This window comes from Sander lucioperca, chromosome 7 (assembly GCF_008315115.2).
Source record: "Sander lucioperca isolate FBNREF2018 chromosome 7, SLUC_FBN_1.2, whole genome shotgun sequence".
NCBI classification, from domain to species: Eukaryota; Metazoa; Chordata; class Actinopteri; order Perciformes; family Percidae; genus Sander; species Sander lucioperca.
The window spans coordinates 41864328-41986188 of record NC_050179.1 but is presented as its reverse complement, the minus strand read 5'-3'; the positions used below and the strand labels follow the sequence as shown (position 1 = coordinate 41986188).

At 40.5% G+C, this 121861-nt stretch overlaps 3 protein-coding genes and 2 long non-coding RNA genes across 8 annotated transcripts; 2 read left to right on the top strand and 3 right to left on the bottom strand.

The window, feature by feature from the left end:
- Positions 1-17247: 17247 nt before the first annotated feature.
- zgc:193726 (uncharacterized protein LOC561161 homolog) lies at positions 17248-28352 on the top strand. 2 transcript variants are annotated; one of them, XM_036003769.1, is made up of 6 exons: positions 17248-17395; positions 18568-18630; positions 19290-19334; positions 19535-19585; positions 22418-22432; positions 27557-28348. In XM_036003769.1, the coding sequence occupies exons 1-6, from the start codon at positions 17283-17285 to the stop codon at positions 27678-27680; spliced, it is 411 nt and encodes a 136-aa protein (XP_035859662.1). In that variant the 5' UTR covers positions 17248-17282; the 3' UTR covers positions 27681-28348. The 2 variants fall into 2 exon arrangements, with proteins under 2 accessions (XP_035859662.1, XP_035859661.1); XM_036003768.1 differs by having other exon boundaries at positions 17254-17395; positions 19287-19334; positions 27557-28352.
- Positions 28353-42448: 14096 nt separating this feature from the next.
- On the bottom strand, positions 42449-70517 carry LOC116048670 (BTB/POZ domain-containing protein 10-like). Of its 2 annotated transcripts, none has more exons than XM_031297868.2 (8): positions 70335-70517; positions 63787-64022; positions 63295-63616; positions 62666-62768; positions 54753-54873; positions 51904-52101; positions 47452-47562; positions 42449-43941 (listed from the first exon to the last, which is right to left on the bottom strand). In XM_031297868.2, exons 2-8 carry the CDS (start codon positions 63971-63973, stop codon positions 43469-43471), a joined length of 1515 nt encoding a protein of 504 aa, XP_031153728.1. In that variant the 5' UTR covers positions 63974-64022; positions 70335-70517; the 3' UTR covers positions 42449-43468. The 2 variants fall into 2 exon arrangements, with proteins under 2 accessions (XP_031153728.1, XP_031153727.1); XM_031297867.2 differs by lacking the exon at positions 70335-70517 and adding an exon at positions 68878-69216.
- Positions 70518-85469: 14952 nt separating this feature from the next.
- Positions 85470-90059, bottom strand: LOC116048671. Its single transcript, XR_004104714.2, has 3 exons — positions 89810-90059; positions 89316-89415; positions 85470-87648 (listed from the first exon to the last, which is right to left on the bottom strand). It is a non-coding gene; the product is annotated as an uncharacterized LOC116048671 (long non-coding RNA).
- A 3019-nt stretch (positions 90060-93078) lies between these two features.
- herpud1 (homocysteine-inducible, endoplasmic reticulum stress-inducible, ubiquitin-like domain member 1) lies at positions 93079-105681 on the top strand. Of its 2 annotated transcripts, XM_031297869.2 has the most exons (8): positions 93081-93480; positions 96530-96607; positions 98761-98838; positions 100304-100512; positions 101716-101826; positions 101983-102348; positions 104571-104676; positions 104950-105681. In XM_031297869.2, the coding sequence occupies exons 1-8, from the start codon at positions 93328-93330 to the stop codon at positions 105136-105138; spliced, it is 1290 nt and encodes a 429-aa protein (XP_031153729.2). In that variant the 5' UTR covers positions 93081-93327; the 3' UTR covers positions 105139-105681. The 2 variants fall into 2 exon arrangements, with proteins under 2 accessions (XP_035859299.1, XP_031153729.2); XM_036003406.1 differs by lacking the exon at positions 96530-96607 and having other exon boundaries at positions 93079-93480.
- Positions 105682-105752: 71 nt separating this feature from the next.
- On the bottom strand, positions 105753-113998 carry LOC116048673. The gene is made up of 3 exons (XR_004104715.2): positions 113988-113998; positions 106955-106956; positions 105753-105856 (listed from the first exon to the last, which is right to left on the bottom strand). It is a non-coding gene; the product is annotated as an uncharacterized LOC116048673 (long non-coding RNA).
- Between the last annotated feature and the right edge of the window lie 7863 nt (positions 113999-121861).

The window sequence follows — 121861 nt, the reverse complement described above, 5'->3', positions numbered from 1 at the left end:
GTGAAGGTCAGCGGTACGTTGGATTCATTATGGGCAAATCCAAACTAGCCCCATGACCCGCACATACCGTCCCATGACTAGAGTTGTGCGCAGCTGTTCTAGCTGTGGAGCTGTATGAGCTAGTCAGAGATGAGATAGACATTAACGTGGATGCTGTGAAATTCTTCACAGACAGTAAGATTGTCCTTGGATACATTCACAACAGCACTAGGAGATTTTACACATATGTTGCAAACAGAGTGACTCGCATCCGTAAGTCTTCACATCCTGAATGGTGGCATTACATCTCTACAGAGAACAATCCTGCAGACCATGCTTCTCACCTTCAACACACAAATTGGCTCTCGGGACCATCATTCTTAACACAATCCAACCCAGAACCAGCCCAGACTGACATCTTCACTTTAGTGGAACCTGAAGTAGATGTGGAGATACAACCTCATGTAACGACTTTGATCACAACAACTTCAGAAACACAGTTAAAGTCACATCGCTTTGAAAGATTCTCTCATTGGATGACTCTGTGCCGCACCATAGCTTTGCTCATCCGTGTGGCAAGATCATTCAAGATGACTTCAGATCAGAAGAAATGTCATGGATGGAAGTGTTACACTGAGGCAAGCACCATAAATGAGATCTTTCGTGCAAAAGTTGTAATTATTCTCACTGTGCAGTCTGAAATCTTCAGGAAAGAATTCAAATGTCTGGAAACGAAGCAGACATTACCAAAGCAGAGTCCACTCAAAAAGCTCAACCCCATCATTGATGAAGATGGATTACTTAGGGTCGGAGGTCGCCTCGCACCTGTCAACATGACAAAAGAAGAAAAGCACCCACTTATTCTTCCCCATACTCATCACATTGCTACTCTCTTAGTGAGATATACTACCATGAGAAGGTGGCACACCAGGGACGTCACATCACAGAGGGAGCAATCAGAGCTGCAGGACTATGGATCATCTGGAGCAAATGCCTGGTCTCATCTGTTATCTTCAAATGTGTCATCTGTCGTAAGCTCAGAGGAACATTACAGATCCAAAAGATGGCAGACTTACCAGCTGACAGGCTCTCACCAATGCCACCCTTTACCAACGTTGGACTTGATGTCTTTGGTCCATGGATGGTGATGACACTTCGCACAAGGGGAGGCAGTGCAGACAATAAAAGGTGGGCGGTACTTTTCACATGCATGGCAACAAGAGCTGTGCACATTGAGCTTGTGGAATCCATGTCCACATCCAGCTTCATAAATGCATTGAGAAGATTTTTCTCAGTACGTGGACCTGCCAAGCTTCTTCGCTCTGACCAAGGCACTAATTTTATTGGTGCCTGTAAAGAATTGAAAATCGACCACAGTGATGCTACATTAAACAGCTACCTTTAGGAGAAAAACTGCACATGGCATTTTAATCGCCCACATTCCTCACACATGGGTAGATTGTGGGAAAGACTTATTGGGATAGCCATGCGGATCCTGGATGCCATGTTTCTTCAGTCTGTACATACTCTGCTCACACATGAAGTACTGAGTACCTTGATGACTGAGGTGATGGCAATAATGAATGCCAGACCATTAGTGCCGGTGTCTACCGACCCAGACATACCAACTGTTTTCACACCGGCAATGATCTTAACTTAGAAGACCAGTGCTCTATCGGCATCATCTGGCAACTTTTACCCAGCAAAGCTCCATACTAAACAATGAAAACAAGTTCAGTGTAGACACCTTCTGGAAGAGATGGAGGAGGGAGTACCTTGCCACTCTTCAGAGACGACAAGCCCAACATCAAACTTGGAGATGTTGTTTTGCTCAAAGAAAAACGGTAACACTTTACAATAAGGTACACAAGAAAATAGGTAGTTAATGATTAGTTACCAGTTAGTTACTTTACTTTGAAAGAGTAACGAATGATTAGTTACTGTTTTTCAGAAGGGTAGTTACTGTTTTTCAGAAGGGTAACAAATGATTAGTTGCCCTTTTTCAGAAGGGTAGTTACTGTTTTTCAGTTACTCTTTTTCAGAAGGGTAACGAATGATTAGTTACTGTTTTTCAAAAGGGTAGTTACTGTTTTTCAGAAGGCTAGTTACTCTTTTTCAGAAGGGTAACGAATGATTAGTTACTGTTTTTCAGAAGGGTAGTTACTGTTTTTCGGAAGGGTAGTTACCCTTTTTCAGAAGGTTAGTTACTGTTTTTCAGAAGGGTAGTTACCCTTTTTCAGAAGGGTAACGAATGATTAGTTACCCTTTTTCAGAAGGGTAGTTACTGTTTTTCGGAAGGGTAGTTACCCTTTTTCAGAAGGGTAGTTACTGTTTTTCAGAAGGGTAGTTACCCTTTTTCAGAAGGGTAACGAATGATTAGTTACCCTTTTTCAGAAGGGTAGTTACTGTTTTTCAGAAGGGTAGTTACCCTTTTTCAGAAGGGTAGTTACCGTTTTTCAGAAGGGTAGTTACTCTTTTTCAGAAGGGTAACAAATGATTAGTTACTGTTTTTCAAAAGTAAAAACGTAACTATCATCGTTACCCTTCTGAAAAAGAGTAACTACCCTTCTGAAAAACAGTAACTACCCTTCTGAAAAGAAGGGTAACAAATGATTCGTTACTGTTTTTCAGAAGGGTAGTTACTGTTTTTCAGAAGGGTAACGAATGATTAGTTACCCTTTTTCAAAATGGTAGTTACTGTTTTTCAGAAGGGTAGTTACCCTTTTTCAGAAGGTAGTTACCCTTTTTCAGAAGGGTAGTTACTCTTCTTCAGAAGGGTAACGAATGATTAATTACTGTTTTTCAGAAGGGTAGTTACCCTTTTTTCAGAAGGGTAACGAATGATTAGTTACCCTTTTTCAGAAGGGTAGTTACTCTTTTTCAGAAGGGTAACGAATGGTTAGTTACTGTTTTTCAGAAGGGTAGTTACTGTTTTTCAGAAGGGTAGTTACCCTTTTTCAGAAGGGTAGTTACTGTTTTTCAGAAGGGTAGTTACTCTTTTTCAGAAGGGTAACAAATGATTAGTTATCCTTTTTCAGAAGGGTAGTTACTGTTTTTCAGAAGGGTAGTTACTCTTTTTCAGAAGGGTAACGAATGATTAGTTACTGTTTTTACTTTTGAAAAACAGTAACTAATCATTTGTTACCCTTCTGAAAAATAGTAACTACCCTTCTGAAAAACAGTAACTAATCATTTGTTACCCTTCTGAAAAAGAGTAACTACCCTTCTGAAAAACAGTAACTACCCTTCTGAAAAAGGGTAACTACCCTTCTGAAAAAACAGTAACTACCCTTCTGAAAAAGGGTAATCGTTACCCTTCTGAAAAACAGTAACTACCCTTCTGAAAAAGGGTAATCGTTACCCTTCTGAAAAACAGTAACTACCCTTCTGAAAAACAGTAACTACCCTTCTGAAAAAGGGTAACTAATCATTTGTTACCCTTTTGAAAAACAGTAACTACCCTTCTGAAAAAGGGTAACTGCCCTTCTGAAAAACAGTAACTAACCTTCTGAAAAACAGTAACTAATCATTCGTTACCCTTCTGAAAAAGAGTAACGAAGGGTAGTTATTGTTTTTCAGAAGGGTAGTTACTCTTTTTCAGAAGGGTAACGAATGATTAGTTACTGTTTTTCAGAAGGGTAACGAATGATTAGTTACTGTTTTTCAGAAGGGTAGTTACTGTTTTTACTTTTGACAGTAACTAATCATTAGTGATTAGTTATCCTTTTTCAGAAGGGTAGTTACTGTTTTTCAGAAGGGTAGTTACTCTTTTTCAGAAGGGTAACGAATGATTAGTTACTGTTTTTACTTTTGAAAAACAGTAACTAATCATTTGTTACCCTTCTGAAAAATAGTAACTACCCTTCTGAAAAACAGTAACTAATCATTTGTTACCCTTCTGAAAAACAGTAACTACCCTTCTGAAAAACAGTAACTAATCATTCGTTACCCTTCTGAAAAAGAGTAACTACCCTTCTGAAAAACAGTAACTACCCTTCTGAAAAAGGGTAATTAATCATTCGTTACCCTTCTGAAAAACAGTAACTACCCTTCTGAAAAAGGGTAACTGTCCTTCTGAAAAACAGTAACTACCCTTCTGAAAAAGGGTAACTAATTATTCGTTACCCTTCTGAAAAACAGTAACTACCCTTCTGAAAAAGGGTAACTACCCTTCTGAAAAACAGTAACTAATCATTTGTTACTCTTTCAAAAACAGTAACTAATCATTAACTACCTATTTTTTTGTGTCCCTTATTGTAAAGTGTTACCAGAATAACAAGCTCACAGGAATGACTGGCCACTGGGACGTGTCATCAAAACATTCCTCAGCAGTGACAACAAGGTTCGCAAAGCAGAAGTAAAAACAGTAAAAGAAGGAACTGTGAAAGTGTTAATGAGACCAATCTCTGAGATGGTTGTTCTTTTATCTGAGGGACAGTAAAAAGATGTTCTCTGTATCGCTTTTGTGTTAAATCTTGTTTAATATTTTTGTGGCAAACCTTATTGTGCCAGGCAGGGAGTGTTCTGACCTCTCTGAAGTAAATTAAAAAAGAGTTGTTTTTTTTTAACATAATTGTGTGTGCCACAGTGCTCCCTTTTGGATAATCAGCAGCAGTATGGAGCTAAATCAGGGCCAAATGTTTTGTTAATTTGAAAAAAAATATATATAGTTGAAAAACTAAAGCTTGAAATTGAAAATTTAAGTTTTGTTCTAAAACTTGAAAAATAAAACCATGTATTCAAACTAAAAATAAGTGTACCAATTTTTCTTTCAGTTTGAATAAAATTTAGATTAAATTCTGGAATTATTTTGAATAAAAATTTATGTTTTCAGTTCCACAGTTTTCAGATTCAAAACTTATTTTTTTTACGGCTTCAAATCTTTTTTTTCAGTTTCAGATCTGTTTTTTTCAGTTTCAGACTTTTGGCCCTGATTTTGCCTAGGGGGCGTGGCTTCAACTCAGAGGGGCGTGGAATTATGAATGACAGCCTAACAAAGAAGGCAGAAAACTCTCCCCAGTCATGTTGCCTTCAGGAAATTGTGTTACTGCGAGAACTATGACTGAATGCTTTCTATCCACCATATACATGTGATTTTTACTAAACAAACTGATGCCCGTGACAAAGTTCCATTTAAAAAACTGTTTTGGACAACATGTGGTACCAATTACACTATAAGAGCAATAAACTGTGCCAGACAGATGCTTCATTTCCAGCTTTGTCCAGCTGTCCACCTATTTTCCCTTTATTTGTTAATGACAAAAAAATACCACTGCGGGGATAATGTCCCAAAGTATCTATTAAAAAATGCTAATATCTTTCACATGTCTTACCTGTGCGCTGGCGCCAGGGTTGCCTTGGCGGAGCGGACGCCATGCTGACTGCCGAGTGAATACTGTGGTGCATACATTCAAAGTCGTACATGGAAGTGGGTTGTTTATTATTTATTTATTATTTGTTTATTGCTCTTATAGTGTAATTGGTACCACGTGTTGTCCAAAACAGTTTCTTAAATGGAACTTTGTCACTGGCATCAGTTTGTTTAGTAAAAATGTATATGGTGGATAGAAAGCATTCAGTCATAGTTCTCGCAGTAACACAATTTCCTGAAGGCAACATGACTGAGGAGAGTTTTCTGCCTTCTTTGTTAGGCTGTCACTCATAATTCCACACCCCTCTGAGTTGAAGCCACGCCCCCTACGCACAATCAGGGCCAAAAGTCTGAAACTGAAAAAAACTGATCTGAAACTGAAAAACAGATCTGAAACTGAAAAAAAAGATTTGAAGCTGTAAAAAAAATAAGTTTTGAATCTGAAAACATGAAATGTGAAATTGAAAACAAATATAAAATGAATGAAATAATAAGTGAATTGATAATTGAAAATTAATAATTTATTCAAAATAATTCCAGAATTTAATCAAAATTTAATTCAAACTGAAAGAAAAATTGGTACACTTATTTTTAGTTTAAATACATGGTTTTATTTTTCAAGTTTTAGACCAAAACTTAAATTTTCAATTTCAAGCTTTAGTTTTTCAACTATATATATTTTTTTCAAATTAACAAAACATTTGGCCCTGATTTAGCTCCATACAGCAGTACCTTTAGCTTTAAGTTTCACTTTCAGTTGTAAATTTCCATCAGAAGCCAATTGATTGAGAGTGCCAGTGCTGTTTTCTCCTGCTGCATTTTTTCTTCCTACATTGTTGCATTGGACACTATTTGTCCATAAGTACTGTATATATTACTACATTTTTTAAAAGTTATTGTGCTTGGCATAGCTTTGGTTTATTGCATTTTTCTAATGTCAAATCATTAAATTTAGTTGCACTATTCTTTGGGTATCTGTATTGGTTTCATCTCATTTCTGTTTGTCTTTTGCTCTTTGTTACAGTTTTACAGTATAAAACAATAAGGAAAGGAAAATTTCTTCGTTGAACCCCAAGAAAAGTTATGCCTTGTGTTTTTTGGAGAACTTTACACTGTTAGCTAACTGTCGAGCTTTGAAGAAGCAGCTCATTGCAAGGACAGTATACATTTCCTTTATTGTTAGTCGATTATCCATTTCAGTCCTATCTAGGTCTGTCATTGTTGGGATGTCTAACTGTTTTAGAAATGTGGACTGCATCTGTGTGTTGTCTAGGTATTCTGATTGATAAAGGGATTCATAGTATTTTAGAGTATTGCTTACATTTGCTAATTTAATTGAATTTAATTTGAGGCTCTGTCTGATTGCATTTTTTTTTAATCCTCAATGCAAGGACTTTACAAGCTTTATCACCCTGGTCATAATAGGACTGTTTTAACCAAAGGAGACTTGCAGCAATTTTTCTAGTAGAGAACAAAACAAGCTCTTTATACTTATCTGAGCTATAATTTTTGGTATAGTTCTACCTCCAAAGCTTTAATTTGTACCTCAAGATTGATTAGCTCTTGTACTGATCACAGATTCCTGATGTATGATAGTTTAAACAATGACAGCAGAGGGATGATCTCACATTTTCCATCTGGAATGTACAGTATCAGTAAACAACCCAGTCAAGAGAGGTAAAGTTCTGACCCACCTAAAGTCACTGACCTCAGACATTGTGTTGTTACAGGAAACTCACTTGAAGAGTGGCTCGCATGGCAGGTTAAAAGCAAATTGGATAGGGGAAGTTTACCACTCAAACTTTTCATCCAAAGCAAGAGGTGCAGCCATTCTACTGAGAAAAGGTGTGCCCTTTTTACAGAAAAAAACAATCACTGACAAAGAGGGCAGCTATATTTTAGTAATTTGTGAAATCCACAACATTTCCCTTACTCTAGTAAATATATATGCTCCCAACACAGATAACCCCATATTCTTTCAGAAAGTTTTTTCACTGATACCAGGCATCTCACAAACACACTTGATAATAGGGGGCGACTTTAATACTGTCCTCGACACATATCTTGATAGGTCCTCCACGAAGAGACTCCCAAGAAATGCCTCTAGTGAATTTTTAAATACGTTCATTAATAACACGAATGTACTGGATATATGGAGAGCGATGAACCCTTCAGGTAGGGACTATTCCTTTTATTCACCTGTACACAACTCCTACAGTAGGATAGACTACTTCCTGGTGGACGCCAGACTCATACCGTCCACATTGAATGCTAAATATCACAGTATTGTGATTTAAGATCACAGCCCACTCACCTTTTCGTTGTGTTTAGATCATGTAGATATGCCACACGCCTCTTGGAAAGTAAACTCGCTTTTACTTACTGAAAATAAATTTTGCGAATACTTAAAAGACCCGATTTTTTTATACTTTGAAATAAACGACAACCCTGATACCTCCCCTCCATCCTCTGGGAAGCATTCAAGGCTTACATAATAGGCTGTATCATCTTGTTTGAAGCTTCTAGGCGAAAAGTAAATAAGACCAAATTAAAAGAATTAGAAGATCAAATTAAATTACTTGACATAGAAAATGCACACTCCCCTTCTATTATATTGCACAGGAAAATAGCAACACTTAAGTATGAATATAACAAAATTATCTCTGCAAAACTAAGTAAAGCATTCCTCTATACTAGGCAAAAATATTTTGAATTTGGTGACAAATACTAGCTAGACAACTCAGAAAAATGGAAAATGACAGAACGATACACCAGATAAAAGCTCACAATAATACAATACTTACAAAGCCTAAAGGTATCAATGACAGGTTTCTTGAATTTTATACTGATTTGTATACCTCAAAGACCACTTCAGACTGTAACTATTAATGCATTTTTAGACAAATGTGAGCTTCCCAGACTGAGCGAGGAAGATGATTGTGATTCTTTGAATTCTGACCTCACAATTGCAGAGGTTCGGAGCGCCATTGCCTCCCTAAAGAGTGATAAGACACCCGGTCCTGATGGACTTCCAGGGGAATTATACAAAACATTCAGTGAAAACCTATCCCCTTACCTGTTGAAATTATATGAACATGCCCAGATACAGGGTAATTTACCCCCCACCTTAACTGAGGCTGTGATCGCATTCATTCACAAAAAAGGGAAGGACTCACAGGAAGTAGGCGCTTATCGTCCTATCTCCCTCCTTAATGTCGATGGGAAATTATTTGCCAAGATACTGGCTAACAGATTGAATCCTCTATTGGGAAAGCTAGTTCATATGGACCAGACAGGTTTCATACCAAATAGGAGTACTACTTTCAATCTTAGACATCTTTTCAATATTATATATACAAAGAGAGGTCCACCTACTGATCTTGTCATATTTGCACTTGACGCTGAGAAGGCATTTGACCAGATTGAGTGGTGTTACTTATTTGAAGTTCTTAATAGGTTCAATTTCGGAAATAAGTTCCTGTCACTAATTAAACTCATTTACAAGAATCCCACGGCTCAAATCCTAACAAACCGGACAATATCCTCCCCGTTTAGCTTACATAGAGGGACAAGGCAGGGGTGTCCACTATCTCCTTTAATTTTTGCGCTGGCTATCGAGCCTCTAGCCCAATGTATCAGAATAGAACCCCAGATTTATGGATACTCCACCAAAGACACAAATGATAAGATATCATTATACGCAGATGATATCCTTTTATATATAACACGGCCTCAAATTACTATCCCAAATCTTCTGGACAAAATCAACCTGTTTGGGACCTTTTCGGTTTATCGGATCAATTGGACTAAAAGTGTTTTAATGCCGGTCCATATGAGTGACTTAGCACACCTAGATCACTTTCCATTTACAGTCTCTCCAGAGAAATATACCTATTTGGGGATAGAAGTGACAAAGCAGTACTCCTCTCTATTCCAGGCAAACGTCCCCCCTCTAATAGAGCGATTACAGACTAGAATATCATTCTGGGACACGCTCCCAATGTCTTTAATTGGGAGAATTAATGCTATAAATATGATTTTCCTCCCGCAATTGTTATACCTATTTCAAAACATCCCAATGTTTCTAAAAAAAATCCTTTTTTAAACACCTAGATTCTTTAATAGTTCCTTTTCTGTGGGGACACAAGGTTCACAGAATAGGCAAAAAACATCTCTGTAGGCCAAAGCCGAAGGGGGGATTGGCACTCCCAGACTTTTTGCTATATTACTGGGCCTCAGCAATTAAGATGTTTACCTTTTGGTTAGACACATCAATACCAATGTCTGATTGGCTAATGCTTGACCGGGAAGACTGCCACCCGTATTCTATGGCCTGCGGTTACAGTTTTTTTCGATTGCTAAACAACAGTGGGCACAACTGGAGTCACATGTGCAAAACTCTAACTACAGTCTGCACAGCAGCAGTTCATGTGGACCAAACGCTAGTTCGTTTTTCATTGCTTGAACACAGTTTTCAAAACTCTAAACACTTTTCCCATGACTTTAACCACAACGTGCACAACACTGTGGATCTACAGCACTTTGTTCAAATGCTAACACACTGCTGTCAAAACTGTTAACCACGCATTCAAAACAGAATAGATTTCAGTCTGGTGCCTATCAAACACTGCTGATTGCAATTTTAGCTGAAAACCTAAGCAGATGTCTTGTTTTAGACTAGTTAGTGAACATATATGGTATTTATACAGAGAAAGCTCAGAAAGCCTTTTTTTGTATAAGAAGGAAACAATTATACACTGTACCGTTTGAGAATAACAGGTAAAAGAGCAAAGATACCAACATGTCCAGGTAAGATGTCTGAGGTTATATACACAGCTATAAAAAAAATGAAAAACACTATATATTTACAATAGTAAAACTGCGTTCGTACTGTTTTTCAGAAAGTAATGGAGGTGAAAGCAATGGAAACACCACATTCTTTTGTATTTAGAGATGATGCAGACATCCAATGTGATGAAAAAAACTTGCCACATGATGCTTGAGAGAGGCAGGATTAGTCACACTATTCTTTGTTACTGTTACGTATGTACCTTTAGTTTTTTTCCCAGTAATTCCATAAATTACTAGAGACAAAATACTATATCAAAGAAAACTGCTAATTTTCATTCCTTCTTATTTACCTTACGTAAAAATTGGTATATATTTTCCTTAAACTATTGAGTAGTGTCAAGTCACTCAAATTGTTCAAACTGTGAAGAAGAAAAAGTTTGTAATTTCTGTATTGGTGTTTGATGCTAGTGTTTTTACTCTCAGTGTGTTCTGAGTGACGGTGTGTGTTATCTCAGTGAGGATTGTTCATAGTGTTTGGCTGCACTGAGCCTGTTTTGAGACGTGTGTTAAGAGTTGTGTTGCTTTGAATGAGTTTTGCAGGTGATGTGAACTGTTTAGCTCAGGTGACTGTTGGTAATGCAGACTGTGGCTTGAGTTTTGCACATGTGACTCCAGTTGTGCCCACTATCGTTTAGTAATAGAAAAAAACTGTAATAAGTCCCTGTATAGTAACAATCCCATCATACATAGCATGATCTGTACCTGGAAACAAATCAAGACCACCTTTAATCTTAAACCAATCTCTCCTCTGTTACCCATCACTAGAAACCCCACATTTGCCCCATCCAGTCTGGATGGAGCCTTTTCTACATGGAGTGAGAGGGGTGTCCAATGTATTGGTGACTTATACGTGGGAGGCGTCTTTGATTCATTCACACAACTACAGAGGAAGTATGAGCTGGGGAATAATAACATCTTTCGTGACCTACAAGTTAGGGACTACGTTCGGAAATACTTAAGAGAATTTGAGACTGAATCACAATCTAAAATAGATGACTGTCTGAAACTGTCTCCTAACGAAAGTAAATTGATATCCCGCATCTATAACAATCTCTTATTAATAAGCTCCCCATCGACTGAAAATTATAAACGTAAGTGGGAAGAGGAACTTGGTGAATCTATTCCAGATGATTTATGGAAAGAAAGTCTTGAAAAAATACATAATTGTTCAGATAATGCAAGACATTGTCATTTAAATTGGACGATAGTCATCGTCCAATTTAAAATTATACATAGGCTTCATTACTCAAAGGAGAAACTACGTAACATATACCCAGAGGTGTCACCTATGTGTGATAAGTGCCACTCTTCCATAGCAACACTTTTTCATAGTTTTGCTCTATGCCCAAGGGTCCAATTGTTCTGGATTGATATATGTAACATTACGTCTGAGGTCATAAATACTTCAATCAAACCTGAGCCCCTGTTCATCATTCTTGGAATATCGGAGACCTTCAGGAAACGTGTGGCACAGCAGCGTTTTCTCTCTTATTGTTTCATAATAGCAAAGAGATTAATCCTCATCTTATGGAAGAGCACAACTCTACCTACCTCTAAGATCTGGTTAGAGGATTTAACTAACACACTTCATTTAGAAAGGATAAGGTATACGCGGAAAGACAGGCTCAACTTATTCAATAAAACATGGAAACCCTTATATCATACCTCAAAACTACAAATCCAGTACAACAGTCCGCATCCTATCCCATCCCGCACCCTATCCCATCCCGCACCCTATCCCATCCCGCACATGATATATGACAACTGTAATGGTTTTAGAGTGAAGGTCTCTGCGAGGGAGGGTGGATGGGGTGGAGATACATGGGGAGGGGTTAGACGGGCGGATAGGGGGTTGGGATAGTGTGGGGGATCATGGTCAGCCTGCTGGTGTTCTTGCCATCATTTTTGTATTGTTGTTACTTGTCTTGTTTTGCTTTGCCTTGCTTTAATGTTGTACCACTTTAAGTTTACTGTTTATTTGATTTTTTTAATTAGTTATAAAAAAGATTCTCAGAATGTACAAGTGAATTGTATGTTAAATCGTACGCTTTAATAAAAAGACGTTTAAAAAAAAAAAAAAAGATTGATTAGCTCTTTACAGTGGGTCTTTGACTTAAAGCTTGTATATCTTATCATCACACCCCGAATATAGGCCTTCAAACGGCTCCCATTTTACGCCTGCACTTATCTGATCTGTATAAGTAGTTATCAATATTGTCACTGAGAAATTTGACAAATGTTGGGTCTTGAAGCCTCTTTGTTTGGAGTCGCTATCTAGGTAGTCTATATCCTCGACGTACCACTTCTAGGATTGGATTGCTCTGGTGCTGCAGGAAATTCTACCGGATGCATGTATTTTCGAAGATGTCCGTTTCCTTCTTGCTTTCTTTGTGTTGGAATTTTAAACTCCGGTGGATTTATGAGGACTATGGTTAACTGTTCCTCAGATCTCTGCAGGATAAATCAAGACAGCTAGCTAGAATATCAGTCCAATCTGAGTTTTCTTTGGCACGACTAAAACAACCTTTGAACGTACACGTTCCACCAAAACAAGTTCCTTCCAGAGGCTGTTTTGCAGCGGCTCCGTGCGGAGCTTAGCGCCGCCCATGACGATTGTGATTGGTTTAAAGAAATGCCAATAACCAGAGCACATTTTTCTCCCATCCCAGAATGCTATGTGGACTGGCCAGACCCTCCTCTGCACTGTGGAGGAGGGTCTGGCAAAGCGAGACTACTATCTAGGAAGTGAATGTACAAGTCCTGGTATATGAAGGATTAATGAAATGGGAGCATGATCGGATAAAACTATACAATCATAAGAACATTCATTGACTTGGGTTAATAAGCTCATGGAGATAAGAAAGTATTCGATATGTGATGATGTTTTAAGAGTAAAATTTTACTTGAATAACAAGAAAATTCCCTTTTACTGGGATGTAGTTTCCTCCAGACTTCAATTAGGTAAACATCGTTTAGGGACTGGAGCAAAACCTTTTGAGCTTGTTAATGTTAGTACCTGAGGAGGGTCATAAATGGGATCCAGCACACAGTTGCAATCGCCACCTATTATATACCAAAACAGTTCAAAACAGATTCCTAAAGAATGTGGGATTGTCCTCATACATGTTAATGAAAGAAATTTGGGCTGGTAATATTGTACTTTGTAAAGTAACATATCTACCTGCTGTGTCACGTATTTCATGGTTTAGCCTGAATGGGACTGATTTATGAATCAAAGTGACACACCTTTGGCCTGGGAGTTAAATAAGGCTACACAAACTTGCATAGGCCATCTTTTTTTTCACTCAAGTAATATCGGTCAAGTGAGATTCCTGCATGAAAATAATATATATAATATAATATAATATTAGCTTTACAATTTTATTTAATCCTCTGACATTCCAGGATGTGATCTTTATCTCTGGTTTATCCGTCATACCATAAAATTAGTTATATAGCAGAATTTGATGAGATATCAACACTAGTCATTTGTGTCAAGGAGTAAAACAAAACAAAAAAGTGCACAAAAATCAAAAGACCCTGTAGTCCCCCATGCATTCCCACCAGTGAAATTTCACAAATATAACCCCCTACGTGCTTATAGTCTTTTTTCTATTCTACATGACTGGCCCTCATAGTGAGGTAAATAGTGAGGTAGCGTGGTTGCATGGAGAGTTCCATTTTTCTGCAGGCTCCACTCTGAATATTAATTGTTCAGACCATCTTCACTGTGAACACATTATGAAAAATGAATGAAAAATAGGAATCTTAAAAAAAAGTCTATATATATATAAGCCTATTAAAACAAATCAGCTTTGTTAATATTTAGGCATACCCTTAAACATCCTTCTAAGAACAGCTTCTTCAGATACAAAACGATATATTTCCCCCCTTTTAATCAAAACAGTATTGTCTCTCAAGTGCATGTGTGACGTTAATGCCTATGGCGTTGGGCAGTTCTAATGACAACATTTTTTATTGGTATTATTTAGCAACACAATTGAGAACTAAAATGTTCTATTTTTCTTAGACCCTCCTCCAAAGTGCGCTGGAGGAGAGTCTGGCTACTCCATATAGCATTCGGGGATGGGCGGAAAACTTGTTCTGGTTTATTGCCATTTCTTTAAACCAATCACAATCGTCTTGGATGGTGCTTAGCACCGGAGAAAAGCCGCTGCAAAATAGGCTCGGAAGATACTTGTTTTGGTGGAACGTGTACGTTTAAAAGTTGTTTTAGTCATGCAACAGAAAACTCAGATTGGACAGATAGTCTAGCTAGCTGTCTGGATTTACCTTGAGATAATACATCTGAGAAAAGGTTAACCATAGTTCTAAATCAAGTTTAAAATACCAACACAAAGGAAGCCGAAGGCAACGGATATCCGGCCTAAATGAGTGAAATCCGCCTGATTTTCCGACGGCAACGGAGCAACCCCGGAAGTGGAACGTCAAGGATATTGACTAGGTAAGGTAAAAAAAATATATGAACATATTGGATCTCTGTCACAGTTCAGCCCAGTGTGGGGCAATGTTTAATTTAAACCAGGCAAGCTGGATGCAGGATTCCAGATGTGGGCAAAGAAAGGAATAAGTAAAGTAGGTGACCTCTTTAAAGAAGGGATTCTAATGACCTTTGAAGAAATCTCTCCAACATATGACATCCCAAGGAAACATTTTTTTTAACCCTTGTGTTAACTTCGGGTCACATTGACCCGTTTTCAATTTTTGTTTTATATCAGAAAATATGGGACGTACAAATAAGCGCTGAAAATGTGTAGAAGAAAAATGTAACAATTGAAAACTTTGGAAAAAGCAAAAACAAACTGAAAAAAAGGCGTCAAAAACTCCGTCACGGTTGACGGGAAGACAACACAAGGTTAAATATCTCCAAGTGAGGAACTATTATTGTCAGTCGGGATTGCACTCTCATCCTTAGAAGAAATTATAACACATAATTGCAATGAGAGGGGTTTGATCTCATCAACATATAACTGGCTTGCATCTGGCTCTAAAGAAACATCAATGACCAGACTTGAGACATGGAGGGAGGACTTAAAAGAGGACATTTCGGAAAAGGATTGGTCAAGGGGCGACCTGTGACACATCTCAGAAACAAACAGCAAACATTAATTTAAAGCTACATACTAATATAATTGGATGATGCAGCCATACACAACTCCTGTCAAATTAAATAAATACAACATTTATATACCTGACCTTTGTTTTAAATGCAATGAGGCTAAAGGACCTTTTATGCACTGTGTCTGGGAGTGTGACCAAATTAAAACATTCTGGATAGAGGTGATTCAATAAAACTATGAACCCACAATCTGTGCTTGATCAAGAATATGGCTCAATGTATGTCCATGGAGAGATTAACATTTATATTAAAAAACAAATTGTGGGTGTATGAGAAAATCTGCAAACCATTTGACCAGTTTATAAAAATAAAAATAAAGAGACACAACTTTTACAGAGGATAAATGCAGAACAGGATACATAAAATTCAACAAGTGGTGAACCCCAGAAGGGGAAAGGACTGAGATATGTCTTGGCGGGTGACAGCAGAGGTGCAGTTCTTGTTTGTTTTTCTATTTGTGCGTGTCATGGCTTTGCTGGAGGTGCCATTGTTTTCTGTTTTCTGTTTCATTCTGTACATGTGATACTGTCATATAATTTGCTAATTGTTATTTAGCTGTTATAGTACAGTATTTTTTGTTGGGGGGGGGGGGGGTATAATTTGGGTCTAGTATGACATTACATGCAGTTTCAAATTACAACATAATTTAGGAATATGGTGTCTAATTAGGCTATAACTGTGTTTGTTTACTGCCTAATATGTCTTATTACGTCTTATTAGTGTACCGGAAAACAATTTTGTTTGTTTGTCTCCTGGCGTTTTTGAGAATACTGCAACGAACAATACATTAAACGTCTCTGTGCATGCTCGCAGCTAGCAAGTCATCTATGGAGGCCATGGTGTCACGCCGAGTATAAACAAAGCTTTATGCCGCTGTACCGTAGTGGCATACGTTACCATCAGCTACTTTTCGATCCCAGCGACACAAATTTTTTGGTCTAGTTTAGTCAGCTTTTTCATTGAATCAGAGATAAACTTTGAGAAAAGGGATAATGACACAATCTCCATGCTACACTAAAAAAAGTAGCAAGGCTTTCCTCTGTGTACACATATCCCACAAGTACGTTTCTGACCATAAAGACTCATAGAAAAAAACTTTTGTGCTGCTTTTGGATATTCATGCAAAAGAAATGGCAAACTAAGCAACATGGAATAACATTTTACAGATAAAAAAGGTGTTTTACAATATTTTACTGTTACAAACATGTCAAATTTACAAGAGGTAATGAGCAGAGGTCATCTGCAAAAACTGATACAAGCCATTCTTTAAATGAATAAACCTGTTAACACCAGATAGATTGATTTCCCCTTTTGAGTGCAAAATAAAAAAAATGAAAAACTGATTAATGAAAATTAAAATGAGATTTCTTATTAGAACAACAACACCAGTTGATATTGATATTGGATTGATATTTCCTGGATTTAGGAAAATAAAAACAGAGATATCTGTTTTTGGCTAGAAAACACAAGAAACATATCTATGTATATACATATATACTGTATGTATGTATGTATATGTATGTAAGTATGTATGTATGTATGTAAGTATGTATGTATTTATGTATGTATGTATGTATGTATGTACTGTATTTAAAGAACAGAAAAGAAGGAGCAGGTTTCACTCTGCGTGCTGATGTCGTGATGGCATTATCTTATCTGACTTGAAACTACAGTTGTTTCCATGGCGACAGAGTCCAGGTCAGATAGATCGGATAGTTCCCATGATGAACTGAAAGAGTAAACACACTGAGGACCATCGTCCTTCATACTGCAGACAGAGGCCTTCAGCTGATGATGAAGAGCTCCAACTGACCCTCAGATGTGTTGACTCTAAACTGACCCTCAGATGTGTTGACTCTAAACTGACCCTTAGATGTGTTGACTCTAAGAGTATAAATTCAGTCGCCTCCACTCTCTCCCTCACTGTCTATTGAGGATCAGATGATGAAGGCTGTTCAGTCTACCGCTCTGTCTCTGATGACAATGGTAATGATGATGGTAATGATGATGATGATGAGGGTCTCCGCTGGTCCTCTTCCTGCTTCATTCGACAGGTGAGCTTTAAATGCACTTTATGAATCTCTGGTCAGAAGATAAAACTAGAGGATGGAAAGTTTGTGGTGCAGGGAATCAATTCCCCCCGAAGATCATTTTTCAAAGAAAAAGGAAAGAAAATTCCTGCACACATTTGTCACCTCTGCATTGGTTAATTTATTTGGTTGACGTTTCGGTGACAAGGACCTTTGCCATGTCTAGATACCCAGAGGGCAGGAACCTTTACTATCCAAAGAGCCATTTTTGGCCCCAAAAAAAAGGTATCTGTCTTGAGCCACAAACAGATATGAAACATATAATGAAGGTAACAGTCAATTTAAGTGTAAACTAGCCTATAGTAGGTCTAAATGAGCATTCATTAATATGTTTGTAGCAATTTTTAATGGCCCTGTCTTTGGTGGTCGTTGTGGAGAGGGTTATATCATAATTATTTTTTTTTATTTTTTTCACATTTGACAAACTAGCAGCAGTAGTTGAGTTTGGAGATTTGATCCAATTCTACAACCAAGTACAACTGCTCTGCTTTAACTGCTCTGCTTTCTCTTATCCCCAGTCTGATACTTTTTAGCAACTTTTTAAAAACTTTTTGTTCTGGAAATGTCTTTTAATATTACTTTTTTGACGTTTGCTAAATTCTCGCTGCAGATCAAGCGTAACAGTTAACCAGCGGCGTTGGCGGTGAAAGCAAATTAATCTGTCTACACACAATTTCTTCATTTTCTTTTAAAACTTTTCTGTTTTGAATTTTTAATCCAAAGCTATGGAAACTGGCCGCTATTGAGGTTTGGCAACATTTTGAGAAAATGGTGCTGGTGTTGTATGAAACTCTGTTTACCCCTGGAGCTCTGTTCCCCTAACTACATTTTAAAAGGAAGGAAAACAGGGGGAACAGACTTCTACACATCACCCGGGTGTATATGTACGTAGGCTATGATGCACATTTTAGTTGACTGAAATGTTATGTAGCCTAAATGGAGAATGTAGGAATCACTTTACGCCTACAACATTAATAAAAAAAAAAAAAAATTCATTTCCATATAAAAAAATGTAAAACCCAATGCAGAGATGACAAGTGTTTTCTTTGGAAAATAATAATAATAATAATAATAATAATAATAATTATAGTACATGTAATAGTACATGTGAAGATGAAGATGTTATCTGTGTGTAGGCGTGATGATCTGAACGCTGACACTTCTCACCTGCTAAAGATCAGAGAGGAAAACTCCACCAGGTGAGTCATGACACCATCTTTATCTCCACAACATGATGAAAAAACATTGTCATTATAAAATCTGAACATTAACAAAGGTAAAAAAAATACTAATTATGTGAAACACTCCTGGTAATTACATTATATCATGATGTCATTAATGATAAGAGACAGAAATAAATAAAGAAATGTTAAATCATTTAAGGAAAAGTTCACTGTTATGATCTTATCTTGTGACAAACACAAGTCAGATCAGACTGTGGTTGTACTGGGCAGCTTCCAGGTATGAATGTGTAACTGTGTGAATGTGATCAGGGCGTTCCTGCAAAAAGAAGAGAGGCTGCCTCTCAGTGAACCTTCCCTGAAAAAATAAAGGTTAAAAAAAAAGAAAAAAAAAAGAGTGTGGTCTAGACCTACTCTATCTATAAAGTGACCTGGGATAATGTCTGTTATGAACTATAAATAAAGTTCAATTGAAATGTCTTGTGATAATAATATTAATCACTTAGTGACAGAAATCTCTGACTCAACGTTAACAGATAGAGATTATTATAATTATCAATAAGTTCAGAATCATGTTTGTAAATACAGTTACAAGAATACATCTTAAAATCATAAGATACAAATGTTGTCTTCCGTAAAACACTGCTGAAATAATCGGTTTCTTGTTTCGTCAGCAGGTTTGAGTCCCGTCAACACGTCAACAACACCAAGGATGACACAAGGTCACAAATATACACAATATACACAACACATACACAGTAATACAAAGTAAAACACACACGCAGACTGAGAATATTGCCCATTGTGTCACTTGATGTGTTGAACTTCATTAGAAATTTTTTTTTTTAACCAAAGTGTTCTTAAGAATACTATAAGAAAACATTGCTGCAACTTTAAGAAAGATGATATATTTCCTCCTCAGAGACGTGTCATCAAACAACACGCCGGACAACATGACCATCTCTACGTTCATGTACGTAGATTCTTTATCTCACTTTTTTAATCAGCTTAGATATCTGTTCAAACTCGCCTTTGTTTGTTTTCCAGGTTTGTGTTTCCTCTGGACAAAGTGTAAGACATTTTTATTCAGCAAATATTCACCTGTACAGATCTGATTCACCTGTACAGATTTGATTTGATTAGATTTGATTTAGCTGTTTATTCCTACCCTTTAACACGATCCACAAAAGCGTTTCATAAATTAGCTCCACTAGCGGTGGCAGGGAATAACCAGAGAATGGTTGCGGTTTCAAAGGGTAACTACCGTTTTTTTTCAACCTGGATCCTATTTTCCTATGTTTTTGTGTGTAAGTGACTGATAGGAACAACAATCTTTGAAACTGGTCCAGTATTAAGCGTGAACGCTGTAACCAGCAGCCACAGACCGGCTGCAATGTAACCCAATGGGGCAAATGTTCAGCGTCAGTTTGGTTCACTAAAAGTACTTTCTTTGCCACTTAAAGGCTTAGATTATCATTGTGTCTGACAAAATTATGGAAAGGATCCCTACATAGATAGACATTTTTAAAACCTCTTTGATACATTTCTGTTTAACCAGAAACAACTCTGAAGTCGCTAGCACTAAACCCACCAGACTCCATTTAAAAAAAATACTTTTAGCATGTGTAGAGGCAACATATTTTCACATGTAAATCAGTAAACTATGTTTTTATTTCAACCAAAACTAGAGTTGTTGGAAAAGTGGAAAGATGACCCAAAACGGCTTTTCATAGTTTTATTTTGTTTCTGTCGACTTTGAATGAAGTGTATTTTACGAAGCTAAAATTACTGCTTACTATTTTTAGCCCTTCTTCCCTTTCCCTAAGTGGCTTTGCCACTTGTCAGGCCACCATTGTAAATAAGAAACTAAAAATAAAGGTGAAATAAATTAAATAAATAAAACTGTTTATATACATGGAGTCTGGTTTGTTTAGCGAACGCAATTTTGCGGATGTTTTTATGTGACTCTTTAACAGAATGGTTGACCTCCCAAGAAATCCTTTCCATAATGTTCTCAGACACTTAGAATATTAATCTGAGCCTGTCAGTGGCAAAACGAGCACTTTTGTTTGAACATAAATACATGCTGGACAATTGCCCTATTAACTTACATTGTAGCTTGTTTCACCGCTGCCGACTGCAGCAATCTCGCTTAATACTGGACAAATGTTGAAAATCGTTGTTCCTATTAGTCACTTAGACACAAGGTTTTAAAAAAACGGTAGTTACCCTTTAAACACGTTGGTTTGGGTTAAAATATGATGCTACTTCAGTTCTTGTTACACGCGTGACGCAGAACCAACCCATTCTCACTCCCAACTTGTAAAATATGGATGGTTGGGCAGTAGCTCTCAGCGTCAGAGACAACGCAAAAATTACGTTTGTATGGAACACACCGGGCAGAGCACCAGCGCGACAGTGGCGCTGTAAGATGACGTAGTATTAAAGGAGAATTCCGGTCAATTTCAACCCGTAGCTCTGTTGTTTGTAAATTTGGAGTGCTCTCAGTAGCGAGAAAAACGAAAACAATCGGTGCTGCCTACACCATGTTATCCTCCTGCTAGAGTTAGCAGCCAACAGGCTTAAACAGGGCAAGTTTTAAGCTTGTTTTTAGCCTCTAAACATGTTTGAAATGTCATTACAAGTGCCTACCCATGTGCAGTTATTCCTACCGAGGGAACACAGCGAATTTGACTGCAGTAGCTGTGACAGAAATGCATAAAAGTTGTGTTAATCCATACCTCTGTTTATTTCCTGGTTTCTGGTGAAGTCCACACTAGTTGATTGCCAAACTCATACAATCCAATATTCCAAAACGTATTTTTCCCCCAAAAAACCCATTTGCCGTGGTTATTTCCATAGTAATGACTGTAGCAACAAGCTGTAACCTGACACCACACCACAGCTCAGCCTGCAGAGTGGCCGGCTTAAGCCTGTTGGCTGCTAACTCTAGCAGGAGGATAACACGGTGTAGGCAGCACCGATTGTTTTAGTTTTTCTCGCTACTGAGAGCACTCCAAATTTACAAACAACAGAGCTACATATTGAAATCGACCGGAATTCTCCTTTAAGAGCGACAAGGGTAGTGAGTAGTAAAAGAAAGGAAGGCCGAAATGTTGGGCAAGGAGGTTGGTTGGGGTGGTGGATGGATCAAACAACACAGGACTTTCACCCAGGAGACTGGGGTTCGTGTCCTGTTCTTGTCCTGCGTGTCACTGAAACGTACATTTAATAAACCCGACCACGATCTTTTCTTAAACCTAACTGTCTCGTTTTTGTGCCACATGTCAGTCAGTGTATGTCCCGACGCAGAGCGTCAAAAATAACATCAAGAGTCCCGACGCTAAAGGAGTCTTTTAGGGTGAATAACAAACGCCAAAGGCACATGAGTAAGCGTCTGTATTTTAGCGATGGGAGGGTGAGAATGTATTGGCAGAACGTGATGTAGCTCCATTTGTTCTGTAAAGAAAAAAACTTCAAACGGGACATGAACCCCGCTCTCCTGGGTGAAAGTGCTGTTTGTTTGACACATCCACCTGCCTCCTTACGCAGAAATGTGGTGCTCTTATACTTCATCACCTTACTTCCTGCTTTGCTCCCATCATAACTACTATGGCCACTAGAGGGTGCTGCTGCTATAAACTTAAATATAGGTCGTAATGCTGCTCGATCAAACGAGTTATGGTAATGTTTTTCGGGGGAGGACAGTCTTTCTGATTCATCTGTACAGATCTGATTTACATGTAGAGGTAAATATCTAGGAGCTTTGTATATCAAGGTATTCCTTTCTCTCTTTGTGTTTCAGGGAATCGTCTCCGGGGTATGTATTACTGCACGACTTTATGTGTGACCTTTGACCTCTATGAAATAATCTGATTGGCTGAGGGAAACAGCAGTGTGCGGAGTCACAGAACCCGCTGATATCATTATCTCTGATATCCATTCAGAATAAACATCCATAAATCCATTTAGAAAATCATAAGTCTGTCTCACCAATACATTAAAAATAATGGACGTAGCATTTGTGACGGCACCCATTGGTTTGTGGACTGCCCTTTTGAAGCCTTGAGTTTGCCGATAAGAGTGTCACCATCTATTTCTTTTTTAACCAGACATGACTATTTTTTGGGAAGAGGGTGGAGCTGGGGATGATGACACAGCCAAGCCAGTGTTGTTTATGGTTGCAATGGAGCTCCGCTAAGCTAAACGCTAAAGTCGGAAAGTTGCCAATTTTCAACCCTTTGAAGCGAGTCATCCAGCAGAGATTTACCAACGGGTAAATCAGCATGTACGGCAGTACAGAAAATCTGCCAACTTTCCCTTAAGTTACCAGCTAACGCTAGCTAGCTATAGGATGACCAGATGTCCCGGTTTAACCGGGACGCTAAAATGTCCAGGTGTAACCGGGACGCTAAAATGTCCAGGTTTACACCAACCACTATGAAATCCCGGTTGTCAATGATTAAATAGCCGACATGGTCTTAATATAGCCCAATCATTAACTAAACCCATGTAGAAAGACTAATAAAGTGTCCAGCATATGATTTTAACAAGGTGTGTGTGTGTCAGTCAATCGTTGCGGTCTGCGTCTGCATAATCTGTGCAGCCAGCATTACAATGTATATTTGTAAACATTGTTGCAATGCATCTTCTTAGCTGTCTCGTTTTAACCAGTCCCTCCAGGATTTTGCAGCTTTTTTTTGAGATTGTTGCGGCCCAAAATGCCTGATTTTGCAGGAGCTGTCCTCAATTTAGGTTATAGTGTCGTCTCATCTCTGGTTTTTCCTGCGTCCACCGTGTGTGTTTATGTGTGTGTGCGCGCGTCAGTCGCGGGGGGAACTGAGCAACAGCCCCGCCTGCAGAAGAGAGCCATCAGGATTGAAACAGCAGCAGCTTCAGCGACTTTAGAGTGAAAAAACGTTACAGTCTACATTGATGTTAAAATATATACAGGTTGGCAGGACGGTCTGAAAAGTTTTGCACGGTCTTTCGCTGTACGTTTTGTTGGTAAATGTGGGATGTTCGAGTCACACACGTCTCATCTTCATATCAGAAACAAGGAAATTAATTTGGCGACGTACGCAAATTCTGATTTGAACACAACTTGTGCATAATGATGTAGGCTACCCACCTTACCTAATGCTTTAGTTTATGTGTTGTTCATGCATGAGGTCATGAATGAGAGGCTATGAACTCATGTCAATTCCTGATGGTTCATAAGATATAAAGGAATGAAGTAATGGACAAATCATGAATTAATTCATGCATGAATTCATTCCAAATAATTTGTTTAGTACCATGCAATGCAATTAAAAAGCATCCCGGTTTTCATCCATCCATCCATCTTCTTCCGCTTATCCGGTAACGGGTCGCGGGGGTAGCAGCTCCAGCAGGGGACCCCAAACTTCCCTTTCCTGAGCCACATTAACCAGCTCCGACTGGGGGATCCCGAGGCGTTCCCAGGCCAGGTTGGAGATATAATCCCTCCACCTAGTCCTGGGTCTTCCCCGAGGCCTCCTCCCAGCTGGACGTGCCTGGAAAACCTCCCTAGGGAGGCGCCCAGGGGGCATCCTTACCAGATGCCCGAACCACCTCAACTGGCTCCTTTCGACGCGAAGGAGCAGCGGCTCTACTCCGAGCTCCTCACGGATGACTGAGCTTCTCACCCTATCTCTAAGGGAGACACCAGCCACCCTCCTGAGGAAACCCATTTCGGCCGCTTGTACCCTGGATCTCGTTCTTTCGGTCATGACCCAGCCTTCATGACCATAGGTGAGGGTAGGAACGAAAACTGACCGGTAGATTGAGAGCTTTGCCTACTGGCTCAGCTCTCTTTTCGTCACAACGGTGCGATAAATTGAGTGTAATACCGCACCCGCTGCGCCGATTCTCCGACCAATCTCCCGCTCCATTGTTCCCTCACTCGCGAACAAGACTCCAAGGTACTTGAACTCCTTCACTTGGGGTAAAGACTCATTCCCTACCTGGAGAAGGCACTCCATCGGTTTCCTGCTGAGAACCATGGCCTCAGATTTAGAGGTGCTGATCCTCATCCCAGCCGCTTCACACTCGGCTGCGAACCGATCCAGTGAGTGCTGAAGGTCACAGGCCGACGATGCCATCAGGACCACATCATCTGCAAAAAGCAGCGATGAGATCCCCAGCTCACCAAACTGCAACCCCTCTCCACCCCGACTACGCCTCGATATCCTGTCCATAAATACTACAAACAGGATTGGTGACAAAGCGCAGCCCTGGCGGAGGCCAACTCTCACCTGAAACGAGTCCGACTTACTGCCGAGAACCCGGACACAGCTCTCGCTTTGGTCGTACAGAGATTGGATGGCCCTGAGAAGGGACCCCCTCACCCCATACTCCCGCAGCACCTCCCACAGTGTCTCCCGGGGGACCCGGTCATACGCCTTCTCCAGATCCACAAAGCACATGTAGACCGGTTGGGCATACTCCCAGGCTCCCTCCAGGATCCTTGCGAGAGTAAAGATCTGGTCCGTTGTTCCACGACCAGGACGGAATCCGCATTGTTCCTCTTCAACCTGAGGTTCGACTATCGACCGAACCCTCCTTTCCAGCACCTTGGAGTAGACTTTACCGGGGAGGCTGAGAAGTGTGATACCCCTGTAATTGGCACACACCCTCTGGTCCCCCTTTTTGAAAAGGGGAACCACCACCCCGGTCTGCCACTCCTTAGGCACCGTCCCCGACTTCCACGCAATGTTGAAGAGGCGTGTCAACCAAGACAACCCCTCCACACCCAGAGCTTTAAGCATTTCTGGACGGATCTCATCAATCCCTGGGGCTTTGCCACTGTGGAGTTGTTTAACTACCTCAGCAACTTCCACCAGGGAAATTGACGACAATCCCCCATCATCCTCCAGCTCTGCCTCTACCATAGAGGGCGTATTAGTCGGATTTAGGAGTTCCTCAAAGTGCTCCTTCCACCGCCCTATTACCTCCTCAGTTGAGGTCAGCAGCATCCCATCCTTACTGTACACAGCTTGGATGGTTCCCCGCTTCCCCCTCCTGAGGTGGCGAACGGTTTTCCAGAAGCACCTTGGTGCCGACCGAAAGTCCTTCTCCATGTCTTCTCCGAACCTCTCCCACACCCGCTGCTTTGCCTCTTTCACGGCAGAGGCTGCAGCCCTTCGGGCCCTTCGGTACCTTGCAACTGCCTCCGGAGTCCCCTGGGATAACATATCCCAGAAAGACTCCTTCTTCAGTCGGACGGCTTCCCTGACCACCGGTGTCCACCACGGTGTTCGTGGGTTGCCGCCCCTTGAGGCACCTAAGACCCTAAGACCACAGCTCCCCGCCGCAGCTTCAGCAATGGAAACTTTGAACATTGTCCACTCGGGTTCAATGCCCCCAGCCTCCACAGGGATGCACGAAAAGCTCCGCCGGAGGTGTGAGTTGAAAGTCTGTCGGACAGGGGCCTCCTCCAGACGTTCCCAGTTCACCCGCACTACCCGTTTGGGTTTACCAGGTCTGTCCAGAGTCTTCCCCCACCCTCTGACCCAACTCACCACCAGATGGTGATCAGTTGACAGCTCTGCCCCTCTCTTCACCCGAGTGTCCAAAACATACGGCCTCAGATCAGATGAAACGATTATAAAATCGATCATTGACCTTTGGCCTAGGGTGCTCTGGTACCAAGTACACTTATGAGCATCCCTATGTTCGAACATGGTGTTCGTTATAGACAATCCATGACTAGCACAGAAGTCCAACAACAAACAACCACTCTGGTTTAGATCAGGGAGGCCGTTCCTCCCAATCACGCCTCTCCATGTGTCTCCATCATTGCCCACGTGCGCGTTGAAGTCCCCCAGCAGAACTATGGAGTCCCCTACTGGAGCCCCATACAGGACTCCATTCAAGGTCTCCAAGAAGGCCGAATACTCCGAGCTCTTGTTTGGTGCATACGCACAAACAACAGTCAGAGTTTTCCCCCCCACAACCCGCAGGCGTAGGGAGGCGACCCTCTCGTCCACTGGGGTAAACTCCTTTTAGAAACTAAACGGTTTTAGTTCCGGGAAATCTGGTCACCCTAGCTAGCTAGCTTAGTTGGCATAATGCTGACCAAGACATTGAAGGCGACCGAATGTTCCAATTAACTTTAATGAAGTGAAAAAACAGTGATAGGGTCAAAGTTTAAGATGAAAACACCCAAAAACAAGTTCAGGTCTATTTTAATGGACACAGGCCCATGGCTGGTATTGCTAAGCCGCTGTCCTGATTGACAGGTTGGCGTGTAGCCACACCCTAAAGCATCCCCTGCTTTATAGTCTATTTTAAAATAAATGGGACCATAATTTACAAAATCAACACCATGCTATATTGAAAAAGATTTTAAAGTAGCGATTGAGACCATAAACTCAATATGAAAATGTTTACTGAGGTAATAAATCAAGGCAGAAGTAGGGGCATTTTTTAAGCCTTGGCTTCATTTTTCAGACCCGAAAGCTTCATCCATTATTTTAAATTTTTACAGTCTGTGGTCTTAGTCCAGAAAAATACTTTGCACCGTCTACAATGTGAGACAGGTGCGTCGGACAGGGACAAGCAGGTCAAAAGTTGAAAAGAAAACTCCTGCACACTGTCTAACTTGCAAAAAATATATATAGTTTAATAGCAGGCAACATTTCGGTACTAGACCATCTTCAGGCAAATAGTGTTGCATCCTGAGAAGCCATCTTTTGTAGGAGGTGACTGTTTTTTGTGCACATCAACAACTTCGACATGAAATCTTGCATAAATACATAACGTTCATCCACATATCCATTTCTATAGATGGAGCTTAAAGTCTGTGGTCTTACCAATGGTCTCCATGTTTACATATTTCACCTGTGGTCTCCATGTTTACCTGTCTCACCTGTGGTTTCCATGTTTACCTGTCTCACATGTGGTTTCACCTGTTTCACCACAGCTTGGGTAAAGGTAGATGCGCCCTCTCCACCTGTCTGACAGCGAACCTCGGCGCCTCCCTGCAGGGTGGGGACGAGACGGCCGGCCACGCCACCACCGACCCATTCGGAATCGGAAAGAAGTGACAGGAAGCAGCTGTTAACACAGCATCATCCATAGTTATATATATACATAGATAACATATTCGGCTTGTGAGATCTTGGGATCAATCTTGGGACAACTGACCAGTTCTGCCCATGAAGACTCATAGAAAAAATACTTTTCTGCTGCTTTTGGATGTTGATGCAAAAGAAATTCCAAACTAAGCAACACTGAATAACGGTCTTTACAATATTTTACTGCTATGAACGTATTGAATTTAATTTCACAAGAGGTAACATTAATCCTTCTTGTGATGACCCTGTGGTTGTCCCTGTGCTATGCTGTTTTGGTGTGTGTGTCTTTAACTGTGTTCCAGGGTGCCTGTAGGCGGAGCCAAGGCCAGAGGAGATGTGGCACACCTGTACGGCCTGGCTCACATGAATTTAAGATGGCTGCAAACTCTTCTCTGGTCTCTCTCTTCACCATACACAACCCTGGGGACACTCCAGCACTATTTGTTATACTCTTTTTTTTCCTTTTACACACACTTCATGTTACACTCACTCATTTGTAGTTGGGCCAAATAAAGCCTTTAAGTATATGTTTGTGTGAGCTTACTCTTTTGTTTCAAGAAGGAGCAAACTTGTAACAATCTTTTTAAGACAACATAAAGTTGACTGTAAAATACTGATTTAAGCTAATGCTAGCTTGTGTCAGTTAAAGCATTTTTTATTAAAGTAATTACTAATATATCAGTAAGACAGAGATGGGGACTCGAGTCTGAGACTCGGACTCGAGTCGCACTTAAGTCGCACGAACAGCTGACTTCAGACTTGACGCGGACTCGACCCAAAAGACTTCAGACTTGACTCGGACTCGAGCTTCGAGACTCGTCAACAACCTGTTTTCATACAATTATTGCTTTTTAAATCTAAATGTATTAATGTATTTCTATGTTCTTTTAATGGCGCATATACGGGGAAATGTATGACGAGCTGTATGTCCCCTGCCCTTTGCCATAATGTGCAACGTAACGCATGCGCCTATGTGCGCACACATATCAAAAAATGCATTGCAGATGGCGACACCAAGTCCTCCTGGAGTTGTGCCTTTTGTCATTAGTTTTGCTTTCAATAACTTCGTAAACAGTGGCAGTAAGCGAGCAGCTACGTGCAAGGTGTGTGGCACCAAGATAAATGATGCCGGATCAACAACGTCGGACTTCATCAGGCGTCTCAAAACACATCCAAATAGGTCAGTCACTCACACGTTAATGTGAAAGAGACGTTACATTTAGCATATATCGTCACAGGTAACAAGCTAACCATCGCAAAGTGTTGTGCTAATGCTGGGAACAGGGAAATAGTATCTTTATAGTTAGTAGTCGCTGAGGCTAAGAAATCCATGTCGCACAGGAGGCGGGACGCACGGATCCATCTCCCCAGGAACAAACGCTGTGTCGGGTGGGCAAACTCAGGTGATGCGTAATTGATCCCGTGGAGGATTTGTAGGCTATTAAGTGAACAAGGTGTACCCGGTCCACCAAACACTGGGCCGTCTTGACTGTCTTAATTCTGCACATATTTCTGTTACTGTAGTCCTATTTACTATCTATTTCATTATTTCATCCATGCGTGGCGCAGCGGATCCGTGCGAACTGTCACCTGCCGTGGAGACGCTGGCCTCACTAACCTCTCCTCCTCTGAGTCGCTCTGGACTCAGTTTCACTGAGCGTACTAACACTTAGAAATTAAATGGCATTACATCAGTGAGTTCAAACTGCTTATTGTGCGTAATTTGGACTGACACTGAGATGCATGTTGTTCTGTAACTGGTGTGGCGCTACCACTTTTTTCTTGATTTCCACTTCGACATTTTTTTGAGTGAAAGAGACATTACATTTAGCACATATCATCACAGGTAACAAGCTAACCATTGCAGTGTTGTGCTAATGCTGGGAACATGCAAATTGTATCTTTATAGTTGTATCCATATGATGTGACAGCTACAGGACATGCTTTGAATTCATAAGATTTAACAATACAGTGTTAGGGACAGATCAGATGGCCAGAGACTTGAGACTTGACTTGGACTTGACTTGGACTCATTGCAAAAGACTTGAGACTTGACTTGAACTTGCCCCCAAAGACTTGAGACTTGACTTGGACTCGAGCTCAAAGACTTGAGACTTGACTTGGACTTGCAAAAAATGACTTGTGAACATCTGCAGTAAGATGCTAAAAGCGTTTTGTCGTTTGTTGAAGCGGCAGCTCTGTGGCTGAACTGCAGGTCCTCGACTGGCCACTTGAGGTGAGTCAATCTCCATAGACCTCCATGTTTAAAATCCCAACTTCACAGCAGAAATAAACATGTTTACAGCCTGGTACAAAAAAACGGCTTTGGTCTCTATAGCTAATGTCACCCTTCATGACAACTGTATGGAGGGTGAATTTTTATATAACTGGCCTGTTTAAATTATATTAAAGCTTAAAGCCGAGTACTGCGACTAGCTACACAAGGTTTGAAAACCTGTATTTTTAATTTAACCAAGTATCCTGTATCATGAATATGTGTTGGCATTTGTAGCAAAGCAGGATCTTCAACGAGAAATTATTTATTTATGAACATCGAATCCGACCTACTGCCCTTTGCTATGTGTCATCCCCCATCTCTCTCCCCCTTTCATGTCTATCCACTGTCACTTTGTAATAAAGGGAAAAGCCCCCCAAAAAAAATCGTCATCCTGTCGCTCCAATTATCAACTGCAACCGATGCCGTGTCTACGTAGTCTATATGTATATATGGGTGAAGCCCATCTGTCATCTGCTCACTGCTGTTTGGGGGTGTTGTCAGTGTGGGCACACTGATTGCCAATGCACAGAGCATGATCAGGCACTGGTTATATGGAGAGACAACATGCACAAAAAAAATCACTCTGCTATTTCTTTTGATAGGAAGTTATTCAAAGAAAACCCATATTTTCCGCCCTCCTCGGACCTGAAGATAGAAAGAGCACACTGGGCTTTTGTTACCCGACCATCTGGATAGAGCACACCGGGCCTTTGTAACCCGACCGTCCGGAAATGCACCACCAAGATTGATAGTGGTCAAGTTCGCCAGCCACTGAACCAAAGAGGACATAATAAGCGTAATAGGCATAATAAGTGCAGCGTAATGAGAACTACCTAAAAAAATTATATTTTTGTAGCCTACTTTGGTTTTATAGTTTTGCCAATTTCCCATTCAATAACATGGAGGGGGCGGGGCTTATGACCTATACTGCAGCCAACCACCAGGGGGCGGTCAAGATGTTTTGGCTTCACATTAATTACCGTCACCTGTTGGGACATAGATGCTGTCCGTACCGTCTCTGGTTCTGGCTCTGACCACGGGAACAGAAACAGGACAGCTCACTTCAACGCAGCGTAATAACTCCTGAAAATAATATCCATCTCGCAAATGTATCTGTCTCTGCAGTCATCTCAACCATCGAATATAGCGACAGGAAAATAATACGGCTTTTTTTTTTTCCTGTGAAGAAATGTGTCGCGGTGTTGGTGAATTCTTAAAAAAAACCAATGCACCACTAAATGTTGCGTTAAAATGCGTTGTAACTCGCGTTACTGAGATTGTAACGAGTATAATGTTACCGAAATTTAATTAGTAATGCGTTATATTACTGCGTTACAGCAAAAAGGAATACATTACTGTAATTGCGTTACTTTTGTAACGCGTTACTCCCAACACGAGGCTTCTCCCAGCAGATCTGCATCAAAACAGCGCAGCAAAGTTGCGAGTTGCAGAGAGACACTTGTTTACAATTATTTTGATTCTAGTCGGCACTTGATAATTTTATGAGCCAGTTTGTTTGTACTGTAGTTTGTATTGTTTTATTTCCTCAGCCTAGTGAATGGAAAATAGGCCTATTTTAATTCAGATTGGCACAATTATGTGCATTGATGTAATTCTTTTGCCCTCTCTGCCTGTAGCAAGTAGCCTACAATTCAATAAAAATAGTATGAATCTACATCCCTTGATGATATTATTATTTATATACAGGAGCCTATAGCCTTCCTATCAATTGTTTTTAAGCGCAATAAACACGGAAAATATTTGACCAGAACTTTTCCCATTTGACCGGTAAAATGAAACCTTACAGGTCACATGACCGGTGTTACACCGAAATCTGTGACCCATCGAGATCGGTGTCCCCTTACCTCAACCTCAACCAAACCTTTGTCCCTAACCTTAACCACAGAGGGGGGGCACTACGCTTTTAACAGGAGGGACACAGATCACGACGGGTCACAGATTTCGGTGCAACACCGGCACCATTTTTTTTAATTCATTCATTCAGAATACAAATATACAAACAAACAAGGCATACTTACAAATCCACTTCAAAAATAGAGCTTTTGCCTCGGGTCGAGCATATAAACAAAACCTAGGAGCTTAAATACATAACAAATCAACATAAAGAAGAAAATAAACTAAAAGAAAATAAATAGAAGGGGCTATCTCAAATTAAGTTTCAAGTAAATAAATCAATTTAAGGGCTTTTTTTTATCCTTAACCCATTTCAGTGACTTACACAAAAGATTTAACTCATTCTTCCAATGGATCAGGGAGGGGTTGGTCTTAAAATATCTACATTTATGTATAAAATTAGCCTGGTAAAACCCTGACGAACTTCCGTCAAATTTGAGATTTGCTCTGCAAGTCAGTCTGGCCAAGAGCCCATTCAAGGCACCAATCACAACAGTTGAGGTGGGCTTTACACGATGACGATAGCGCAGCAACGGCAAGCAGCTTTTTGTTTACATTCAACATGACGGCCACCAAAGCGCAGCAACCCGTTGATGCCGCTGTCGCTGCTACGTCACCCGGATTGTTGGTCTGATTGGTTGAAGGACTATCCAATTGCGCCCAGAGGCATTTGAGCGGCGTCCGTTGGTGATGCCCCTTTGGAAATGAGCTGGGAATGAACCTTCCCCAGACCTACTCTCAATTACAACTGAGAAGGGTCTGGTGTCAACCAGGCTAGTATAAAATGTTTTCCTAAAAGCACCAAATTGTTGAGAACAAAATCTACCTTCTTTGCTACGTGGAGTGTCATTCAACTTATGGCTACATATACCTGACAGAGAGAAAGAAGAGGTCAAGAATAATTTTCTGTAATCAGCCACGTAGTGTATAACAACACAGAGAAAGAGATGAGGAGGGATGATATAACATTTTGTTCATGGAACGGTATTAACGAACCAGTCAAGAGAGGCAAAGTGCTTGCCCATCTTAAATCCCTGCAAGCTGACATTATTTTCTTACAAGAGACGCATCTGAAGAATGAATCCCACACCAAACTCAGGTGTAGGTGGATACAGCAGATATATCACTCCAATTCTTCAGTAAAGGCTAGAGGGGCAGCCATTCTGATCCGCAGAGGAGTTTTTGTTTTAAACTCCTCTCCACAATAGCAGACAGGGATGGGAGGTATGTCATTGTTGCAGGGGAAATCCATTCTACACCAATAACTTTGCTCAATATGTACGGTCCAAATTGTGACGACCCTGAATTTTTTAGGAAGGTTCTTAATGTAATTCCACACATCTCCTATACCAGCCTTGTATTGAGGGTGATTTTAACTTAGTTTTGGATACTTATCTGGATAGGTCTTCTGCACTGAGGGTGGAGCCGTCAAAGGCATGCAACCTCTACTAGAGTGTTTAAAAGATATTAAGGCCTGGATGGCTTCTAACTTTTTAAATCTAAATGAAGAAAAAACTGAGGTCATTGTGTTTGGACCCAGTCGGGCCGATGATATTCTGACTGATTGACCTGGGCTACCAACAACAATATGCGAAACCCATAGTCACAAATCTGGGTGTCAAAATAGACAATGGTTTTAAACTTGATAAACAGATAAATAATGTTGTTAAATCGAGTTTCTATCACTTGAGGCTTTTATCTAAAATGAAACCTGTTTTATCTCGTAAGCACTTTGAGCATGTGATTCATGCTTTTATTTCAACTTGTTTAGACTACTGTAATGCACTTTACATTGGTGTTAACCAAACCTCTCTCTAGGGCTGAACGATTAATTGCATTTGCGATAATATCGCGATATGTTAAAACGCGATTTCCTAATCGCAAAGGCTGCGATTTGGTCACATGACTCGCGAGAGCAAATCAGTCTGCACTCCGCAGAGAAAGCATCAACTTAGCATGCTAATGCTACACTGTACTTTGAGCTGATTTCTGTCATTCAAACAACTCTGAGTTGTAGTTTAAAACTTTTACAGCCATTTTAATAAAATTAAGGGTTTTATTCTGGTTCGAGTCCATACGTGCAGTTAATGGATACAGACACGCAGAACTGAAAGCTCGGTTGGCAACTAGCTCTGATTAGCGGTTAGCTCCGGTTAGCGGTTAGCTCCGTTATAAAGATATGGAGTGGAGGAGCTGCCACTGAGAGGGGTAACAACCAGACTCTGATAAATGACGTTCGGGGAGCTTTCACAGCAGCGTGGCCGCGGTGTTTCAACGGTTTTATTAGTACAGTTAATCCCACGGCAATAACACCAGCAACTAGCTAACGTAATGATAGCCTCTCTGAGCAAGTGCACACGGCAGCACGCAACTTCACGAGGGGGAGGGGCTGGAGGCAGCTCCTCTCTGTGCACTGTAAAAAATTACACTGTTTTGTGTGTGTATATGTGTGTGTGTGTGTGTGTGTGTGTGTGTGTATACTATATTTTTACTTGTTTAACTGTCTAGTGTGTAATTGTGTGTTCATACTATAAAATGATTTATTGTTTGTCTTTGTTGAATAATACAGAAGACAAAGAGCTTAAAAAAATAATCGAATCGAAATCGCAATATTTGGGAAAAAAATCGCAATTAGATTATTTTCAAAAATCGTTCAGCCCTACCTCTCTCTCACGCTTACAGTTAGTACAAAAGGGTTAGGGTTAGGGTAAGCATGAACACATTACACCAGTCCTGACCTCGCTACATTAGCTCCCAGTCCATTTTAGAATACATTTTAAGATCTTATTGTTTGTTTTTAAATCACTGAATGGGTTGGCACCTTGCTACATCTCAGACCACTTACAAGTTTACACCCCCTCACAGTCACTTAGGTCTATTGATCAACTTCGGCTGGTCGCTCCAAAAACCAGGTTAAAAACCAGGTGCGACCGCGATTTTTCAGCTGCAGCGCCTAAACTGTGGAATGAGGCCACAGGTCAAATTGGCCCCGACCCTCGAATCTTTTAAATCCCGTCTTAAAACTCACTTGTAATTCCCTGGCTTTTAACCCAGCATGAGAACTGTGTGGTCTTATGTTGTTTTATTTCTTGTCCAGCACTTTGTAAACCTTTGTTTTTTAAATGTGCTATATAAATAAAATGGATTGGATTGGATTTTGAAATCATATATTGACAATATGAACCTATTTGATGTATGGTGGATTTCCAATGCTTCTGGCAGAGAGTATTCCTTTCACTCCAAAGTACATAATGTCTACACTAGGATCGATTATTTTTTTAGTTGATGGCAAGCTACTGCCATTTTCTTATAATATCAAATACTACAACATTTTTATTTCTGATCACAGCCCGGTATCAATTTTATTGAAACTCTATGATAATACTTCAACCCAGAGAAACTGGAGATTTAACCCTCAACTTATCACAGATGTGAAGTTTTTTGAATATCTAGAATTACACATTAAATTGTTTTTTGAAACCAATGATGAAAATGACTGCTCACCTACACTATTGTGGGAAGCTTCCAAGGCTTATTTGAGAGGATGCGTTATTTCTTTTCAGTCCTCCCTTAAAAAGCGCAACAAAGCAAAACAACTGGAACTAGAAGAAAAAATACATCAGTTAGATTTGGAAAATGCCCAGCAACCTTCTTTAGATAAGCACACTAAAATTTCAGCACTTAAATACAAACTTAATGAAATATTATCAAATAAAATTACCAGAGCCTTTATGTTTACAAAACAGAAATACTTTGAATTTGGTGACAAACCACATCAACTGCGGAAAATTGAAAATGACAGGATCATCCACCGAATTAAATCAAGAACAGGTAATATCCTTGTGTCGCCTAAAGATATTAATGATAGATTTAGACAGTTCCATGAGGCATTATATACTTCTGAATCAAATGCTCCACCAGAAGCAATGCAGTTGCTCTTAGACGAATGTGAACTCCCAACGTTAAGTCAAGTGGATCGCAGCGCATTAGATGCAGACATCACTCGTGAAGAATTTCTAGCGACCATTGGTTCATTGAAGAATGGCAAAAGCCCAGGTCCCGATGGGTTAAGCAATGAGATATACAAGAAGTTTGGGGGACTGCTTGCTCCCTTTTTATGTAAATTATATTCCCAGTCATATAAGAATGGCATACTGCCTCAGACTCTGACTGAAGCTACTATCACTCTACTTCCCAAAAAAGGGAAAAATTTAGAAGTGGGCTCATATAGGCCAATATCATTATTGAATACAGATAAAAAAATTCTGGCAAAGATACTGGCCAGAAGACGTAATGCCTTTATGGGAAAGTTGGTTCACCCTGATCAAACTGGGTTTATCCCCAACAGGAACTCTTTTCATGATTTTAGACGTCTTTTTAATATCATGCACTCTCCTAGACTCCCCAATCAAGACCTGATTATCTTCAGTCTGGATGCCGAAAAGGCATTCGACCGGGTCGAACTTATTTGCAGTCTTGCAGAAACTTAATTTTGGAGAGAAGTTTGTGTCCTGGATTAAGTTATTATACAATAGCCCCTGTGCTAGGATACTTACTAATCAAACTCTTTCCATCCAATTTCAGCTTGGTAGGGGTACAAGGCAAGGATGCCCACTAGCCATAGAGCCCCTTGCCAATTCGACAATTCGATCATATACCGAGATTCATGGCTATAACACAGAATACACGGTGAATAAAATCTCCCTGTACGCAGATGAAATTTTGCTATATTGTACCCAACCACAGGTAACAATTCCAACAATACTGAAGGTATTTCATCTATTTGGCACTTTCTCTGGGTACAAAATAAACTGGAACAAAAGTGAGCTACTACCAATACGAGTTGAGGATCGAGAATGGCTCAGTAAGCTTCCCTTCCGAGTTACATCAGACAACCTAACTTACCTGGGGATATTGGTCACCAAGAAGTACCGTGATCTGTAAGTGAGCTAACTTCCCTACCTTGTTAAACAAGCTTCAATGCAATATCCAATTCTGGAAAACACTCCCAATTTCTTTGATGGGTAGAATCAGTGCCATTAAAATGTTTTTTCTGCCTCAAATTCTTTATCTTTTCCAAAATGTACCTATATATCTTACTAAATCCTTTTTCTTCCCTTTATATGGAATTATAAATCTCACAAAAAAGGATCATCTCTGCAAGTACAGGGCCAATGGGGGGCTTGCACTCCCTAACTTTATATTGTATTATTGTTGCTCATTGGTTAGATGATACCAGTCGCCATATGATGGGCTAGAGATGGAATGTGAGGACTGTCTGCCATATTCTATTAGGGCAGTTATATTGTCACCTGTGCCACTCAATAGAACATGTTTTAAACATAATCCTATCATTTACGACACAATAAGGATATGGAAACAACTGAGAAAGCATTTCAAGCTCAGTGTGTTGTCATTTTTGCTACCTATTGCAGCAAATCCCTCCTTTACCCCCTCCACTTTGGATGGGACCTTTAATATCTGGAAGCCAATGGGGATTGGAAATGTTGGCGACCTATATGTGGGAGGGACGTTTGCATCTTTCCAGCAACTTCAGGAGAAACATAACCTGCCTAAGAATAATTTTTTTCAGATATCTTCAAATTAGAGACTAGAGATGTCAGAGTTCATCTTCCCAATTTCGACAAGGCAAAGCCAGATAAGTTAGAGGCCTGCATAAAACTGTTTGCTAAGTCACGCTACATAATTTCTCAAATATACTATCTCAATACTACCAAATGTTTAGGAGGAGAGTTTGGAGTATATCCATGACTGTTCCATTAATGCTCGACATTGCTTAATACAGTTTAAAATTCTTCACAGACTTCACTATTCTAAAGCAAAATTGCATAAAATATTTCCAGAAGTCTCACCTCTTTGTGAGAAATGTGAATGCCTAGACGCTACCTTACTTCATAGCTACACCCTATGTCCCAAATTGCAAGAGTTCTGGTGCGACATATTTTATTTTCTCTCTATGATCTTGGAGGTCCAGATAGAGCCTGACCCTGTTTTAATAGTTCTGGGTATATCTGAAGAGTTAAGGAAATTAAGAGTAGCACAACAGCATCTTCTGGCATATGGTGTCATAATCGCGAAAAAACTTATCTTACTTTTTTGGAAAAGGAAAGAGGTGCCCTCCTTCAAGTACTGGCTGACAGAACACATGGAGATAATTAGATTCATTCTGAAGGACAAGCTTAGGGACTTTGAGAAAGTTTGGCTTCTCTTGGACTCTTATCTTGACAGAGAAGGCCATTAAGACGTGAGTAAGAATACACTCCTGGGGTGGGAGGGGTGGGTAACTGAAGAAAGGGATCCTGAGAGGGTTTAAAGGGAGGGGGTGGTAAGCTATGTCGTTTTTTTGTTTGTTTATATATATATATATATATATATATATATATATAATTTGTATAATGTCTGTCACTGTTTCTGTTACTATTTGTATGATGTCTGTCGCTGTTTTTTGTTGTTATGATCATTCTTAAAGAAACACGTAAATGCCATGCAAACTTCATTGTTGAATGAAAATGTTTCACAATAAACATATTTGAAGCGAATAATATCGCTGTACTCAAGTAAATCAAAAACAAGTCTTATGTTGTTATTAATTGACCTTCCTTTCAAAAAACCTGACTGTGTCTCACCAATTATGGTCGACATACCTCCTTTTAGCCTAGTAGCAACAACTCCAGAGAGTAACTTGTAATCAGTATTCAACAATGTAATTGGTCTTAAATTATCTAAATTCTCTTGTTTTTACCAGATTTAGGAATCAAAGTAATTAGACCTTGTTTCATAGATGACATCAGTTCTTTCTTCTCTTTACATTCCATTACCGCTTTAAATAGTACATTTCTGACATCATTACAAAAGAATTGATAGAAATTTGTTGTGAGCCCGTCATTCCTTGGAGATTTGTTCAACTTCATCTTGAGAATAACTGAATCCAACTCCTCGATTCTCAGATCTGACTCACAAATATCTTTAAAGGGATCATCAATGCATGGGATAACATTCTTGATTTTATCAAACATTTGTTTGAAAAAATCAAGAATGTTATCCCATCAGCCTCTATACCAGAATAATTTGAGGAGTACAAGTTGGAGTAAAATGAGAACACTTCTTTATCTATACTTCTAAAATCTTTGCTTTCTACCCCATTTATCATTAAACTAGTAATTGAGTTTCGCTGCTGTCTATTTTTTTCCAAACTACTAAAATAGGAGTTATTTTCGCCTGCCTCTATCCATTTCGCTCTTGACCTTATAAAGGCCCCCTGTGCTCTTTCAAGATAAAGCTCATCTAACCGGACTTAACGTAACTCCATTAACTTGTTTTTTTCTTGATAATTTAGGTCCAAATTACTGGTTAATTTCCCTATTTAATTCCTTGCAAAAATTTACTGTGAATTCTCTAATCTTAAATTTAGTAAATTCCCACCAACCAATATAACCTTCAATTGAATCATCCTTTTCATTATCTCTTATAATTTCCCTAACCTTAATGCAATATTCCTCATTTTGTAACATCTTAGAATTAGACTTCCAATATCCTTTGTTTCTGCTTACACTCACTGTGGGTTCTAAAATTAGATCTATGAAACAATGATCAGATAGTGGCTCTTAGAAATTTGAGTTTGTTTAACATATGGCAGAAGTGTTGCAGGTTTAATGACACGTTTTGGATCCATTTTCACACTTCAGAGTGGACATTCAACAACTTCTAACTATACTTTGGGGACTACTTGTGAAGAGCTTGGAAAATTGCGACTGCTCAACCCGTCAACTTCACCCCCCGGCACCAATTCTTTTCTAGCGGAAACTCTGCCTGGTATACCACCTGGAGCAAACTGGTCCTTTTTTAAGCAACTTTTTAAATATTATCTTACGTTAATTATAGCCCAGAGCCTTATCATTTGTATAGGAGACTTAAATGCCCCACGCTGAGCTCTTCCCGGTGGTCCAGTTCTCAAGGCAGCTCACTTTGCAGAAAAATTATAAGTATACAACAAGACTCAGGTATAATTGATATGTGGAGAGAACGTCACCCCTTAATTAAAGATTTTGGCTTTTTTTCATCTCCCCACTCTGCCTACTCTCGAATCAATTACTTTTTAATGTTCTACAAGGATGTGCATGTGGTAAAAACATGCAGTTTAGGAATAATGGACCTAATTTTGAAAAGGAGGATTTCATCATGGAGGCTGAACTCTTCTATACCAGTAGGGAAATAGAAATGATCAGGAAGAAAATGATAATGGTGAGGTTACTCCCCCCTTCTTTCTGGGCCGCAAGGGGAAATAATTGCTAAAACAGCTGCATTGGACAAAAAACACAGGAAATAATTAATTTAGAAGTAAAATTGAAACGACTACAAAAGGAACAAGAAACAACTTTGTACCCAAATCTTGCATGACATCAGTAGGAGTTTTAAAACATTTAATACACTCTACGGGGGCTGGACCTCCCAACAGTGTCTGATACCCAAAATATGCCAAGGCAGCAACTGCAAGTGAAGAATTGAGAAGGGCTATTTCTAGGCTCAAAACCAATAAAAGGCCAGAGCTGGACGGATACACAGCTGAATGGTATTGGTACTTAGAAACCTTTAATCCCCCAACTGCTGAGGACATTTACCTGGGTGCTACAGAAAGAGGAGACACCCCCTCTTCTGGCAAGAGGCAGTTGTAACAGTTATCCCCAAACAGGAGTAAGGAAATTGGCTGGACTGTTTAAATGATATACCTGTGAGTCTTTTAAACCAGAATTATAAGATTTCTGCATCAATACTAGCTAAAAGACTGGAGCAAATTCTGACCGGAATTATACACTTGGACCAAACAGGCTTCATAAAACATTGCCAAACTCAAGACAACATCAGAAGTATTTTACATGTGATTCTCCAGATAAACCAGGAGCAAACGGAGGCAGCCATAGTGGTTTTGGATGCAGAAGAAGCTTTCAAATCAGTAAACTGGTCATTTCTATAGGAAACTCTACATATGTTTTAGTTTCACAAGACTTTCATACAGACAAATCAAGCCATTTATATCACACTAATAGCAAGAACAAAGGGTCCTTTGAGTTGAAAGGAGGATGTTGTCGAATCTGTCCCATCAGTCCCCTCCTGTTCATGCACTTCACAGAGCCTCTGAGTCGACTGATCAGGCAAAATTATAAAATATTTTGAGTATCACTGGCAGAACACACAATTCCATCGCTCGCAGACAACGTTTTGGTTTATTTGGCACCACCGGTCCACTGTCTTCCTGCTTTATTACAAACACTTTTAGAGTTTGGATTAGTATCAGGGTACAGATTGAACTCTCATAAATCCCAGCTGCTAACATTTAAATATACAACCAGTCAACAATTCAGATTTCACAATTATGCCATTAGGGAGGTAGACGGTTTTAAATACCTAGGTGTGCAGATACCAAAGGACCTAAAAAGGCTAGCCTCGGGAAATTAAGACCCACTACTCTAACATTAGAAAAGACCTGGCTAGGTGGAGTCTGTTGTCTTTGCTGGGATTGAGCAACATATAGAAATAGTTAAAATGAGCATTCTACCAAAGCTGCTGTATATTTATTCCAAACATTACCAGTGGATATTGCAGATAAGACATTTGTAGAAAGTTGATTTCGAGATCCCTGTGGCAGGGAAAGAAACCAACAGTTAGATACAAGACCCTCCAAGTTCCTGGGGATACGGGGGTCTGACACTCCCTTGCCTAAAAAGTTATTACCCGCAGCAGCCCATATTAAACCCTTGGTAAATATACAGTATGTGACCCTGACTATTTAGCAATATAGAAGACGATTGAATGCCAGCACTCAGTTAAGGTCCTACTACAGGCTATTATTGGAGACAGCGATTTGAAACATAACCTAGGGGAAAAAACCTAACACATAGCTAGATCTTGCATCAAAACCTGGCTTAAAGTGGCCAAGTCTTTTGGGCCTAAGGAGCTCTATTCACTGATTCGCTGGGTAGCCTACAATCAAGGTTTTATTCTAAACAGACTGGATGCAAATGTGAAAGACTGACAGGAGTGAACTCTGAATGTTTATTTGGATTAGTTTAAAAAAAATTAAGGTTGACTTTTGTTTTCAGGTCTAGTACCTGGGTAAGTGCTACAAGAGCTTTTTGGCTTTTCTAAAGCATGCATGTTTAGAACAATGCTAGTCACCAATAAAAAAAAAAGCCATTATGAACAAATGGTTAAATAAAAGGACAATCAACATTAGCAGACTAGTTTAATGTGATGCAAGACACAAAATGTATGTTTTGACAGGTATGCAAGATAGGCATATTTGAGAAATGTTGAAAGGATGGCTTACGTTCATCAACCCATATAGAACAGATTTGAAGTAAAAATGCTTCAGAGGGATTGTCCTCTGGTCATACTCATGTTTTGTTTTTTCCTCCCTTTTTGTTTGTCTGTTTGGTTGATCTTTGTTTTGTGTACAATGTAAGATGCTTTGTACCTGACTTTCTACTCAAAAAAAAAAATAATAATTTGGGAGTCGGTCATCCAAGGAGAGTGTTGTGAATACCATTTATTAGAAAAACATTTTGTTCAACATCTCTTCTGACATCCTGTGTGCTCACAGCAATGGTGATGAACCTGTGCAGACATTTCAGAGCAGGTCAGCCAGAACACAAACAGGAGTGGAGCAAAAGAGTGAAAACATGGACTCAATATGAACTAGGAACCAAATCAACTGGGTTAAAAAATTAAAGAAGTTAATCATTTTCTTAAAACCTGGATGTTGTGTAAAACAAAAACCCTTTCATCAAGGCATTCACATTTACTGGAAAAGTGGATCTTCATATCCAACTTACTAACTAGCCTCCAAATAAAGACTAGACTATAAAGAGAGACTGAAATCCACTTTCCCAGTAAGGTACAGTATCCCAGCAGCACAGTTCACTCACTCACAGCTCTTACACATGCTTCAATGTAATTAAATACAGTACTCTAGTTTCACATGTATACAGAATGCAACTAAACTGCCCTTTGGTCAGATAAATAAAAAACAAACAGAGAGACCAGAGGTGGGTGAGGAGGCCTGCTGATTGTGCTTCATCCATCCTTGGCTGCTGGACAATTTCCGCTCATTCGGACACAGTGTTGACTGAGAAAGGCTGCAGCGGAGGTGCAACAGAAGGCAAAGTGGTGTTTTCCCACTCAGGAAGAGGAGAAGGGGAGGAGGACTGTGGGGCAGCGGGAGAACAAAGTCTGCCTTCACACTGAAAGCAACAAGTGGCAACAACTTAAACCTTGTGTGCTTATTGGCTGTTAAAGGCCAGGTGTCTGTGCTTTTAGCTTCTTTACCAGTGTTACTATTTCTAATTTCCTACATTTTGTGGAAGACTGCAAGTTTGATAATCAATGCTCACATTACAATTATGTGAAAGTTGTTTATTTTTTTAGCTATAGTTTAGTTTAAGCATTTCCTAGCTCTGAATTTGTTTTAGTGAAATTATGTAAATAAAAGCACTTGTTGCTGTTAGTGTGAACACAGCAGTGGAGGGAGGGATTAAGTGTGCAGCCAGTCTCATGCAGAGGGTGACGGTGTGTCTGGGTCCGGCTCGTAGTGGTAAGTGGCCTGAGTGTAGCTGCTGCCATGCTGCTGGTTGCTGTGGGACAGGCTGTGCGTAGTGTCCTGAGCCTGCTGGTTCGGGCCCTCGTAGCCTTGCGATAGCTGGGGGCCTGCAGTGTTCTCTGGTCCCTGTCCGAGCCCCAGCTGATGGGGGTCGTTGATACCCGGCGGCTGTGGCAGTGTGTCCAGCTCGTCCACCTGTGGACCCGGAGGGTGCATGACCACCAGCTGGTCCTGGGGAATGTCTGCAGCGGCCGCGGCCAGGTTGGTGGTGGACTTGGACTTGACACACTGGAAGTCCACATGGCGGCTCTTCCCTTCCTCCTTCTCCCAGGACATGCGGATGAAGGGACGCTGGACGTAGTTGTAGATGACCTCTGGACGACCTCCAGGACGCCGCTTCACCTTCTCTTTATAAGTCGGGTAGCCTGGAGAAAACAAAAGAACAAAGATTTATCAGAAGAACATTTAGAAAGCCCCTATTATACTCATTTTCAGCATCCCATTTGTACTCTTGGGGTCTACTAGAATAGGTTTACATGCTTTGATGTCGAAAAAAAACACATACAGTAGCTCATACTGCCCATTGCTCGGTGCCTCCACCTAAACTGCGGTCTGATTGGTCAGCTGGCCCATTCTGTTGTGACTGGTGAACCAAATTCAAACAAGCCACTGGGCAGGCTGTGCTTGCTCAGGCAGCACCTATAGACCCTTTGCAAACACGTGACCATTACCACGTGACGACGCCATGATGGACGGCAAAATCACCGGCAATAACAAGCTAAACAGTAGTAGACGAGGGTAAAGTTTCATAGTTACAATCAGTTTGAAATACATAACACTAAATAGACTGTATTTATGGCTTTATGGCTTCTTCTATTGAACAACAAGTTGTCGTGCCGTTATCGGTCGAGGTAGGGCATCTGGTAGGTGCTCACAAAGAGCAGTATTTGGAGAAGTTGGAGATAGCAGGATTGGATACCGACCCTTAATTCTTCCTGCCTCCGTTTTCACGGACCTCATTAAATCGCAGAGTCTGCCCGACTTCAGTCCACACGATCTGTACCACTATGTAGTAAACAGGATATCCCCATACAAAGGTGCTGATCTCAAAGCTTTTAAAAGTCTGGATGCTTACCAGTTCTTTGTAACTGGCTGGGTTACAGGTACGCGATGCTACGCTAACGTGGGGGGTGGGCGGGGGGGAAGGTAACTCATAATGGCAAAGATAAGACATCAATCTGGGTTTATTTTGTATTAACATCTATTCTTTACTTAAGTAAAGATTTATATAACACGTAGCCCATGTTTTTAGAGGACATGGTCGGTCATGGCTACCCACATACCGTTGTTCACTGGGTGTGCCAATGCAACTTCTTAATGGATGCCTGAACGCATCCCAGCTCTAGGAAGTGCAGTCATTATCTATCTATCACACGTTAATCCATGCAGTAAATCACGGAGTGTCTATGATCAGTAGTAACAACACATAATTGTAACATCTAGCCATCTTCTTATCTGTGATTATATTCGCTGTAGCCTATGTTAAGATTTGACCAGTGGATATTACGACGCGATGGGCAGCAGCTAGCTCGTCAGCTAGCCGGTGTAGGAGCTCCGCAGACCCGCATTTAACTCATTTTTTTTTGGCCTTTTTGAAGCTAGTTTCCGTGCCATGTCATCTTTAATTTAACCGATATTTTGTGTATATGTGTTAAGTTAAATGATTAAGGGAACGGCTTTCTTTTTTGGATATGTAGCTAGGTCAGTGAATAACCGATGTTAGTTATGTGGGTCATCATCGGGTTGGACCTGTTAGCAGGAACAGCTGGTTAGCACGGCAGCTAACTAGCTAGTTGAGGATAATTTTATTTATCACTCATTTTAAACAGAAAGGCAATACATACACATGCTTGTGTTGGTGAGGATTACTTTTCATGCTTGTGTTGGTGAGGATTACTCTGCAGATTGTGAATGTGAGAACACAAACACAAACGAAAATGTACACGTTTAGCTTGCCAGTCCGTTTACAGCATAGCTCTTCCGCCGTCCGTCATGGCGTTCATAATTCGCGCATGTGGAGCGTGACGTCACGTGCAAAGGGTCTATAGAGCTCAACAGTGTGGTTCCAGAAGTAAAAATCCTGTTGATTTTCTCCATAAGAATTTTGATTATCTGCCATAGTGTCTAAACCATCCAAGGTAGACTGACCACGAGCTGTGAGGTTGTGAAACGCAAGTTTCTGCTCCTGTAAAAGCTAGAAGACCGTATGAAATCAACTGACTTCTCTGATCGGTCCAGCTCAACGTTACCATGGAAGTGTTTACCCTACCTGCGAAAGCCAAGAGCGAGCTGCTACTATTGAGGTCTACAGTATGATAGTTTCTGTACAGTCTTGTACCTTTGCCTTTTTTGTCGTATTCAAAATTCAAAAGAAATTTTGCACCAAATTAAATGTTTTATGGTCATGATTCCTCTCGTAGCTGGTTGGCTTGGTTCCAGACGTAAAACTCTTTATACGAGCAATTTTTGAAATGTCAATGGAACAACTGAATGGGGATAAACACTTGCGGAACCAGAACCGTTAAAAAAGTGTGCGGTCCCTGTTGAGTAGACCTGCTCGATATTGGAAAAAACTGACCTTGCAATATTTTTTTTCCTACGATATATATTGCGATATGAAAAAAGACTTTACAAGATCATCGACCATCGAATCGTTCTTTGTTGAACTTTAAAACTTTACATACACCAGAGCAAGTAAGCCCTGTGACTACTCTTCTGAAGTTATTTTGGAGAGGAAAATTAGATGGTTAAATACATTGGTTGACTGACATGACACCATTGTATTCATAAAATACTATCAATCCAGGCTAAAGTGAATGATATTAATAATGCATGCATGTTGCTGCCTCTAAATTTCAGGTTGTGGTCGACTAGCGGGGCCGGCTTGTTTGTTTGATAAATTCATCAACACTGATTGTGATTGGTGGTTCACTGTGCATGCAGAGCCTGCATGCCACGCACTAGCAACAAACTGTGTATCCAAGAACACTTAAATCAGTGTAAATTACCTTATATCAGACACAGACTGCTGTTGTAGATTAGCGTTACGTTTCCAGTTTCATGGCTCCGAACCGTAGCGTCAGTTGGGTCAGAAGCCTTGTTTCTTTAGGCTAACTATAGCCTACTATTAGCTTTAGCCTGGCTGGTAGCAGCTAGCCTCATGAGACCGTCCTGATCTTGCGAGCTCCAGTTTTCCACTCGCAGATCAGTCTGGCATCTTGAGACAGAGAAAATTTGGAGCCGTTCGCCAAAAGACCGACCAATCAGCGTTGGTTTTGAGGCGGGTTTAGGTGTGATGCAATGAGAAGCGACTGTTCAGTCTAAACAACATGGCGGCTTACTTTATACATCTATTACATACACAAAAACTATATTATATATATAACTATATATTTTAAATGGTGTTCATCCCCAGTGTGAGGACATGTAGTGAAGCCAAATCATATTTTAAAAGCTCGGTAAAGGTTCCCACTGTGGCCATGGGGGGGAAGTTCCAGTATTTTTCTTTAACAAGTGAAACTGCTTCCATGACCTAAAATGTTCTTCCTTCTAGGTTTGTTTATGTTTTTTTTTTAACTCAAAAAAGGTCCCCTGAGGCCAACAGTGTTGTATTCGCTACAGTTGGGCTACTGCAGAGAAAAACAGCTAAAGACAAACATCTTCAGAAATGAAAGAGCCTAGTTATGAAATATTGTGCTCTGAGCTTTATTCTTGTGAAATGGCCTATTTGCAAAATTATGATTACCCTACTGAATTCTTCAAATCTCCAGACTTAAAATTCTAAAGCAGAAACAGAGATAAAACTCCCCAGTAACAATTAGATGTATTAGTGTGATTGTAAATTATTTTTTTTTAGTTTTGGAGAAACTCTGTACCTTCTATTCCCAGCCGGATCTTTTTCAGTCCTCTGTCCTTCAACACTGACTTGGCCACATCTCTGTTCTCTATGTACTTGAAGAAGCGGTACAGTTTGGTGCTGTAGATGACTGTTGGGGGAAAAGAGGGACATTTAATACATGAATCCACCACATCACCTATCGTCTACAGCGTCGTTATCGTCATTGAATCCCACAAAAAGACCAATACTTTCAATGTCTCTTAATACTTTCTGACATCCCTACCTGGAGTGTGGCACTGAGCCTCAAGCCCATTGATTACCACTAAAGATATAAATCTTTGAAAAAAAAAACAACCTTTTTAATAAGGTTTAGTAATTCACTAAAACAGCTGACAACTGTAAGTCAAAAAGTTGGTAACAGTGCATTTTGTTGGGGATTTTCAGCAGCAGATTAATCTATCCAATGCAACAGTGTTCTCTTTAATGTGTTTTTTTAATATGTTTTTGGACAACAATGGAGCTTTCTGGCACAAAGGAATAAGTTACAGGGGTGTCCAAAAATGTGGGCACCCCTAATCAATTAGAATTAGGGCTGTAGCGATACACTAATCTCACGATACACGATATTCAGCTCACGATACGAGATAGAACATACATACATACATACATACATACATACATACATACATACATACATACATACATACATACATACATACATACATACATACATACATACATACATACATACATACATACATACATACATACATACATACATACATACATACATACATACATACATACATACATACATACATACATACATACTACATACATACATACATACATACATACATACATACATACATACATACATACATACATACATACATACATACATACATACATACATACATACATACATACATACATACATACATACATACATACATACATACATACATACATACATACATACATACATACATACATACATACATACATACATACATACATACATACATACATACATACATACATACATACATACATACATACATACATACATACATACATACATACATACATACATACATACATACATACATACATACATACATACATACATACATACATACATACATACATACATACATACATACATACATACATACATACATACATACATACATACATACATACATACATACATACATACATACATACATACATACTACATACATACATACATACATACATACATACATACATACATACATACATACATACATACATACATACATACATACATACATACATACATACATACATACATACATACATACATACATACATACATACATACATACATACATACATACATACATACATACATACATACATACATACATACATACATACATACATACATACATACATACATACATACATACATACATACATACATACATACATACATACATACATACATACATACAGCCAACAATACGATTCGATATAATTCAATACACTTACATAATTTTCTGAAAGATTTAAAGGGGACAGTGATTTTGGTGACATCTTGTGATGTGTGATTTACTTGGATTTAATTAATTGAACTGAAAACTAAAAACATCAATTACACAATATATGTCTCTGACTGGACAGAGTCTACAGCTTGCAAATGCTGGACAAAATGAATCAAAGATGTGTTGAGAAAATTTGTTCCATTTATTGAAAGCTTACAAGCCTTTGAAAAGTAAATAAAGTGCAGTATTGCAATTAACAATGGAGAGTTAAAAAGTGCAGCAAGTGGCCTGTTCTGAACAGTTTCTTTGACAGCTTTTTTAGCTTGACACTGAACATATGAGGTAGCCAGTCTAGCCACCAGGTAAGTAAACATAGTACAATGGCTTCTCCTCAGAACACACCGAAGAAACACCGAATTGAGCGTGCTCTGCGCGTGCGCGAAACGTAATACGTCTCCATAGCAGCAGGCGGCGCTGCTCTGTATTGTTTCCCAGAAAATGAGAACCGGCAGCTGATTGGACGAACGCGTCACGTGGTTCTTTTTTCTCCAGAAATTCACAGCCAGACTGTCATGGCGGCTTGTTCACAATACGATCTCATATTGTACTAAAATAGTTCACCGAAACGTGTTTCTGAAAACATTTTATGCGAAAAATAGGCCATGCAGTTGCTGAACCTGCCTTCATTTCAGATCGACAAAGGTTAGTTTAAAAGATTTTCGTCAGATTTTGACATCCGCTCGCCATTTCCGGCTGAGTCCCGACTGCCCTGTCTCCGACTGAGCATGTCAGATCAGCCAAAATGAAGGCCGACGGCTCCTCGGACGGACGACGGCACGGAACACACTGAACAGACTCGAGTCACTGACCTCGCCAGATGGTCCAACGGCCGATTATCGGCTCTGTGTGTCAGCGCCCGTAGACGTCGGCGTCTGTGTAAAGTAGAGCTGGGGGTAAACGATTATTTATTAAACGATTAATCGGGCGATTATTTGATCGATTAGTCGACTAATCTAACGACTAATTGGACGATTAATATAACGATTATTTTTCTGTTGCTCGATTAATAAAAACCATAATGTATCTCAAATAAATACCAAAAAATTCTTAATATATTTTATTAAACAATTTTGCACAGCAAAAAATCTTCTGCTTTACACAAAATAAAATAATTATTTTACTGTTATACAAAATGAAAGGCCAGCCTGTTTACTCTTTTACAGTACCAACATAACTCTCTTGTTCAAAAAAATCAAGTTGTAGTGCAAAAAAGAAAAACACTGTGCAGTGCACAGTACAGACATTCCTTGGATTGTTTAACACAACATAACAGTCCCAACATAAAACCTGATGCATAATCAAACTGACTCTCTTAACTGCTATTCTGTAGGTTTACATGCTAATGCAGCTGTGCACTTTGGTGGTGCTAGGCTAACTAACGCATCTTAGCTCTCTGTGCAGTTTGTTCGTGCTAGGTTAGTAGCTAACGTTCACGTTAGCTACTATAGATAGCTGTGTTCTGCAGCCGTAAGCTAGCTACCATTCAAGCCAACATTAGATGATAACTAACGTTAGCTAAACACAGCTGTCTAGGCGCCAGTAGCTAGCTAACGTTAACGTTAGCTACTAACCTAGCACGGACAAACTGCACGGAGAGCTAAGATAGTTAGCTAGCACCACCTAAGTGCGCAGGCTACACAACACACTACACAAACATGAAATGAATTTAGCCAACGTTAGTACTTGGGACTATATTTGAAGTATTCCCATACCTTCGATGATTAAGGGCGAGCTGTTTTTTTAGGACTTTTTCTTTTCATGGGGCTTTTTGCAGGGCTTTGTTGGGAATTCTGTGAGGAGGTTGCTGTTTCGTCCTCCATCCTGCAATGTTTTGGTCTCCCACATGTGTGTGTGGCGAAGCGTCGACGCAAAAATACGACGTTGACGTAATTTTGACGTCGATGCGTCGACGCGTCGCTACAGGCCTAGTGTAAAGTTAGTATGGGTAACTTGCTCTACAGCGACACTAGCGTCTGGCTGACCAAATCGCTCTTCCTGCAACGTGAACGGGGGTAAACACGGGGGATTTGAATGGGACTTATGTATCGATACTCGCGGCTTAAAAATCGATACTTTCTTGGGAAAAAAAATATCGATTTATATCGCAGAATCGATAAAATTGCTCAGCCTTAATTAGAATGAATATTAAATTAAATGAATACAGGCAAAGAGCCACGAGGGGTCTCAAGCTAGGTTTATGGTAGCCATAGTGTTCCCGGCATGAGGAGCGCGAGCGGGAAAATTACGCCACCGTGCCTATGGCGCCATTTTGAGTCACTGCACTTGAGTGCCTGGCTGTGTGTGTGACATTCGGAGAATTTTTCATGCAAATATCCGACACATAATATGGCTTACTGTGCTTTTAATTGTACTAACAGACCCTTTCAAGAAGTCTGCGCTACATTTTTTTTTTTCGGTGAGTAAATTCTAATATTTTATTTAACATTATATGTTAGCATTATTAGCACGTTAACTAGCTAATTAGCCATAGACAGAAGGAATTAGCCTTGGAACAAGACGCCCAGCTAACAGGAGCATAATAGCCAAAATTATGAACGTTAAACCGGCATGCACCGAAGTCAAAACGTAACTTTGATAGAGAAGTGTTTAGAACATTTAGAGTGATGATCCTTTTAAACAGCGTCTGTGTGAGGTTGGAAAATAAAACGGTCCACCAAGTTAACTAACCCTACTTAAACCTAACCCACGTTAGCGGTTTGTATTATTTACAGAGCTTATTATAGCTCAGACGTCATGGACAAAGCCAGTGAATGAGTACGTTGTTCTGCTTAGAGTTGAGTAGGCGGCCCTTCAATGTGGCGGTTTTCATAAAAGAAGGCATCTTAACCGGGTTTTTGGCAACAGATTCAGTATCGGTGATGGTGACAGCATCTTACTCTGTGAGTACTCCTCTCCCATCTGTGGAGGGTACTCTTCATCCCAGTCCACCACATCGTCATCAGTCAGCACCACCACGTGACACTCCCTCTCTCCGCTGTGAGCGCTGGCCACCATCAGCGGCAACACCATCTCCTCCAGGTAACACTCAAACTGACGCCGGGCCCCGTCGTTAGACAGCTCGTGCATTAGGGCGCCTGGGGAGGAACCATGAAGACATCCGTGTTGAGAGAAGACAACGGAAAGAGAGAGGACAGCATGTAGAACACCTTGCTGAATCAATTACTTGTCCTCCAACAACTAGGATAGCCAAGTACTATTTCTATTAGGTCTTTGTAAATTATTGTGTGGTCTAGACCTACGCTATCTGTAAAGTGTCTTGAGATAACTCTTGTTATGATTTGATACTATAAATAAAAATTTAATTGAATTATTTAAAGTTTGAGAATATTGTACATAATCTGAAATTGCATGTCCATTGTAAGAAGCACTGATATTTTGGAATCCAGCATTTCTTTCTACTAAGCATTAACATGAGTTTAAATTAATGATTATATTTAGATTGAACAAAACATGTGATCACCCAATCAAGCAAGTGGTCACAGGTGCACTTGGCTACATTCATGCCAAACTTCTTATTTCTTCTTATTAAACACAGCATCCACATACAGTATAAGAGCACGCGTACACACACACACAAACCTCGTTCTCTACCACAAAATGCACACACGTTTTTGAGGCATAATATTACAGGAGCTCAAACTAAAACCTAAAAAAAGGAATCACAACTTAAAGTTAGTGTGACACCAAGTATTTAGGCATGTATAAAATACTTTTACAAATGCAACAACAAATAGTACGAGACATTCAATATAGCCAAACCACTGATTATTAAATACTGACAACTTCAAGTAAGAAAAAGGCAATCAATAAGGTAACAATTAGGGCTGTGTATTGGCCAGAATCTGGCGATACGATACGCATCACGATGCATGAGTCCCGATTCAATATATTGCAATATATTTCGATACTGTGCGTAAGGCGATACATTGGGATTTTTTTAAAGTATAATTTTAGAAAAACTAATATTTAAAAAAAAGACATGATGTGCATAAAAGTCAAAGAAGTTTACTTTAGGTAAACAATTCAGTACACAGAAAATCAAACTGCCAGTTTGGGATTGTGGTTCACAGGTTCTTAGTGAGCTAATTTTTATGTGCTAAAGTAGGCCAAAGTTCAGCCATAGCTACGTTGTTAGCTTCTAGCAATAAGTCAGGCACTGCTAGGCAATGTTAGGCAAGGACACTAGTGGTGTGTCTCAGCATAGCCATCTAGCGGTAGGGCGTTTGAACACAACATAAACATGAACCACTGTCTTACATGAATATTTTTTGCACGTAAAAAAAATAAAAAATAAATAAATAAAAATAAAAATCGTTATTGCCTTTTTGAAAATCGATACAGTACTGCAAAATAAAATATCGCGATACTCAAGTGTATCAATTTTTTCTTACACCCCTAGTAACAATGGTTGAAAAGTTTTAGCTTTTATCTAATTCACACAAAAATTACATATTATTTGGCAGTGGACACATTGGAAAGTGTAAATTATACAGTAAGGTTTCTATCAATATTTTTGCCATGCTTGTATGATAAAAAAAACTTGTGAAGCCATTACTCTAAATATATGAAAAATGTATTCTAATCCTGCTCGACCCCAGAGGGTTAACAACTATCTCCCTAAAGGTCATGGGTTTAATTTGTAGACAGGCTAAAGGAGATTTCCTGTAAACAGTAATGTGACCAATTTACCTGAGCGAGGCTGTATATTTATTGAAACTTCTTGCTCTACAGTTGACTATATTCAGGCAGTACTGCACCTGATAAGACCTAAATATTACCTGTGTATTGCTGCCTAAACATTTAAACATAATAAATGTGAATATAATGAACTTCTGAATGCAAACTCTTAAAATATACAAACAGAAAACATGGTTTATATGTGCAGCCTTAGTATGGGTCTTTCCAGAGCAGAGATTGATTTAAAGTAGACTCAAATTAACCACAAAAAAACACACTGAAAAGCAACAACTAATGACATAAAACCCTGAAAAACCACATCCTGTTGGTACAAGAATAAAACCTGCACGCCTTGGTTGGTTATGTGCTGCATAACAAGCATTAGCTCTCACAGCTAATCACTACCTTCTCAGAGCCAAACACACACACAGCTGTTGAGCTGAAGCTGTTTCTCCCACACACTCGGAGGCACAAACAAGAGGCACGAACATGCACAAATATTACAAATGCACACAAACATGCACTATCTACAAAATGGCATTTCCATGTAACAGTATGTGCTCACAAGTATGTCAAATATGGAACAACAACATTGAACAAAGCCATATGAGCCTGTCACAATTTATTATTCAGGTATCTAGACTACTGTGCACTAGGGTGCCTAGTTTTAGTTCTGACAGAGGGTCACATTTACAATAACAGCTGCAGTAAATGCCGTATTTATGTTTATCAACAATATTGTCTGCTGTATTGTGGACATAATATTGCTGCTAACTTGTTTTCATTTATTTTAAATTAAATGAAAGGTAGTGGCTGACTATATGCAAAATATACAGTTATGTCCACATTCTGTCTTCAAAAAAAGGCAACGTCTATTTGTGTTCTGCTCTAATTCAGTAATACAAAAATTATGAAAACAACCTTTGCTTCAGACTCACCAAAGTCAACGTGTCAACAAAACCAGCAACTACATCAGTCTGCAGCTCTACACAATTCAGACAGTGAATCAACAGCTAAACAAGCCACATGTACAGTTTTGTGTACTCACTGAGGTCTCTGCACTTGATGGTGCTGTAGTTGAAGGAGATACAGAGGTAGTCACATGCCTCCCTCAGCTCGGGAATGGAAACGCCGTCAGGGCAGCGGATTATCCCCGACTTGTAGTAATCCTGCCATTTTCAGCAGCACGCACACACACAAATGGAATAAACGGGCAGAATGGCGGGCGTTCATGCGTACACACAAGCATGGGAGAGAAAACAAGACGCCATTATTGGTGCTGCACAGAGAGAGAGAGAGAGAGAGAGAGAGAGAGAGAGAGAGAGAGAGAGAGAGAGAGAGAGAGAGAGAGAGAGAGAGAGAGAGAGAGACACTAGGAAGAGAAGGGGGAGGGGTGGAGAGCAAAAGCTAACGTCACTTTCCCTCCCTGCTCCACTTTCCATCCTCTTGTTGTCTCTATGCAGCCTGTGTCAAATAAGACACTCACAGTGGCTGTTTCCCAGGAGGAGTTTCTACTCCAACACTAAAAGGCTGCAATGGAAACAAGGAGGAGAGACTGGGCACACAGGACAGAAAGCTCGGGCATCACTCACTTCTTTTTCTGTACTACTCTCACTTTCTTGTCTCCACAACGCATTATGCCATAACCACAGTTAAGTAATTATTACCCCTTTAGTAATGCACTCACAAAGATCAGAGGCAAATTGAGAGCCTAGAAGGAGTTTCAAAATGTTCCATACCCGCCCCTAAGTACCTAAATGGTGTGCAGCTTAGCATCACATTAGTCGGAAAATACATGAAAAACACAAAAATGACCAACATCTGGTTGGGCAGAGTTAATGAAATGTGAAATATGTCCAAAATGATAGAGCAATGTGGTACCAAATTTTGTAAAATTATGGAGAAACTTTGTCCAGACCAAAGCCTTCCATGCACTAGGGGGCCTATGGAGCCTGGTAAACCAAATTGCTGTATAGTCCCGCAATGCTCACAGGTGTTTGAGTATATCAACGGCGTCAAAAATGTGTTTAAAGGTTAAAACTAATTGGGGGAGCTTTAGACCTGACGTGCCACTCCCAAGCCCAATTGAAATAACTGAAATATTCAGTATTTTCAACATGGGTACAACATTTTGTGAGTGTTTGTGCATCCTATAGTACTCGAACATGCGTTGAGCCCCTGGCACTTTTGTACTCGGGCCTTAATAAAACATTTTAGTTATAGGGCGCTTTTCAAGATACTTTACAAAAGTTAAAATAGAAAACATCAACACAGCAAGAACACAATATGTTGCTGCAATTTCTTTCCAGCATTAATAAGCAAGCATGTTAACTAGGGTTGGGCGATATTTTCACATTTTGAATGACATCGATATTTATCACGATATCATTTGGATACTGCCCACTCGAAGTGCATAATGACTGAAGCCAGAAGAAACCAGAGGTTAAATTACACTTTACAATATAGTATATTATCATATAAAATAAAAAAAAACATGCCTTTACAATATTCAGCACAATGTTTTTGTTGAGGACTGACATTACACATTCATATTACTAGTACAGTGCCCGTTGAAAATGCGCCTGTTTGGAACGGGCCTAATGCTTGGCCTGTGGTATTGCTGCTTGTAGAATTCTTCAAAACCAAATTGTACCCCAAAATGACTTACAGAAGGACCCTAAACCACTTAATATGCAACTCCACTGTATAGCCTAATACTGACCTAGTGATTTACCTGACAGAGAACATTGCAGATTCACTGATTAACACTTCAGCAGAGGTGTTAATTTCCATTCAGGTTTAGTGGCTTGACGGTTAACGGTGAAGTAAGGGATTTGATTCGTGGGGGTATTTTTGCGACGGTAATGGTATTAGTGTTGTAAGTTAGCAGTAGACTTAATTAACCCGACCCAGGGTGAGTGTGATGAAAACTGATGTGTCTGCCCGTTTCAGCTCTGAGATTTTCTTGCATTGCACAGCGTTGTGAAGGAAAAATCTCCGAGATTACGTTATGTTCCGCCTCTGTTTAGAAGTGAATGTAGGCTACAGCTCACAGCAACTTAATACTATATAGTGTGTGGCTTTTGTTTGATATTTAGTGTTGGCAAATGGCTTTTTATTGAGTTTCCTCTTAGCGAAATAATAGACACTGAAAAGAGTAGGGCCTCCAGTAAGTGAAGAAAAGTTAGTTTGGTATATCCAGCAATCATGTAGTTAACGTTGGATGCAGGAACCCCCCCCTCCCCCGGTGTTGTAAAGCGTTCTGCATGTGGTGTATGCGTCTGACATGCAGGTAACCTTCCCCCAAACACGCCCCCACACACACACACACACACACACACACACACACACATAAAGATACATCTCACTTTAGATAGACGGGATGCCCCACTGTCAACAGAGCAGTAGTGCCCTCTTCTGGAAAAACAAAAGTCATCATACAATTACGTTTTCCTTTTTTGTGTTTGCAAAATAAAAGTGCAAACTAAGTTAGTAGTCAGTTTTGGCTATATTTCTTTTGATTTCGCAAACAACCTAAAACTACTTAAATTACATGGTCCAGGAATTTTGGACATGATACATACATTATGTCTGATTGCAGGGAGCCAGGTTCCATTCAGCCCAAGACTATTTGTTCGAGGAGATGGGTCAATCGTAAGCGGGATAGAGAAGCACATAAGAAGCTGGGTCCAGACTAGTTAAATGATAGCCAGACAGATTCTTGGGCTTGTGAGATGGCTAGAGTGGTAGCGTTTGAAAAAAAATGTAATCTTCCCTCTCCCCTCTCTGTCTAACCCCTCCCATCAGGCGAGCAAGTGCATGCACCGGCTTTATACAGTAACATTTACAAGTACTAATCATTCAATTCATGAGAATGTGCTGTTTTCTTTGTAAAGCGCTTTGAGATTACATACTGTGAATCAAGGAGCGTTTCTCAATTCCAAGAATGCAAGGAACGGTCTAGTGTTCTTAGGGAGAAAGTTCTTGCCAGTTGTTCCTGGAAGAATGAACTCGCAAGGTCACGAGCACACAAAACGCTGTTGACACCTTGAGTCGATACATTCCTGCTGGTATTGCGCAATATCACAAAGGTCAACTGCAGTGCTTTAAAATAAGCAGAAATTAAATGAAAAGAAAACCCACAACAATACAAAACACGTTATAAATAATTTTAACGAGCTTCGGACAAAAACAAAAAACAAACAATAAAAGCTGAGCTTTTGAGCTTTGAATTTTTTTTTTTGTTCAAGACCAATGTTGGTTTACTTTATAAAGATACTGCATGGCTCCAACACCCGTAAAACTATTTATTCTAACAGACAAAATGGTGAAATAAGACAAAAGATTATCAACGAGAGGAGACTGTAATATAAAACATTGCTCGACAAAATTTACTAAAACTGCTTTTTTTTGACAGCAACAAAACAATGGAATGCTATCCCTACAAATTGGTTTTAGTTAGTTTAAAAAAAAAAAAATAATCATGCCTCATGAATTAGGGCTGTCCCAAACGATTATTTTTTAAACGATTAATCTAGCGATTATTTTTTTGATTAGTCGACTAATTTAACGATTCATTTTTTGATTAATCTAACAATTCATTTTTCAATTACCGATTATTTTCCAATTGCTCAATTATTAACAATTTACACAAAAAAAATTTCAATAAGGTTCAAATCTCTATTTATTAAAATTGTTTAACACTGTACTGTTCAAGTAAAATGAATTTTTAGTGCAACCTGAAGCCAGATGTAGGCTATCAATCCAACCACAAAATAAAGTCACTTTCAGGAGGAATACAAAAATAAAAACTTAAAGTAAACAGAGCAATTGCAAAAAGAGTAGCCTGTATTTGCTTTTTTTAACAGTAGGTAAAAGAATGAATAAGCTCTTGTTTAACATCCAAGCTCTTCTCCCTTTAATTTAACTTTAATTATTTGTATCTAAAGGCTGGTTAAGTACTGTAGGGAGGAGACGTTGGACAGTTTTTTTGTCTTGTTCCAGTGATTCTGGGTGATGGCGTTGGATATGCGGTAGCATGTTAGATGCATTTCCACTCACATACCCAACAACTGCTGAACAACGCCGACACACAGTCTTCGTCTTATCCACCACTCTCTCGCATGTACTACTGTAACTGACCCGAAGACCGAATAATTCGAGGCGGGGAGGCACCAGGCGGGAGGGCATGAGACGGGAGGCTCCAGGCTGCAGCCATACAGTCTCGAAGTTTTTCCAAACTTGCGATCTTAAAGAGGCCAGCGGGTCCTCTAACTCTTGTGGGTCGCTACTACTCGCCATACTCGTCCTTTCGTGCTGCTATCTCTGACTCACTCACTGGACCGTCGACCTGACAAAAAACTGCATGTAGACCAGACAGTATATAAGAATGGACTAACAGATCCCGTTGCTCTGGACGGAGACCAGTGAAGGCCTTTAGAAGCACTTTTCCGGTGAGCGTCGAGCGTTACTGCGCAGCCTCCAACTGAGAGAGACGACGTAAATGTGACGTGAGCAACCTGTCTGAAAGTTGTAAGTCTTCTGGTAGCTGTGCCAAGAGAAATCTCAATCATTCCCAATCTTGCAGAGACGGAGAGCGTAGGTATATATGTAAGGAGATAACATGGACACAACATGGACACAGGCTAATTATTGCTAACTAAAATGCTAGTTAACATTAGTAATTAAACTTAATATTTATACATTACATTTATTACATTGTCATGTTTCTTTAGAAATAAACAATAAAAATAAAGTCTTTAAACGCTTCAGATGTAAAGTTAGTCGCTGTCAAAGTGACATCAAAATGAATGGCAGTCAATGGAATGCTAACGGGGGGGTGAGTGCTTATTAGCATCAAAATCGTGCCATAGGAGGTTCGGGTTGTGAGGAGACCCCTTGATGTAGACGGAGAGCTCGGCTAGCTTCAGAGCTAAGGCGGGGCTACAGATTAGGTGTCCCTAGAACCCGCGTATCCAACAGTTGTTCCGCATTACATTAGTTCCACATTACATTAATTAATTTGCACGCAGGTTTTATTTATTTATTTTATTTAGTGATGCGGCGATGCAAATAAATGCTGCATTCATGCCACCTGTGAATAACAGGGACCGCCCCGGTAATTCCGTTGTTTTTCCGACTGCCATCGTTCACATGGTCGGGATGCGCGTTCTTCTTCTTCTTCTGTTATATTGGCGTTTGGCATAACAACTTGTTGCATGACCGCCACCAACGGCCGTAGCCTAGAGCATCAGGGGCCTGTTGCACAAAAGTAGAATGAAGAAATCCAGGATAACTGAAAAAGCGCAGCTTGACTTAGTGTGGTCCGCTCATCGCGGCTTAATCGGTTGCACATTTGCCGAGCCAGGATGAGAAGGTGAAGCTATGTCAAGCCAGGTGTAGATAGCTGGGATAAGTGCACGTTCACGGCTTTCTTAAATAGACCACGGTATCGATCACAGATTTACTGATGAAGAAATGGAGAAGACGCGTGCGGCATATGTTTCACCGCTGAGCAGCAGCTGTTAATGGAAAGTTACGAGGAGGTGAAGCATATAATATGCAAAAAGGGAAATACGGCTCTTGTTATCAGACAGAGAGAAAAAGCCCGACAGACAATAGCGGCCCTACTGAATGCGTAAGGATTTAAAAAGAGTCACTCCACATTTTTTGTATTAAGTTGTACACTCTGTTTTATTTGCTTTTAATATGCTTGTTTTAAGTGTTGGTTGTATTGCTGTATCTGTTTTTATGTGCTAAATGTGCTGGTTTTACTGTAAAGTGTCTTGGAGTAGCCTGTAAATATTACTATATAAATAAAATGTATTATTATTTACTATGCCTCAAAAGTGAGCAGAGGGAGTTAATGTTCCTCAGGACATTTACCCTAAGGACTAGGCTTAATTTCAAACCCTTATTCATAATGCGAGAATATGTTTTACAACCATATGCACCAATCTCTATAAGCTATGACTAATTCTAAATATCTTTCTACAACTAATGTTCATACGGAACAAACATGGCTGAACAAAAATTAGAAAAATAAGTACCCTAAGTGACATCAATACACACTGTAAGCATATCTGTAAAACAATGTAGCCTATTATTATTCATATTTTTTTTTCTCACTCCCAAGCTCCAAGATGACAAGTGACAGCACCAAAATAAAAAGATTAAGAAGCTTTGTGGCATTCCAACACATTTCCACTCCCATCTCGTAAAATACGGACGTTTGGTCAGGTGCCATTGTCGTCGTTATTGACGCTAAAAGTCTCCTTTAGAGTCCGCTGCACGGCGTGGGAGGATCCCCCTGCCTCCCCCCGCTGCACAGGGCAAATTTCACGGGGAAAGCAGCGGAGGAAAAGCCCATTTCCTCCGCATTGTCCCACTTTATCTCCGGTGCCAGTGCAACCATTTCTTACCATCCAAACAACTGCAATAGTAGGATTTAAATCAAACTTGTGACAGCAATAGTGACAAGTAATGCATGTTAATAAAAATAAAGCAGAACACATTCAGACAACGGAATAACTGTTAAACACGTTTATTTCGGATCAGAGCGGCAGCTGATTTAACACATAAGACTCCAGGATTAATCTTAGCCTGGCTGTTAGCCTGCTCTGGAGCAGGCTAGCTGCAAAGAATAAATCTCCATGGTTACTTGGCTGGGTTTAATTCAACCTGCTTTTGTGCAACCAAATCAAAGCTAAATTCATCCAGGATAACTTGAATATCCCGGCTTAATCCCTTATCCTGGTTTTGTGCAACAGGCCCCAGGTGTGTGAAAACATGGAGGCCACAATAACAAAAGATTTGCTGCTGTTTTCTTATACGAGCATAGAAACAGTACATGGACAGGTGTGCCTATTTATGAATAATTTGAAACATGTTATGTTTCTTGGCAGAGGCATTTGTCCACAATAAACAGTTTATTGTCACTGAAATATGTTCAGTGAACCAAACGTCAAACGTCAGCTGTCAACAACGCGTCACCAACTGGGAAACTCGGTTAGCAAAATCTGGCCCGAGTTTCCTACCTCTGATTCCCACAGGAAGGGACGTGAATGATGACGTTTTCACTCGGAAAAATGTTTTTCCGATGTCTATGAACGCAGCATATTTGTCTCGCCGCAATTACGTAATCGATGACGTCGAGTACGTCGACGAATCGTCCCAGCCCTAGAATGAATATGCACTAGAGTGTCCTACAGGTGTCAGTATAGTGTTATGTGGAATTATCATTTTTATATTGTTATTGTGCACTGTAACATTTTATGCTTTCTGTACAAAAAAACAGGGAAGATTTTTCTAATATTATGTTTTATATATTTGGAAAGCTCATTGTTAATAGCTGAACTGTCCCCAGTAGAGTAAAGAAAAAGAGAACAAGAAAACAGAAGTTGAAATTGAAATTGAAGAAGACATACATGAAGTAAACACTAAATGGAAAACTGTATGGGCTATGGGAGTGGGCCGAAGGCAGAAAACCTCTATCAGGTGCAGCGGTGATTTTGTTTCATAGTTTATGTTGCTATGGATGTAGTTCAGTGAATCTGTTATTTCCAACACTGTGCTGTGCTTCAGTGCCTTGTCCTCTGAACACCACAGGATGGCACTAATACACAAGCTGCAAGAAGTAAGTGCTTTTTGCCCCTCTGAACTTACTTTGTTTCACAGCGAATAAGGTTATCTCTCAGCATGTTCACTGTTCAGGTCGCTAATTCAGGCTGCGGCCGACAGTACACATGACGGATCATTGTTTGTGAAAATCATTATATTGTTTTGGGAACAAACAACACACAGATGCAGTGTATGTTTCAGGAGGGTTCTGAACTCACTAGGAACAAGAGAGGGGAGGGAGAAAAGAAGAGGAGCAAAAATGTAAAGAAATGTATAGTATATAGAGCTGTTCTGAGCTAGAACCATCAGTCACAGATGAAGAACTAAACTCAGCATTCTCACCAGAATGGCTCTGAAGACAGTGGAGCTGATGCCATCGGCCACCTCAAACTCCCCTTTTTCATTGGGTCGCGTAAAGTTGTTGTCCCGCCCAGAACCAAACATCCTAAAAACAAACAACGCGTTAGGGGAAAAAAACAGGTGTTTCTTTAACTTGTAACTGGGTAACAGAACAAATTGAATATCAGAACAAATGGACAGCTAAACAGACCAGTGATCATCTAATTGTATTACTGCTGTTTGTTTTACGTTGTGATCCGCTTCAAAGCTGAAATGGCACATTGAAGATGTTAAATGTTATGACATTGAAGTTGTGGCTTAAATACTTATTACTAAACTAAATGTATGTAATCCTAACAACAACAAAAAAAAAAAAAATCACAACTGCTTTATGGTTTAGCCATCATAAAAAAGGTGTAGGTACGAAAGAGAAGGATGGCACTGCTCTATCAGCACTAATACAGTTAACACTTTTAGTTTATGGGAATGGCACTTGGTAGACGGGAGTGAAAGGTGAACAGAGCAAAAGCAATTTCATGTTGAAAATAGTTTGATGCTTTCCATGATCTATTTCACATTTAAGTTATTTTGTAGTTTGTTTACCTACAATAAACCTATCTCTTAGTCATTACCTGCCCAGCATGGTGTTTGGTTGAGCTGTGAAGATGGCAGGATCCACAACAAATCTTGTATTATCCACAATAAGCGTTACTCTCTCTCCCAGCCTCAGTCCACTGCGATGCCCCTCTTTACTGCTGAGGTCATACACGTAGATCATATCGGACATTCCGGGGCCCAGTGTCTTCAAGTGGTGGTCTGCTTCAGGAAGACCCAGGGACCGAGGTATGTGTCCCCCGATCAGGGCCCCTCCAATGTGGGAATACGGAATAGACACTCTGGGAGGACGTGGACTGGAGGATCTGGAGGATGAGCCTCCATCGCCACGTTCACGGTCTATGGGAGAGAGGACATATGAACACCATTGAAGCAAGCTTTGAGTCAAACAATACATTAATACATGTATGTTGTTAAGAGATTGGAACAAAACAGTGTTGGGCAAGTGAACTGACTTTTGGGTTGTGTAATCAAGACTAATAATAATTTCTTCTCTCTTTTCTCCTCACCATGCTGCCGAGTAGGAGAAGTGACATTCCTGATGCAGGGCGTCAGCTGGCTCTCTCCTCTCTCATGGGAGGAGTCACGTGAGCGGTCGCTGGAACGCCGCTGTTGCTCCCGGTAATGTTCTGCTCCTCCTCTTTCTCTCGCTCCGCCGACGGCACAGCTACTGGCACCGGCCCCGTACAGACTCATGGTGCTGACCTGCTGCTGGTCCAATACTGACAAACCACAATGACGGTCACTGATGGAGAAATGAGAGCACACCGAGGAAATAAAAAGTTAGGAACAACAGCGACTCAACTTAAAGTCAGACTGCAAAACATTTTGCTGAATATTGTGGCAAAAAGTGTGTTCAAATTGGACTAAACCAAAGAGGTTTGATGAATCAAGAATGTCATGTGGTCTGACTGAGTTTTTATAGGATTGAAGATTACTTAGAGGAACATCAATGTCATTAATTTAGGACTATTTTGACACTGCTCCGGTTCCAAATGTGTTTTTCTAACTATAATTCATTTTTTTGCAACTTAGCAAAGCATCTCTTATTTAATAGTTTTAGTCAACTTGCTCTTGATGCAGTCGAATGTTGAAATTTAAGTTACTGCTACCGATGTTGAAGTTATGGTGGGCACGGAAGAGACACTTACTTACATACTTTTTTTAAGATTTCCAAAACTGAATTCCCAAACTGGCATAAAAGTTTGATATGGTCACAACTTCAAGTCCAAGTGGGATGACACTACTAATTATACAGAAACGATTTCATGGAACAATGAGAAAGATTACTCAACACACAGAAGATCCTCCACATCCACAGATTTGAGTCCAAAAGGCTTATAATATGCAGAGAATTACAGATTTAGTGCTACCTGACAATGACGGAAAAAAGTGGTGGATAAAGCAGTGACTGTGTGCAAGCACTGTGCAACTTGGCTTATGTTAGCGGCAATACTTCCAATATGATGGCGCATTCTCAAAGACATCATGCCAGTGTGTCTGTTGACAGCGCAAGGAGGAGAGAGAGTCGGGTAGGAAAGAGCAATACCTCCCCACAGCATTTAAACAGGGCAATCCAATCCATAACTAAGCATTTGGCGGGTTTATAGCAAAAGACATGGAGGATGCAGGATTGCAGCATATGATTAAAGTCATGTTACTTGATCCACTATAATAACCCCTCTTGCTGATATTTCAGCAACCCAGTAACTCCTGAACTGCATTTATTTGCGGATCATGAAAATAGAATGAACAGAGCAGTTATGTTTTGAAAAAAGTTTACAATGTGTGTTTGGCTAATTGCTAAATGTGTGTTTTATTTTTATTAACACAGTGGCACTTTTCCTTTTGATAAAAAAAAAAAATCCTGCCATGTTCTTTTCATAATACACTTTAGTAGAAAAACAATTTCCTTTTTTTTTTTTTTTTTTTTTTTTTTAACTACTATTTCCATTAAGATCTGACATGCTGTTCAAAAAAAGTCTACTGTATGCTGGTTGAGCTTTATGTTGATGGCCTTAGTCTATAATGTGGCCATTTCTATATATAAAAAAAAAATACCAAAACAGCATTTTTTTATTTGAAAAACCTTTCTTTAAAAAAAATATTTGACAATGAAAAAGTGTTTATATTTATGTTCTTAGTCAGAATAATAGTTAAAACAGTTGCCAAATAAATAAATTAAAAAGCATGTAAAAATTGGCAATGCCCCCTCTCTGTACCAAAAACGTACCAAACTGAACGCTGTGACTCCAAAACCATGATGTGAACTGAAGCGTGAATTTTCTGAACTCTAACCCTAATTATTGTCATAATACAATTCAGGATTACATAATGAAATCTAGTATACACTGACACACACACAGTTGTGCAAAGATTACTGAGGGTAAAGGGTTTGTTTTTTTAGAGTGCTGAGCTGTGGAACGAGAAGAGAGCCTGTAAAAAGTCTGCAGTCAACTCATTACAGTAGCAGTGTGCTGCAGAAACAGGGCTGACACCAAATTACCCAACCTCAGCCTACATACACAATGTCCCAGCATTCATTGGAGTGTGTATCCATGTGAGACAATCTTGAGTAAGCGGAATTCACTCAGGTACAGGACAACAAATAGAAAGGTCCTCAACTGTTTACTTGCTCCAGAGATAGTTTTTTTCAGAGATTTTTTTACTGATAGGTATAAGGATGGGTATCGGAACCCGATACCTTGGTATCGACCGAAATAACCCAGTACAAAGTAGTATCGAGACTTCTCCAGTCAAATGAAACCTGTTTTTGATCCTTTTTGTACCCACGTCTAGAAAATAAAGAATTTGTATGGTTTTGCACGTAGCCAGTCACCGCAAGGTTCTTCGATTTCACAAATTACACATATTGCTTGTTTAAGAGTAAAAAATTGGATTATAATATTATATATATATATATATATATATAAATAAAATCAGATACTAAAGGTTTCGGTATCGATATAAGAGAGGGGAAGAATGGTCCCAAACCGTTTCTAACTACATTATTATTCAGTTGTATTATGATAAATGACATTCCTGTAGTTGCGTTGATGAATGTATCCATTTCACTTCCACTGCGACAGTTTAGCTGGCCATCTGATCAATAGTGTTGCTCTTATACGCCAGAAACATCCAGGTCTCAGTAATTAAGAGAGCCTTGCTCACTTGAGAAGAGCTGCTATGAAATATAATGACCATCTGCTGTAGGCTATCTTTTTTTATTTGATAAAAATTAAGTTAGTGACGTAAAAAGTCTTCTGCACAGCAAATGGCCAGACTCTTAAATACACCACTAACACATAAAGCTTTGACTGAGCTCATTGAGGCAGATTTAGGAGTAATTTACATAAGGTAGGCTAACTACTAAATTTGTACAATAAAACAACAGTGTTTATGAATACAAACTGCTATGAAGTGTAATGTTTTCTATTTTGAAATAGGCCTATATTCTCTTGATCAATAAATAGTCTGTGATGTTGAATATACAGCATAGCAGTATATTAATATTATATTATTAATAGCAGTGTAACAGACCGCCCCTATGGTTCGGCATGCATGTGAACCGCGGATTAATTGCATTAACTGCTGCCGTTATGTGAACGGGGCGCAGCAGTCTCTGCAGCTTGTTCAGGGAGTCAGGGCAATGCCGGAAAAGTGGTCGCAACTTTGACTACATTGTACTACTAAAAATGTACCTGACAGAAAATGTTGCACATTCAGATTCTACTCACAAAAGATCACAATTAAAATATGTTGCATTATTCATTAAACTATCCAGCATTATATTACAGTTGAAATCTCCACCTTGAACGGACGTTACGTAAATGTAAGTACATTATGCTGATCATGCCTGTCTTTTTACATTTGAAAGCAGAACTTGTACTGTGCGTTCACAGGCGGTTTTACCATATGGCATAGGTAAAGGGCCTCGTGAATTTGTGTGTTTCTCATAATTTGTTTTTATACTCAACCTGTAACATGTTGCAGCGGTTCAATCAGCCGCAGTTTGGCTGTGGCTCATTTAGAGATTATCTTAGATATTTTTCAACCTTTATACACAGGTCACTGTTTTTGTCCTTTTTTTTTCTCAACCTTTATGGTGTGATCGTTTAGTTTTATTCACAGTGGATTAATATCCAATATCCAATGCTGTCCAAACTGCTGAAAATTCCAAACGCCAAGTTCATTGGGTACCCAGGAAGCCAAGTGTGAAGCAGATCAGATGAACGGTTGTCGAGATATTTGAGAGACACACACACACAAGTTCCTCGATTTATAGTGAAATAAATTGATACATTTTTTAGCTCTACTCAAAAGGGTAACCTTTCAGGAATCAAAGAGTAAAACAAGACCCTGTTCTATTTCAGTTTTTAAAATATCAGCTTCACAACATTGCTGCAGAATCTTGCAATGTCCTTGAAGACAAAGGTCACCATAGCAGCTGAGGAAAGATCGAAAGATGCACAAGTGCACGTGCAAACACCTCTTTCTGGTTCAGTGTGTTCAGGTGAGCTGTCTGACACACAGAGGACAACTTCCCAGCATATAACATACACTGTCTATCACTGAAAATGTGAAAAAAAAACATAATTCAAGGATCTTCATATAAAAAGGCATAGAACAGTAGTCAGGCCTATTATTCATTATATCATGATTATACAATATATACTGATGAGAATACTTCAAAGATTTAGGTCTTCTTTTGCAAACTGCCACAATTAAGTGATCTAGCTAGATAGCAAGATATGACTGATTATAATATGTTGTATGTATAAATAAATAAATACATGTTTTTTTTTTATATCTCTAATGAGATTAGAATGCTTGGCAGAAATGGGATACTAAAAACAAAAGCAGGTCTTCACGCCAAATAGGCAGGCAGCCAGTGGCCAGACCAGCCGGCTATAGGGAACAAAGGAACTGAAGCAGCAATATTTCACTCAGGGCAGGCCAGCTCCTATCATCTTTCACATGGCAATGCACATATACAGCAGCCAAGATTTCAGACAAGCAGAGAACTAGAGGGGGCAAATATTTCATTTTTCTTGTTACTGGGCACGAGCCCCCTAATATTACAATCACCCTCTTATTTTGCTGCATGGCCTTTATGGTGCTTACAAAAGCTCTGGGTGCACGTTTAAGATGTTAAATACAAATAGTAGTCAAGTTCACCAACACATCTAAGACACAATAATTCAGATAAAGAGGCATCCTAGCAGTCTATTCAAAGCATGAGGTGAGAGCCCCGGGTGAGGGTCCCATCTATTATTTAGCGGCTGCTGACACCAACACACTGACGGGCACGGACAGAGAAGCTGCTCTCTGCAGCAGTCTGGGTTAAAAATCCATTAAAAAGGGTGCTAAATATTAACAGGGAAAAACAACCTTACAACAACAATATGAAAAGCATCCTTATTTTTTAGTGAATATTATGGGAATTTATCATATCATGGAACATAAAAGACATACCGGTATATATCATTAAATATATAATCACTACTTACTCCCTAATGAGTACCATCAAGGATAATACAGTCATGTAACACAATGACAGAGCTTAACCCCCGGTGCTTTGAAAGCGGACGTGCACCTACCGGTCGGTATCGGAGGGCCAAGTGAAGACAAAGCAGCAGGGGATGAGCTGCGGGATGACAGAGGCACAAAAGCCTTGCGCTCCTCCGAACAAAGCGGGCTTCCCGGCAGCTTCATCCTCGCTCATTACTTTCCAACTTCATCAGCATCGTTTCGCACATTCAACCTGGATTTTAACTCGCCTGTAAAAATCCACCGCTTCGACCCAAAGTTCTAAATGTGTCTAGCTAAATGGCGAGGGAGACGCACACCGGCTAGTCATTCAGAGTCATCGAAGGAACTAAACTGTGAATGGCCGCGTGCTTGACTGAATCAGAGCGATGCTGCCTTCACGTGCTCCTTGTAAGCTCCCACTTCTGAGTTCTCCAATTGCTATTAATGCATTTCATGGAGGGATGATACTTAGGCGTATGTCATCAACAGCAGGATTTCTTTAGCGTCTCCTCAGAAGACTCCCAATTAAAACTTCATAAACCAGATGGAGCCATTAATAAGTCACCTCCGTCTTTCCCGTCGTTTTTATCTTAGAGTAAAAATCAATAGGTATTCAGATAATGCAGTGTGGGATTAACCATCGGAACATCTGTCTGTACTACAACACCAACCTCCGGACTACTTTACTCACTGAGCTGAATGTGGTGTTTTCAGTTCACGTTAACGTTACACATCGATCATCCATCAAATAATATGCAAACGATACAGTCACAACGTGAACACTTAACCTCACAAAACGTAAAAACTACTTAATTGAAAACACTATACTTTAACGTTACATGCTTGTAATATCAATTTGTATGTAGATACAAGTAGGCTGCACGCGTGTGTTCCTTAAAGTTCCAATAAATCAATAAACAGAGGGGCCCAGATTTGTTAAAGTATGACCAAATTTGGTTCCACCTCAGCAAAGAGCTTGTGATCTGCACGGTGTAAACGTTACGTTAGCTTAATATATCATTCGTTAGTGTTAGCTAAGCTACATAAAGTAAAAAATGAAAAGAACATTCATAAATTTTAGCTCTAAACATGGTTCCTCAAGCTAGCTAGACAAACTGTGGTCAATTTGGCTACTAACGTTAGCTAACGTTATATTTCAGTAGAAGTATAACGTTAGCTAACGTTAGTTAAACAGATAACGTTACCGTTAGCGCTAAAGGAAATATATTGACACATTTATTCTGTCTGGAACATCAATTCTGATATTCAGAATATTCAGGCTAACGTCACACGGCTATAACGTTAACGTTACCGAATAAAATTAAATTCTACCGTTTTTGCTTTTAAAATGTGATTGTATATGTAAAAAGCAAGAAGTCACTCGACATCGTGCTTTATTTGACTTTAGAGCGGCTAAGAGGATTTTAGACTTTTTGGTTAGCCTGGTAACTTTGTGTTAACCTCTAGGTTAAGCTAACGTTAACGTTAAATACCTCGCCAGAGTTTATATACAACATGTATTTACCTCCTTGCGTTACATAACGATTTGATGTTTTGTCCGGTTGCTGAAACAGTCCGCTGTGCAATTCGTGTAAGACAAAAGACAAGAGCTTTCGTAAAAACCTCCGTTTACTTTAACTACACTTGGCTGTGGATTCTTTGTTTTGATTTGGGAAAGCGGAGCTCGCGTGAAACATATCGCGAGACAATCGCACATTCCAAGGGACAACCCCCCGCAATCACACCATGGATGTATTAAGAGAGCAAATCACACACGCACACGTCTATTGTAGCATACATGTAGAGAACAGTAGGGCGACATTTCTGAATGTATAAAAACCGGTAAAACAACATAATTAAAAACAATTTTATTCAATTCATGCATGCATTTATTTAGTCATATTAGCTACACCGTAGACTGTGACACATCTAAACAACATGGTCCAACTCAATTATCTCCTTCAGTTTAATGAAGTAGCGTAAGTAGCTTCAAGAGTGATTTAGCTACACCACCACCTGTTAAATAAAAGTGCTATAGCCTACACAACGCGAAAGCGTTGCCTCGTCAAGCCAGTTTATCAGACAGTTTCATAAATATCAATTTCATAAATAAAAAATAAATAGGCATATAGTGAAAATGTAAAACTTTAAAAGTAGGAAAGGCCACATTCTAATAAAAGACGGACACATGCAGTCACCTAAAAACCTTTAAAAATATATATATAAAGTAGGCTAGTCTAAAAGTATGTAAGAGGGGTGTTGGAAATGTTGCTGCGACCGTCGAAAGTCAAATAAAATCAACCAAAATAAGTGCTTTGACTTCACGAGCTTTCTAGTCTTGCACTGCCAGACCTCCACAGCGCTGCGGAGGAAGAGGAGCTTTCCAATAAGTTCAAAGCGTATAGGCTACTGGATCTCCTCTGGTGTCATGCCGGCCTCCCCACTGCTGCCCCACGCCGGGGCGGTGTGGATTCCCCGGAGCTTCATCTGCAGCCACACCTGACGCTCCTGCACCTGCTTCAGCTCCCCAAGATTGTGCATGAGCTGGACCTCACTTACCGTCCTTTTTCTGTACATAGGATCATAAAATGTAGACTACCTTAGTTTGACATTGTAAAAACAGACTGTGCTGCTAAGAAGAGGGATAAATAGCCTAAATGAGGTAGCCTATTTAACTTGTGAATGATCTTAATTGATCTGCAAGAGGCGTTAGGAGGGAGAAATTACCTTAGGGGACGCGCTTCACAGAGAGTGAAGAGGTGTAAAATGCAGAGTGAAATGAACACGAGTTTATAGTCCAGATTGCGCATGTTGACCTGTTATTTAAAAAAAAAAATATATTCTCAAAATCATGTTTTCTCGTAAATTTAATGTCCAACATTAATGTCCAACCTTTAGCCTTAAGTTAAAATAAGTGAGCAGCCTATTGGAGGACCAACATGAATTACATTTTTATTAAAATGTAAGTTGTTTGTTTTTATATTGAAAGCCCCACATTCAAATATATCACAGTGTCAGTCTAAGCTAATTTAGGCTTATCTAAAATAAATAAAAGAATAACTAAATAATAAATAAATAAATAAATAAGCTATAGTTTAGGTGTGTTCGGCCTACATCTCAGACTATAACAAGCTGAACATACCTCTGGTGCTCACTTCTCCTCAGTCTGATAAAAGAAAAAGTTACCAGGATATAAAGTGAAGTCAGTCTGGTTTGGTGGTTAGCTCCTATTAGTTATGATAAGCACTGCTCCCCAACTTCCTTTTATAGCCCCTGGGCCCAGTTGATGAGCTGCCTTCATTATTGCTGTTGATGTCATACCTCCAGCTCCTGGAGGGGGCAGGGCAGGAATGACACAACACCTCCTCTGAGCGTCAGGCTTTTACTGTCATACCAGACCAAACTAATGGCTTTGCCTGTTGAACCCAAACACCCTCACATCCACCTACATGCACAAATGCACATAAACCAAAGTTCCAAACCTTTAAAAGGAATGTCTGTATTTCATTTACATCTAGTAATTTCAACAAGGATTTGATGTCTGGTGACATTTTATGTCTCATGTATCACTACATTATAGAATCATCACATGTATGTTAAAACATGAGTTATTAATAAAGTGATAGGATGATTTTTTTTTTTTACTAAAGGGTTTTAAATAAGAAACCCTGTTTCTAAGATTAACCTTCCCCAAGCACTTTTTGGTGCAGATTTTCCCCTCCACATTTTCAATTTTGCATGCTACTCGGTTATTTTTTTCCCTACTTCAGATCAGTGGCCAGATCTATTAGTCTACATCTGATGTGACCTTTTTGTCTGAATCCCAGCATACCTCACAACAATAGCGCTAACATTTGGATGGATTTATGACTCCCATTTGGGAATCTCCCTGGTTACATATGCACTTTACTCAAGAATTAACATTGTTGTAATGAGTTTGCCTCCCCAAAAAGAGCTTTTACAATGACCTGACGTCAAAGAAAACATCCTGAATCAAAGAGTAAGTGGGAGTTCAGGAACTGTGTCAGTGGGTGATGCGGTTGCCATCACCGCACCATTCATGTTGTCATGAATGGTGTGTGCATGTCGTGTCAACTTGGAATCTCTGAACATCTGAAGAATTATGACTTACTCAGATATATATATATATATATATATATATATATATATATATATATATAAATATTTTGAAGTTTAAAAATAGTAACAATATGTCTGCCGATATGTATTCACATAAAGAAATATTTTTTACAAGAATTCTTTAATTTATTTAAAGAGCAGTGGACATAAATTGTATAATGGCAGGACATTTTACAGCTGAAAAATTAATTTGTGCTCCCCCAGGGGCCAAACCAAGTCATGGAGACACAGATTATAAATTACCTCCAAAATATACTAGGCTACACAACAATAGCGATATGTGAAATAAGCCAATATCGGCCAATCGGTGCGGCTGTTTTATCGGTAGCAGTACCTTTCACGCAGAGCCGTAACAGGGGGGATGCGAGGCCCTGTGCCAACTTAAAGGGATACTTCACCGATTTAGCATTAAGCTTTTTATCAGCAGAAACACGGTAGTATTTTTGAATGACCGTGCTTCCCTCCCTCATGTCCCCCTGAGACCAGAGATCTCTGTATTGTGGGTCTGGAAAAAATCTGATCAGAGGTAGGAGGAGCTACTTCCGCATGTTTTCAACCCGCCCATAGGGGGTTGGACTGTCGTCTTTCTCCGAGTATTGCCTAAGCAAAACGAGCGTCAGCCACCTTGAATCCTCGCTACTGGCTTCTAGGCAGAAAACTTTTAGATAGATAGATAGATAGATAGTAGAGGTGTTGAAATTAATCAAATAATCGATGCATCGAATCGTGGACATAGACGATGCTGCATCGATAATCGGCCTGGCCATAATCAGTTATTTCTGTTTACAATTTAATGTATGCCTAACAACCTTTCTGTTTACATATTCTGTTATTTTTGCACATTCAGGAAGTGCCATGTGCTCAGTGCTGTAGTTTTATTTATCCAATTTATTTAGTATTAGAGCACTGCAGAATGTTTTGTTTTTGAAGCTTGAAAAGCTATGAATTAAATATCCTATATAGCTTTAATAGTAAAAATGTATTTGACGCATCGTGATGCATCGAGATATCGAATCGAAGACATGATAATCGTAATCGAATCGAATCAGGAGATCAGTGAAGATTCACACCTCTAATAGATAGATAGATTTATTCATCCCGAAGGAAATTTTAGAACAATTATGTGCATTCAAACTACCGCACACGTGTGTAGTGGAATGGCTTCGGATGACGACTGAAAACGCTTGTCTTTTACTGTGAACATTTATTGTTCACTATGCTGCAGTTTTACAAACAAGAAAGAACAACTTAGGCCTGGCGGACACGCTTTTCATCTAGCATCTCACGTGCATCTCTAAAACTAGCAAGAGTACACAACAGACAACTTCTGTGTAGGCTACTTCAAAATAAAAGCACTTCCTACTACGGTCTGAAGTAAAACTAAATTACTGTTAAACAAATAAGGTTGTGTACCTTTTCACATACCAGCTGTATCAATCAAGTACTGTAAATAATGTAAATAGTGAGTTTTAATCACACTACAATTTACCATTTCCTTTAGACCAGGGGTCACCAACACAGTGCCCGCGGGCACCAGGTAGCCCCCAAGGACCACATGAGTAGCCCTCAGGCCTGTTCTAAAAATGAAAATTGAATATTGATATTATCTGTTTCCCACCTTGTTGTCATTGTTGATAATTATTGATAATGAGAAATCATTAACGTCATCAGTGTCTTCACATAGATGACTATTCTTCATTAATAATCATATATAACTAAAGGCAAACTGAGCAAATTTGTTATTTCAGAAGAGTGTATCAAACTGGTAGCCCTTCGTATGACTCAGTACCCATGAAGTAGCTCTCAGTTTCAAAAAGGTTGGTGACCCCTGCTTTAGACTGTTTTAAACTAAACAATATGAATTTCTTATTCAAGTGCTTTAACAAACATTTCACAACATCCTCCCGCCCGATGAACTGTTGTTCATCACTATTCAGCCTATCACTTAATTAATCTCCAATGGGTAAATCAACTGAACAGGTCTCTTTAACAAACTTCCTGTAGAAGTACGAACAGTGCAGGAACGAACAAGTCCATCTCTTCCTGGAAATAGCTCTGTTTTCCTGCCCATTTTCCAGGTCTGCCGGGGAGTGTTATCCTCTCCGATCAAGATGACATCTCCCACTTTTAGCACAGTGGGTGTGGGTATGTCACACTTGTGAGCTGATTTCAAGTCCAGCAAGTAGTCCTTTCGCCAGCTGTTCCAAAAGCTGGTTATTAGTCTCTGTCGGTATCTCCATCTTCTACACATGTCCTCTCGACTCACATTGGTTGCTTGAGATGGAGGAAGCATAGTCTTTGGTGGTAAAGAAGTCAGTCTTTTCCCAACCAGAAAATGAGAAGGTGTGAGTGGCTGGGGCTCTGATGCATCACTGTCCACATAAGAGAGAGACCTGGAGTTCAGCACAGCCTCTACCTCTGCAAGCATGGTTGTCAGTTCCTCAAAGTTTAGTGAAGCCCTCCCCAGGACCCTCTTTAGACATGTTTTTACAGATCTTACAAGCCTTTCCCAGAAGCCGGCCCACCAAGCAGCTCGCTCGGCAATATACTTCCAGGTGATCCCTTTGTCAGTAAACAGCTCAGTAAGCTCTGATTCCTTAAATGACCTCCATAGCTGTTTCAAGTCTTGTTCTGCTCTCTTGAATGTCTTAGCATTGTCTGAGTAAATAACTTGACACAGTCCACGTCTTGCAATAAATCTCTTTAAAGCTAAGAGAAAACTTTCAGTAGTCTGATCTGAAACTAACTCTAGATGCACTGCTCTAGTCACAGCACAAGTAAAAAGTGCAATTATTTCTTCTTAGGCTGACCACTTGATCTGACATACAAGGGTCCTGCAAAATCTACCCCAGTAACTTCAAATGGTGGGGACTCTGTGACTCTATCTCTGGGTAACGGAGCTGTAACTTGCTGGGCTGGTCTCGCCTTTAGCTTCCTGCAAATGTTACAATGTAACACCACCTGCTTGACTAGCTGTCTACCCCTTAAAACCCAGAATCTCTCCCTCATTTGCACTAGAGTATCTCTGACACCAGAATGCATCACTCTCTCATGACAAGACTGAACTAGTAACTCTGAGTATCTGTGCTTTGTAGGCAGTATCCATGGGTGTTGTTCCCTGTAACTAATATCAGAATGCTGCAATCTGCCTCCTACACAAATGAGACCATTCTCATCTAAAAATGGTTTCAGGTCTTGGATTTTTGAATCTCTTCTGAGATTTTGTCCCCCTTATTTCTGACAGATTTCCTGGCTAAAACTATGCCCTTGTCTCATCTTCACCCAGTACACATCTGCTGCAGTAAGCTCCTCCGAAGTGAGTTCTCCCTGAATCTTTTGACTAGAACGTGCATTAGCTAAGAACCTTTTCACCCATGCAGTTATTCTTAACACTGTTTTTAACCTGCTGTACTTCTCTAGGTCTAATAGTGGCTCAGCTTGTTCAGTGCTGGTAAGCTGCACTACGGCCTGAAACTTAGACCTAAGTTCAGTGTTGAACAACAAGTTGTCGTGCCATTATCGGTTGAGGTAGGGCATCTGGTAGGTGCTCACAAAGAACAGTATTTGGAGAAGTTGGAGATAGCAGGATTGGATACCGACCCTTAATTCTTTCTCCCTCCGTTTTCACAGACCTCATTAAATCACAGAGTCTGCCCAACTTCAGTCCACACGATCTGTACTACTATGTGGTAAACGGGGTATCCCCATATACTGGTGCTGATCTCAAAGCTTTTAAAAGTCTGGATGCTTTCCAGTTCTTTGTAGCTGGCTGGGTTACAGGTACACGATGCTACGCTAACGGCGGGGGGAGGTACCTCATAATGGCAAATATAAGACATCAATCTAGGGTTTATTTTGTATTAACATCTATTCTTTACTTAAGTAAATATTTATATAACACGTAGCCCATGTTTTTAGAGGACATGGTCGGTCGCGTTGGGCAGCAGCTAGCTAGTAGTCCAATGCTAGCTCGTCAGCTAGCCGGGGTAGGAGCTCCACAGAACGGCCTTTTTGAAGCTTGTTTCCGTGCCATGTCATCTTTAATTTAACCACTTTTTTTGTATGTGTGTTAAGTTAAATGATCAAGGGAACGGCTTTCTTTTTTGGGTATGTAGCTAGGTCAGTGAATAACCGATGTTAGTTATGTGGGTTATCATCGGGTTGGACCTGTTAGCAGGAACAGCTGGTTAGCACGGCAGCTAGCTAGCTGGTGAGGATAATTTTATTTAGCACTCATTTAAAACAGAAAGGCAATACATACACATGCTTGTGTTGGTGAGGATTACTCTGCATGCTTGTGTTGGTGAGGATTACTCTGCAGATTGTGAATGTGAGAACACAAACACAAACGAAAACGTACGCGTTTAGCTTGCCGTCCATCTACAGCTCTTCCGCCGTCCGTCATGGCATTCATAATTTGCGCGAGTAGAGCGTGACGTCACGTGCAAAGGGTCTATATAGTCATATCCTGCGTGTGTGTGTTTGGGTGTGTGAGCGCACACACACTCTCGTGTGCCTTGCTGTGTGTGCATGTGTTAAATGTGGACGTACGCCCTCTGTCCATGTTGCTGAAATACGTGCCAAAATACATAGGATGAAAAGCATTGCCACAGAGATAGTTGTATTTGTACAGTTACTGGCATTAAGAGAGATAACAGACTATTTAGTCTAGACTTGCCATGCTGGATAAAGTGAAAGTCACTTTCCTTGCCTTCTTGCCCGCAAACTCAGCGATAAAGTCTTTGTAGTCCAGTGTTTGCGAAATCGGTCGCGTTCTTGTGTACCTGACATTATTTTTGCCATCTCCTTTTTTTTCGCTTGCACTCTCGCAGGGCGCTCTAACATAACCATGGTAACGGCGTAACATTATAAATTAAATTTTTATTTTATTTTTTGACAAACCGGAATTTAATTTTAGAGCACATCGAGCCAAGAACATCACAAAAAATATAGAATGTAAAGAACTAAAAGAAAGAGAAAAAAACTGCATGATTACAAACCAGGCAGGCCCCCAGAGGCGCGAGGCCCTGTGCGGTCACACCTATTCAAAAGCCAAAGGGAAGCAAATCATACAATCAATTACAGTAAAGAACATCATAATGGTGGAATGACGAAGCAATGTCAAGTAAAGACAATGCTTAATGTAACATTTGTTATGCTATGCTACAAGAACAGGATAATAATATTATTATTATTATTATTATTATTATTATTATTATAAACAATTATAGGAGCACTTAAGGGCAAGGCAAGAGTTATTTAGTTAAATTAGCAAGGAATTAGACAAATTATAATTACATTTTCTGGCTGTTCTATTTTTTTTTTCCATACATTATAGTGACTTAAAATATTTGACAAAATAGCACATAAGGAGATAGAGGGGTGGATGCAAGAATGAATATATTTACCCAAAATAATAACAAAGTTAATTACATCTGTGATGTTAGCATTCAATGTATCCATATAATAAATAACATAATTGTATGTAAATAAAGGAATATTGTCAAATTGTTTCAAAGACAACAAGTTGTGGACATTAGACCAAAACAATTTGCTATGTGAACATTAAAAAAATTTATGTTCAAGGGTTTCCACCTCTGAGGAACAAAATCTATAGTTACATATTGTAACTCCAGATTCTATGAGTATAGGCATAGTGCTCTAAGAGCTGTTGCTCGCGCATGCGCAGTCATGAAGATTTCTTTCGCGTCCTAGTGCCCTGCACGGGCCTCTCTTACGTCCGCAGTTACTGTATATTACAGCTGCGAGAACAGAGATCTGCTCCCAACATCGGCATTTTTCTTCAGCCAATGTTAGTGAAGCAGATGGCCCGGATCTTAGAGGGCTATGCCTATACTCATAGAATCTGGAGTTACAAAACGTAACTATCGTTATATTTTGTATATGCTTCGCCCTCTAAGAGCTTTTGCTATTGGGTTAAGGGCAAAGCTGATGTAGTCAATGCCACCTGTGACACCAAAATCCACAAGCAGATAGCATAGACTAGCTCCCCTTCCTTTCCACACTGTACAGGTTTTATTATGTAACAAAATTATATTGTTTGCTTAAAAACCTGATAGGCTATGCCCACGACTGGCCTGCTTAACGTTGTGAGGCCTTGCTGCATGGATTCTGAAGATGCTACATAATTAAGATTAACATCATCATCATCATTAATTAATGCAAAGCACAGTCCTCACGTTACTCTGTTGCCAAAGGATGGAGATATGGCATACCAGATCTAATAGTGCATCACATGCCGTTAAGTGTGGATAAGACGAGTGAATCATGGGGACACATCACACAATGAAAGTGGAGATGCCCAAGACTTTGCGCAGATGTATGCTAAGACTAGCGTTGGCAACGCTAGTCTTGGCCGTTCCTCACAGCCCATGGTAGGGCGTAACCGAAAAAGGGCGGCCGCTGTTCGGCGCTATGCTGGGGATGCATGGCGGGGCAGTCATCGAGTCAGAGCTCTCCCCGTCCCGTTCAGACAACCGGGGGGTGTGTAGCACCGCACATTCTGAGTGGACGCTCGCTCCCGCTGTTTACACAGTGAGGGAGTGACCGGGCTCTGCCTGCGGTATCACATGTGTGCAAGGCGTCAGAGCTGTTATTTGAGCTCGAGATAGCATGATAGTTCTTACCATGGCGGCAGGATGTAGCCGGTCCGTCAGTCGATACACGGGCGGACAGCGCTGTTCTTTGAAGGCTTCAAACTGCTTGTCGCTGAAGAAAAATAGGAAGCAGATCTCTGGTCTCGCAGCTGTAATATACAGTAACTGCGGACGTATAAGAAAAAAATCTTCACGATTGCGCATGCGTGAGGGATAAACCCAATAGCAACAGCTCTAAGAGATGGATGGATGGATGCCGGTCGGGCCTGCTAGCGCGGCTAAGGGAACTACCACACAGATCGACATTGCCAAGCCTCCTACTCACCAACACCATATCGGTCACACACAAAATGGAAGAGCTACAAATACACACGGAACTGCTGCGTGATGATTTTCACAGAAGCCTAGCTGAACACACTTATTATCACGGACGGCAGCTAGCAGCTAGCAGTTAACAGGGCGAGCTAACTACCGGCAGGATCGAGACAGGGTAGGTGAATTTAAACAATGTCTGAGTTGAAAACGCATCTTGTTGTCACGTAAGGGCCCTGTTCATGTTGCACAGACATTTTAATTGCAGTGTCTGTTAAGTACGATGGCCGACAGGGGCAAACGCCATGCAACTTAAGAAAACACATACAAATAGACAAAACACAAGCAAATTAAGAAAACAACTTCATTAATTTGACAACACATGCGAAGCATTCAGCAAACACGCTGCAAATGCACACAACACAACCAAATACATAAACGCGCTGCAAATAAAAAACGATGCAAAAAGAAAAGCACACAAACCCTGAAAAAAGAAGCGATGCAAAAAGAAAAACAACTTCATTAATTTGACAACACATGCGCAGCATTCAGCAAACACGCTGCAAATACACACAACACAACCAAATACATAAACGCGCTGCAAATACACACAACCAAATACATTACGCGCTGCAAATACACACAACACAACCAAATACATAAACACGCTGCAAATACACACAACACAACCAAATACATAAACGCGCTGCAAATACACACAACACAACCAAATACATAAACGCGCTGCAAATAAAAAACGATGCAAAAAGAAAAGCACAGAAACCCCGAAAACAAATGCAACAAAAAAACCCTGCATCCAGATTACATAACGGAAGTTCTCCAGACCTCTAGACGGAGCAGCTAAGTGGAACAGCTTGATTTTTGCCTTTTTATTTGAGTCAGGTATGGCTGCATAGTAAAAAGAGAACTCCCGTCTCATGCCCTCCCGTCCATAGACTGTATATTAAATTCATATTATTATTATTATTATTATTAATAACATATTATAATATAATTATATTAGTATTTGGTTGTGTTGTGTGTATTTGCAGCGTGTTTATGTATTTGGTTGTGTTGTGTGTATTTGCAGTGCGTTTACGTATTTGGTTGTGTTGTGTGTATTTGCAGTGCGTTTATGTATTTGGTTGTGTTGTGTGTATTTGCAGCGCGTTTGCTGAATGCTGCGCATGTGTTGTCAAATTAATGAAATTGTTTTCTTAATTTGCTTGTGTTTTGTCTATTTGTATGTGTTTTCTTAAGTTGCAGGGCGTTTGCCCCTGTCGGCCACCGTAGTTAAGAGGCACAAAGGCACTCTAAAACCAGTGTTGCCAAGTCCGCTTATTATAAGCGACTTTGGGCTTGTTTTTCTGTAAAGTCGCTTACAAATATTGGTAGTGGCGGGTCGCGGCTTTTTTGGGCTTGTTTCTAAAGTGTAGTTGCTTATTTGGGCTTGTTCCTAGCTCCATAATAACTTGTCAAGCAGATATTTTCTAAACGTAGGAGTTTGCCTTACCTGTTCCTTCTGTCTCTCCCCTTTCTCCATACACACAGGAGAGAGCAAAGTTTTTTCCCACCCACATCCTGCTTCTAATTGGCTCTGACCCAGATGGCAACGAGTACTAGCCAATCAGAGGCAGAGCAGGGCAATCGGTTTTTTTCTGTTTAGGAAAATGTCAGTGAGTGATGAGAAAGATAATGGTGGTGTTATTCTTCATATATATGAGGCTAAAGTGTTAAGAGTCTTAAGAAAAATGTTTTAGACCAAGCCTCATCCTCACCTGTTTAAATGGTTTTGACTGGAATTGTTTTTAAACCAGTTTAGTTTATTTAAGTCTTTTCTAACTCACTCATTTGTCTATCAGAGCAGGAGCCACTTTATTGCTGCACACTAAGATTGTTAATAATTTCTCCTGTTTCTGGGTTATAGTTTTTTAAAAATGGGATCTTCTGCAGTCCCTGCAATAATAAATAACGAATATGTGAGTTCAGGATGATATTTATTTGTGTGTGCAAATTTTAATTAGGCTATCAGAGGTTTACTGTGTATATAATGTACTTGGTACATCAGTCTATATTTGATATCCCATCAGTTTTCTAATGTTAAATAATGTTAAAAGGTGGGTTAACTAACTCTTGTGATCATTGTCCTGAAGCTCAGGGGGGAGAAAAATAAATAAACTACCGTGTGTACAGTTTTGCAAAACTGCGCACAGTTTACAAATCTGTCCACATGGATGTAAATTGACAATCTGTACCCACAGTTTAAAATCCGTCCCCACGGATTGTAAAACCGTGCACACAGTTTATTTATTTTTCTCTTCCCGGAACCTAGGGGGGCTCCGTAGAAAAAGTCGCTTGTTTTGGGCTTGTTTTCACAGGCCTGGTTGCTTATTTGTCTCGCAAGATCTGGCAACACTGTCTAAAACTTTCCCCGACAACTGCCGTTTTAGCTCGGTGGAAGCTCGTAGAGGTAGCTGCAGATTTTTTTTTCAATCGAAAGTACTTGCATATTTATAGCAATCAAGATTAACTTAAAAATTGGCCGGAATTCTCGGAATGTGGTACCAAATAGAATGAGGCTTGGACAGTCTTTTAACCATTTCATCCCGAGAGCAGCAATTACTGATTCAAATTCTATAGCTTTTAGTCCCCCATTATCATAATCCCTGACTAGTTGAGATTTGCGAAGGTAGTGAGTCTTATTCTTCCAGATAAATTAAAAAAATTATTGAGTTAGATGACTTTTATTTGGATAAATAGAGATAAATAAAGAGTGACATAGATAAATAAGTCTTCTGAGAACTTAGTCCAAGTTCAGAATGCAGAGCAGGGCCACGTTCAGATATTCACAAAACGTAGCAACACGTTTTTTTTTAACTGAAACAGAGGTACGTCATGGATGTATTAAGAGAATAGAGAGGCGAAGTCCCTCCCCTTCCGGTGGACCGCCATGGGACCTTAACTCGGAAAAAATATGAACGGTAGTGAATGGGGAAAGACAAATTATTTTTTGATCCTGTTTGAATTGAACCATGAATTACACATATGATGTTCATCAGTTTAATAGATAATTTCACAAGTCAAGAAAGTCTCAGTTTATTGTTAATCTGTTGAAGTATAAGACTGTGAAAATACGTAATAAGAAAGACTACACACTTCAAAGTCGCATGGATGACGTCTCACTGTAACGTTACTCAAATGAGCAGAGGATGTGACTGGTGGCGACTGCTGGAGGTGACTGGCCCTCGGCACACACATCCCTGGATCACCTGCCCCTGGCAAAGTGGCCTCTTGATCGCTCTCTCTGTCTCCTGTCATGTCCCTTTCATTGCCCTCAAAATCCACCTCAATTTCTCCCTCAATCTCTGTAACAATAAAAGGTGATGTTGCTGTTATATGTATTTTGCCTTTGCATTTGCACCTACTGTCATCTCCCAGACTGATCTCACTAAGTGGCGTATATATGACACGCCAATTTGTATGCCATTTTGGTGTGTTATCAAGACGCATAATCGTTTTTTAGCGTGTTTATCAACGCCGTTTGGCCTCCATTGACCTACATTACATGTGAATTATCGCCGTAGCGAGTAGTATGAAAGGACGGAGGTCCGCATAGGGACGTTGATTGGGGTGGCGGATGGGTAAAACTTTCACCCAGGAGAGCCGGGGTTGCGTCCCGCGTTTATCAACCGTTTTTTTATTTATTAATTTTTTTAATAAAGCCTTCCCCAATGTTCTTTTCCTAAACCCAACTGTTTATTGTTTTCCTAAGCGTGTGACGGTGGTCACCGTCATGGTTTTGTGTATGTTTACGCAAAGTCATGATGCCATGTTGCATCTCCAATGTAAGGGTACACTACACTCCTATGGAAAAGAAATTAAAGCGAAACATTACTGTAATGTGAATCAAATCATCCGCCACAATCAGAAACCAATAAAATGTATAAGTTCTTCTACTGGCAATGGTTAACTAGGTAGAAATTTGTAGATTATCTATATTTTGTATGGAAATCCTCAAAGAATCCCTGACCTCTGGTTGTTTTGAAGCTGGATGTACTAATATGAATAATGTAATAATCTCATGTTAGGCAGTGGAATCTGCATTTGCTGGAGGGTTTTATAACCAGTGGTGCTAGTGGTAAATCTTATTTGTATTGCTTTTTTAATTATCTTCTTTCCCCACCGTATTCCTCTCTTAACACTTATATATACACAATAATCATCCCTGTTCCTTCACTTTGTTTTTTCAGTTAGATACACACACACACACACACACACACACACACACACACACACTTGTTCTTGTTGTCTCACTCATTGTTTAATAAAAAAAATGCTATTTCATTCATTAATCCAAGCGTAATGAGTTATTCTTTAATATATTTGATACTTTGTGTATGGCTTAGTCTTATCATGGTTGTGTGGTCAACTCATGCCTCATCAGAAGAAGTGGGCTGGACACTAAATGCTGAATGGACTGTTGCTACTCTGCTTTCTCAATCGCTCTCTGACCACGGGTAAGTCAATCGGAATTACAGCCTACACTCCGGTCCATACACAGCCAGCAACCGTCACACCGAGCCCTACTCCTGAAACCAACCCACAACAGCAGTCATCCTCTTCAGGCAGCTTCCATCCATTTTCATCCGGACAGCCAGAATCCCAGACAGGTACAGTGAATTTGTTTGTAATCTAAGGATTATAATTAGGGCTGTCAAAATAACGCGTTAATTTTGATTAATTAATCTGAGAAATAACGCGTTAAAAAAAATATAACGCAGATTAATTGACGTTTGACCCGGAGCCGTTCTAGCCACCATTGGACTGTAAAATGAAGGAGGGAGACGAGAATGTGCTGCCTGGATCATTGATTGGAACATTTACTTGTAAAAATCTTCTTCCTGCCAACCCTGGCTACCGAAATCTGGTGCCACTGATATGTCTGCTCTTCTCTCTGATACTCTGAAACAGGCAACACAAACACCACTGCACGGGACGCTAGTTAACACTATACTCGACAGCAGCTAACATTAGCCTACCGCAAGCTAGTTAACACTATACTAAAAAGCAGCTAACGTTAGCTTACCGCTAGCTAGTAGCTGGATTAAACACGGTTAAAATGCTGACAGCTAACGCTAAACGGTGTAAAGTTTGACTATGTTTTACTGTAGAGGATTCAACACTGGTATGTAACAATCTGCTGCTGCCGTCAGTAAAACAACACAGACGGTGCGTTCAATGAAACTGGTAAACTACAGCCTCGTGGTGCATTTTTAAGTTATTGTAAATGTCCTTTTCCCATCTGGTGGTTGTTTTTGTTGTTCAACAGCAATTTACTAGTGAAATAAGTTATTGTTATACATTATTATTAAATCATTTCATTTTGACCATATGGCCTTAGCAATAAACAAGCCGTTTTTTAATGTCACTGGCTGTTGTTTAGTACTTTTTTTTTTTTTTTTTTTTTTTTTTTACTTTAGAAGTATCGGTTCAGGCACCATTAATTATGTATGCGATTAATTAATCAGAGTATGTAATTAGATTACATTTTTTAATGGATTGACAGCCCTAATTAGAATATAATGTTATGGCTTTTAACAACACTGCAATGTTTTTACAGAATTCACACACAGAACTACATTGCTGCTACTGGAGCTAACAGACAATACCAACACATCTACAACAACAAAACAGCCTTTTACAAAAAAACTGGAACATACCTTCACAGAAAGAGGATACACATTCACACTGGATAAGGAAGAAACTTGGTAACATGCTTACCACTTTACCACAAAAGGGCTAAGGACAGATCACGAGCAACAGGAGAGGGCAAAATCAGCTGGGTATATTACCTATACCTGGTAAGTGCCTGCTCTGTATGTACATCTTAAATGTTATAGTGGGACTTTCTGAAATGTTATCAGTCTTCCATAATTCTTTCTCAGTATTTTTCCACCCACAGCTATAGGGCTTCATCAGCACACTCTGGAAGGGGGTACATTATCACAGCAAGGAATGTTAAAATACCTATTTGTGTCTGTCTTGATGTTAACTAAAACTGTCCTTTTTTTACAGCAAATGGATGAAATATTTGGTGGCTCCGGGGTGGGGAGTGCACCACTCGGCACCATTATTTCCACACCACTCTTCCCCAGTCAAAATCCATCACCACTCCTCCCTAGTCAAACTCCCTCAGAAGTTATTCATCCATCCGACAATGAAGATCCCCAGCCTGGTCCCTCAACTGCCATCCCCACTACAAAACGTACCGCACAGAAAAAGGGCACCACATCATTCCATGATGCATACCGGGCCCATGCTGAGAGAAGGACGGCTGCGTTGGAGTCACTGGTGAGGCCAGAAGTGACACGGTGGAGACGCCTAAAAGAAAAAATAAGGTCACGTGAAAAGAAGATGGTGACCTGCATGGGTCAAATCTTGACCTAACTGAAAATAAAGATGTTAAATGATATTATGTGGCTGTCGTATTGATACATAAAGAAACTTTAACACCAGAAAATGAGTGGTCACAGTGGTGAAATACTCCCACGATCCCCTGCTGATTTAGCCTGGGTTCTTCCCACCCAGTTACCATGAGCTGCCACTCAGAGGCACAGCAGAAGTCTTGATAATGTAGAGGCACTTCAAATCAAAATGCCTTAGGGTTAAAACTGTATGGTAACCATCTCAAAAGTTAGTCATTAAATTGTTATATGACCCTTACACATTTGCTGCAACCCTCCTTAGAGCCTTTTTAAAACACTGCAACATTGTATTACTACTTTGAACTTGGCATTTGACCCAAGGTGCCTCACATCACCCGGTGGCATACTGCACACCAGCTCACAAAAACCTGTAAATGAAAGAGGAAAAAAGGGGGTATGACTGTAAACTAAAGTGTGTCTTATCCTTAAAGGTGGGCACAAATCATGTCTCTGTAATGGAAGGCATCAAGGTTGTTGGGCTGTGGTGGGTGTGGCTCCTCAATGTCCTGTTGAAGAAGACCTTGCTCATCTTCATCAACCCGGTCACCAGAATCTAAACAAATGTGTAGAATGTGACTGCTGCACTGATGTTTGCCACTTATTTCATGTGCAGACACTTGAGCCTCCTGAACTTTGTCTTTAAGATGCCAAATGCATGCTCAATGGCCACATGAGCTGTATTGAGCTTTCTGTTAAAGCGCCCATTATCCCTGTAGGGCTTCATCAAATGTAGCAACAAAGGGTAGGCTGAATCAGCAATGATGTGCATTCCCTCTGGTACCAGACCCTGAGGATTCAATTCCAGTTGTCGTGCTACATCAGTATCGAAATGCTCTTGCATCATGCCAACTTCCAGGGTGACCTACACTGACATGACAAAAGCGGCGCTCGCTGTCACAGAATCCCGTGAGAATGATGGAGTAAAACTGTTTCCTGTTATAATAGGCTATGGGGTTGTTGCAAAACGGTTTGACAATGGGAATGTGACATCCATCAAGAGCACAGACTGTTTTTGGAAAGCCGGCTGTTTGAAAATGTAATTGCGATGTGTGAAGTGCTTCCCCTGTGGGCCATGAAATGTGATGTGACAGATGTGTGTTGACCAGGGAACAGAAGTGATGGAGATCGGTTGACATGGTGGATTTTGAAATGTTGAATCTGTCTGCAACACCCCTATATGACTCCTGGTTGGCTAGAGTCCACAGGCAGGCAAGAAAGCGTAGGTTACAGGCAACTTGGTGTGCTGTCTGTTTGTATAGAATGGTCCCAACATCGTCATTACATCCTATAGCAAAGAAGAAATAATGATCAAATTGACGTAGGCTTAGAGCTTAGATCGGGCCCAAAAAATCAAGCCCGACCCTACCCGAGCCCGTGCACGTTGCATCCGAGCCCGGCCCAGCACGACACATTAACTGTAATTATGAGCCCAAGCCCAATTTAAACCCGACAATTTTTTAATACATGGGCCGTTATAACTGACGTTCTCAACTACAATTCCGAGTTGTTTGAATTACAGAAATCTGTTTAGAATTATCTTAATAAATACAGGTAATGCAACAAGGACGAAGCATTTAAAACTGACGTCACTTTGACAGCGAATAACTTTACATCTAAAGCGTTTAAAGACTTTATTTGTCCATTGTTTATTTCTAAAGAAACACGACAATGTATAAAAGGCTCCATTACCTTGTACCTCACGTTATGGCTCCATAGCAGAGAGTTTTTTCTCCGTCCAGAGCAACGGGATCTGTTGGTCCATTCTTATATAATGTCTATGACCTTAACCCTAAACATAACCATTGCCGCGCTGCCTGGGAGGAGACGGGGGCAAAAAACACCAAAGAAACGACGTAGCACAGTTTACCTCACACTCAAGTCAGTGCAGGACATACACCCAAAGCTACGGGAGAAGCTGGAGAGGCATAGCTTTCTCCCCACCGAATAAGGCTAATAAAGTAATGATTAAAAAAACACAAATGCCTGATCAAGGGCCTGGCCTGGCCCGGCCCGGCCCGGCCCGAGGATAGCGGCGGAAAATATCGGCTCCGGTTCGGGCTCGGGCTTGGGCAGAGAATCTAAACTCTACGTAGGCTACAAATATGGCCGGTTACACACTGGATGCGTCGCGCGAGCGTGTCAGCCGTGTGGCGTGTCAGCCGAGTGGCGTGTCCGTTTATATTTCAGCTCCCATGTTAACAGGTTAGAGCTTACACACTGCCTGCGTGAGACGCGTGCCTGCTAGAAATAGAACCGAGGCATATTTTTCAGGCGAGACGCAAGTGTGTTGGAAGCGTTTCCAGGCAAAATAGAATAGGAAAAGATGTTTATATGTCATTTAGACACAAATGCATATTAATAAATGACATCTTGATGTTTGAAAGTCTAGGTTTTGACATCAATGTAGATATAAATGTAATAAAAAATTTCAGAGAAAAATTTTCAAATATTGCACCTGTCATACAGAACGAAATATTCTGTAACATATTTTGCAGTCAATACTGCCGACGTTGTCTTGCTTTAATCAAATCAGTAGGCTATATATTTGTTTAACAACTCTCTCCCCATACGTCGAACAAGCCTATATATAAAGGGTAGGATAGGCTACAATAACAACGTAGTGTTTGTTCTGAGTGACGGTCCAACATCAGATAGGCTATAGGCTCTTTACAGCTACACAAAGTTGTTATAAACAGACAGCCCACTTACCCATTTTTCAGAGTTTGAATCTGTCGGCGCTATGTCCCGAGATCAGCCCTCCCTGTACCTAGCAGCAGGAGCAGCGTCGCGTCAGACATGCTTCTGGTGTGTAGGACACAGAAAAATCCACGCAGCCGCCACGCTTCTGAGACCCAACAGAAACGCCACGCTTGTGCGACGCATCCAGTGTGTAACCGGCCTATCAGTGATGATAGCCTACTAAAATGCTTCAGATAATGTACTTCTACTTACCTCTACTTGTCCTCTCGACAGTCTGAAATGACTTTTAAAGTCAGTCACATTGTACAAAGGTACGACTTCCTCAACAAAATGTGGGATCTTTGGAACCAACCTAGGAGAAGAATAATGAAGCTGATTTTATACAGAGTTATTAAGAACTCATTGTGCTTTCTGGAGCAGTTATTGAATTAATATGGTTGCTGACAAATGATAAACCATCTATTTAATTTTTTGTATGAAATAATAATCGAAGCCTGTCTTAAACAGCGTAACAATAAAACATATATATTATATATAATATATTCCTCTATTATTCAATCGTATTTATGAGTGTTTTAATTTGCAGGGAAATTTCTAAACTCATTATTACCTGATCATTTAGGAGCATCATCAAAACTGATAGTGCTTCAACTGTACGCGATCAGAAAAATGAAACCACTAACGTTAGCTTAAATGAACTGCAGCCATGTGTGCACTGTTCTTTGAAATATTTAGTGTTAAATCACCTTCTCTGTTGAAGTCGATCTTCATGGATAAGAAGGGGCATCTCTTCATATTGAATTTCCTCAGCCATCAAAAACGCATATGCGATTTCCTCAACCATTTCTGCAAACTACAGGTAGCCTGCAGATGATCAAACAGGATGTAAACATGTTTGTGACTTCCTTTATATGCTTTGAAGGCTAATGGAAAACGTGTCCGACTTGACAGCGGATTTTTGTCCCCGCCCCCGGCTGCTCCCGCCTGCTCTCGTCCACTTTACAGGCGAGGCGCAGTCGGGCACAGTTCATCTCGAACGAGCCTAGTGTCTCAACCAAGGGGGTAAGCTTCTCCTCGGACCTCGAACCTCCTATGGCGCCATTTTGATGCTAACAAGCCATCACCTCCCGTTAGCATTCCATTGACTGCCATTCATTTTGGCGCCACTTTGACAGCGAATAACTTTACATCTGAAGCATTTAAAGACTCTATTTGTCCATTGTTTATTTCTAAAGAAACACGACAATGTATAAAAGGCTCCATTACCTTGTACCTCACGTTATGGCTCCGTAGCAGACGTTTTTATAAAAATAGGATAACGATTGTGTCATAACCACGCGACTTACTGTCTCACAGTAGTGAAATTACCGTACAGTACAGGAGCAGCGTGCAGGCAGTTTCGTCTCACATTAGCTGTTTAAGTGTAATTACTAATGTTAACTAGCATTTTAGTTAGCAATAATTAGCCTGTGCCTATGTTATCTCCTTACATATACCTACGCTCTCTGTCTCTGCAAGATTGGCAATGATTGAGATTTCTCTTGGCACAGCTACCAGAAGACTTAGAACTTTAAGACAGGTTGCTCACGTCACATTTACGTCGTCTCTCTCAGTTGGAGGCTGCGCAGTAACGCTCAGCCATCACCGGAAAAGTGCTTCTAATGGCCTTCACTGGTCTCCATCAAGGGGGTAAGCTTCGCTTCAGAGCTCGAACCTCCTATGGCGCCATTTTGATGCTACAAAGCGATCACCCGACGTTAGCATTCCATTGACTGCCATTCATTTTGACGTCACTTTGACAGCGAATAACTTTACATCTGAAGCGTTTAAAGACTTTATTTGTCCATTGTTTATTTCTAAAGAAACATGACAATGTATAATAGGCTCCATTACCTTGTATCTCACGTTATGGCTCCGTAACAGACGTTTTTGTAAAAATAGGCTAACGATTGTGTCATAACCACACGACTTACTGTCGCATAGTAGAGGAATTACCGTATAGTACAAGAGAAGCTCGCAGGCAGTTTCGACTTACATTAGCTGTTTAATTTTAATTACTAAGGTTAACTAGCATTTTAGTTAGCAATAATTAGCCTGTGTCCATGTTATCTCCTTACATATACCTATGCTCTCCTTCTCTGCAAGATTGGGAATGATTGAGATTTCTCTTGGCACAGCTACCAGAAGACTTACAACTTTCAGACAGGTTGCTCACATCACATTTACGTCGTCTCTCTCAGTTGGAGGCTGCGCAGTAACGCTCAGCGCTCACGAGCGAAAAGTGCTTCTAATATACACTCACCTTGAAGATTATTAGGAACACCCTACTAATGCGTGTTTGACCCCCTTTCGCCTTCAGAACTGCCTTAATTCTTCGTGGCATTGATTCAACAAGGTGCTGGAAGCATTCTCTAGAAATGTTGGCCCATATTGATAGGATAGCATCTTGCAGTTGATGGAGACTTGTGGGATGCACATCCAGGGCACGAAGCTCCCGTTCCACCACATCCCAAAGATGTTCTATTGGGTTGATATTTGGTGACTGTGGGGGCCATTTTAGTACGGTGAACTCATTGTCATGTTCAAGAAACCAATTTGAAATGATTTGAGCTTTGTGACATGGTGCATTATCCTGCTGGAAGTAGCCATCAGAGGATGGGTACATGGTGGTCATAAAGGGATGGACATGGTCAGAAACAATGCTCAGGTAGGCTGTAGCATTTAAACGATGCCCAATTGGTACTAAGGGGCCTAAAGTGTGCCAAGAAAACATCCCCCACACCATTACACCACCACCACCAGCCTGCCCAGTGGTAACAAGGCATGACGGATCCATGTTCTCATTCTGTTTACGCCAAATTCTGACTCTACCATCTGAATGTCTCAACAGAAATCGAGACTCATCAGACCAGACAACATTTTTCCAGTCTTGAAAGGTCCAATTTTGGTGAGCTTGTGCAAATTGTAGCCTCATTTTCCTATTTTTAGTGGAGTTGAGTGGTACCCGGTGGGGTCTTCTGTTGGTGTAGCCCATCCGCCTAAAGGTTGTGTGTGTTGTGGCTTCACAAATGCTTGGCTGCATACCTCGGTTGTAACGAGTGGTTATTTGAGTCAAAGTTGATCTTCTATCAGCTGGAATTAGTCGGCCCATTCTCCTCTGACCTTTAGCATCAACACGGCGTTTTCCCCCACAGGACTGCCGCATACTGGATGTTTTTCCTTTTTCAGACCATTCTTTGTAAGCCCTAGAAATTGTTGTGCATGAAAATCCAAGTAACTGAGCAGATTGGAAAATACTCAAACCAGCCCGTCTGGCACCAACCACCATGCCACGCTCAAAGTTGCTTAGATCACCTTTCTTTCCCATTCTGACATTCAGTTTGGAGTTCAGGAGATTGTCTAGACCTGGACAACACCCCTAAATGCATTGAAGCAGCTTCCAAGTGATTGGTTGATTAGATAATTGCATTAACGAAAAATTGAACAGGTGTTCCTAATAATCTTCAAGGTACTTCACTGCTCGCCGTCCAGAGCAACGGGATGTTGATCCATTCTTATATACTGTCTATGGTCTCAACTCTTCTCTCTCTATGGCTCTGGGTAGGCTACGTTGAACACCCTGTTGTGTGCGCAAGCGCTCTGCCTTTTTAGTACCACGAATTGTTCTCTTAATACATCCATGGGAATTACACGTCTCTGCTGATTGGGTAGCACCTGTGACACAGCCAATAAACGAGAAACATCCACCAAACGAGAGAAAACATATCTCAATGCAGTTGCACACCGTTTCACACCGTTCCGAGGAAACATGTCATTCAACCAGGAAATCGTTGCAAAACGGTGCATACCGTTTTGAGATTGAACGTGGCCCAGTTTTCTTTTTTCTTTTATTTTTTAAGTGGCCTCTCGCTTGGATGAAGTGATGGTGAACGTGAGGGCGGCGTGTTCTCTTCCAGGCAGGAGACGAGAGTCAGACCTCCACGTCTGAGCACGAGCGACGGTAACCAATCAGGAGTAGCCACAGCGTGTTTGGAAACAACCCTCCTCCTCACAAAAGTCCCGTATGACAGCCAGTAGAAAGACACCAGTCTAGATTCAGCCAAGTCCCACAAGTTTCTTCTTCGACAAGACAGTTTGCGTCGTTTTCTTTTATCTGCTAATAAATTGTATCAGGAGCACTCTTATTTTGACGACTAGCTAGTTGTAGTGAGTAGCCTAACAGTATCATCCTAAGAACGAGACTACAACTAGGGAAACAGCAAACATGGATGTGGGAGATTCTCAACAAAAGACGATTACTATTTTTATAAAAACGCCTAACCAAGCTCAGGAGGACCAAACCGTCGAACACGTCTATCTGGACTGGACTATAAAGGACCTAAAGACGCATTTGTCGACTGTTTTCACAACTAAACCGGTGAGTTATTATAAGGCGGATAACTTAACTGGCCAATTTTAGCGGAAGTTGTTAGCTCTTGTGACAGGCAGCTCAACGCTGTGTTCTGGAATGTCGTGACATTAGCCAGCTGACTGAGTCAAGAAGGCTGCCAGTTAACGGCTCATACACAGCTCACAACAAACCTGCACGAGTATTACGAACTTTTTAAGGATTTCTGTTAACGTTTTATAGGTTAAACTGTCCCCACCAGATATCATTTATAGGAAAAAGCAGGTCTTAACTGTGAGCCATGTCTACAGTTACAGTAGTTTTTGTTATCTATTTTAAATATGTCGACAGATTTATGTCATTGGAGTTAAAATAGTTTGGGATAACCTGTTGATTTCACATTATATAGGCTACTTCTTAAACTATTTTATATGTGTGAAGCACCTGTGTTTGAAATGAGCCTGCTATATAACCAAATCTTTTTAGGCTTTGTTAATCCCAACATGAGGCTTGGATTGTGACACATGTCACACATGTATGATGATAATGAAATGGCAGAATGAGCTGCACACATTTTAATAAGACAGTCAACCAAGTAACTTAAATCTTAAGCATATACACTACCGGTCAAAAGTTTGGGGTCACTTAGAAATTTCCATTCCACTTCATTACAGACAGAATACCAGCTGAGTTCAGTTGCATTGTTTTTTTAATCAGGGCAGCAGTTTTCAGATTACATTATGTGCTTACATAATTGCAAAAGGGTTCTCGACTGTTGTAGAAAGAAGTGGCTGATCTTTAATGCAATATCTACATTGCCCATTATCAGCAACCATTCATCCAATGTTCAAAAGTCACCTTCTGTTTACTAATGTGATATCATTAGTAAACATTTTAAAAGGCTAACTGAGAAAACATTGGAGAACCCTTTTGCAATTATGTAAGCACATAATGTAATTTGAAAACTGCTGCCCTGGTTAAAAAAACAATGCAACTGATCTCAGCTGGTATTCTGTCTATAATAGAGTGGAATGGGAATTTCTAAGTGACCCCAAACTTTTGACCAGTAGTGTAGGGCAGCCAAGTTTAATCCTCCCTGGCAAATTGCAGGCTTGAAGGGCACAGTGTCCATCCTGGCTGCTGTTGAGATGACAGATGAGAATAGATCTAGGCCTCAGTGGAAAAGAGGGGATGCTGATGCAAAGTGTACAGATAAGGCAGGGCCAGGCATTAAAATATGTTCATCCAAGTGACAAGCCAGGTCCCAGAGTAAAGTTAAAGGAATACGCCACCGTTTGTTGAAATAGGGTTATTCACCGTCTCCTTTATATTTATATAGGTGGGCAAATGCATTTTTGTCTTAGTGCATGCATTGTCTTAGTCCGGCAGCGCCGCCGCTAGCTTAGTTTAGCGTAGTGTATGGAATCCTTTGTTGCCGGTTAGTATGTTGTGAGTAAAAGTGAGCCAACAACAATAAAACAAACAATCTAATTACTTCTTGTGGCCTGCGTATTCACAACGAGTACAAATAGCAATGCCGATTAAGACTAGACGATTTCGTAGGCAGATATTGATTTGGGACTATATTGGGTGGAAGCACAGCCGAAGCACTGCTACTTTGGCACAGAGATATCACGCAGCAACTCTGTGTGAGTACAGGTCTAATATGGGTCGATCTATCCTGTAAAATAACCATGCGTCATGTTTACAATAATCACTTAGAGCTGTTTTTATTGGGTCCATTCAGCGTTTTCCCAGTTGACTTTATCGCACCGAAAAAAAGGTGAGGACTGCAGGATCGATCAACGCCGAGAAATCCTTGGTAGCTGTGACACAACTACGGGCACGCTCATCTTGATCTACACGTTGAGCCTGGTCATCGATGGTAGTACCTTGTCCCACTCGCCACAGCACAGACACTCTATTTCAGTCGGCATAGGTTGGCATATTCCCCCACACTCACACCACCAGTTCGTGTTGGCTCTCATCCTCACGTCCTCAGGCTGTTGAGCGATCGCAACCTCCTCCTCCTGTCGTTCTGTTTCCAAAGCACGCAGCTCCTCTTCTGAAAACTCTGGTTTGTAGAGGTATGGTTCTGGATCTTGACTGTCTGAGAATTCATCCTCTTCGTCTCTCACAAAATTCGCTATGTTCATCGCCATTCACTGTCTACTGTAGGAAAAATAGCCAGGCACAAAAGGCCAGCGTTTTCTGACTCCACTTGGTCACTTCTCAAGCTACTTCTGTGTTCGTTGACTGGTAGACCAGAAAATAATACTCAGGATTCGCTCAGTTAAATTTAACAAAGCTTTAGTAAAGGATACTGCAAGCAGAATACAACTTATGCATCATGACAAACAGGTACCCATGCATAAGGACCAGACCCCCTTTAAGACATGTTCTTTCTCTCTTTAGCTGAGACAGGGCTGAGTCACCAGTATTAGGCTGATTAAATATTTGGCAATTTGCTGATCATCTGTATCTGTTTTATTTGCCTTTATTAACAAATAAAGTTAATTAACTATAAAGTGCGCTACTTTGGCTCCGCTACAGCTCTGTAAGCAGTATGCAACACCTGCAAACAAACTGATTGAAGTTCAGGAAGCTATTTTTGTTGTGTATTATGTTTTAAATTTTCAGTTTTATTAAATAATTGCTTAAAGCATTTAAACAAAATTTTGTGTGTTGGAGTTTGTACCATTCCAAAATGTTAATTTTGACTAAAAGATTTTCATTTTGACTTTTAAATGCACATCTGTTCCAAATATCGGTTTCATTAACTACTAATAATCTGTATCGGTATTGGCCCGGAAAACCAGTATCGGTCGACCCATAGTAAGGACCCAACTTGATGGTCACTAAGTAGATGAAAGCCAGCACAGGCAAAGTTTGATTGACAACACAAATGTTCCACTCAGCAGCTGTCTTGTCATACCCTGTCCTTTTTTTTTTTATTTTTTTTTTTTTATCACTGGCATCTGCAGAAATATAATCCAACTCTAGCCAAGATATCATTTGTTAGCCAAAGTTACTTTATCCCAAACGTTTTAATTACCTGAAACCTACTTGTTTTCTGTAGGCTGTGAGTGACCAGAGACTCATCTATGCTGGTAAACTGCTGCCCGATCATCTGCACATCAAAGAACTCTTCAGACAAGTATGTGTGACAATATGTTTGTCTGTTTGCAAGTGCACTTGGCTATGCTTACAATCATTACTTTGGCATGATATTTTTGGCGGGCTCTTATTCAAATCGAGGGTCTAAGGACAGAGGGCCTTGAGGCAAATTGTTGTTTTGTAATATTGAACTATATAAATAAAATTAAAATACATTTTCTTAGACCCTTATGTGACTGACACGTACTTCCTGCAAAACCGGAAATTAGTGAACATCAAAAGTTGATTATATGCCTTTTATACTGGCAGTAAATTGGCGAGAGAGGTTCAATCTAGCCTACTTTTCTCTCACCGACCTTTTTGATAATAAATAGCCACAGCAGGATCTACATTAGGCTTTGGCCTGTGTAAACATTTTCTAACCGGTTTTAAGCCAGACACTGGGAGTTTTACCACTAGGTGTCACATTTGACTCGCAGGTGGCAGGCCCGCTAGCTAAGAAAACTAAAGTAAATGTTTGGGCATGTCAGCCCTCATGGACAGATGAGTGGGGTTTTGTGTTTCAGAAGGGCTGTGATGTGTGTACATTGTCTGTTAAACTCGAGAGACCAACGTTTGAGACCAAACATGAGAAAACCTTCAAGGCTGAATCCATCAAACATGCAATGTCCAGGCATAGGAAGCAAGCTAACTCCCTCAAAGCAGTCAGCTGGCTAAGTTGTGGAAATGTTTTTCTCGCACATCGCCAGCAGCGTCTGAGTCCGTCTTTGTACTTGGCCTAATTCGGGTGGTTGATTATCACATATTTTTGTGAATTGGCTGTCGAACGAGCTGGATGGGTGGTACATGACGTACCATCATGAGTCCATTAATGAGACACATTTCTGTGATTACTTCACAGCTCTGTAACAGCAGGACAGTTGAGTGTCTGTGCTTGGTTTACATGTCTGTAATAACAGCCGGACAGTTGAGTGTATGTGGTTACTTTACATACTAATAGCAGGACAGTTGAGTGTATGTGGTTACTTTACATACTAATAGCAGGACAGTTGAGTGCATGTGGTTACTTTGTGTCTGTAATAACAGCAGGATTGTTGAATGTGAAGTGACGATAGCGCTGTCGGTAGACACCTCTGTTTTTCATCAGATAATGATAAGATCTAGCTGATAAAATCGTATGTAAAATCATCATAACATGACAAGATTATTGGTTTTGGCGAGACCATCCATCCATCTTTATCTCCTTATCCAGGGTGGGGTTGCGGGGGCAGCAGCTCCAACAGGGGACCCCAAACTTTCCTTTCCCGAGCCACATTAACCAGCTCTGACTGGGAGATCCCGAGGCCCAGTTCCCAGGCCAGGGTGGAGATATATTCTCTTCACCTAGTCCTGGGTCTTCCCTGAGGCCTCCTCACAGCAGTTCTGGCAAGACTAGGTTAACTAAAATGTTCAATATAATGATTTGGGGGCCCCAGGCAAACTGTGTCTTGCTTTACTTTTCACCCTTTCTCTAACTGAGAATGTTGGCATTGGCAGTGGCAGAAGAACTACTCAAAACATTTTTATTTTTTTGAGCAAGTAAAACTATTAATAGTACAATTATTAATACTGCACAGTAAGTCCTGCATACCTAAAGTGAAAAGTTAAAGAGAGGCATCTTCAGCAAAATATACTTAGTTTCTTCATGTTTGCTCAAGGTGGCACTTTCAACTCTAATATAATGCTGAATAGTAGTAAAATCTGTATCTGCAACGTGAAATGTTACTGATTACATTTCTCTCTAGTAGTACAATGTTTTCCTCCGAAGTATTACAAAGTAAGTTAGTAGTATATAGTTGGGTTGAATATCAGTTGCTTTGGGGGCCTTCTGTAAGTTATTTCAGGGAACAATGGTTCTGGAGAAAGCTGGAAGCAGCAATATAGGAGGCCAAGCAATCAACCTGTTTCCAACAGGCATGTTTTGAACCGGCTCTGCACTAGATAAACTGCAAAAACATTTGGGTGTCACCCTGACCTGGAATTTGTTGTCTGGTGAAGGACACACAGTCCCTCCTTTCTTCACCGCCCTGCTCTGTTGTCTTTTCATATTGACAAGTTTAATAGGTTTAATTCTGTTGAATGTAAAGGATTGAATGTATCAGTGTGTTTTACCATGCAGCTTTTCTAATCTGGCATTTATCTCCACTCTCTCAGACTGACTCCATTCCCACACTGCACCTGGTGTGTGCTTTTAGGATTCCATCCCAAGAACCCCTTAGAGCTAGACCTAAGGTGAGAGATGATGTTTACTGATATTCAACTTTCCACAGAACCTAGGCCGTGTTTTAATCCAGATCAAGGTTAGCTGTTAAATATATTAATTCCAACTGTTTTTATAAATGCTTCAGTTATTTTTTTGTTTGTTTTACAAATTAAACATACATAGAGCAGCTCTGTGGGATTTTAGAGGTGCTCCAGCCTGCTCAAAACCCACAGTGGAGTAGAACTGTTTGACTTCAGCTGTCGCCCTGCAGAACTCAACTACAGTTTAGAGATCAAAAGCCGCTAAAGCACTTTAGTTTCAAAACCCTTTCAAGTGTCCGACTCTGCCTCAACTAATACTGCAAAACTTCAGAGTAGTTTATTGTCCCGGAGGGGAAATTTGTCTTGGACATAGTGCTACAATCTGTTGCTTCACAACATAAACATGTAACAGAAAAAAACATCTAAAATCAACAAAAAAGTTAATCAACATAAACATATGATCAACAAAGTGTCCTAGGACACAAAGTTTGTTTGTTTGTAAGTTTATTTGATTAGGACAATGCACATTTAATCAACATTTCTGTAAATGCGCCAGTGTTAGCCAGTCGGCTAATTTTCAACTGTAGTCCTAATTACCTAGCATGCATGTCTTTATGGTGGGAAGAAACCAGAGTACCCAGAGGAAACCCACGCAAACACAGGGAGAACATGCAAACTCCACACAGAAAGGCCCGGAACGACCTGGATTCTAACCCAGAACCTTCTTGCTGTGAGGCAGAAGTGCTAACCACTGAGCCACCGTGCACAAAAAGACACACATGACAGCACAATATCCTAAGAATTAACTGTAATAATTAAATGTAAATGGACTGTATTTATATAGAGCTTTTCTAGTCTTAACGACTACTCAAAGCGCTTTTACATAGTACAGGAACCATTCACACACATTCATACACTGTGGCCGAGGCTGCGGTGCCACCTGCTCATCAGATAAACATTCACACACATTTACACTCTGATGCACAGCATCGGGGGCAACTTGGGGTTCAGTGTCTTGCCCAAGGACACTTCGACACGGGACTGCAGGGCCAGGGATCGAACCACCAACCTTCCGATTGGCAGGCAACCTCTCTACCACTGAGACTAAAATCGAGAAATAATATTCTAGTATAGGCTTTTGTATCCTCAAGGTGTTTAGAGGTAAGATTCGAAATGCAGAGGATGGCATCTTCAGTACTGCGTTCATGTTTATAGGCAAATTGCCACGTGTCTAACACTGGCTCAACCTCTGCCTTAAGCTGGGACACTACAAATTTCTCAAGGCATTTCATTACGATAGAAGTCAAAGCTATGGGACGAAAGTCATTATTCACTGTGGCAGAGGGCAGTACACCCATTTAGTAAAAACTCCTCTCTACAGACTTTGGATTTGCTGTAGTGCTGGGTAACAGATATTGCTCAAATTTTGAACACATTCTTCTTGCCTTTGCAGACAAAAGAGACCGAACAGCCACGGCCCTCCAGTCCGAGGACCATGGCAGACTCTGCTTCACCCAGTCCCGGCAGCCCCTCCACCACAGTCCAGAGTTCCAGCACACCGAAGTTGAGACAGAGGAGACAGACCTCTTCAGCTGCTGCTCCAGCTCACACGCATACCCCAGCCTCTCCACCAGGAACTCCTTCATGGTCTGCTCCTGGAATGTAGGTCATAATGCAAGAAATTATGTTTTTATTTTATTTAGTTTCATTAGCATCACCACACATCAAATTTTAGCAGTACAGATGTGTTTAGGATATTTTTTTATAACTTTTTTTAACAACTGTTTTCTTACTTCAAATCACACTTAATCAGGGCTTTAAGCATGGCCCGATGGCCCTTGGCCACAAAAAGTTACTCTGTAGTAGAGCTGTCAATCTTTCTCTATAATACAAATACAAAGGCTAACGATGCTCGGTTAGCACAATGACAGCATGTTAGAAAGCACAGCCGAAACGATCGTCCTAAACGGAGTAACATTAGTGTTAGCCACCATCCTAATGGCATTGATAACTAAGCCAAACGTTGCTGTCACTACTATTTTAGTGGTTTATAAGCAACATGTTGCTTGCAGATTGTCACGTTACTGAGAATACAACTATTAGAAGTTAATGTGTGAGGTTGAAGTGGACTGACAGCTGAAGGGCAGCTAAGGTTAGCATTAGCTGTCTCCAAGAAGCTCCCAGCTCCCTATAACTCGCGACGCAGTTAGGAAACAAGAACGAGCACACCGACAAAGCATGGTATTCGAGACAGGCTCCATGTTTTGAGACGGGTCGAGTGGGTTGCCGACAACGCTGCAGATCCCTGACGACAGTCCGCCCCGGTTGACAGTGAGGGAGGGTGCAGCATGGCTCCGGAAAGCATCATGTTCCGGACATAGGGCGCTGTCAGCTGCTAGCCACCTTCACTACGAGCCTTTTTAAGCCGACCCAGTCGCGGCACACTGAGTGCCAGCTGAGGAGACGAGGGGAACATCCCACACCGAGCGGCCATAAGCCGAGTTAAGACTGCGCGGACCCAGCCACTAAGAAGTGCAAGAATATTTTCGGTTTATTATGAGTTTTCAGTTTTCCTTTTGTATGACGCAACAAAAAAATTGTAGCATGACGTGTTTGAGTTAATTTGCCTAAAGATGTCTCAACTCAAACAAATGCAAACATCAAACAAGCAGATACTCTAATTAGATATGTTTAAAAAAAAAAGAAGTTTTGCACTCCCTTCTAATATAACTATAGAAGATGGAGTATAAATAAAAAGTGGATATGATATATTTTGTTGTTGTTACTATGTAACCTGTCTCTTAGACTTCACTGTATAAAGGTTACAGTGTTGAACAGACATTAACATTCTGTCATTCCGTGCAGGCCTGGAGCACCACAGATGACCCAACCAGCCTTTCCCACCTATTCTCTGTACAGCCCTCAACAGCTGCTGTGGCTCCAGCATGTCTACGCTAGACAGTATTACATGCAATAGTGAGTTTTCATTTAGAAACTTTTAAATCATACCTCTTTTCCGTTTGTGTTAGGGTTGAGTTATTTTAGCCTCACACACTGTCATTGTGGTCTGACATGGCTGTGGACAACTTTGTCCAGCTAGTTACTTTTGATATTTGTCTAATTTCCGAACAGCCACGCAGCATTGGTCGCAGCAGGCACTGTCCCCTCTGCACCAGTTACAACCATTGGCCAGTATCCTCCTGTTCCCGCCCACCAAGCACCTGTCCCAAACCCCTTGGCCAATCAGAACCCCATCGACAACCTGCCAGCGAATCAGAACCAGGGCGGCGCTTTCATCAACCCCGGGGAGGCCAACCAGAACATGAGGATGAACGCACAGGGCGGGCCTGTAATGGAGGACGAGGAGAATATGGAGCGCGATTGGCTGGACTGGTTGTACTCTGCTGCAAGATTCGGCATTTTGGCTGTAATTGTGTACTTCAACTCCAACCTGAGTCGCTTTATCCTGGTGATGAGCACCCTCCTCCTCATGTACCTGTAAGTTTAATCTGTTGCTTACAACTTTGCACCTTTTACATTTGCAAGTCCAACTACCAAACTTGGCTGAAATGCTTCACTACACTGCTGTGGGTTGAGTGACTTACTTTGAAGCACTCCACTGAGGAGCTCTCAACATTACTGGCTCTTATCTTACACTCGTGTTTGCATCCAGAGCTCGAAAAAAAAAAAGTCTCGAAAGCAAGGGCAAATGCTCAATTCACCATATTAATCATTTAAAACAACTCTAGGGCCTACTGGGAAGCAGGGTTGTTTGAGTTGTCCACTAAAGCCTGTCTGTGTCTGATTTTAAACAGCAGTGCGCCATACATGTTACTGCTTATTGTGAAATGAAGGTATAAAATCATTAGAAATAGGAGCATAGTAGCATCTCTGCTATAAATGATTAACTTGCTCTGTTTCACTTAATAAACAAAGTAGATGATGTATAAGGTGTATGTGTACAGCCCAGCCTTCATGTGTACCCTTGAAACCTGTTATACCAAAGCTTTATATTAGAACAAACAACTGAAAGCAGTTAGAGTTTAATGTATTGGTTGTGGTGAAAGTAAAAATCCAACTTTTGTGGCCCATTGGTTAAAGTATCTAAGTAATCTATATTTTACAGTGCTTGTCTTGTCAAATATGTTTGAGAATAATAGAGAGCTTGCAGACAGTAAGTTACCTGCTATAGTGGCTTCGTGGAGTTAACAAGATGTGTGGGTAAACATTTGCTTGGTGACTGATGCTGATTTCAGACAGTCTGTCTTTTTGAATTTGGACTGAGGTCCTCATGTGCTGCTGGCTTACTAGCCTGGTGGAACCCACGTAACAGTAGTAGAGGTGAAACGATTAGTCAATAAAATAAGTTTATTAACAAAAAATATTCAGCAGCAATTTTCATAAACTTTGAAATCAGTTGTCAAGCAAGAATTCCAAACAATAGTTTCAGCATCTCTAGTGTAAGGATCTGCTGTTTTATTATTGTAAATGAAATATGTTTGGGTTTTGGAAATGTTTTTCGCAAACAAAACAAAATTGGAATTGGACATTTTATAGACTAACAAATTGTCAATTAATTGGAAAACATTAGCTGCAGCTAGAGCCGCTGCCCCCTGGGGAACACCGGGTCAGTTGTCCCGGACCCTGGGTCAAGAGAGAACCCTCTAACCTTTAAATAATCTGCTGGAATAATTTGTCAGAAACACATATTTGTGAAAACGTTATATAGTATTTGTGAGTCGCATGAAAGCTTATTCTTTTTTATCTAACTAATTTTCCCTAAAATAGTGGTCAAAAACAATTGTACTTTCCCTCCCTGCGCAGCGACAAAATAATCTTTTACAAAACAATAGGTTCCTCTCACTTTCAGTACCAGGGACTGTTGGGCCCATGGCACTTCGTGCTCAGGCCCTAATAATAATAATAATAATAATTAAAAAAAAAAAAAAAAAGCATGACTCCTAGGCCTCTTGGGCTTGGACCCCTAAAAACCAGAGCACTTTCAAATAGAGTGTCATGTGCCCTCAAAGACTCTTTTCAACTGGGGCGACCTCTAGCTCACCCAGTAAGAGCGTGCGCCCCATGTAGGCTGAGGCATTTGCAGTGGCCCTGGTTCGAATCTGACTTGCGGCCCTTTGCTGCGTGTCATCTCTCTCCCACCTTTCTGTCTATCCACTGTCTCCACTCTGAAATAAAGGGAAAAAAGCCCCAAAAAAGAATCTTGAAAAAAAAGACTCTTTTCAACTTGTTGTCTTCCATGATCTGACATATCACTTTGGTTTTGGCTGCAAAGTGATTTTTCTTTTTTTTTTAATCATTTTTGAACAAATCATACTATTGAGCTCTACACCGCATACTAAAAAAGCTGCACTGACAAACTGTTGTTTTGTGACCCCAACCGTTGTAGAGTGTTTAGGTGATGTGACACCAATGGAAAATTAATAAAAGTTTGCAAATCTACACATCTTATTTATGTGTAGTCGAGTGGAGGAAATGAAACGTTGCCTCAGTTTTGACATTACTGGTTTTAGATAAGTTTATCTTTTAAATAAGTGTTTCCCTCAAAAGATAGTTCATGGCCTTTTTAGTTTATAACTGTTGGATAACTTTAACCCCAGAACTTGCTTGTTGATGTTCACAAAAAGCTTTTGCAAGACTTTTTTCACATTCATATGAATTAAAAAATAAATAAATTTTCCCTACTTTTTTCTCCTCCACAGACACACTGTTGGTTGGTTTCCTTTCAGAAGGCGAGTACAGGTCCAAGGACCCAACCATCTCCCACCCCCTGAGGTCCAGCAGAACGAGAACAGGAACCCAAATCCAGTAAGAAAACTCCCAGATTCTCTGCTCTGATTTACCTCCATTTACCTTTTTTATAAAACTTACATCCTCATATCTCAGTAATTTAAGGCCTGTTTCCATGACATGACATTCTGGCTACAGGTCTAGTCTATAACCTAATCTAATCAATGTAGGCCCAATAAATCAATAGGTGCATCTGTGAATTGAAAAAGTATACTTTAGCTGAAAAACACTTTCAAAACCCACTGCCATGAATCATCATTTATATGATGACTTTGTTTTCCGTCTATTCAGGTAGACGAGCTTGCTGACAGACAAAGGGAGGAACCTGCTGCTGCACTGGACGGATTGGACGGACAAGGACCAATGATGGCAGTTTTAGTGCCTCCTCACAGGGTGTCAGTCATGTGGACGGCCTGGGTTTTCTTCAAATCCTTCTTCTCCTCCCTCATACCTGAGGTACCTCAGGGTATGGCCAACTGACCACCTAACTGACCACCAAGGAAAGACAATTGATAGAGACAGCAGACTTTTTTCTTTTATATTTACAATGGGGAACAATATTCTCTGGAGCTGTCAACTCAAGAATAAATAAAAGCAAGGGAATTGTACGTGTGCATATCAACAATGACTGGAACCTCCCTATTGAAACAGGACAGTAGCTTGAGCTAAGTTAAAACACCAGTAAATGCCAGCCCCTTGAATTTCCAAAAATGTGGACTGGAAACTAAGGTCACAACACCAAGGTTTTTTTGCTGTGTGATAAGACTTTGTAAGACAAGTACAGCTACCTGGACAGTTCCCTTATCTATGAAACAACAGTAGGTGGCAGCTGAGGGTATAATGCAAAAACCTTTTAGCTGACACTGTTGGACTATTGGGCCTAATTCTTACTGTGAGGAGATCTATATACATGGGCTTTCTGATCCTCTAGAATTCAAAATCAGCTTGTTTAAGTTTTCATAACTAATGTGATCCAGATCAATACTCTTATACATAAATGGACTACAACGTGTTGCTTTTCTAGTCTTAACTACTTGGAAGTGCTTTTACATATTACAGGCACCATTCACCATTCACATGAATTGCTCCCGATGGTGCAGCATCGGGAGTAATTCGGGATTCAGTGTCTTGCCCAAGGACACTTCGACATGTAGACTGCAGTGCCAGGGATCGGACTACCAACCTTCCAATTGGTAGACTGTTCTGTTTTGGGTGAATTTTCCTATTAAACATTTGATTGAGCGTTTGCTTCAACCTGCAATGTTCAAAAACGGTTTTGTCTCCTCCCGAATCTTTGGTCTGAACTGAGTTTTTTTTTATATATATATATATATATATATATATATATATTTTTATTCTCTTTGTGTCATATATATATATATATATATATATATATATATATATATATATATATATATATATATATATATATATATATATATATTTTGAATCTCATTGTGGCATATATATATATATATATATATATATATATATATATATATATATATATATATATATATATATATATATATATATATATATATATGTATATGTATATGTATATATATATATGTATATATGTATGTATATATATATGTATATATATATATATATATATATATATATATATATATATATATATATATATATATCTATATATATATATATATATATATATATATATATATATATATATATATGTATATGTATGCCACAATGAGATTCAAAATCTGAAGTTTTGGGGTCACACTTGTTTTAGCTGTGGATAGTTATAGCAGCAAAGTTGTTGCACATGCCACACTGCCTGTAATAAAATAACATAATTTACGAAGATATAGAGTGTGTGTGCGTTTTTGTGTAGTATTATTTCTTTTATTTAACCTATAATTGCTAATTCCTTTCTTTGGGTATTTCAGGTCTCTACATTACTCTACTTGCCCTACATTTTTAAAGCAGCACTGTGTACTTCTTTTAGGTATATTTAAATCTCTATTGCATTATGTATTCTTAGACATGCTGTTGTCACTGAAGGAATGTGAGATCAGGTGTGTGGGGATACATTTACATAGGCTACACCACTGATCTGAGATCAGGTAGTCTTCTGAATAGGTTGCGCAGATCTCAGAAATTATATACAGTATCTCACAAAAGTGAGTACACCCCTCACATTTTAGTAAATATGTCATATCTTTTAATGGGACAACACTGAAGAAATGACACTTTGCTACAATGTAAAGTATTAAGTGTACAGCTTGTATAATAGTGTAACTCAACCCACAGCCATTAATGTCTAAACCGCTGGCAACAAAAGTGAGTACACCCCTATGTTAAATTCCCATAGAGGCAGGCAGATTTTTATTTTTAAAGGCCAGTTATTTCATGGATCCAAGATACTGTGCATCCTGATAAAGTTCCTTTGGCCTTTGGAATTAAAATAGCCCCACACCATCACGTGCCCTTTACCATACCTAGAGATTGGCATGGGGTACTTTCCATAAAATCATCTCTCAATGCAAATCAAACCAGCTATTAGGCTAACCGACATAAAACCATGCCAATGTCTAGGTATGGAAGAAGAAGCTCTCTGTCTCTGCAAGATTGGGAATGATTGAGATTTCTCTTGGCACAGCTACCAGAAGACTTACAACTTTCAGACAGGTTGCTCATGTCACATTTACATCGTCTCTCTCAGTTGGAGGCTGTGCAGTAACGCTCAGCGCTCACCGGAAAAGTGCTTCTAATATCCTTCACTGGTCTCCGTCCAGAGCAACGGGATCTGTTGGTCCATTTTATATACAGTCTATGTGTAAATATACTATAGTAATGTCAAAAGTGTAGCTAGCTAGCCGTGATCTTTACCCATAGGATTGAAGGGACACTAGCAGCTAACGAAACCCCTCAAATTCACAAAAATGCATTAAATTGAAATCGGACACAAGTGTTAGCTTTGTAAGACCTTGGGGTAGCTGTAAAATAAGTGGCGTGACAAAATTCAAACTGTAAATATACTATACTTATGCCGAAAGTGTAGCTAGCTAGCCGCGATCTTTACCCATAGGATTGAAAGGACACTAGCAGCTAACGAAACCCCTCAAATTCACAAAAATGCATTAAATTGAAATCTGACACAAGTATTAGCTTTGTAAGACCTTGGGGTAGCTGTAAAATAAGTGGCGTGACGAAATTCAAACTGTAAATATACTATAGTTATGCCGGCAGGCAGCCAGCTCCGCGGAGCCCCGAGCCCCAGTAGTCCAGTAACCCAGAAACAGTGACTTTGCCCTCGTTATGGAGCCCAGCAGGCTGCCGCTTTCTCGTCAGACTGCGTGGAGCTCCTGAAGTCCGACACGTCTTACCAAATTTGCAAATAGCTATAATTTTTTGTAAAACGGCCCATATTTGAGCTTTATATAGTTGATTTCTTGCATAAAAAAGTCTCAGAAGTGAATTTAATAACGAAATAGCAGACAAACAATGTATAACATTGCAGTGTCTGAAATATGAGACCTGCTCTCTCGTCTACAATATATGTGTATGTGGTTCGCTCAACCAGTCAGCATGCAGCTAAATATTCATGAGCATACCATATTTGGAAGAAAAGCTCTTGTTCCAAATAGAGCCATATTCACAGGGTAGTTAAGGGCCCATAAAATAGCACTAGGGCCATTTTCAGCCCAACCAATGTTACATACCCTATTAGGAGACCTTAAAGGTGCAATATGTAATACTGCCAGCTAGCGATTAAAATAGTTACTGCAGTTCACTTTCAAAACACTGGAGAGTCGTTTCCCTCCGCCCCTCCTCCCCAGACTCGAAAATCAGGTGGGTTGCCAGGCTGAACCCAATGTCACACAGGACAAGACGTAACAGAAGAAGACAATCATGACAAGCGAAGACGAGTCTTACAATGTAAGTGCATCGTAACAACGTACCTGTCACGGTGGTTGTTGCCGAGAAAGTCAACCGATGTAGCCCGCCCCCCGGCCGCTCCTCTGGTTGGTAAAGTTAGCAGTTAGCGTGTGTTAGCATGGCGGCGTAGCCAGCACCAATCGGTATAACTTCACCGGCTGTGTGTGTCAATGTTTTGCCAGTAACTAACACGAGTAACGTTACTCTATATTAATTTAACGAGAGTACCCGAATGTTTAAATTACTTAAAATGCAATTCCCTACTAACGCTGGTATAAGTTAAAAGTGAAGCTAGATGCTTACCTGTTCAAAAGGAAATTAGCCAACTCGGTATCTGTCTTAAAGTCCTTTTGGTCTCTAAGCTGTCTCCATTTTTCAAATGCATCTCCAATATTTACCCGTGTTTTATTACGCCAAGGTTTTTTAGGTCGTGTAGAAGCCATCTCCATTGATCCCGTTCGTTTGTGTGCTGCTTCCATGGCTGTACTACAGCTGTAGCGTGCTGGGTTTACTGGGAAGTTAATAACAACACATAGGCCAAAACATAAACATAAATTCCGTCACGGAACGTAAATTTCAAAAAGAAAAATTCCTGACATAGCATTGTTGTCAGAAAAGATAGTATTTCAGCTTAAAATGTTTCCTTAATATCTGATGAAGCATTGGTGTCATTTTTTGATTTATTACAGTACATATATTACATATTGGACCTTTAAGGAACAGTGTGAAATACCCTATATAATCATTCTATCACCCCTTTAAGAACTATGTATCACATATTGCAGTGAGTGTGCAAGTGTGTCTTTGTCTGTTCTATATTTGCTCAGTCCTGTGGGCAAAAATGCCTTGTTGATGCTAGAGGTCAGAGGAGAATGGGCCGACTGATTCCAGCTGATAGAAGATCTTTGACTCAAATAACACCTCGTTACCACCGAGGTATGCAGCAAAACATTTGTGAAGCCACAACATGCACAACCTTGAGGCGGATGGGCTACACCAGCAGAAGACCCCACCGAGTACCACTCATCTCCACAAAAAATAGGAAAATGAGGCTACAATTTGCACGAGCTCACCATAATTAGACAGTTGAAGACTGGAAAAATGTTGCCTGGTCTGATGAGTCTCGATTTCTGTTGAGACATTAAGATGGTCAAAATTTGAGAGTCAAAATTTGGCGTAAACAGAATGAGAACATGGCTCCATCATGCCTTGTTACCACTGGGCAGGCTGGTGGTGGTGTAATGGTGTGGGGGATGTTTTCTTGGCACACTTTAGGTCTCTTAGTACCAATTGGGCATCGTTTAAATGCCACAGCCTACCTGAGCATTGTTTTTGACCATGTGCAAATCCTAGACAAATCCTAGTGCCGCAGTTGGGGGCAAAAAACACAGATAAACTAAGGACCGGAGGTTTCAGGGTAGGGTGTATGGCTGGAGGAGGTCGGAGAGGTACTGTGGGGCCAGGGCATGGAGGGATTTGTAGGTGAGAAGGAGGATTTTATATGTGATCCAGGACTTGATTGGGAGCCAGTGAAGGTGGATGAAGGTTGGGGTGATGTGCTGCCAGGTCTTAGTGTGGGTGAGGACCCTGGCGGCAGAGTTTTGGACATATTGGAACCTGCCCAGGGTTTTGCTGGGGACGCAAGACAGGACTCCATTGTAGTAGTCCAAACGGGAGGTAATAAAAGCACGAATGAGAGTTTCTGCCACGGAGTCAAAGAATGATGGCTGGAGTCTAGAGACGCTCTTGAGGTGAAAAAAGACGATGATGGATTTGATGTGAGTCTGGAAAGAGTGGAGTCCAGGATTACACCAAGATTGCGAACCTCAAAGGATGGGCAGATGGCACACCCGTCAACATCCAGGTTGAGGTCTCCAACCTTCTGGCACAGTGCCTTGGGGGCCACAACCAAGAACTCAGTTTTATTGCTGTTCAGTTTGAGTAGGTTGGTTGACATCAAGGCTTTGATGTTATGCAGACAGTTGACCAGGGAGAGGTGGGGGGGAGCTGAGTGGATGGTTTGGTGCTGATATAGAGCTGTGTATCATTGGTGTAGGAGTGGAAACTGAGATGATGTTGCCGGATAATCTGACCAAGGGGGAGCATGTAGATGGTGAAGAGGATGGGTCCAAGCACAGAGCCTTGAGGCACGCCTTGGTTGACCGGAGCTGGGTGGGAGTGGAAGTTGCCAATGGTGACAAATTGCTTCCTGTGTGAGAGATAAGACTGAAACCAGGAAAGAGCTGTGCCAGTAATACCAACGTGAAAGGTATGGGAGATTGTGTTAAAGGCTGTGGAGAGGTCGAGGAGAACGAGTATGCTGATGTGTCCAGAGTCAGCAGTGGTGATTAGATAATATGCGATTTTGCTGAGGGCGGTCTCTGTGCTTTATAAGGTCTGAATCCTGACTGGGGTTCATAGAGCCAATGGTTGGACATATGCTGATAGACTTTATTCCTATTTTACTTAGGAATAGAAGGTTGGAAATCGGCCAGTAGTTTGCATCCCCTGGATCCGAACCTGGCTTCTTAAGGATAGGGGTGACTGAGGCGGTTTTGAAGTGGGAGGGTAATACGCCAGATTCCAAGGTGAAGTTGATTACATCCACCATGATGGGACACAGGACAGGCAGACATGCTTTGGCCAGGACTTTAGGCATTGGGTCCAGGGAGCAGGTGAAAGCCTTCGCTTAACCTTAGTGAATGAGGAGAGGCAGCTCTGAGGCAGATGAGCAGGGGAGAGAGCAATGTGCTGTGGTGTTAAAATGGGAGGGGGCTGACAACAGGAGTTGCTGATGGATAAGATCCACTTTGGCCTGGAAGAAATCAAGGAACTTGGTGCAACAGTCAGGGTCACCTGGAGGTTGGTGTCAATGGAGCGGAGTAGGCGGTTAATAGTTGAAAACAGCATTCTGGGGTGGTTTTGCTGGTTGCCAATGAGGGTGATGTAGTATTGTGTCTTGGCTTTGGAAAGTTGTTTTTTGTAGGTCTCCAGGTGGACGGTGAGGTCAGTTCTTTTATAAAGTCTCTCCAGTCGATGACCAGAGGCCTTCATGGAGCAAAGTTCTGTGGTGTACCAAGGGGGGCGAGAAAGTCAAGGCTGAGAGACAGAGCAGTGTTGTAGTGGGCTTCCATGGTGTCCACTGTGGGTACACAGGGGTATTTTGGAGGTCAAGTGGGTGGCTAACACATTCGTTAGAGCTGGTGTGCTCACTGATTTGATGTTTCGTAATGTAATAGTACGTGTAGTATGTTGCCTAGGCAGAGAGGTGGGGATAGTGAAGAGGAAAGCATGACGATCAGAGACAGCAAGGTCCAGGCACTGTAGATGGAGGGGTTTAGTGCTGGTGGAGCACATAAGGTCCAATGTGTGACCTTTGGTGTGGGTGGGACCTTGGACATGCTGTATGAAGTTGAGGCAATCCAGTAGAGATAGAAGTTCAGTGGCTAGTGTATAGCTGGTGGAGTCTATGTGGATATTAAAGTCATCAAGGAGGAGTGTGGAAGGAGACCTGGAACAGACAGAGGTGAGTAGCTAAGATAGTTCAGACATGAAGGTGGTGGAGGCTTTAGGTGGACAGTATATAAGGACAATCTGTCTGGATGTACACATAGCCAGGTGTGGTGGATTGGTTAAGTGTCATGTAATCCTCTTGATTTTGCCAGGTTTCAGTTAAGCAAAGCAAGTCTATTTTCTTTTGTGTAATGATGTCATGGATAAGAAGTGCTTTGTTGTTAATAGAGCAAGCATTTTGCAGCATAAATGAAGCAGTATTGTTTGTAGATGCTGAGCAAGAGAGGGTGGGAGGAATGACACAGTCAACACATACTAGAGGTCTCAGGTTACCAGACTGCACGTGTGGTTTGTTGTGATGACAACACTGTGGGGCAGAGTGTCGTCAGACATTATGGTAGGGATAGCATGATCGGAGTAAACAAACTTGCATCTCATAACCCAGGCTTTCATTTTCATTCATTTTTTAAATGATGTGGCACATTATCTCCAAACTAAGGTCCATGGTATTAAAACAGTAAAGAGCCATTACCTCCACCTCAACAATGCATTACCTCCTGAGTTTGTTTACATCTGCAAACCCCGCTCTTCCAGAAGAGGAGGCGTTCTCGCACTAATCTATTGAGAGAACCTCAAAATCTTGTCAGTCTCAGTCACAGAGCCGTCCTCCTTTGAAATCCTGGCTGTTAAACTGAACGTCGTACCCCCACCCTTATTGTGTCTATTTATCGTCCTCCAAAACCCTCAGCCGTTTTTATTAGTGAACTGACTGCTATTTTGTCTGACTTATGCGCAATGTCCCCCAATGCAATTTTAATGGGTGATTTTAATATTTTCATAAACACACTGACACTAAAGATTTTATTTTATTTTTGTTTTGGATAGTTTTGGCCTCACTCAGTACATTCAATTCCCAACCCATAATAAAGGCCATATCTTAGATTTAGTCTGTTGCTCTGGAGTGACACCATGCAATTTTAATTCTACATAGCTTCCAATCTCAGACCATAAAATGGTCCTCTTTAATATTATTCTGCCATTCTCAAATCTAAACTTGAAGCACTCCATATCCTTCCGTAATATCAAAAACATAAATCCAGATGAGCTCAACAGACTAATCAGTACCTCTCTTCATCCTACTCCCCCCACCCTCTGTACTGCTAACCTGGTGGATCATTACAATGACGTGTTTATCACATTCACAAAATTTTTTAGCTCCCCTGAAAACCCGTACAATCTCACTTACTAGGTTTTCTCCGTGGTACACCCCCAAACTCCACCATATGAAAATGGCGGGCCACCGTCTGGAGAGACTATTAAGGAAAACTGGACTAACTATTCATCAGCAAATGTATACAGATCATCTTCTCTTATACAAAAGTGCTCTGACTGCTGCTAAATCCTCCTACTATTCTGACATTATAAGCAACAGTGAAAATAACACTCTTTATTAACACTTTATTCTCCACTGTCAACAAACTACTTGAGCCTACCTTGCAGAAACTGCAAATCACCTCACCTCCACTACTCAGTGTAATACATTTTTGGACTTTTTCAGTACCAAAGTCACCAATATTCATCACCAGTTAAATGCTTCTTCTGCCTCTGCACCAACTACGCTGGACTCACCACTCTCCATCCTATCGACTTTCCAGCCTCCAACAGTCGAAGAAATCACTAAACTCATCATAATATCCATAATTAACTCCTCCCTATTTATTTAAACCAGGTTCTGATCCTAACGACCCAAATAACTACCCCCTGATCTCCAACCTCCCATTCATCACTAAACTTTTGGAACGGACTGTAGCAACTCAACTTCAAGCCCAACCAGCTTTTTATTGTCTACATTCTACGTATTGGCAACATCATTTTGGGATCAATTTTCACTCTTACACCGATTATACACAACTCTACCTCTCCACAAAACCAAACACTTCTCTTCCCCCCTCTGCCCTCACCTCCTGTCTACAAGCTATCAGCATCTGGATGACAACCAATCTTCTCAAGCTCAACGGAAATAATAGCAAGGTTCTCCTCACAGTTCAAAATCCACACTCTCCAAAACCCACCCGTTCACCATATCAGTTGATGGCTCTCCAATTCCCACCTCTTCCAAAGTCAAAAGTCTCAGCGTCTTCTGGACAGTACACTTTCTTTTGGTCCCCACATCGCACTGCATATTTTCACCTCCGCAACATCTCCAGACTTCGCCCCCTCCCTGTCCCAACACAATACACAAGTACTTGTTCACGCCCTGGTCACATCCCGCATCGAATATTGCAACGCCCTCCTCACTGGCACCACTTCTCCATTGCCTCCAAACCATCAAGAACTCTGCAGCCTGGATCATCACCTGCACCACGGACATCAATGGACCACATCACACATGAAAGGCACCAACAAATAAAATGTATTATTATTAGGGCTGTCAAATGATTGATTTATTTTAATTGCGATTAATCGCTGAATTTCTATAGTTAATCACAATTAATCGCATGTTTTATCACATTGTTAAAATTGTATTATTTTGCATTTCAGAACTGTTTTTAAGTACATATTAACAATGGAAAGCAATTCTTACCAGTGTATCTTGATTGGGAATCAAATTAATGCAAGGAAAGTTACTTTATGAACTTGACTTTAAGATTTGTATTTGTTTATTATTTATTTATTGTAAACAAAAGAAAAATGTGTGACTCTGTCATTATTGCACAATTCCTCCAAGTACCTAACTACAAAACTAAATCCCTATCCTTACCAGTAGGGTTGGGTATCGTTTGGGTTTTTTTCCGATACTGGTGCTAAAGAGATACTTTTGAAACGGTGCCGGTGCCTAAACGGTGCCTGAACCGATACTTTTCAATAAAGTTAAAAAAGAAGGGTAGTAAACAACAGTCGGCGACTTGTTAATTGCTAAGGCCATTAAAGATTTAATAATAATGTAATAACTAAAACTTATAACAATAACTTATTTCACTAGTAAATTGCTGTTGAATGAAAAAAACAACCATATTTTATAATTACTGTGAATGCACCACGAGGCTACCTGTTTTAAGTGAACGCACCGTCTGTGTTGTCTGTGTTGTTAAGCAGACTGTTACGTCCTGGTGTTGGAATCCTCTACAGTGAAATACAGTCACACTTTACACTGTTTAACGTAAGCTGTTAGCATTTTAACCGTGTTTAATCCAGCTGCTAGCTAAAGGTAGGCTAACGTTACCTGCTGTCAGGTGTAGTGTAAAGTCAGGCACCGAAATTTTCGTTCTTATTCGGTCGTTTACGTCGGCACCGGTGCCCTATTGGCACCGCGTTTCGGTACCCAACCCTACTTACCAGAGTCAATATAGTGTGCAGAACTTCTAAATAATTTTGATTACTCACTGACGTCCAGTGATCAGACAGCATTTGCACTTTGCAGCAGTTCCAGTTAGGCTGCTTTCTCTGTGGAGTAGGCTTTGTGTGCGTGGTCTTCTACGATGCTGACAGGTCTGCAGTTAGTTGCCACCCATTTCGCAAGAGCTGTAGTAATTTTTTGGGATTTGGTTTCATCAACAGGTCGGCGAGTAGCACTCTCCAAAATAGTGCTTTGCCTGACCCCACTAGCATCAACCTGAGTCATGTTAATTAGCTCGTAGGTGGCAGCTCAAGCTTGACGTGCTTCGGTGATATTTTAATTTGGCTTTACACAATGTGAATATGGCTTTCAACTTGTCTACGAGCTGTCCGGGAGTTTTGGAAAATAAAAAGCGCAATTCAGAATTGTGTTGTTGCTTTCTCCATCATGCCTGCAGCCTGCAGCAGCAGGAGTTGTTAAGAGGAAGTATGGCAGCTTGATGATAAGTAATGGTGTGACAAAGGGTCAAAATAGTAGCCTGTTAGGCACGACGCAAAGCCGAGTGAAGTGTAAATTAAATTAATAAATGGCGGCATGCGATTAAAAAAAATTAACACGTTATGCTCGGCCCTTAATCGGATCGCGATTAACACCTTAATGCTGACAGCCCTAATTATTATTATTAGAGGTCCAAGCCCGAGGGGGCTGGGAACTGCGTTTGCAAGGCAACACGGTTCACAGATCCAGCGGAGCTGTGGAACCCTATTGCTTTCCTAAGAATTATTAGGGGTCCAAGCCCAAGTCTGGAAGAACCCCTAGCAAAGCTATGCGGTTCGCACAGCAGGGCTGTGGAACCCTATTGTTTTTCTGAGGATTATTCTTCATCTTAGTTTTTTTCCACTATTTTTCTTCTCCGCCTAAAATGCATGCTACAGCCTAAACCGTACATGGTGGGGGGGTGCCATTTTCAGGACTGGTCCAGAACTCCGCAAGGACCTCAGGCACAACAATTGACCCACTTCCACCACTAGGTGGCACTATAGCAGAAAAAAACGCGTTTGGCCCTATAACTCCCAAACCGTACATTGCACATTCAAAAACCATACATTCACGTGTTCCCTGGATCCAACTGAATCTCCTGATATAGACCACGCCCATTTCCGCCTAGTCTTTTATGCTTGAAAAATTGCAATTTATCAAAAACCTACTTTGCCGAACTAGCCTGTGCGACCGATCTGCATGAAACTTGGTAAGTAGCATCTCAAGACCGACCTGACAAAAAGTTATTAAAAGAATTTCTATCGGAGAAAATTTGCATAACTTACGAACGGACAAATTTGTGTAGCTAAGTATGAAAACACCAACTTTGCCAAATCTTGACCAACATAAATGCTATCAACGCAAACCTTTAGATTCTTGTTTGCCATGACCCTCTGGAGGTCCCCCACACATTTTTATATACGTTAGCTTGATTGAGTGTGCCCATTGCCTTGCAATGCAACCATAACGTCTGCATCGTCGTCATCAAAACATTGAGATGAACTAAATAATGAATCTGCTGGCCGTCATTATGACAATTTATGGTGTTACCGTGTAATCAATGTCCCGCCTTACATAGCGATTAAGGGCATCAAAGTTCCTGCTTATTTCTTCTGTGCGCCGCTTTCTCCACGTTCTATGCCCTAAACAAACTTTTCAGCGTCTGCTGGGCTATGAAATTCTTGTGACTGTCCATCCACCATACTGTCTGGATACAGTACTCCGTAGCAAATATTCAGGGACCTCAGCTGTTGTTTCATGTTGTCGAAGCCCTTCCTCCGTCGGTGTAGCTCCGTCGATAAATCCGGGAAGAATATGACTTCTTGATCACCACACAGCCCACACAGCCCTCATTACTCAAACTTTGTCTTGGAATTCAGACTCTAGGTCGGGATGCTAGAGTGGGTCCCACCCGCCCGGGGAGCTTGTGTGCTCTCTCAATGATGGGTGATACAGGAAAAGTTGAGGGTCCAAGTGCTTCAGGCAGCCATTTTCGGAGAAAAGTGGCTGCGTCATTATTCTCCACCCGTTCAGGCAAGTTAGCCACCCTGAGGTTGGATCTTCACGAGTGGTTTTTCGAGCTCGTCTATCTTGTGTGTGAGGAGGGCTACCTGTTTGGTTGCCAACTATGTCCTCAACGCCACTAATACGCTCCTCTGCTTCCTCCATGCGAGCAGAGATGTCATGCACATCTCTCTTAACACCCTGAATCGCGTTCAGAACTCCATCAATAAAAAAAAAGTAATTGCTTAAAGGGGTGATTGAATGCAAAACCGATCTTACTTTGTCATAGTTGAATAATGACAGTTTAGTGGGTAACTAGGACATACACAGAACCTCAAAATCCCATTGACACCTCTTTCCTCTGCAAATCTCACAATTTGAAACTGCCTCTGAAAACGGGCAAATCTCAACGAGCCGCCGAGTTGACGTCAACTCGGCGGCTCCTCCTCATTTGGCTCTAGTCTCTATGTCACACCCAAACATTTACATAGGCTACACCACTGACCTGAGATCAGGTAGTCTTCTGAATAGGTCGCGCAGATCTCAGAAATTGTATACATTGTTCATCTGCTATTTTACCACTAAATTCACTTCTGAGACTTTTTTATGCGAGAAATCAACTATGTAGTGGCCTGTGATGCTGCCTCGCCGCCCGGCCTGCCTTCCTTCACAGACCCTGGCCTGCTGTGAGGTAGATGGAGCTCCGTCATGGCTGGCAGCCCACGGCACTCCATACCCGCGCAAAGTCACAGTTTTTTGGGTTAATGAACTACCAAACGCTGCCCTGACAGAGCTCCAGGGCCTGCAGCTCCCCTCTTCCTGCTAAATGGCCGGTGTGTGTGAGTGAGAGCGCGGTCAGCGAGCTTGTTACGCCAGCAATCTCTTACCGCAGGTTCCAGTTAATTTTATAATGTGTGTAATTATAATGTGTTGAGTTATTTAAACAAACGATCGGGGAAATAAACACCTCTTGTCAGCGAGTCTCATGTCAGCTCCATACGAGCTCCGTGGAGCTCCGTGGAGCTCCGAGCCCCGAGTATTCCAGTAGTCCAGTATCCAGGGAAACGGTGACTTTAACTGGGTATGGAGGTTGCCGCTTTCTCGTCAGACTGTGTAGAGCTCCTAGCTAAAGTCCGACACGTCTTACCAAATTTGCAATTAGCCATCAATTTTCATAAAACGGCCCATATTTGAGCTTTATATAGTTGATTTCTCGCTTAAAAAAAGTCTCAGAAGTGAATTTAATAACGAAATAGCCTGACAAACAATGTATAACTTTGCAGTGCTTTGCTATTTCTGTCATATTGCATAATGCTGAGAAGGTAGCAGCCGGCTGTAGTGTTTTATGAGAACTGATATGAGCTCTGCTGGCCTTAAAAAACATGGAACAACAGATGGAAAGGCGACAAGCAAGATATCCAGACTTTCACAACTAGTTTTCCAGATCTGGCCAGTCAAGTTTTTTTTTATTTTCTCTTTTCATTTCTTCAAACTGATCCATCTCTACCTTTGGTTCAAGGTTCTTAATTTGTCATGTGCACAACAATTACATAAGTATCCGTTGGAAATTACAATCTTAGGCCTGATGCACCCTTCAAGAATGCTCAATAAATACCTTTAAAAAGAAAATCACGTAAGTAAAAGCAAAATGTGAACCTAAGACAAAAAGGAGTGCACAAGATATATATATATATATATATATATATATATATATATATATATATATATTAGTGCTGTCAGTTAAACGCGTTATTAATGGCATTAACGCAAACCCATTTTAACGGCGTCAATTTTTTTATCGCGAGATTAACGTTCTTTTTGGCATAGCAAACTTTGTAGTTTTTTTCACATGCTGTTGCAACAATTAGTAACATTAGAAAAACTACAACACCACACCGGATCTAGCTAGACTGGAAACAAAACAACAGGCACGCTGCACACACTTGTTTGAGCTTGCGAGCCGGCCAAAGAGTAGTAGGCTAATGTTACGTTTTGAGTGGATGGCGAGCGCGAGACGCCGAAATGGATGCCAATAAGATTCTGAATGGAAAGTTTACTTTAAAAAGTAAGACCAAAGTGATTTGTGTGTTTTGTCGTTGTGAACTGAGCTATCATCGCAGCAATGTCCAGTCTGAAATACCACTTGATGTCCAAGCACACAGCTGATGCGAATTCTCCGCCCCCTCGTCAAAGCCAGGCAACAAAAGCACAAAGCAAGCCGATCCACTTTTCCATGTTGATAAGAGCATTAAAATGAGAAAAAAATAATGGGACAAAAAGAAATCTAGGGACATTTAGAATAGATAAAAATGTGTGATTAATTGCGATTAATTGCGAGTTTCCTTCTGTGTTCCTGCTTTTTCTGGATTACCTTTCCTGCTTACAAGTTTGTAAGTCTCCTTGTGTTATATTAAAATAATTGTTTATTCTAACTGCTGCTTACTCCTTGTCTTCCTGCACTTGGGTCCAAGCCTACATCCTGACATATATATGGTCATTGCTGCCCTAAATGTTTTCATTTCTAAGTTAAGGCAGTCTGTCATTCAGTCAATATGTACTGCTGCTTTTACTGTAATTATCTACACGGATACTGCAACTACTAATGCCTTAAATACCAATATTATTGATAGTACCGTTACTGTTTTCTGTACACCAATACCACTGCTGGTGCTCAACTTTTACTACAACCACTACTACTATTACTGCTACTACTAATACTAATACTGTAATACCTTGTAATAAAAGGCAGTTATTTCAACTGTTTAAATTCGGGTAACACTTTCATAAATTGCTTTTTCATAATTTCCCAGCTTTAAAGCGTCTATAATTATTATTTGTAAGACAATAAAATCACATGACAATGTGAAAGGGGTCATTCTGGTGATGTTGTGATGAACCTACAAAGAATTATCTTTGTTAACGTCTGTGTTTGCCAGAATGTCGCATCTTGACCCGAAATTAGAAAGATGACACAGTAACTACAATAGTCAACACCATAAAACAACATAGTAACAAAATAGACAATAAACCATTAACCATATAAACATATGGATAAATGACAACAGCATAAACCCATTACACACATCTCTCCCCATCACAAAGCTTCTTAGGAGCCTTCCAGAAAGTTCAGGTACTTTCCCCATTTTCTAGTATAGACATCCAATCACTGTCTATATGTCATGTCACTCGAGCCTTCTCACAAGCCCACTCTTGGATTGACGGCACCCCTTCATTCTTCCATTGATCTGAAAATAATCTGTCTGGCTATCATTAAACTAGTCTGGACCCAGCTTCTTATGTGCTCATCCATCCCGCTTAGGATTGACCCATCTCCCAGAACAAATAATCTTGGGCTGAATGGAACCTGGGTCCCTGCAATCCACCATAGTTTATCATGTATCCCGGTCCAAAATTCCTGGACCTTATCACAGGACCATAGGACATGAAGTAATTGACCGTCCTCTGTCCTACATTTCCAACAATTTGGTGTGTCTTTCAGACCAATTCTAAACAATCTGGAGGGAGTATCGAATCAGGTGTGAAAACCAACTGTACCAAAACAAGTAAGTTAACTGCTATTTACCACGACTACAAGAAGTTTTTAATGGTTATGAAACCGTCTCAAAATGTAATACTGATGCCTTGATCTCAGACGGCTTCGCTTCCACCTTCGACCTGCAGTCAGAGCTTCAGCAGGAGGCTGAGAGCTCCGCCTCCGACCACAGCAGCTCATTCTCCCGCTACGAGCAGAGCTTCACCCCTCTGAATCCCTTTTCTTTCTCCAATACAGTTTTTCAATTATTAGATGCGGCGAATTTGCAAGAGGGGAAACGGAAACATGAAACTACTGTAACTTTAGATGGAGTAGCCTACTCCAGCCACGGTCTACCACTGAACCTGCTTAGGGTTTATGTGCGTGCAGTCTGGCCAAAGTTCCACTTTAGGGAAAACCTACAGATTTGAAAAGTGTCACCGCTCTCTCGTTGTATCTCCATGTTTATATATTAGTAAAACATATTATTTCCATGTGGCATTTTTATGGACAGCATAAAATAGGCTACTTATTGTGTTTAAATCTGGGGTAAAGGGAGGCTACTGGCATAAGTGGGGCAGGCATAACATTTGGGAGGGCATTGCCCCTGCCTTAGTCTCGCTTTGCCAGACCTTTCTGCACAACGCTGAGCTGCGGAGGAGGGTCTGGCTAGTCCACACAGCATTCCAGGATGGGAGAAAAATGTGCTCTGGAAGAACATCATATCCATCCATCCATCCATCTTCATCCGCTTATGGGTTGGGTCGCGGGGGCAGCAGCTCTAGCAAGGGACCCCATACTTCCCTTTCCTGAGCCACATTAGCCAGCTCCAACTGGGGGATCCCGAGGCATTCCCAGGCCAGGTTGGA

Coding starts and splice junctions, on each gene's coding strand:
- herpud1 (XM_031297869.2), top strand. CDS start 93,328: ATGGATGTGGGAGATTCTCAACAAAAGACGATTACTATTTTTATAAAA. Junction 93,481..96,529: donor CTGTTTTCACAACTAAACCG/GTGAGTTATTAT, acceptor TGTTTTCTGTAG/GCTGTGAGTGACCAGAGACT. Junction 98,839..100,303: donor CCCTTAGAGCTAGACCTAAG/GTGAGAGATGAT, acceptor TTGCCTTTGCAG/ACAAAAGAGACCGAACAGCC.
- LOC116048670 (XM_031297867.2), bottom strand. CDS start 69,002: ATGAGCGAGGATGAAGCTGCCGGGAAGCCCGCTTTGTTCGGAGGAGCG. Junction 63,617..63,786: donor TTCTCCTACTCGGCAGCATG/GTGAGGAGAAAA, acceptor TCTCTCCCATAG/ACCGTGAACGTGGCGATGGA. Junction 54,874..62,665: donor CTGTCTTCAGAGCCATTCTG/GTGAGAATGCTG, acceptor TGAAAATGGCAG/GATTACTACAAGTCGGGGAT.
- zgc:193726 (XM_036003768.1), top strand. CDS start 17,283: ATGATGAAGGCTGTTCAGTCTACCGCTCTGTCTCTGATGACAATGGTA. Junction 18,631..19,286: donor AGAGAGGAAAACTCCACCAG/GTGAGTCATGAC, acceptor TTGTTTCGTCAG/CAGGTTTGAGTCCCGTCAAC. Junction 19,335..19,534: donor AACACCAAGGATGACACAAG/GTCACAAATATA, acceptor TTTCCTCCTCAG/AGACGTGTCATCAAACAACA.